The 144,179-nt window shown below is 37.5% G+C and overlaps 1 protein-coding gene across 1 annotated transcript; it reads left to right on the top strand.

The window, feature by feature from the left end:
• The first annotated feature begins 39,873 nt into the window (after positions 1–39,873).
• Positions 39,874–99,552, top strand: LOC139715375 (uncharacterized). The gene is made up of 19 exons (XM_071626948.1): positions 39,874–40,193; positions 46,212–46,358; positions 48,430–48,494; positions 50,745–50,857; positions 60,864–60,932; positions 67,486–67,626; positions 69,163–69,289; positions 71,585–71,702; positions 72,286–72,449; positions 74,543–74,639; positions 75,873–76,020; positions 79,736–79,828; positions 80,912–81,076; positions 82,210–82,375; positions 83,008–83,264; positions 84,038–84,235; positions 84,929–85,007; positions 93,008–93,113; positions 95,252–99,552. The coding sequence occupies exons 2-19, from the start codon at positions 46,267–46,269 to the stop codon at positions 95,370–95,372; spliced, it is 2,319 nt and encodes a 772-aa protein (XP_071483049.1). The 5' UTR covers positions 39,874–40,193; positions 46,212–46,266; the 3' UTR covers positions 95,373–99,552.
• The last annotated feature ends 44,627 nt before the right edge of the window (positions 99,553–144,179 follow it).

Genomic DNA, 144,179 nt, shown 5'->3' with positions numbered 1-144,179 from the left:
TGTGTAAAACGTGCTGCTTGAACCGTTGCGTTGTTGGGCGGCAATGATTAGCAGCGTAAACATCGGTGAACATTGCAAAAAAAAAAAAAAAAAAAAATCCCCCCAAAATCGGCTTTGTGACAAATATGGTTTCAAGCAATTGTATGTACTAAGATATGCTGTTACAATATTAGGAGGTCTTTACTAATTTGGTTCGAGACGATTACGGTGATGTAGATTCTAATCAGATTTACCGCACTTCACCACCTTTCTTCAATTAGCAGAAGGTTCACTTTTCGAATGAATTCACAAACAACCGCGCACTCGCAAGTCACAGGCGAACGAGCCGATCTCCGTCATTTTAGGGGGCTTACTAGTAATTCATTTTGGCTCAACCCTGTCAGTCCCCACCCGTCCTCTTTCATTCGGTCCAAGATCTATTTGGCACCTAGTTCTAACTGCACTTGGTACAATGGTAGCCTATAGACCGGTGATCTATCTATCGAGTCTCTGTACTGTAGTGTGGACCTAGACCTATCTACCAGTACCAGTAGTACCAGACAAAAGGTCTAGCCTTCGTGTAGAAGAACTCTAGTAGATCTATAGTATAAGGATGTAGGTAAAGTACTAGGTCTAGAGGCATTATTGTGAAATAGGTTCTCATTCACTTCTTCGCACGCGCGCACTTGCGTGTAAAGTACCGTACTAGAATCTAGCAGTTAGTCTTAGTTGCTTGATCTTTTCCTGATACGATAAGGTTTGTAGAAATATAGTCAAATACAATATAGATCTAGATACTTGGTAATTGAATATCTAGTCTAGATCTTCTAACTACAACGTATTCATTTTTGATAGTCTAAGCCCTTTCAGTCCTCTTCTCATTTGGTCTAGATCTAACTGACACTTGCGCTTGGTACAATGGTAGCCTAGACCTTGGATCTATAGGTCTACTGTAGAAACTACCACCAGTTCCAGACAAAAGGTCTAGCCTTCATGTAGAACCCCTAAATAGTGAGAAGCTCTAGAGGCGTAATCGTGAAATAGGTCCACACTCATTCACTATGCAAGCACGCACTTGCGTGTAAAATAGTTTTAGACTTAGTCTAGAATAGCCCGACCAGACGCCGTGCGGAACCGGTTGAGCGACAGGGCTGTGTATCCTACTGTGTACTATAATTAAGTCTAGAATTAAAAGTCTAATGACACTGACATATCTAAAGGGAAATTCGACAAACTGATGTGGCTCGGCTAAGTACTGTCATGGAACTGGGTGTATAATCCCCAGAAAATGATTGTGTGCCAGTCGTGTTATATTATGGTCTCACACTGGCAATATGTACTGTACCCATTAGGAGAATAATGCAGAGACTCCAACTCTCCTGTTTTCGACGGGAGATCTCCCGCCGAAAACCCATTTTTGCAAAATCTCCCGTTCTCCCGTTTGAGATTTAATTTCTCCCGCCCTGGCTCAATGTCTCCCGTTGGAAAGGATTTCTTACTTATTGCTATCGTATGTTGCAAAAATAAGCCTTAGATAGCACCAGAGAGCATCTATAACCCTAGGAACTTCGCGCTTCGCACACATAAACTTGGGTCTCCCGTTTGCTACGGGTTTCAGATGGGAGAAACTCCAGATCAGAAGGTGCTTGGGGTTGGAGTCTCTGATAATGTGATATGGCGGAGGCATACCAGTGGCATAGCGACATTTCTAGTTTTTAAGTTAAACAAAAAAGTATCCTTTAGGACACCTAAATATTGTGCACCTATGAGGATCAAAGTGGTCAAAACTTAAAATATTTCAATTCTATCCCTAAAGATATACATTTTCAAAAATGGATTTCCAGAGGATTTCCAAAATGTAATTGAGAATGAGGTAGGATAAGGTGGTAACATCTTATAAATGGATAAATTTGACTTTTGATCCCAAAATGTCTTATTTTGAACATCCTATGTGTTTTCCCTTTGCTCTTACCATGAAATTTTCAATATCTTTTAATAATTAATAATGAAATCCCATTTTTGATGATGCATAAGTTATGATTGGGGTTTGTTAATTTTATAATGAAAGTGCCTACATGTTAACTTCTGCTTTTATATATCACAGGTTGATCAAGACTTTCGGATACTTTTCGAAAGTGAACTCTGCAGATGCCCTCTTCGAAAAATGGCCGAAAATGTCAGCAAGAGTTCTGGAATATGCAGAAAAACAAGTGCAGTGGAAGAAGATTCTCAATGTCGAAGATCCACATTCAGGTATCACATTACATGAAAATAGCACAATTCTCACGGGAACTTAACCATTTGACTCGTGTATGCATTATATAGGAGGGACAATGATCTAAGCAGATATTGGGGTCACAATTTTAAAGGTCAAGGTCATTGCGTTTACATATGTGAAAAGGACACTCTTGTGCTATTTATTTGGTGGATCAAACATGAATCATACTTGCATATGAGAGGGACAACGATCATATTAGAGTTGGGATCACAACATTGGCCTATAGATGGGGAATCTGCATGGTTTACGTGCAAACGTAATGTCAATGACCTTCGACCTCGCCCACCGTTGACATTATTCGATCTGGCCGGCAGCCACTATTTGCATAACACACTTGTTATTCACATCACACCCTTCCCGAGCTGCTGCCCCGCCAAAATAGCCCGGGCTTAATCAGGTTAAGAGTTGAGAACCATTAGATCAATATGAAATGGGCCTGACGCAACGTCATTTAAGTAGATTTTATTTTCCACTTTGTGTAATACATTTCAAATTGACACTGTCATATTCCTGATCTGGCCAAGGTGGAGACATAAATTTTGACCATGTGCAGTCGAGGATTCATCTGTAGTAGTTTTTTTTATGCCTCCGCCACGAAGTGGTGCCGGAGGCATTATGTTTTCGGGTTGTCCGTCCGTCCGTCCTTCCGTCCGTCCGTCCGTCCTTCCGTCCGTCCGTAATGAATTTTGTGGACAGGGTAACTATCAAAACCTTTTGAGGTATCCTAATGAAACTTGGCATGTATGTGTATCAGGGGGTGAAGTTGTGCCTATCAACTTTTGAGTGCACATGCTCAAGGTCAAAGGTCAAAAGGTCAAGGTCAAATGCTTAAAATTTCACTATTTCCCCCATATCTATGCAATACCTGAAGATATTTTCTTGAAACTTGGTGTATACATGTATTACCCAATTAAGATTCTCTGGTGAAAGTTTTGGGTCATGAGGTCAAAAGGTCAAAGGTCAAAGGTCAAGTAAAATGTTAAAATTTGACTTTTTTCTCTGTATCTTGGAAATTGTTCAAGGTATCTTTATGGAACAAAGTATATATGCATGTACTGACTGGCAGTGGTTATCTAGAGAATTTGGGGTTCATGTCAAAGGTCAGGGGTCAAAGGTCAAGGGCAATACTTCAAAATTTTACTATTTTCCTTGTATTTATGCTATGCCAGCAGGATTATTTTTTTTAAACTTGATGTATGCATGTGTAACCCACTAGAGATTGTCTGGGATTTTTTTTTTTGCCAAGAAGGTCAAAGGTCAAAAGGTCAAAGATCAAGTTAAAGTGCTGAACTTACTTCTTTCTCCATATCTCGGAAGTGGCTCAAGTTATCTTTAAACTTAGTACATATTTATGTATGTTCTGCCTGACATTGATTCTCTTATGAATCAAAGACCAGATGAAAATGATAACAATTTACTGTTCAATACAGAAATTGCACTTTTTCTCCATACCTTGACAATTACTCAAGTGCGTAAACTTATGAAAGGGTCAAAGTCGAAGTTAAAGTTCTTAAATCCCCAAATACATGCTCTCCTATTCATCCAATTAAACATTGGTCAAGGAAGGTTAACATTCGATACATTTGTGACAAACATGTCATTTTAATATTTTGCCAATTTTTTGAAAATGTAATCACACATTGTCCACATGTACTACAGACCTACAAATTAGGAGAATCATGCATTATGGCGGAGGCATACCAGTCGCCATAGCGACATTTCTAGTTTTTTTTTTTTTTTTTTTTTTTGACGGGGGGGGGGGTGGATCCATTAGAAGAGAAAAATGAATGTCTTCACTCATGCATTAAGTTTCTCTTTGTTTCAAATACCAGGTTAAAAGACCATTGAATGTTCTTTAATTTGATACATAATCTATTGATCTTTTGAAATCCTTGAAAAATATGAATCTTTTCCTGAGTCTTGATAAAGATTTAAAATTAAAAACTCTGATATGAATAAATGAAATAAAACTAATTTTGGTAATAGATTGAGAAAAAATGCAACCCTCTAGAGAATGCAACCTTTATAAGGGATGATTGGAATTGAAATGTGTATCTTCTTTGTCATTTGAATTTTTACAGAGACAAAGTATTAAAAAGATAATAAAACTCCACTTGCCACATTTCATGAACTTGTTTGCTAATGTTTGTGTTCTCCTTAGATGATGAGAAGAGCAACCTGGCTCTACAGGTTCTTCCTCTGTTGTTTCCAGCTGGGGTGAAGAAACAGGGGCAGAGAAGTGTACAGCGTGCAACTATGGAAGAGAGCATGCCTGCATTCATCAATGTCGAGAAGGTGATGATAGAAATAGGGATCTAACACTGAAAATAGTGCAATACCCTGTGTTGTGTGAATGGGTCAGTTGACATGCTATGAAATATTTGTCACTTGAGATCTATATTCAGTCAAGTGAACACATTCCTTTTATCCTTTAATTGACATTTAGTTATCCTTTAATTCACCATATAGTCAAATTGCTCTGAAAATGCTTGCTGATTCCTGTTCATGTAAGTAATCGATGGAATTTCTATTAATGATAATGATAAGAATACTAATAACAGTATTACCACTAGTGCTACTACTAATGATAATGATAACAATAACAGTCACCATAATAATGTGCTTCGTATGTCCATAGTTTACTGCAGCTGGAATTATCTCACTGTCAGCTTGATATATTGTAAGGCAAGATCAAGTAAATTAAAACCATAAACTGGTGAAGGGCTGAAGATAGAGGTGTGCAGAAGGAAATGTTAAAAAAAAATGATATAAAAGTGGCATGGCAAAATCATGTAGATGAAGGGGGCTTCCATTGGCAATATTGTTTTTCCACATTCAGAAAATGAATGAATCTCTCAATGTTTATGATGGTATCAACAGAATTCATGTTTGATACACTGATTGATGTTTGTGTTGTTATATTGGTTAGATTATTCAAAAGCACTTCTCTTTTATGCCTTGGTTGTGGATCAAAATTTTGAATATTTGTCTTTTATCTGTTTGTTAATCTCTTATTAGAGCTATTAGAGAAATTTCATTATTTGCTTTTTTACATATAGATGGGACGAACCTGCCTATGTATTTGGAAGGGAAACGAGAACCTCATGTCCTGGTCTTCGGGGAGAGAAAGAATCCGGAGCAGGCATTCGTGGCTGTTGAAGGAGATGCGATCCCTTGCACATCTCTGCTGAAAGCAGTAGATGTATGTTTCAAACTTACTTATGTGTTGGACATCAACTACTGCTGGCAGTGCAGTCATACATATACATATTTGCAAAAGTATGTGTATGGGCTGGGAATGGGTGATGGTCCACCAACATCCTCTGTTGTATTGCTTAATAACTTCGTTGAGCAAGAGTAAATCCGTAAGGGCTCCACTGTACACCAGCTAGGGCGCTGAATTGAAATGTTCATTGAACAGTAACATCGTATATTGATCTGTTTTTGTAACACATATCTATTTCTGAAGATATAGTTGATTTTGTGGATTGTGGCATGTGGAAATTTTCTTTGGGATTATCCAGGTTTATATGAGCTGGCCATAATAAGGAGGGATGGTCGATTTTGGTGGCCTTATTGTAGAAGCCCTTTTTGTGTTGCCTAGATTAAATAGTGTACATGATGCAAAAGAAAATGACACCAAGATCATAATATTTGGTTGATTCGTTTTTATTCTATGCTTTGTTGGAGTAACAACGTAATTTCAAAGGTCAAAAGTCAAAGGTCGAGTGACAGTGCTAAAATTTCACATTTTTCTTCATATCTTTGAAATGGTTCATGGTATCTTCATGAAACGTAATGCATATACAATGTACATGTGTTGCCTGACATTGCTTCTCTGTGGATGTTTTGGGACATGAAATCAAAGATCAAGGGTCAAAGGTCACCTTAAAATGCTAAAATTGCATTATTGAATGCTGAAATTATACTACTTTCTCCATATTCATACGGAGAAAATGTGTATATTCATACATGAATATACACAAATAAGTTAATGCACAATGATTGTGTAGGAAAAGTTTTGGGTCAAGTGAAAATGCTAAAATTTTGCTCATCCATATATTGAAAGTGGCTCTTAAGTACTGTCATGGAACTTTGTGTATAATCACCAGAAATTTATTATGTACCAGTCATGTAACATACGGTCTTACACTGGCAATATGTCCTGCACCTAATGGAGAATAATGTGATATGGCGGAGGCATGCCAGTCGCCATAGCGACATTTTTAGTTAAACATAATTCGAATCTCAACACCGTCATCTTCCTCAGAAAAATGCTTCATCAAAAAAAGGCTTCATCAGCATTGGCAATTTGAGATATGAGCCAAAAAAAGATATTTCATTGTTTTATTGTTCAACTTCAGAATCTACAAACCGAATGGAAGTCTGCACAATGATTCAGCATTGTGTATGAGATCAAAGATGGCCGGGTTTGAGCGTACCCAATGAGAACAATCATACTTTTTGACTCTTTTCAAATATTTGATCCCCGTTATCTATACATGTATATACTCGCCGATTGACTGGGCGTGCGAACGCAATGCAGGAGAGCTGTGTGTATGTGGGGCTCCCTGATCAAATCAATCACTCAATATTATCAAATATCAATTATCAAATTGTCTATGTGAACTTTTTATCCGAAATTTTTTTTTTTTGTAAGGCCATGTTCGATCAATTAGATCTCTATCATCATTAACTTGCCATTGTTAAATGTGCTATCAACTGAAAGCCTGATTATTGTAGTTTACATGATGCCTCGTTTGTTATGATCTAGGAAACTTGAGATATGTGACAAGGTAGAATGTCATGGAAGACCGAGTGAAAATGAATGTTGATTTTGAGAAAAAAAAAAAACGTTCGTGTACAAGCCTTGTATTCTACACACATTGTTGATAATGCTGAATTTTCAATTTGCAAAGAGAGAGTTATGAAAGAAAATGAATGAAAAATCATAAATGTTCATTAATCAATGCAATATTCATTGCAAGCTTTATACTCAGTGTTACGAGTAGCATGTTCCGATGATTATTGGTTCAGAATAAAATATGCATTTGTGTCAGTTAAATGTTACACAATTTGTCATAGCATTCATGATTGATTTGTGACTGATGTGTGATTGGTGAGATTGAAAAGATGTTCTGGTCATTTTGAATAGAAACTAGTTGAATTTGACTAGATTCATGGATCACAACACTGACTACATATCTAGTCAAATAACTGATCAGTATATTCTAATCATCTTTTACTAGAAACCGGTCAAACCAACTAGATTTTCTAGTCATAAACATTGACTAGATTTCTACTCAAAATCTGTGACTAGTTTTTTCTAGTAAAAATGACTAGAACAGAGTAAGTGCCCCTGGGATCCTATAATCTAGTCAAATACGACGAGATTCTAGTCATATCTGACTGGGTATTTTTTAGAGTGTACATGTAGCTACAAACGACAGTTTTTGGACTGTAAAATGTCAAAATTTTCAAGCTCGCTCGCTACGCTCGCTCGCAGTTAACCGTTATATGCCATTTTCCTGATGTTACTGCCAGTAATTGCCAGCAGTTGCGCCCGATGCGCCCCCCTCCCCTGAATTTCCAAAGCGAAAAAATATAGCTATACACAAACGGCAGTTTTTGGACTGTAAAATGTCAAAAATTTTCAAGCTCCTCGCTTCGCTCGCTCGCATTTAATCGTTATGTAATTCTCCTGATGTTGCTGTCAGTAATTGCCAGCAGTTGCGCCCGGTGCGCCCCCTCCCCTTAATTTCTAAAGCGAAAAAAATATAGCTACAAACGGCAGTTTTTGGGACTGTAAAATGTCAAAATGTTCAAGCTCGCTCGCTTCGCTCGCTCGCATTTAATCGCTATGCAATTCTCCTGATGTTGCTGTCAGTAATTGCCAGCAGTTGCGCCCCGGGTGCGCCCCCTCCCCTTAATTTCCAAAGCGAAAAAATATAGCTATACCAACGGCAGTTTGGGGACTATGAAATGTCAAAATTTTCAAGCTCGCTCGCTTCGCTCGCTCGCATTTAAACGTTATATGCCATTCTCCTGCGAGGATGTTACTGCCAGTAACTGCCAGCAGTTGCGCCCGATGCGCCCCCCCCCTGAATTTCCAAAGTGAAAAAATATAGCTACAAACGGCAGTTTGGGGACTGTAAAATGTCAAAATTTTCAAGCTCGCTCGCATTTAATCGTTATGCCATTCTCCTGATGTTACTGCCAGCAACTGCCAGCAGTTGCGCCCGGTGCAACCCCCTTAATTTCCAAAGCATATTTATATATAATTACATATAGCTACAAACGGCAGTTTGGGGACTGTAAAATGTCAAAATTTTCAAGCTCGCTCGCTCCGCTCACTCGCATTTAATTGTACCGTTATGCAATTCTGATGTTGCTGCCATGAGGTGCCCCCCCCCCCCCCCCAATGTCTTGACCCACGGTACGCCACAGTGCCGTATATTAAAGGTGCATGGTCCCCGTGTTTTAGTCAAATGCGTACGCGGGCGCACGGCGCAAGTTTCCTATAGAGACCTATGCTATCGACTTCTCTTGGGCGCTTACGCTTTGGCCCACTTTCCCGAGTCCGAAGAAGTCCGATCCACTGTGTCAGTGGTCCGATCACAGTTCGGCTCATGATTCGGCTCATGGGGATGACAGCTTTAGCACATTTCTTTTGTGATGTCATAATAAGAAGCACATATGCACGCACCCTGGCATTACTACAGACTGCGTGATGCGCAGAGAAGACAACGAAGGCAACGTTACTTAGCAACACCTACGCGCTTTACTCTTGATGACAGCTCAATTTCGGCAATCTTCGTATCAATGCAAACGGGAATCGGCAGTAGCATCAACAGCGCCATCTACACTACCGGGACTATGCCCCTTTAAGAGAGTCTGGCCAACTCATAAATTGGACGCCATGTCGTTACCCAGCGTACAGTGCGCTTAAGGTTTTAGCGTGTGCGCTTGGGGGTTAGCGTTATGCGCAGGCGTCTCAAAGGCGCAAGGCACTGTGTTGCTTGACTTTTTGTTTTTCATAGAGAGAGAGGGAGAGACACAGAGAGAGAAAGGGTGTAGGTTGGGGGAGGGACATTCTTTCATTCCATCCATGTTGAACAAAGCCAACAATCGTCAATCATTTTTACACATTTAAATAGACCATTGTGGACAAAAGCACCCAGGTATAGGGAAGCTGTCTGAAGGACATAATTCTTGAATATAAGAATGATAATTTTTTTTTGCTGTAAAAATAAAAGAAGAATTCACAGTATGCCGTGTCATACACTTTCACTAGACTGCATGCTATATTGTATTTAGCAAGCTGTCCAGGGAACAAGAATATTGTACAACAAAATGATAAATAAATTTACAATTCTAGCAGTGCACAGGCAATAGACGAATTCCACAGTTATTACTGTTTTGCACGTAAATAACCATCAATTACCATCCTATTTCAGTACCATATAGTTATGTATGAAACAGACATGAAGGCTTACTATAGTATGTAATCCAAAAGGAATACGCCTATGTACAATGTACAACATGAAACGTCATCGGCAAGTGCGTATTAAGGTATGTAAAATGATCTCAAATTGCTTAGAAATAGTTTTTAAAAAGACCTGTAATTGAACGAAAGCACAAATACCTGGATATGATGATTAGGGATATCCTCAGTGACATCCGTACCAAATATAAACTATACGATCAGGACCATTTAATATATAGATATGAAATAAGTTAAAAAACAAATAAAATTGTCCAAATGGCTACCGGCATATATCTCAGCCATATTTCATTGTTCTCTTAGCAGGTGTACAGTATGTCCCCCCCCCCCCAAAAAAAAAAAAAAAAAAAATACAATCAGATTTTCGCATTGATAACACCCAATAGGATCAAACTGTTTAAATGCTATTATACTTCAGAGTCTTAAAATACAATATCTTAGCTCTCAATTTGGTAAAGCGGTCACAGAGAAAAGTGGATTGTTGTAAAGCATGACATGAGTCTGATTCTTCCAAGTTAAGCACTTCGACGATGCTCTTGTGTGAGAATACAATAGGCACAGAACTTGGAGGGAAGAGATTTCTGACATCCTCTACAAAACCCCTAATTTCTCTTTGACCCCTGAAGCAAATCGAATGGGGTTTTCTGTAAATAATGTGGGCAATGAGTTATAGTTTCATACCCGGAATTTGTATTTAGATTGATTGACTATTTTTAAAGATATCAATGCGGAGAGTCTCGTTGTAATTTTTTTTTTTTTTTTGGGGGGGGGGGGGTACATACGGTAGAGTACGTCTTGACAATGTTACACGTCAGTTTCATATAATTGACAGAAAAAAAATGCCATGTTTGTCGTAAGATATAATACGTCGAGTGTTTACTTTCCTTGAGCTAGGTGTGAATGGATGACTTTTATTGTTTAAGAGAGCAAGTATTAAGGAATTTGACCATTTTTTACTCGTCAGTTGACCTATCTATACTTCATGGCAATACCTTGAGTGGTTATTTTAAAAATATGTGGAAAATCTTGTCATTTTACTATTTTCACTTGACCTTTGACCATCATGGCCAAAATCTTTCCCTATATATACGCGTAACTGAGTAGTAATGGTGGCATGCAAATACCGTGTTTGGTTTTAAGTTTTTGCATTAGGTAATCTTCAAGGTACGGAGGAACTGGGTAATAATATTTTAACAATAGATACTAGAATTTTAACATTTTACCTGACATTGATCCTTGACCTTTGGCCCCCTCCCATGACCCCCCTACCCCCCCCCCCCCCCAATAAATGAATAGATAAAAAAATAAATCACAAGAGAATCATAGTCGCCGCAGTAAGTTTTGTCTGGAAATACATATACTCACCTTCAAAAATTGCATGTAGATATATGGGAAATAGTAATATTGTTTTAAGAATTTAACCATTATGTACATGATTTTGACCTTTCACTTTGAGCGTGTTTACACAAAAGTTTATGAGCTATCAAAGACAAAACTTCGTCCACTCACACATGCACCTTATCCAAACAGTTTCATTACAAACGGTGTCCAAAATGATTACGGAATGAAGGACAGACAGAAGGACGGACGGACGACCAAAACAAATGCCTCAGGCTACACTTCGTACGTTATGGCGGTGGCATACAAATGTAAATAAAAACTTGGATAGTCTGAAAGACACCGTGAGGAATCCAAAGAAAAAAAAAAACATATCATACAGTTTTCCCGTCGCACACTGATTTCTCACTTTTTGTTCCCTTCGTTTTGGCTCTGTCGGAAAGCAGTGCATCATTACACATGAGTCAGGTGGTTCAAGCAACACCATGCTGGGCAGGAATTTAGGCATGACAAATCTTCAGTTTTTCGCAGAAACATATCAAAATAACTTTAAAATAATATATTATATACCTTCTACTTCAATAAAGTCGACAACGGCAATGACAATTCATCATCCCCGCTGCACCGTGACTGATATTGGGGATTTCCCAAAGGCAAACAAAATTAGCGCGTAGCTGCGCGTAATGAACAATGGGCACTGCGTATGAGCTTTGCTCGCGCCCGCGTGATTGACTTTGGTAACGACATGGCGCCTGTAGATCACGGGACCAGCTTTTGACCAATCACAGGCTTCAAAGCACATAAGCCAAAAACCGAGTTGGCCAGACTCTCTTAATATACGGCACTGGTACGCCACTGGTCGCAGCGCCCCCTCGCTGCCCGCGGTGAGTTCTCTTATATTAATGTGTATTTTGTACCCTAAAATCTAAATTTGAGAGGAGGTGTTCCATAGGGCATGTCCTTAATGTTCTTGTCTAATACAATGTATACTCCTACCCCCCCCCCCCCAAAAAAAAATGGCTGTGTACACAATGGTTATATACATTCGCATTACACTTTCACACATGCAGTAAAAACCCCATTGTATAAGTAATATACAGCTTCCACTTTTATGAGAAGATTGAGTAGACCTACTTACTGTTGTGTGTATCTGTGTATCTCTCTGTAGGCCTACCTGGCGTGATCGTGCCGACATGACTGTGACGGATGGTTATTAGTGACAATAATAGGGCCACTTTAAAACAGTAAAGATAAATAAGACAGAACAGTAAGCTCTGGTAGGTCCATATACTCGTCACACAATCACGATAGTTTTTCCTTTTTTTTGGGGGGGGGGGGGGGGAGGGGAGTCTTAACTTTGTTCATCAAACCTCTAGTATATCTTGAGTGTCGTTCTTTACCTTTTCGGGTTGGTTTATAGTTTTGGTTGAGATTAACTTTTTGCGAGATAATTAGAAATTCTTGCATGAAAGAGCGTATACAGATCTATCAGGAATTTGAATTTCATTTGATGAAAAATCGGTTTTGAAATGACCGCGATAATCCAGAAACAAAGAGATTCTAAAAAAGGTGGACCCCACCTTTTATTAGGACCACATTGTTTTACTTTGTTTTTGGATACCTTGGCCATTTCAAAACCGATTTTCATCAAAATAACTTTTAACTCCTCTTTTAATTGTATGGTCTTTAGCACTTCATTCAAGTGGTTTCTAATTATCTTACAAAAAGTTAAGACCTGAATTCTCATCTCAACCAAAACTACACCATCCCTTGAATGATTATTTGTACAAATCCATACTCCATTAAAAATTGCGGGGGGGGGGGTGGAGAGCAGGTTGAGTTGATCAGAATTATACCATGTATACTGCAGTCACGGTTCTATACCCCCTCCCCCTCATAAGGAAAATCGCTTGCTCCCAAACCTCCGTGTTATGTGCAATTTCAGTTGCATTATTAATCTTCCCTGTATGTTTGAAATCTTGACTATTAATCCCTGATTATTTTTGTTCACTTGTGGAAGTTTTTCACTGCACAGATACAACTTATCCACACAATGATAGAACAAAGAGAAAAACACTGTATTTATACATAATTTACTTTAATACACATTTCAGTCGCGTATCATGCTTACAGAATGCTGGTATGTTGATATTCAAAAAGTCCCTACAAATCGCGATACCATGAAAAGAGTTCAGAATCTGAATTATAATTGATTGGGGTGATAGCTGCCATGCATTTAATGGTAAAAAAATAAAATGAATGCGCTTTTATCCCTTGCCAAGGTTCTCGTCTCATCTGAGACTCTCGGTGTGTAAAATAAAAGTACACTAGTAAATGAATAATGGAGCCTCAGGCTATTTGACTCTCCATCCATGCATGTCTTGCTTCGCCTGGTGCAATATTTTTCCTTGTATTTAGCCATAATCGTATTAGTACACCAAATTCTATCCTTCCAATCTCCCATGCACTGCTCTCCAGTCTCTAAATAGTTACATTCCACATGCTTGGTGTATTTCATAAGATCATCCCAACAAATCCCAATTTTAACTCAGTATAGAAAAGCTTTTAATCATTATTATCATGGTTGTTGGTCTTATCATTTTCATTATCACAAATATTAGGCATATAATAATCATCAGCCAAGACGCGGCATTTAGCGGTGACCCAGTGAGACGGGGCCACAGAAACTTGACATCGGACTACCAAATTCCCCTAAAGGTTTTCTTTTGGTGGCCCGATTAGGCAACTAAAATTCAAAATGGATCGTTACGTTTGCTTTTATTTCGAGCCGCCAAAATTTCAGATTTGGTGGCTTGAACCGCCCGCCGGAGAAAGAAGGTCGAGCATTTATCGTTACTGCAGTTTTATTAACTAACAGGGAGGTTGGGAGATAGACTCTGATTTGAGATAAAATGAAATACAATCTATTTACCAGACGATGATATCGCTGAATAACATGACATAGTCGAAATTTGTAGAACATTACAGTTGGTTTCAAAAAATAAGAAAGAACCAGCAATAGGAAGCAGGCTAATTATATAGGTCTATAGTCAAGGCCAGGTCAATTAAATTAAATTGAATTGAAATGAACTGAATTGAACTGAATTGAATTGAATTGAATTGAATTGAATTGAATTATTTTCATTCTCTTTTTCCAACACAACAACACATAGCACAGAATAAATCAGAAATTACATCATAAGCATATCATATACATTCGACTTTGCAAAGGATACCAGTAAATGACACAGAAAAAAGATATCCGCAAAAATACAAAGTGTACTTCAGTTGAGGAAAAGAAGAGAATTGAGAGGTCCACTAAAATGAATGCTTGCATATTGTGAACAACTAAAAAAAGTCTTATGAAATAGGCTTACTTATTTGCAAACAGCACACAAGTGATTTAAGACCGTGCACTGGGACTGAACAAAACAGGGAAAACTCAAGAGCATGACATGACTTGACAGAATAAATGGAAAGAATGGAAGGAAGGAAGGAAAGAAAGAAAGAAAGAAAAAAGAAGGAAAGAAAGGGAATGTCTACATGCTGAACAAGGGAAACGGAAGAGGTATTTGAGGAGGTGCTCAGACAGCTAGTGGCTGCACGCAGATGAGCAAGGATTAAGATGACATATAACATTACAAAGTATAATGAATTCAGTGATTGATTGATTGATGATGAACCCTATAATTTTGATATGACCTATATGTAGCTAATAAAAAAGAAAATATCAGAAAGAATTTTACAGAGAGAATTTTAACTTGCGCTTACAAGAATTATACAAAGAAGGAGAATTTATTTCTCCGCTCAATGAATTCCTAAATCTATAAGGGCTAATATATATTGATATATTCCTGAACCAATAAAGTTCTCAGGAGGGGTAAATGAAACTCATTAGATCGCCTATAGTGGGATAATTATGAAAAAATGGTTCCGTGGGAACAGTTTAATTGAAAATATACTGGGAAGCGCATTTGCGCTGTAATTAAACATGAATTGACCAAGTTGAAAAAAAAATACAAATCTTTAATTTTTTAAATCTTATATTTAGTAAATCATGGGTCTGAATCCGAACGTGGCGGGACGCCACAAATAATGCAAAGTGCCTTTTTGTTGTTGTTGTAATAACAGTAATTTATCTTATCATATAAAGTTTGATGGGCGCAGGGCGGTGAGTTGGCTCAGTCAGTATAGACGCGTCTGCCTCACGATCACGCGGCCCGGGTTCGAACCCGAGTCTGGACTGAGCAATGTTGTGTGTAAGTATACCGTCCCCTCTAGCAAGAGGGAAAACACTCTGTACCTCGGATACATAATGGAGGTCCCGTGTATTAGAGAGTAACAGCTCATGCACGTAGATCCCGCTTCATTCATCGCAAAGAGAAGTGGTCCCACCTCACGTCCAACTGGACCCCATGGAAGACCAGCTTAACGTAGCTGAATTTGGGCTATCCAGCCATCTTCCCAGATGGAAAATGAACAAACAATATACACCCCATGCTAAAATTTCGTAATGATAAGGTAAGATTAGAGTAAAATACAACGTCACCAAAGAGCACAACGGAATATGTAACTTGAGTCTATTAATGATACCAATATTACGTGAAATTATTGTACTAATGTTAATGAGGCCTCCACGGAAGTTTATCGTCCACTGTCATACCATGGGCCTACTAGGTCCATGGTGATACCGAGGAATTTTATGTGAGATACAAGTTCTGGTTGAGTGTCATAAAAATGATATCCGTGCGCAATAGCTTCGGAATCCCAGTCTTTTTTTTTTAAATGATTATTTCCAAAACTATATATAGAGCTATAAAATCATAAAAAAGCATACCATAAGCATGCATCAAATCGCACGAAAACCAACATAGATATATTATAGTTATATTAGGGGCCTACATGATTGTGTTGTAAGAGATAGAAAATGAATGAGGAAATGAATGAATAATTTTGATGCAGTATGGGGTCGGAATACTTAAGTGAATTATCCTCTATGGGTGACTGATTAAAAATTTTCAACTTGCAAATCACAATTCAATGTTGTTCACAGCGACCAAGGATAAACATCCAAGACATAAGTTGCTGATTTAGAGTTCTTCAGAAAAGTTTAATTCGGGAGTATTCGTTGAAGATTATCAATATTATGTTACAGAGACTCCAACCCCAAGCACCTCCTGAACTGGAGATTCTCCCGCCCGAAACCCCTAGCAAACGGGAGACTCCAAGTTGATGTGTGCGAAACGCGAAGTTCCTAGGGTTCTAGATGTTCTCTGGTGCTATCTAAGGCTTATTTTTTTTCAACACACGATAGCAATAAGTAAGAAATCCTTTCCACCGGGAGACACAGAGCCAGGGCGGGAGAAATCAAATCTCAAACGGGAGAACGGGAGATTTTGCAAAAATGGGCTTTCGGCGGGAGATCTCCCGTCGAAAACGGGAGAGTTGGAGTCTCTGTATGTTATATATATATCTTTTTATAACCAAACATAAATTACGGCTATACTCTTTATAGTGGGGTGGCTTAGTGACAAATATACTGATAATCGTGACACGCCGGACAAAAGTGTCATTTTTTCCTCAGACATTTGTATATATATGAGGATCAAAATTAGGGGGTGCTCCAAGAAATCCGCTAACAGAAAAAATGAGAAAATGCCCTTAATTTGTACATAACAATAATGTCTGAATTCAAAGACTATACACGGGGCATTCGCCAGGTTTCTGTACAATGCAATGCAATGTACATGGTTGCTAGTCTTAAAATTCAGACCCATAATACGACATATTATGTGCATGTTTACAGTAATACACCATTTTTACTGGTTTTCCTGTGGTAACAGGTGGTTAGTCTGTGTTGCAGACCTGAGGGAGGTGTGTTGGAATAGTCCAGTTTTCTTAAGCACCTTTTCATTAAATAATTTGATATAATTTCTGGTAAAGGATTTTTTTAGTACTCTCTACCTCCTGTAGAGAAATGGCAAAGAGTGACATGTGACTCTGGCTCAGATACTTTAAATCTTGGGCAATGACTGAGCCAGGTGTAGGACTATGTCACAGCTCATTTTTTTTCTCCCAGAACTACTAGTTTACCAGTAGAAGAGCTGCATATTCCATTGAGAACTTAAGGTTTTGGGTATTGCCCTACATATTTCCTTACAAATTTAACCCGTTTCCTCCAAGATTGTGTGAATTCCATAGGTTTAGCGCAGGGATTACCTGGTTCCCGTAAGCAATTTTTATAGTCCGCACTTCCCCTCTCTATATGTTTCTTATTTCTTATGGGGGTTATTCAAATGTTTAAAAGGGTTAAAAGTCTGTTTTCATAGATGAAGTTGAATTTAGACAATTTGATTTTTTTTTAATATATTGATATTTGTAATTTCACTCATAAAGACTTAAAACGGTTTGAATATTTTTGGTCTAATAGCTATGTATAGACATGTTATTAAAAAGTAAAAGCAATGTTTGATTGGTTCACATTATCAAAAGAGGGTGGGATGTAGTTGGCTGGTGAACAAAGTCTATGGGGAAGTTTAAAAAGTTGATAGAAGTAAAACAAAATCGGCATAGAGCAGAATCTAAATCACAATATAATATGACAAAATTCCCGACCCCAAAGGCGGTTGATTCTATGATGCTTTATGTCAAAATACATTCCACCCAAAATACATGTGATTGATAGGAGGAAAAAGTATAGTACATTAAAAACAATATAGTTCAACTAACCCCATTAGTCCAGCAGCATAATGAAAATATGATTGTTAAGTTTTATCGCCTTGTCAATTGAAGATGATGTTACATAATGACAATTATCAAAGTCAGCTAGATCTACTAGTATATCAAGAAACTAAAAAGAAGGGGTGGGGTGGGGAGAGAAGAATGAAGTAAGTTATTAGTATCTGTAGTTTTGGTTTTCAGTATATTCATTTTAATTTCCTTAATTTCCGTTAGGTCATCATGGATTGGAGCATTTGTGTACTAGTAATCTGCCAGGAACAAACACAAGAAAAACTTAAAGGTCCTATATATACACATCTGGGAGAGTGACTTGAAAAAAATGTTCAGGATATCACATTTTATGCATAATATGTGTAGGTCTGGGGGCATTTCATGAAGCATTTTGTCCGACAAGTTGTCGGACAAATTTGCTCTCTGCCAATCAGATGCAAGGATTTCTTTAGTTTGTAACAGTTTGTCAGAAAAATATCTGACCAAACTGCTTCATGAAATGCCCCCCTGTTGTATCACAAGACATCCTACCATATACAGTTTTTGCAATCAAAGCAAACATATAAAGAGATATCAGTATTTTTCTCATTAAAGCATAAATGCAGACGGTTTAGTCTGGAATCATGTTATCATAGAAATATTGTTCACATTTTGTGTTATTAACAATACTTAACATTGATTATACAGATTCATTTTTTTTACAGAGGTTCTTTCTATCCGTAACTCACACCTAAGAATAATTTTCAAGCACTAATTTTGGGTTTTTACCTTTAATTATCCACAAAAAGGAGGACTCAATGCATAAAAGGTGTATGCTTTATTTTTGGAAAATGTTGAGGAGATCAGGAAAATTATATATATTGATGTAGATTTTGGACCTGAAGGAGCTGTTGAAGCATTTTAAAGAAACAATGCCTTGTGGCATCGTTCTTATCATCAAAAATTAATAATGACAAATTCAAATGAAAATTGGAGGGGGGAAGAAAAGATGAACATAATGACATGAGACAGCTTGGTAAAGATCAAACGCTAAAATAGACAATGCAGCCTCTTTTCTCAGTTCATACTTATCCAGAGTGTGTGCTTTCTTTCCAGTACCGGTATTATTATTTAGATAGGTTAGGGGAATCCCTTTGAATTGTTTTATGCATCATTTTAAAGCTTACAGTCTGCTCTTTCGGAATCTGTCCTTAAAGGACAAGTCCACCTTCATGCACACGTGGATTCAGTGAATACAACAATATTAGTAGGACACATCACAGAAAGCTTGGAAAAAATCGTACAATCCGTTCAAAAGCTATGATTTTTTAAGGTATCTGCACAGTCGCGGCTTGATGAAAAGACTACCACAGTGTATGATGTCACATGCGCACATTCTAAGGAAAATAAAATGAGAATTTCACAAAACCATACTTTTTGAATAAAGTTCACATAGTTTCTTTGACTTGCTACTGACGTATGTCAAGGGTAATATAATTCCCCCTGCCTTCTGAAAGAGAAGTCGAGTATCCTTTTGTAAGCGAAAATAATTTATGTTGAATTTTCTTTATTCATTCTTTATATCGTTGTACACATGTGACACTACAAGGTATAGTAGTCTTCTCATCCAGCCTCGACTGCATGAGCAGAAACTTCAAAAATTCATAACTTTAGAACGGATTGTCCAATTTTCCTCAAACTCTCACTGATGTGTTCTACTATTGTTGGTGCATTCACTCAACCCACATGCTATAAAGGTGACAAATCTTTGTCTGGCGACTTTTTTGTTGATCAATTATACCAACCCTGATGGAAATCTCTTCAAATTCATAAGTTCTGAAGTCTCCTTTAAGTTTAGCCAAAATCTATATATGTAGTTGCCATAGCAACATACCACTTAACACTAATGAAAAGTATTTCAAACCTCTATACATCCCGTCGATCAGTTGTACCTATTCAAATAGAATCTCTTCCAAACTGGAAAATAGCCTCCTGTAACTAACTTCAATTAAAAGCCCTAGTTTTGGGTTGCCATGGCAACGTACAAATCAACAATTATATTTGACCCCTGGTTTATACTCTTGGTACCTTCTATACAACGTTCATATCAAATTTTGTGAAAATTGAATCTTCCTACCTGGAGAAATAAACAAAAACGTGATTTTTAGAAAAAGTTCATTGACCTTTGACCTTTGACCTTTGGAAAATTCACTCCAAATTCAATCAAAATGTTTTACTTGTTCTCAATATTCTTCCTGCCAAGTTTTATCCAGATTGGATATTCCTGACCTGAGAAATAGCCAAAAAACCTATTTCACAAATAAAGGTCATTGACCTTTGACCTCTGACCTCCTTCCCAGCATTAATTTTCTTGGAGCACCCTATTTTTTGAGAAGGTACATCATGAAGTACCTTTGGTGAAAAAATCATGCTTTTGTCCGCCGTGTCACGATAATTTCACTAAGCCACCCCACTATTATAGCTGCATAATGATACTCTTTCCGTCAAACATTTCGGTCATTGCCACGTTGAATTCGTTGCCCCACCCCCTACACATGTTTGCTGATAGCTCAATCTCTCTGATTGGCCAGTGAGGAGGAAACGCAGCACGATGCTGGGCGGGGTGTGTTGAGAGGTGTGTGAGTGGCTTGTCCGCTAGCTATCCATGCATGCAATCCTCGTGCGACCATATCATGGGCCGGGGGCGGCGAATTACCGTACATTGTGTATGCATCCGTGACGACGACACCGTACGTACGCACGTCGTGCATGCCTGGTACATAAACTACTAGTAGTTCTTATATCTCTTTGTTTTTGCGAATCGCAGAAAAAGCACTACTGTTGAGCGAACTACTGAGCCAGGGGTTGGGGTGAGTATAGACCCTATTACAGCACACATCGTCAAAATTTTCCGTTCTTGAAATTAGGTGCTTGTATAAATGGGCATGATTTAAGGCAATTGTGCACTCCGTGCAGGTCGTTATTGATAATGTGAAAAAAAAAAACACAAACAAAAACGTGAAAAGCACTCGCGCTGCCGCCTGGCCGGCATTTCGCACCACCTTGCGCATTCTCAGCTTATGCATCAGGCAGACAGGCCGGGGACGCGACCAGGCAGCTAGCCCATATACAACCCACGAGCTCAGACATTGTGTACTATTGCGTAACAGTCCTTTCACGAAACATGTACATCGCATCGATTGTATAACTATAGAAGTACCAGCCAGTGACACCCCGAGACAATAAGACTTGATCTAGAGGAAACTCAGCAAATTGCCGCGTGAATAAGTCTTGCTTGAAAGCTCAAATCACCCAAACTGAATAAAATCACAACAAAATCTGAAACGGTAGGTAATTCTTGAGTCCAGCCACTGCACTACTGCGCGCGGTGCCCTCCGAAGACGTTGCCTTACCAAATATATATACGGAGCTCTTTTGACCTGACACTAGTGACAGTATACACTGAACTGAGTAAAAGTTACAGCCGCGCCGTGCAGCCGCAGTGTTCGAAATTCGTCTCCTGATGTCCCTCGATCCTCTTCTCTACTCTTGTCTAGGTGTGAGTGTATTTCATGTTCGATCTAGTGTAGATTCTACAGATCTACATAGTGAGCAATAGCATGTGTCCGAACGATACACAAATAGCAAAATGGAAGTGAATTGAATTGAATTATTATAGTTTCGCGTGTGTGTGTGTGTGTGTCAGGGATGCCAAGTTCAAACAAATTTTATGAGTGAGATTTTCATGACTAGACTCGGCATCTCGGCGAGCAAGGGTGTGGGAGGGGTCCCCCCCCCCCCCCCCCCCCCCCGTGGCCTCCCACGGTAAGGAGCTTTTTCAATTTTTAGCTCTCAATGGTGTAATCAGGTGCATACCATTTTGAAAGACAGAAGGGAAATATCACTTTAATCTTTTGAGCTATGCTCAACCGTATCAGATTTGATGTGATGTTGATGTGATGTGATGCTCATTATAGGCCCAAGTTGCAAACTTCGTCCGATGCGTGAGAAAAATGGGTGTCATGCGTGAGATCGTGAGATGGCCCCTAAATGCTTGAGTCTCACGCAGAATGCGTGAGACTTGGTAGCTCTGGTGTGTGTGTGTGTGTGTGTGTGTGTGTGTGTGTGTGTGTGTGTGTGTGACCGAGTCAGTTGAGTACCAATGTATTGCCTGTCTTACAAAAAATTTCCATTTTTTAGCTGTAACCGTTAGGCCAAGGTTTGATTCTATGTGTGATCTTGAAGGCAGCTTTCCATTCAATCAATATTCTGCAGGTGTGGTCTTGGAGACAATTTCAATACATGTACATGTAGTAGGTCTTGTTCTATCAGATAGACTACAGTGTATATTAATTTATTAATATTAATATCAATATTAGTATTATAGAGGTGGAATAATTATGTTACTGTGTGTGTGTGCTAACATTCGTCACTGTTCCAGTAGGCCTACTGTAAATGTCAATGTTTTTGTGTGATTAATTTTTCACGCCTGAGTGATTCAAGAACATTTCTGGGTTCTTGAATTTGCACTGTGCAATTGTCAACCTATTCAAAACATGACGAGAAAATTGTGAAGATATTTTCATGAGTTTTAGAATTCGCTGACTAGTCAGAAGTAGTGCAAAATATGCAAGAAGTTAATGTACTGCAAAAACTTTTTGCGTTTACAGTAAATGACAAGAAACAAAATGATCAGCCACACCCCATTTATTATCAATTTTATCATTATTAAAGGACAAGTTCACCTTCATAAACATAAGGATTGAGAAAATGCAACAATATTAGTAGAACACATCAGTGAAAGTTTGAGGAAAATTGGACAATCGATGCAAAAGTTATGAATTTTTAAAATTTTTGAGTTGGAACCGCTGGATGAGGAGACTACTACAGCTTGTGAGTCATGCGTACAACAGTATAAAGAAAATGTAAAGAAAATTCAACATATTTTAACTTTTTTCACATAATAAAAGAGCACTTGTCTCTTTCTAAAAGCAGGGGGAATAATATTACCCCTAACATATGTCATTAACGAGTCAAGGGAATATGTACTTTTTTCAAAAGATGGAATTTTGTGAAATTCTCTTTATATTTTCCTTATATTGTTGTACGCATGTGACATCTAAGTTATTCATACACTGCAGTAGTCTTCTCATCCAGCGGGTACTACACAAAAACTTCAAACATTCATAACTTTTGAACGGGTTGTCCGATTTTCCTCAAACTTTCAATGACGTGTTCTAATATTGCTACATTCTCTCAATCCTTATGTTTATGAGGGTGAACTTGTCCTTTAAAATAGATGAAATTGATCTCTCATCTTGCAATTTTAGTTTCACACACATTAGAACCATATGTCTTTTATACACTACAGGTTTCATGGCATTTGCTCAATGTGACAATGACAATTGCTTCTATAAAATATCTGCACACTATTCAAGCCAAACATGTATACATGCTACCCACAAACACCTAACCCTAATCCTAATCCTCACATCAATTCAAACTGAACCTAAAACCCTATCAACCCTAGCATTGTGTGTATTTTGTATTGTGTTTCATCTTTAATAATATATGATATCTACTTCATGACTGAATTTCTCCTTTCTAATTTTTCTCCATTGGGCAAGTCCAAGATAAGGTCCCCTCAGAAGGCAAAATTTCATCTTTGCTCAATATTGACATGTTCGGTATCATTTTGAAGCTTATGAGTTGAAGTTTTGATTTCCATGGAGGAAAAAAATAATATTACGTAAATTTATGCAAATTTCAAGGACTTCATTTGCATAAATGTGAAATACAGTGTTACGTATGGGACATTTATAAAAATTCATATTTATTCAAAGGAAAACAAATGATTTTATTAATATGTGGACATGAAAAGTTCATCAAGTAGTTTGACTTGGTATGAAAATTTAGGGATTATGCATATGATTATGCAAATTAGCTCGTGTCCTATCATGAGATGTCCCATACATAACAAATTGAGGTCATTTTTTTAGGTTTTCTCTGAAATTTCTAAGTTTATTTGAATGCCCTTTTGGAAAGTTCTAATTTATTGTTCAGAGAAGTTTAATACCATAGAAAGAAGAAAAAATAGTAAAAGAAGTAGTTTTTATTGGCAAAATAAATAATGTTACGTATGGGACAATTGTGTTACGTATGGGACATCCTCACACATATTGCATGTGAATGCATGCAGCTAGCTGGGAGGGTACATCTCAGTATACAAATGGTCAATCATCCTGAAGAAAGCATCCCTACTTTGCAGCTACTTTTGAGTTATAGACACTTGAAACAATACATGTATGTCCTTGACTGAACAAGTTCAGAAAGGGGGAGGGGGAGATGGCAAAATACACAATGAAAATCAGCATTAAAGCCCAAACAAAGTTCTGGTACGCCTGCAAAAGTTGTCAAATTTTGCTCCAAAATGTGAACGTATGCCTAGGAAATGTGCGGAATAACGCTGTAATAACAAGATATTCGATGGGTAACAACGAAAATGGGAAATATTAACGAAAAACGTTCAGTCTCAGAACTTACCCAAACGGGGTCAGGCTAGACTCGGACTCGGGGATAACTCGGCTTCGCTTTGACGGCGGGATGAGTTGTAATGGTTGTCCCTCTGATTGTACAGTGTTGTCCTATGAGAGCGGCCTGTATAAACTAGCGCTTCGTGTTCTGGCAACTCGCAGTAATGGTCCGTGTTGTTACAACGCGCGCATCAAAAACCTCTTTTGCGCGCATGCAAAATTAGTGTGCGCCTATCAAGCACCTCTAAAACAATCAAAGGCACTTGATAAACAACAACAAAAACTCCAAAGACCGCGCGTCTCAGCAACTGAAGACCGCGCGCTGTCATTTTTGTTTTGTTTTGTACAGGATTACGTTAGCACGCACTTTCCTGTCCTCATTTGGTATTATGCAGTGGCCAGTAGAATGTGGCGATCACTTACTGCGTGTGAATTGTCTGAAGTAGGGGAAAATTTTTCCCGAGACCGAGTTAGTCTGGAGCCTTCTGGAATAAAAGTCGGTTTTCCTACTATTATTATTTTTCTCAAAATACTCCAAACCGACTCATCATTCCGGCAAACCGTGTCAGCCAGGTAAGTTTCTTAGTGGACTCTTTCGATATATTGCAAGCAAAAATGAAATGGTGCTAGACGGGTTCTCAAGCACTTACCGAAACTTAGTTTTCACTTTAAAGGGATGGTACAGTTTTTGTAGAAATGGGGATTCAGTTTCAACATTTTACGAAATGATTGGAAACCAATTATTAAAAGGAACATAAACCCAAAGAGCAATGTGGATTGAGTGAAAGCAACAACATTAGTAGAACATATCAGTGAAAGTTTGAGGAAAATCGGACAATCCATGCAAAAGTTATGAATTTTTAAAGTTTTGGTGTTGGAACCACTGGATGAGGAGACTACCAGAGGTTATGTATGAGTGGACAACAATATAAAGAAAATTCAACAAAAATTCGTTTTTCATGAAAATTACAAATTACATCAACTTGATACTGACATATGTTAAGGGTAGCAATTATCCCCATTGCTTTCTGAAAGCAGTTAATCAAGTACTCTTTCATAATGCTAGAAAAGAGAATTTTTGTTGAATTTTCTTTATATTTTCTTTGTATTGTTGTCCACTCATACGTCACAACTTCTAGTAGTCTCCTCATCCAGCTGTTCCAACACCAAAACTTTAAAAATTCATAACTTTTGCATCGATTGTCCGATTTTCCTCAAACTTTCACTGGTTTGTTCTACTGATGTTGCTGCTTTCACTCAATTCACATCGCTGTTTGGGTTTATGTTCCCTTTAATGAGTTATTAAAGAGCATACAATTTTCAGACTAGAGGAATTCAAAGTTTATTTTTGTAGAAATGGGGATTCAGTTTCAACATTTTACGAAATGATTGGAAACCAGTTATTAATGAGTTATTAAAGAGCATACAATTTTCAGACTAGAGGAATTCAAAGTTTATTTGATGGAGATCCAATTTAAAATGGAAGAAATACCAAAAAACAAACAAATGGAAAGTAAAATGAAGTGGTCCTAATAAAAAATGTGACCCACCTTTTGTTAGGACACCACATTTCTGGATATCTCAGCCATTTCAAAATTGATTTTTGTCATGTTAACTTTGTTGAATTATCTGAGAATTGTATGCTATATAAATATTTCATAAAAGAAGTGCTAATTATCTTGTAAAAGTTGAAATCAGAATTACCATCTGAACCAGAACTATACAGTCCCTTTAATTACAGAGACCTCTGATTTAAAGGGTACTGAAACCGAATACACAAGCAGATTGAAAAATTACAGTTCAACTACAAGACTATGTTGGGTAATGTTCACCACACAATGTACAGCTGTAGAGCTCTAGCTGCGTTGCAGCTGCATTGAAAAACACATGTATGTGATGATAATGAAGATGTACTTCAAATAAGTGTTTTTGTATCATTTTTTTTTAAATTGGAAGTGACAAACAAATTGTCCTTATTCAGTTTTCAGTAGTAACCACAACAAAAATCATGGGTATACATACTGAGATGTGACTCGAATCAATGACCTGATTGCTAGACAGACATCGTACCTACACTGTCACTGGGGTTCCATGCAGCAGGTATTGCATATTTATTAAAATTAATATTTCTTGTGTCAAGTTGTTTTTTATTGTAACTGAATGGCAAACTGTCATTCATCAATGGAAGTAAATACTTTGCTATTCAATTTTTAGTATTAACTATCCTGATAAAAATACAGGGCATACATACTCAGGTTGGTCATAAAAATATAGAATATGATTAAAGATTATGATGGTAAATACTTGGGGAATATTGTTCCCTTGACAATCTGGATCAGTATTTGAGTAATTACAACTGATTCTACCTCAATAATTTATGCAAAAATTTGTTCATTGGTATTTTGCAAAATTATTTTGCAAAATACCCATAAACATGGTTCTCCACACACTAAACGAATGGGGGACAAAGGGCATGCATACTCAGGTTGGTCATTAAAATATAAAACTATGATTAAATATGATTATGATGGTAAATATTTGGGGAATATTGTTTCCTTGACAATCTGGATCAGTATTTGAGCAGTTTCAACTGATTTTACTTCAATCATTATGAAAAATACCCATAAACATGGTTCTCCACACACTAAGCGAATGGAGGACAAAGTGTCCCATACGTAACTGTCCCATACGTGACACGTCATGTCTGTCTTTAATTAGAACTTGTAATTAGAGCGTTTTTCCTCATGACATGAAACTTACCTCTGATAATCTTGAGTGTTGTGACTTTCATCACAGTGAGTTACAAGTTGTAGAATGAAATACTTTCAGAGAGTTTTGAGGTTGAAAAAAATGTTCAAAAAACCAAAATTTTTCTGGTCCCATACGTAACGGCACATATTTTTTCTTCTAGAATATAACTGTCAAAGTCATTTTTCTCTATTTTTTACATCATTATACTTCTCCTAGACATCAATCACCATGGTAAAGTTCAATATGATCAAAGGCCATTTACACTATTTTTCAGGTCATAAAAGTCTCTGAATGTCCCATACATAACACGCGCGTTATCTTGGACTTGCCCCATTGTGAGATGCTTAGTGCCCAGAAACGTTGTAATGAGCACTTTATTAATGATATTTATTATTATTATTATTATTGAATTATTATCACAACCCTAACCCTAACCCTACAAGTCCTTGGAGAAAAATAAGACCGGAGCAATTGTCACAGTCGTAAGCAAATGTTGTGTCACTGGTATGACATCAATTATTTAGAGTCTAGCATTTTGGGATTGGTATCCATCCACTAGTAGCTTTTGCAGTAGGACTGTCAGACCTGAGGGTGTAGTTGGGACTCATCACATGGCCATGCCAAAGGGCTGAGTGGTATGATGAACGATGCCCAAACCTGGAGTGATTTTCGACCATACAAAATTTGCTCTTGGCCCTCTTTCTAGTGAAGCAATTTCATATGACAACTTTGAGCAGAGTAGAGTATACATTTATAATAATACTCCAATGGCTTATGTATCTCAAAAAAGAATAGTAAAAAAGATCTTGTTAAAATAAAGGGCAATATCTAGTGGATCTATCTGCACTTGAATTGTATTTATTATGCTCAAGTTAGTTTTGCTGGTGTCATCGTTTTTCTTTAATTTCCCCTATGATTGTCATTTAAAATTGGATATATGGTAAGAATGCTTCAGATGCTACCGTACCTCATTTCTATGTTGTAATTGGTTAAGAAACTAATGATTCAATCGATATAGAAATTGTGTCTAAACCTCAAGGAGAAATCAGAGAGAAATCAAGGTTAGTCTAAAAAGAAAGGAAACTCTCACAATTATTGTATTTTAAGCACAAATGAAAGTTTGGTCAAAATGAAATAAAAATAGTCAAAGGAAGTTGCAAAATTGTGAAGTTTCCCCAATTTTCACGAAACATTTGTTCAACAGTCAACATGAGTATTCAACCATATTCATATTATTATTATGTAGGTGGCCTACATTGTGAAATTCCCATTTGTTATCATGAAACACAATATGCCTCGATCTAAAATCCTCCTGTATCTGACTGATGATTATTTACCAGGAGTAACATACTTTTATGCATTTAGACCAGAAAAATCAAATTTTCACCATTTGGGGGGGGGGGGGGGTATATCATCAATTGAAAATTTTGAGGTGATGACATCATGAGCTCAATCATGGACGTATATTCATTATCATATCAACTATTTCAGAACTGACCGTACAAAAATTAGCAAGTCTTTGAGATTTCAACTTCCTTACTTTGATCTGTTTTTGATCAAATATTCTCTGATGTGCTTGTCATATTTTACTCTTTCTTTTCAGACTCTCTTTAAACTGTTCTGGAATTTGATATTTCAACTGTACAAGGGCAGCTCACAAGTAAAGTTCCATAGGGACATATTAAAATTCCTGAAATGCTTGACTTAAAGACTTCATTAATTGAACCAAGTTGGTTTCTTCTTCAAAGCACTGACAATGGAGTTTGACTATACTTTGTATGTAATTCATCACATTTTATCAATTCCAACCGACTGAAAATGTAAAGAATTGTATTAGCTTAGATATTATCTTATTTAATTTCACAGCCTTGTACTCCTCTTTTTGCATCTGTATGGTTTTGCAAGCCTGCCACATAGATTAGTCCAGTACTCATTTTGCCTGAATTTGGGATCTTGAAAATAGCATCAGTCCACAAATTCTAAATAAAGCTGCGCCATTTGGAATTTAGGGCACATACAATGTAATTAACAACAAGAAGGAAACCTTTCAAAAATTTGGTTGGTTACTGATCACTTGTGTAGTGCGTGTGTAATGTACAATGTCGAACGTGGAGGTTAAAATCTCTTCTCCCACCTTCCTGTCCAGAACATACACCTTACAGGGGTTGGGGCTGTGGCTGTGGCTGTGCGGAAATTTTCTGTGACATAATACATGGAGTTAGTTGTAGTATCCAGACCCCTTTCTTTGCCTGATCAGCCCATGTTCTCCCATTAGTCCCAATAATTTCCAGCCGATAGACGATATCATGTTATGACACAGGTCTACAGTAAACATACAAATGATGTATGACATTCATCATGGCAGTGGGAGTTACATGTACATTTCTAATCCCATGTGGTTGTATCATGACTGGGGAATCCATATGCCTTCCCCTCCCCCACCCATCCCTCCCCCCCCCCCAAAGTGTTACCATGGAATGATATAGATTTTTATCTCCTCAGCAAATATGAAATAGGCCCTAAGCTAGTATAGTGCAATTGAAAAATGATGTATTGCCATCATCAATTTACAGGTGGATGGAATAGCTTTTACTAAAATTACTCAAGAAAATATATCAAGAACATATCCATGATGATGAGTGAAATCAAAGGTTGTAACAACCTTTCAAGAGGACTCTAAGCTGCATCTTTTCCATTGTGTGTGTTTGTTTGTTTTTTGGCATTTTATTTTCTGGTGCTTTTCTCCTTTTTTAGGTGTGGGTCTTATGGAAGTCATGGGATTTGAGCAAATTAATTGCAAGACAGAAAAAAGAGAGTTAATAAAATGAATGAGAGCCTGTAATATTGGCTTTGAAGAGAACTTTTCTTCATCTTAGGTGCTGATCACCAATTATTTATCGCAATTTTATCAGCAAGTGATATTTGTATCAATCCAAGAGCTGTCCTGTGGTTGTGGGACTCTACCAAATATTACTATATCATCTAGTTTCAAGTGCAGTATGATTGCTTCATCATTGTTGGGAGTCATGGAATAATGCATTATTAGTGTATAAGACATCAAAGAGTCTGACTATCACAACTACATAACTGGAGGGATTATGAAAGAGTGTATTGCAACAGGAAACGAAAGGATTAACTTGTATGGCACACAATTTCTGGTGAAGAATCAAATCTGCTGAAATGCTATTCATGCAAGCTTGTATGCTGGTACTTTTGAACTCAATTCCAAGTATTAAAGGGTGTGTACAGTTATGGTCGAGGTGTAGATTTAGCTTTTAACATTTTGCGAGATATTCAGAAACCACTCTATGAGATGTAAGGGGGAATATACAGTTCTAAGGGGTATCAAAAGTTTATTAGATGAAAATCGGTTTTGAAATGGCTGAGATATCCAAAAGCAAAGTGAAACAAAGAGATCCTAATAAAGTTGTGGCATGTCGCCTTTCATCATAAGTACTTTTTTGGATATCTCAGCCATTTGAAAACCAATTTTCATCATATAAACGTTGAATCCTTAAAATTACATGCTCTTTCATATTTCATAAGAGGCTTTTCATTATCTCACTTTGAATAGGAATGTTTGAAATATGAATTCCTACCTCAACCAGTACTGTACAGTCCCTTTAAGCCCTTTTTACACATGTTTCTTAACCCCATACTTTCTCTGACCCAGGACTATTGTTAGTCCTGTACCAATTTTTCAACTTTTTACACTCGCCAATAAGTCCCGTACTAAGCTCTTGTCCTGGGCTAAGGAGGAAATTGACCTTTTTACACTTGTATTTCTTAGTCCCGTACTTTCCAAACCACATGAATATTCATGATTACGCTGTGCACTGTACATGTACACGCACGCACCAGCAGTACTTGATTACCTCAATTCTGTTTGGTCAGTGGGGGTCGAACTTCGTCTCCGTCGCTTAGCCCCGGATTATTTTTTTGTTCTGTTTACACTCGCTTGCTTGGCACCGCAATTGGAGGGTTAGCACCGCAATTGCGGTGCTAACCCTGCTATTTTGCAGGGCCAGATAGTACCGGACCATCGGTGGGGCTTGCCCACTTTGGCAAAAACAAGTGTAAACAGAAAGTGGGCTATAGGGTCTTGTTTCAGATCAATGGTGTAACTGATGGACAAAATGGCTAAAATTTAGAATTGCTTTTTAAGCTTTGAAATGTTGCTGGACATTTCACTTAGGGTTGGTATTTAATGGGAAAAAATGTTTCAGAGCTCCCATATCAATGAAAAGGAAATTACGGGGAGGCAAACTGAAGCATGGGGCTAATTTTATGAAAAATTCATTTTTCCATTTTTTGACATAGAAGCATGAAAATATTCAACTTCTCTTTCCATCATTATCAATATTTCATACTTCCAATATAGACTCCAAATTTTAGTCAACAGTTTTTGATAAGAAGATGTAATTTTTTCATATTTGAGGAGGAAAACTCAAAATATGTCATTTTTTACAAAATGACCGTTTCTTTTCTTAATTTCTTTATTAAAAATGAGAGAAAATGAATCACTAATGGTGTATACAAAACATGCTTAGGAAGTAACACAATGATATAGGTATCACCGGATTTCAGTCATTTTAACTTGTGGGGATATTTTTCTGACTCGAGTGTTTCGGACGTGACTGTTAACAAAAGGCTATTGTTTCGGACGTGACACAGTAGTTAACATACAATTTAACTCATTTTAAGTGGAATAACAAAATCAATTTCATTAGAATTCAAATCTTAATGGTGGCCAAGCCACAGTTTATGCATAATTACCCTGTCAAAATGCATTCAACATATTGATAGTATACATGCAGGACATTCGTTTCGGACGTGACACACAATGTTTACACAAATTTGTGTCTCTCATGTTTGATACAAAGCCTTTCACGAAGCCTTAACTATTGTCCTGGCAAAGCAATGCACTGTATCCCTTAAGCTTACCTGCCACATTAAAGTGGCGAGGAAAAGCAAATTTATTACCAAATGTCCTATTAACTTGTTGGAAAAAGCTGTAATAGCCAATTCATGCAAAGTACTTAGTTATCAAGAAGCCTGCCATTACACAAGTCGGATACAGGTAATATTGAGATACAGAAGGATTTAGTGATTCATGTCACCTACACACATTTGAAAAAGGTCAGTTTTACAAGTCAGGAATAACGATTGAAGACCACTAAGCTTTATAGATCAGTAAAACCCATAATGTTGTTTCGGATGTGACTCTTGAAAGTTTACGTGCCACAGAGTAAAATAAAGAGCTTGAAGTACATAATATAGCTATACATAGTGTGCATTGTATGCTGCCAAAAACTCAATCAACCCAGATTGTTTAGTACAAGTTTTCAAGAGTCATGAAGAATACAGGATGTACAGGTGGTTTTATGTCCTAGTGAGTGACCTGTGCTTTGTACATAACAACCAAGTCATGGCATCACTAGGATTTATAATCTCCTATTTATGATTTCTTACACAAATATTCAAGAATCAGTGCATAAATAATATGCATTTGATAAATTGCAACAACATTCTCCTGGTGAATTCAAACACATCCTTCGATTGAAGTAGAGCTCACTTGTCTGCTGAAATTGGCTACTAGTTAGATAGATTACTACAGTAGTTACCTTTAGAACATCTGTCCAGTTAACTCCTGCACATGCAAACATGCTCAATTATTCTGTGCATTTATGCATATTCAAAGTGAGGAATGCTGTTATTTGTATTTTTGATACCTGTGACAAAGATTGAATCATGGCCCAAAACTGTACTTGAATCAATTGGTCCTGCACTTACCATCAGTAACAAGTAAAAAAAAAAAATGTTATTTGTAATAAAATGCTAAATATCCTGACTACCACGGTATTTGTGACTGTAGGAACACAAGTTAATAGATAACGTTATGCATACACATACATGTATATGCCATCAAGTTTAAATATATTTATAGGGAACTTTAGCAGGCAAGATCATATTTACATCCCCTTATACCATTTTTAGTTGCCAGTTTTTTTTGTGTGTGTGTGTTTGTTGTTTGTATGTGTCTATGTAATCATTAAATTCAAGTTTCGTTTTACATTTTCATTTACTTAAATTTATCTATTTACAAGTGCATTGCTTGTTCAAATACACAGTGTATATTGCACTACCCTGTCTGTCTATGATGCAATGCCCTTTACTGTACATGTATGTGTTGGGACATCATACATGCATCTAGCTCACTCGGGGATGTACTAGAAGTACAGTTCTTACAACGTGTTTCATGTACATACATGTCCTTTAAACATTCATTTTTATCTGCTATTCTAACGCTAAATCAGCTTCTGGTTGGGAGTGGATGGTACAGATGTGATTTCAAGTTTACATCTCTTTAATTCAATTTGGAGTTTGATTGTTCTCCATATATTATATGTCCATATGCACAACCTGTAAGACTAGACTTGTCATATTTTGGTAGAGCAGATTGAGATGCACAAAAGAATGACCCTCATACTAGAATTGAGAAGGGAAGTTGTAAAAGTATCTTACTGCTCATACACGTAGCCCTCTTCCAGTTATTAGTGCTCACACTCTAGTTTCATACACCTTTAATAATATCCCAGTTCAACTGCGCTGTGCACTTAGGTGGAACTTCATGGGGGGGGGGGGAGGAGGGAGGGGATAGTTGACTAAGGGTAACTTGTCTGGATAGTTACATTTCCAGATCATGTGATTATTCCTTAATACAAAAATGTTTATTAATGGAGCGCAGTTTATCTGAAATCAGGATTGACCCTACTCATAAACTCTACAAGTAGGGAGAGAAATCTGACATTTTGATTTTCACAGTATTCTCAGTACTACAGTTTGTGTGTTTACAGAAGTTGATGTAACGAAATATCAATGAATTATTAATGAAACTGATTCATTATTCACAGCACTTTAGCATGACACTAATTTAATAACATACACGTAATGGTGCAGCACGCTTATGAGTCGCTGTGCAATGTATTGTACAGAAATATAACATGTGAATGTCCAATGAGAACATTATGCAATATCCATGTCCATACATGTATTGAATATTCTTGACAAATAAAGGTGAAAAAGAAAGAAAAATAAGTAATGGTAAGTTAATTTTTTTCCAAATAGTTTGCCTTGCATTGGTATTCCAATAAAACTGACTTAAAACACAAATGGATGTAACCAAAATTGTATAAAATTCAAGTAAAAAGTAATGTTAACAATAATGTGTCACGTCCGAAACAGTGTTTACTATATTGCAAACATCTGTTGCTTTTCAAACTACCAAGAATTTAAATAAACTGCAGAAATACTATGTAAGAGATATCGAATATGAGTTACATACTGAAGATATTACACATACTTTGAAACTCTACTCCCCATTTTCCCTCTGTGGATGAGGAAATGAAAGACACTCAGTTATCCCGATCCTAGGTTAAAATTAGGCATACTTGTGTCTCTGGGCAAGTAGGTGCCATTAAATAATATTAGTTGTAGTTCATTCTACATCTTGTACCCTGTAAATGATAATGATACAAGAAGAATGAGTGAACAAATGTATATTGCTGTGTCTGGTCCATTTGTCTAAATAGGTTGTTAACACGTCACGTCCGAAACACCCTTTGTTTACATTTATTACTCCAAAATGTACAAATGAACCTGAGCTGACATAATTCATGCATACATATAACCAGTGTGTTGTTGTGAAAGTCAGACAAGCAACTATTTACCTGGTAAGTCTGTTAGTGGAGAACCTGACTTGAAAGTTATCATGTGTATGTTTCGGATGTGACATGGTGTTTCGGACGTGACATGTGTTAACGGAAAACGTAAAATTCCCAGAAAATTTTTATTAAAAAATGAATACTTTCCTAATATTCACAGACTCTTATGAGAGTAGCAGTGGTGATTTAGAAATGGTGAAAACTGTTTATTTATATTTTTTGTATTGATTATCTCAATTTGAAATTTGTTTCGGACGTGACAAAAAGTTAACGGAAAATTGTTAACAAAAATGTATTTTTGAATGTTTTCTATTCAAGCATGGGTGATGCCTTCATACTGCTACATGTAAATCTACACATCATTGGCCATGCATTAAATAATGATTTGATGCTCTCTTTTTGAATTTACTTATTCCAAGCACTAATTCTACTAGACCCTAATTTGTTAACGGAAAATGTCACGTCCGAAACACTCCTTTCAAGGTAGTGTCACATACACATATGAGATGTTGTAGTGTTCCAATGGTGATAGGTATTTAGTATGACTCCTCTTCTTCTACAACAGCAATAATAAGATTTTAATGTTGGAAAGCTTCATAACATAATATTGATTATCCTAAAACCTTGTAAAATTTGTCCCTGAAGAATGGCACTTTTGGACCACATATGCCTCCCTGGCAAGGAGATGAATTGACCACATAAGTTTGTTATGCTACGGGAGGTAGCACTTTTGGTGCCCTTTCAAACCACCAAAGGAAAAGGGAATACGACTTTGTACTTATTTTTTAGAGTTCATAAAGTAGTCATTTTCAAAGTTACACCATTGATCTGAAACAAGACCATAGGGCAAGTCCAAGATAAGGTCCCCTCAGAAGGCAAAATTTCATCTTTACTCAATATTGACATATCTGGTGTCATTTTGAAGCTTATGAGTTGAAGTTTTGATTTCCATGGAGGAAAAAAATGATATGAAAATTTATGCAAATTTCAAGGGCCTCATTTGCATAAATGTAAAACACAGCGTTACGTATGGGACATTTATAAAAATTCATATCTATTCAAGGGAAAGCAAATGATATTTGATTGATATGTGGACATAAGAAGTTCATCAAATAGTTTAACTTGGTAAGAAAATTTAAGGATTATGCAAATGATTATGCAAATTAGCTCGTGTCCTATCATGAGATGTCCCATACGTAACAAAATGAGGTCATTTTTTTAGGTTTTTTCTGAAATTGCTAAGGTTATTTGAATGCCCTTTTGGAAAGTTCTAATTTATTGTTTAGAGAAATTAAATACCATAGAAAAAAAAAACAGTAAAAGAAATATTCTTCAAATTAGGCATTGAAATAATGTTACGTATGGGGCATATGCGTTACGTATGGGACATCCTCATATATATTGCATGTGAATGCATGTAGCTAGCTGGGAAGGTCTCTCAGTACACAAATGGTCAATCATCCTGGAGAAAGCATCCCAACTTTGTAGCTACTTTTTGAGTTTTAGACACTTGAAACAATACATGTACTTGACTAAACAATTTTCAGAAAGGGGGAGGGGAAGATGGCAAAATACACAATCAGCATTAAAGGGATGGTATAGTTTTTGTATAAATGGGGATTCAGTTTCCAACATTTTATGAGATGACTGGAAACCAATAATATGAATTACTAAAGAGCATACAATTCTAAGACTAGAGGAATTCAAAGTTAATTTGATGGAGATCCAATTTGAAATGGTTGTGATATAAAAAAAAAAGTAAAATGATTTTTTGTTATTGCAAGTGATACACAAATTGTCCTTTATTATTCAGTTTTCAATAGTAGCCACAACAAAATTCATGGGTATACATACTGAGGTGTGACTCAAATCAATGACCTGACTGCTAGACAGACATCATCATCTACTCGATTACTGGAATTCCATGCAGGAGGTATTGCTTATCTATAAAAATTAATATTTCTTGTGTCAAGTTGTTTTTTATCGAAACTAAATGGCAAACTGCCCTTCATCAATGGAAGTAAACACTTTAAACTATTCAATTTTTTAGTAGTAACTATCCTGATAAAAATAGGGCATACATACTCAGGTTGGTCATAAAAAATATAGAATATGATTGAATATGATTATGATGGTAAATATTTGGGGGGTGTTGTTCCCTTGACAATCTGGATCAGTATTTGGATCAATAATTATGCAAAATCCCCATAAACATGGTTCTCTACACACTAAATGAATGGGGGACAAAGTGTCCCATACGTAACTGTCCCATACGTAACATGTCATGTCTGTCTTTAATTAGAACCTGTGATTAGAGCTTTTTGCCTAATGACATGAAACTTACCTGTGATAATCTTGAGTTTTGTGACTTTCATCACAGTGAGTTACAAGTTGTAGAATGAAATACTTTCAGAGAGTTGTGAGGTTGAAAAAAATGTTAAAAAAAACAAAATTTTTCTGGTCCCATACGTAACGGCACATATTTTCTCTTCTAGAATATAATTGTCAAGGTCATTTTTCTCAATTTTTTACATGATTATACTTCTCCTAGATATCAATCACCATGATAAAGTTCAATATGATCAAAGGCCATTAACACTATTTTTCAGGTCATAAAAGTCTCTGAATGTCCCATACGTAACGCGCGTGTTATCTTGGACTTGCCCTATAAAGGAAAGGCCCCCCCCCCCCCCCCGCCCCCCTTAGCCCCACCGTTGGTAGGGGACTAAGCAAAAATTTGCAAGTGTAAAAAGCCCTTTAGAAAGTTTCAGGTTCTCTTCATCTTGAAGTGGTTTTGGTGTACAATAAAAAAAAAGAGATACTTTCCAATAAAACAGCTTATACTGTGTCAATGATGGTTATGTCACATGTGGTCCTTTCATCAAATAGTTAATAAAGTTTAGGAAGTTTAGAAAATTGATTTTAAATGATAAAGTTTTGGAAACTTTAAATACCCCTTTTAGTAACTCTGGCTCGGGCCAGCCTGAGCTAATTCGAAAAACTTGAGTTTATGAATGGGTTGCGCCAAAGTAGCCCGTGCCAGGCTCGGGCCTGGCGCCGATCAGAGAATTTATAAACCATAGCAGCACCAGGCTCGGGCCAAAATTCCTTGCAAGGTCAAAGGTCACAATTACCTGTCCTTGCCCCTCCAGGTGTGCATGATACGTTTACTTACCATGGTAATTATCCCTTACGTTGCTGAATTCTTGAATGGGTCGTCATAGAAGTAGCGTGGCTTTGCTATAGTTATTTGAATCAATTTTTAGTGCTTGGCGCTAGCCAATTAGCTCGGGCCCAGGAGATGGCCCAAAATTACTGAAGGGGGTCTTAGAAAACGGGCAAGGTGTGCTACAGGCCAAATATTTTGGAAGAACATAAATGAAAGGCTGAGGTAGAGCGAGGCGGGGGGAGGGGGAGAAAGGGAGAGAGAGAGAGAAAAGAGGGGGAGGGGGCAGTAGGAGACAAACTCCTTTTACTTCTCGAACAGATCAGATCTACAAGTACCAGCGATGTTGGGTTTTTTTTTGTTGTTGTTGATATCATTCCCTGAATGATTATTTAAAAAAAGTTATAATTACTTTTGTATACTATGCACATCGTGTGTAAATGCCTTACTTGGCACTGGGATCATTGTTGCTGATTGCTTTAATTTGGCCACCTTAATAGCAATTGATACTATGTATAGTATGTTATTGTATATATGCAGCTCACCTCCCTGGGTATATCTTATAAGCACAAGATGATGCTACACAACACCAAAACCCAGGGTATAATGGCACCCTTGAATTCAGTGTGCTGCACCACATGAATACATTGTCGATATTCATCCTTTTGAGATAATGACATTCAAGCACACCATCTTGTACAAAATAACAACTCACTTTTAATATAAATGATTCTTCCTGCATGCCACTTTTGTGATAAGTACCTGTGTTGGAGGTAAGAAGCTTATCATGATTTATGTGGCCCATATGGAAAGTCAGAAATTCAATACTGCAATACATTGTTGATGGAGCTTAAATCATTCATCTGTTACTGTTGTGGGTAGAGATCATATCCCCGTATGTGCATAAATTGAAAACATATGTGACTGTTTGTTTTGTAAAGATGGTGCATCTAACCAGATGACCTAACTTCACTGATCTGACAATTCAGATGCACACATTTTTATTTAAAAAAAAAAAAAAATCCTCTATAATAAGATTAAACAGTTATAAAATCTGCTGATCCACAACAACAACAACAAGAAATTCCAAAAGGCATCAGCTCAGGAACAAGATGTAGTAATAAAAGAAATTTGATGGAATTTTTTTTTTTAACACCTGTCATTTCTTCAAATGGCCAGAAAAGATTTCATCTTAACTGTGAAAGTGGATTTTCGCGCAAGTAATATTTCGCGCTTTGCAGAGTTCCAAGGCGAATTTTTTGGGTTTTTAATTCCATGGAATCAAAACATCAGCTCTTGAAAAATATGGCATGCAAATATGTATTTGTGTAATTTTATTTTTGCGCTAGCTTATGGTTGCACGAAATGTGTCTACAGTATAGATGCTGTCAAAGCTGAACATTATTTTCACATTTCAGATATTTTTACGAATGAGGAGGGTCACAGACATTTTTTGGAAGATGTTGTTTTTGGGATTTGACACCGAGGCTATCATGCGTAGTAACGCCTGGCCGTTCACACGGCCACTTAACTACCAGTACATGGCAACATTTATGCGTGTTTCTATTTCACGTCCCACGCAACAGTGATTTGCGAAATTTGTGCAAAGTAAACCTTCATGAAAATGACAGCTCTGTATAATACAGAAGTGAATAGAAGACTCTAAAGGACATACTTTATTTCATACATCGTTATGTGTCAGTATATGAAAACAAAATAAGAGGAAGAGAGAAGAGGAGAAAGAGAAAGGGAGGCAAAGAGAAAGAGAAACTGACAAAAAAACCCCAAACAAACCACACAATATGAAGAGAATGAAGGTGAACAAGGGGGAAGCTAGAGAGAGATGAGAGAGAGATAAGAGATGGAGAGATATATAATAGAAAAACATTACTAGTATTGCTAAGTCATACCCTTGTACATTGAATTTCAGAAGAAAACAGTGCCACCAGTGCCACCGAGTGACGGGTCTTCCTGCTACGTGCAAGACATGTGCAAACAAAAAAAAAACCCCAACAATGTGAAGCAATTATGAAGGTTGTATAAAAATACAAGATAGAGAATGAGAGAAGGAGATGGAGAAATATATAGTGAAATAATACCAGCATTGCTCAGTCATAATACAAGTTTGTAGAGTGAATTTCAGACAACCAGCTCTGTGGTCATCCTGCTACGTGCGAGCCATGTGCAAAATCTTGCAAGTCATGCCGAGGTAAATATTGTTCTTTTGTGTTTGGGAGTGCGAGCCATACCTTTGGTAGCCTTTTGTCAAGGCCCTCTCGCTGTATGGTGGAGAGCCCATCTGACTGAGTGGGGTTATGTCGCGCTCGGCTGGGCTCGCTAGCTCGCCCATTACAGTGAGAGGGCCTTGACAAAAGGCTTATACCTTTGGACAATGTTGACCCTGTCATACCTGCAGATGTTATGGGTGTATGTGTGTGTGTGTGTGTGTGTGTGTGTGTGTGTGTGTGTGTGTGTGTGTGTGTGTGTGTGTGCAGTGTGTGTCAGTGGTGGTATCTGTACACAGGTTTTTTTTTTTTTTTTTTTTTTTTTAACAGGGTAAAACAGCATTTCAAGGGTACAGAAACCAGTTGGTGGGGTACACTGTACAATCTGAGCGAACAAAAGCTGTAGCTTGCAGATAAGTGGGTGTAATGAGGTGAGGTTGATGGGTGTGTTTGTAGGTGTGTTTTAGGTGTTTGACAAATATTGGCCATATTGTGCTATCTCCCTTGCCCTATCCTTGATGCTTATCTGCCAGATGATGAGTACCATGCACACTAGCTGTGCCAACCACTCTACAAAATGCAAACATTGGAGTGCATGTTACAGGAATGTGGTGTATGTGTGCTTGATTTTATTTTATTTTGTATTTATCTAAGATTACATTGTATACAAGAACTGTTACAATGTATGCAAGAAATTTTTGCAAAATCTTCATTCTACAGGTGCAGAACATGTTTTGTAGTTTCTCTCTTTTTAGTGAATTTAGTGAATTTAGCGAATTTCATTGACTCTTTCGACCCCCTCTTGGGTTATGAGAGTACAAACAAAGAAAATGAATTAAAATAAGAATATGACAAGCCCATGAATACAATTCTTGTAGATTACACATAACACAAAAGATATACAAGATACTAGTAATATAGTGTGTATGAGAATTAATACAAACATGAGTAAAATGAAAAGGTACACACAGACAATCTACATGTAAAAAACAGAATATTACAAATGTTTATAACAAAGAAGGTTGCTTGACTAACCTACTGCTATGTGTCTGTGTAGGACCAACTCTTTTTGTACTATCTATGGTGCTTGTGTGATTATCTTTTTCAGTGTTTTTAGAAAATTGGGACATAATAAGATGAGTAAGTCTTGCTAAGTTTTTCAACTGAGAGGTACTTTTGATATCAAAAAGCTTTCTCTTGTGAAGCTGAGAGTGTGTTTTACCTGTTTGGTTCAATTTGTAGATCTATACCTGGGCTGCCTGAAGAATTTTCAAGCAGTCTGCTCTACTGGAAACCAGAAACATTTCTGGCATGAAACTTGTGTGAATCAGAGTCGACAGCCCTTTTTATGGAAACTTTTGTGAATTGCCACTGGCATTCAATGCATTTGGTTGGCACGAACTATTGCAAACATTCTACTTTCTCAGATCTTGACAAATTGCAAAATGCACAAAAATTCATTTAGGCCCACAGAGCTATAGGCCGTACTGTAAAAGTGAAAATTTTCGCGGTGTTGAAATTATCCGTAACTAGCGCGAAAATAAAAGCACACGAATGTTTTTGTTTGCCATATGTTCCAGCAGTTGATGACTTGATTCCGCGGAATCAAAAACACGCGAAACTCTCAGGGTGCTACATAACTTTATTTTACCACTTGCCCAGTTGGGCAAGCAGATTTTCAATTTTGCTGCAAAACTCTTGCCTGAACATTAATTTTACTTGCCTGAAAAGAAAGTCTAAAATAGAAGGACATAATACAGAAAAATCATGTGTTAGTCAAGTGTTTAATAAAAATAGTCAAGGGTTTAAGGCCAAGTAAAAAAAGAAACCAGTTTCTCGTCCTCGCGCGCATCGATTTTGGCCGCCGCGTCGAATTTTTTACTATTTACTATTTTCAAAATGGCGCTGAAAATACCAAGAAATTCATAATTCTCGTCCCAGTCCGCTCCCCGCCCGCATCGATTTTCAGTTGCCGCATCGACTTTTTTTATATTTACTATTTTTTCGGCCGCCGAAAAAAAAATCGACAATTCACCTACCAATCGTGATACTGTACTTGTCTCATTTCTAATTACTACCTACGCCTTACCTCCTCTACTTCGCTGTAGTACAGCTGTAGCTTCTGTAGTGCGTATATGATAACGCATGCATTTCACACTGCGAGCTCGGCAAGAAGGAATGACCCACAAAGCAGTCGAACTGTAGTTGGATAATGGGCGCGGGCGGGCCGGCCTGGGCTAGCTGTGATGTACAGCGCACTCGGTACGTCGTGAACGCGAGCGCGGCTACATTTTCTTCTTCTTCTTCTTTTTGCGATCAATCGCTGTCAATATTCCAGGCATATTTCGCGCATTGTTCGTATTTTTCCCCGTTTATATTTCAAGCGGATGAATTGTACTGTACAAATGCTTGTGAGGATTGTATCGAGTTTGTATACATTTTCATGTCATTGTGACTATGTGCATGTGTGTGCAGTGTCGGAAGGTACGGTGCCGGTGCAGTGGCCGTGCCGCACCGTATTGGCAAAGTGTGCGTGTCTGTAGCTAGCTGTATGTAGCTGTAGCTGTCCAGGGTCGGTCACCGGTACCATCCCCTGGTCTGTCAGCTGTCTGCACGCATGCATGAACACATTCGAATGTGTAGAAGCCCGTACACTCTGCTCTGTAACATTGCATCTGACGGCGATGTATTATTCTATTTTGAAGAGAAAATGAATGCACTTTTCCAGCAAATGTAGAATTATCAAATGGGTGTATCTACAAAATAAATAACTTTTCCACGGATTCTGGTTTGTCTCGTATTTCTGCAGGATACTTTTCTTTACGATGTAAATTCACGGACACGGCCGTGAGTCGTATCATCCCATTCTGTAGTGTGGTATACAATCATTCATCATCCAAATGATGAGTGATTATCAAATGTCTTTTTAGAACATGAAGAAACATCTTTTAATGTTTAATGCTATAATGCCATATCAGTATCATTTTGACATCCATCTGCAATTGTACAAGCTAGTTTCCACTTGAATGTGCTACAATTGTACTGTGAAGAAATGCAGATACATACCAGCTGTGTGGACACAAAAAGTCACAAACACCAATGATGAATAAAGCAGTGTTTTGAATATCATGGAATTTATTTCAGTCGTACATTCTTTGTTGAAAGACATGTTTTATACCTGTTTCATTTAATAGCACAATACATCAGAATTGCAAGTACACTGGTATCAGAAATGCCATTACAACACTAAATACCAGTATTAAGATGGTCATTTTCCCTTGACATCTGTAGTGGAAAGAAAAAGCAAATGTATTTCTGCATGCATGAAGTTTCATTTCAAGTATGGTACATAATCTATTTGTTTGAAAATGCACAGAGTGCAGGCAAGACATACACTTGGAACCTGGTCTCTCATAACACAGCTACCAGAGTGATATTTCATTTCATGAATTGGATATAGAAAATATAAAACCCTCTCTCGCAATACCTTTTTCAGAATTACCGGACGAGAAACACATATTACTTTCATTTTTACAATCCTCGAAAAAATAGTAAGATATCAAATAGTAAGGACCTCCCTCATCGCCTTGCTCAAAAAACCCGGACGAGAAACTACTATCTTTTTTTACTTGGCCTAAACTAGTTTCTTGGAAAAACATTCCAGAGTATGTGCAGTATGTGTCCAAAGTGTAGTGTAGTACTTGAGTCCATAATGGACCCTGAACCTTTTTCTTTACAAGTTTCTTCCTTAAATTTATACAATCTTTATCCACATTTTTTTTTTTTTAATCCAGTCTTTGATCATTCAAAGAATCTAGACATGATCAACTGTACCTTCACAGATATTACACTACCTTCACAAACCATTTGTTACAGACAGTCACAATAGCTGGCTGCAATAAGAGTCTTTGTTGATTGTGCCTGTTTAATGCACGTATGAGAAACAGGTATTGTCCTTCATGGATTTTGGTGTACAGATGTATAGATTTTTATTTTTTATTTTATTGTATTTTTTTCAAAAGACTCTTTCTAAGAATGTGGTAGATTACTCCAGTTTTAGCATCCTGTGTACTGTCTATCTGGTTCTCCAGGGAAGATTGGGGGAAGTCCCAATCGACCCTTGTGATGTCATATGCTTTTTACAGCATACATTATAGCATGGAGTTCATCTCATGTTGCTCAGAAATGCAGTGTTACCACAAAAGAAACCATTTCATACCCGGAGGTTGTGCCATGTTTGTTCTCCTCTCTTGTCTGTGTAAGATACAAAATTCAATATTCTGTAAATATTGTCTGATAATTGATACAGAAAATCACCTTCCATTGGCAAAAGAAAGGAATAGTAGCATGTGTACAATTCACAAATACATTTTACAAATGAAGGATACAGCGCAGTCAATCGATACAAGTCAATAATTCTGACATTGCGCATTGCTTAGCACTGCATGTCGCGTTTGTCAAATGTAACATTTTTAACAAACATCACAAAGCAGTTCAAGACATCGTGCGCTGCTGCATGCTTCTTATGGTCAATGTAGGATCCCTTCACAACATCTAATCCACCATACGATTTCTCGCTTTGTATTTCCCCAATTTCCCCTTCTTTTGTTTGAATTTTTGATCCAAATATAGAACAAACATACTTTGCCTAATTTTGAGTTTCTTGTTCAAACTATAGGCCTCGATGCCTCCAAAAGGTCCATTCACTTCGGGGCCACACCCCCTCAGTGAATAGTTCTTTTGGAGTCACCTCTGCCCATAGTTTTAACAAGAAACTCTCAAGGCAAAGTATATTTGTATACTATAACGTGTGCATTATTGTTTTGTATATGGGTTGATGAACTATTTTTACATTTTATCTGTGGATGAATACCAGTAAGCTAGCCCAAAGGTATAATGTTGAACTTATCTAAACAACCAAGATGTTTAAAGAAGTGTTCCAAACACATTGAACACAAACTTAGAAATTGTTTAAAAAAGAAGTATTAGCAAATAAAATGTAAAGTGATCGAGCATGTGCTTGTAATTGATTGAGTGTGTACTGCTGTTATCTACATTGTGACGTCAAGTAGAGTATGCAGCTCTACTTTTTTTGCTGTGCTTTTGCATGCTCATGCATGTAAAATGATAATAATAAAGAAAATGAAGAGTGTACACGCGACTCATTTCAGTGCTTCTGATTGGCTACGTTCTTGAACCCAATTTATGAAAGATGTTGATATAATATGTGTACAGTACGTCATACTTTACTCAGGAGGAATTGGTATGAGAAATGCCATCTCGTGTTGGTGCATTCCAGAGTCCTCTGTTTTCAAGGAATGAGGGATGAGTACAAATGTAATTAAAGTAGCATGGATACATGTATGGGGCTTCAGAAAGCAAACAGTGCTCGGAGATGACTTGCATTTATACACTGTTACTCATGTACATGATGACAATGATATACATGATGATGTCATCTTCATGGCTTTGTGCTCATATTGCCGGACTATAAATGCCCGTTTCCTATCTATACTGTCACTCAAAGGGATCACCAGGTGATCTAACAGGGAATACCTGGGAAGAATTTCTTTCATACTTGTGAATGAGCTCCCATCTGAATTGCTCTCAGGATCTGCTCTTCTGACCAGTGCAGTATACTAGTGTACAGAACTCATTGGTGCATGGGCAAAATGCTAATTTCTTGCACATCAGTTGTGACCTTTGACATTTATATGCAAGGCTCAACATTAGCAGTGGCCCAGTGGCTAGGGGCCATCAGAAATATATGTTGGGCCACCAGTTTCTAAGAAAAAAATATGTTTGAATATTGTTATGGTGGCCCAGTCGGGCACCCAAATTATGTTGTTGGGCTTCCCAAAGAAAAAAAATTGTGTCAAGCCTTCACAAATGTATTGTAGTGCCTACTGCATTTTCTGTACCGCAGGAGGAATACAATGTTGGGTAATGCTGTGTATTTTAATTGCCCCTTCCCTAATTTTTGCCCTTTGCTCGATCTCCAGATTATTCTGTGGTCATACTTCCTTGCTGTTGACATCGCCGACTCTGTGAAAGATAATGGGAAAGGAACTGGAATTGAAAGATATCCTGACGGGACCGTACACTCTCCGCTCGCTGCAGCCTTGTGACCTGTCCTGCTGCAATAAGGAGTAAGTTTTAGAGGCATTCTAGCTCTCATTCACGAGACATTGCAGGAGGTCTGAAACAGAAATCAGTTCAATGGGTTGTCACTTTATAATGGATTTGAATATGCATTACCTGTTGTATCACACATTTCTCAATTCACGGGGACAATGTACAATATGCAAGTTACAGCAAAATATATGCCCATGAAGATGGGCATTATGGGTGTTTTTTGTTGGTGACGTATATGGATTATTTGAGCAGTAACTCGATACTGATTTTCACATGAAAAATTACTAATTAAATAGAGACTATGAAATCATGCAAAATGCAGTGTAAGGCCACTCCCTGATTTAATGACATTGTACTTAAGATTAATAATTAACTACCCACACCACTGAACAGTGTAGATCTACACTGTATGTACGTGGCATACGTAGCCAGTCCAAAATCAATATTCCTTTTTATAGCTGACATCAGGCAAATGAGCGCATGTTTTCGAGATACATTGTACATATCCTTGGATATTTGAATAGCAATATATGTGTATGAAAAACCTGAAACCACTCTTTCCATCATTAGAACCACTTTCTGACCTAACTATCTGATTACAAATTTTGTATGAGTCTGTATAGTTTTGGTTGAGACCTAATTTCAGGTTTCTAACATTTTTTTTGTGAGATAATGAGAAACCTCTTATAGAAATATGAAAGAGCATGTAATTCCATGAGGAATTCAATGTTTATTTGATGAAAATTGGTTTTGATATGGCTGAGATATTCAAAACAGAGCAATTCTAATAAGTGTGGGACCCACACTTCTTTATGATCGCTTTGTTTTACTTTGTGTTTTGATGTGTCAATCATTCCAAACCCGATTTTCATCAAATAAACTTTGAATTCCTCTTAAAATGGTATGCTCTACTATTTCATAAGTGTTGTCTTGGTAACTGGCAAAAAGTTCAAAGCCCAATTCTCATCTCCACCAAGTTCGTACGTACAGTATGTACAAGAAGCCAGCAGTACAAACTTCAGCAGATAAAGATGATAACCATCTGAATCATTCATTGCTAACATCTTTTTCTTTCTTTCTCTGAGACTCGTAACGTGTTCAGCAAGACTTTGCATTTAAAAAGAGTCATATTTGTTATACCTGTCTCAAATATGGCAAAGTATGTGTGCGTGTGTGTAAATCCAGCACTAGAAAGCATTCTGTATGTAAATACTTTTGTGTGGTGGTGCAGGATGCAGCCAAATTGAGTATTAGTATATGAGTTGAAAAAAATTGCTTGATTTCAATTTCTTTTCTTCCTTCAGAAAATAGTTGGAAAGTATACACTAAACTTTGATTTTGCAGCATGTGGGTTATTTTCTCTTTGTTTTATCAGTGTTTTAATAATCAGGTATTGCCTAATGTTGTACATGTGTATTACATTTGTTGTTGTTGTTTTTTTGTTGGGGGTTGAGGGATGGATGGAGGAGGGAAACCTAAAATTGTTTGTGCTTGGCTGGCAGTGCAGAGTAAAGAAGCTATTGGAATGAAATTTGAAGCAGATGCTTTTATTACCCGTAAATGAAAGTCCACTCCCTACCAAAAGCAACACAAAATGAAACATCAGCAAACAACAAACACACAAAAACAGTTACTGTAAAAAGCATTATTTTTATGCTGTGTAGAGTAAAATGAATGTTGTGTGTTTTTAAGATGGCAGATGGTCACTGCATTTGAGCAAGCACTTCAAAAGCTCACCACTGCCACAGTGGTTAAAGGCTTTAGCAGCATTAAAGGTAACCACGACATATTCACTCGCGCTTCAGGAGTAGCGATAGTGGAGAAATTTATTCATGTGTTTACGTAAGTCCAAGAACAAGCAAAGAATTTGCATGCTTTTGTTTTCATGCTAGTTTATAAAATGTCCACTTTTGCAGTTCCCTTCTGACTTGGCAGTATTGAAACCGCAACTTCACACTAGTACCAATTTAAGTGAGATAAGTGACAGAAAGTGTGCATGCATCTAGAAAGTGAGTTGTTCTAAATAAATCAGAAAGATTGATAGAGTGATTGTTATCTGTTATGGTCTTCCATTTCTCTGTGCAGGCAAATCTTGGAGTACTTTGAAAACAGCTACAGTCTGAATGAGAGCATTTTTGCTGCTCTCAGGAGTGAGTATATTGTACTGTAAGATGCACAAATTTTCACACAATTCATGCTGCTTTTACTTTAGCTAGCATGAATTGTAAAATCTGTGAAAATATCTTCACAATTTTCTCTGCACATTTTTGAGTTGAAAATCTTGCATCACCAATTCAAGAACCTGCAAATATGTTTTTGATCTGCTCAGTGCGCACGAAAAATTAATCGCATGAAAATATGGACATTTACAGTGTATTCGTCAGTACATGGATGAATAGTGTTAATGATAATGATTATGATGATGTTGATCATTGTTAAATTATTATTATTGTCATTTTTTTCATTATCTGCATCATTGTCATCCGATTTTGTTATTATCAGTAGTGCTGTCATCATAAAATGTTACAGAGTATACAATTCTTAGAGGAATTTAAACTTTGTACGACGAAAATCGGTTTTGAAGTGGATGAGATATCCAAAAACAAAGTAAAACAAAGCGATCCTTATAAAAGGTTGGTCTCACCTTTTATTAGGACCACTTTATTTTGGATATCTCAGCCATTTCACAACCAATCTTCACCAAATAAACTTCTCCTCTTAGAATTACATTCTCTTTCATATTTCATAAAAAGTTTCTCATTATCCCCCCCCCCCCAAAAAAAAGAAGAAGATGGAAACCTGAAGCCCCATCTCAAACCCAAACTATACCATCCCTGTCTAAAAATAACAGCAACTGATTTCATCCTGCGTTTGGTTGGTGCGTGTTCAGCTTCCATTTGAACAATGAAATTTGCTTGGCAATGATGAAGACCTTAGGGGGAATTTTCCTGGTGAAGGATTAGCTGTCAATGTCAAGTTGCACATAAACTTAAAAGGTCATCCACAGAGGATTTATGTACTAGTATACACATCCTCATTCCATTTGTCTGCATTCCTTGTATTATATAAACAAACTGCATGGCAGCCAGTGCAGGCTGTGAGTGATGTGTGTATTTTATGGATGCAAGCTAGCTGAGCAAAGTATAGCAACTGATCCCATTGTCAAACATGAAAGTCAGTCCATTGCCATTTCCAACTCTTTCTATGTTGATTTACATATTGTAAGCCCTTTGGCATTGTCTAAACAAAAGGATTTGAATTGTTGTAATGGTCCCTGGTTACCTACATATAATGGACTTTGTGTGGCAACTTTAGTCATGCTGCTTAAATCTGTATATTATAGTGGGCAAAGAACTACTCAAAAATACTATCAATGCTATTAAAGGAATGCATACCACAACGTACTGTAAAAGTGGATATTTTCACGCGACTAATTTTTTGTGCTTGGCCGGGTAAGAAGAGTTTGCCGTGTTTTTAATTCCATGGAATCAAGGCATCAACTACTGGAACATATGGCATGCAAATATGTTCGCGTGTTTTTTATTTTCTTGCCAGTTTCTGGTTGCATGAAATGCGTGAAAATTTCAACACCACGAAAATTTCCACTTTTTCAGTATGGGTAAATGGTTGTGTTTTTACCAGTGGAAACATCTGTCTATGCTTAGCAGCTGATGGTGACGACTCTGAATTTTCCTAGAAGTTAAATTTTCTTTCAAATAACTTACTTACAAATTGTTTTCTTCAAAAGTTGTCACAAATCAGTTTGATAAGACTGTCAGTTTGGTCAGAAATCTAATTTTCTTATCCTTTCTGTAATCAACTTTTAAAACAATTGTTTTCTTCAGAAGTTGTCACAAATCGATTTATAAGACTGTCAGTTTGGTCTGAAATCCAATTTTCCTATCCTTTCTCTAATCAACTTTACCGTTGATGTGTAATCCTCGCGCAAGGGTACATTTTAGATCAACTGTTATTAAGCATGATGTAAAATTTTATTTATCAAATTTCAATGTCAGTGAGGTTTTGAGACATTGAAAATTCAGTGGACAGCAGTTTCGATAATCCTTTATCAAGTGCCCAAATGCACTCTTCAACATGTATAAATTACAGTATGTCACATACAATGTACACAATTGTTTTTATTTCGTGACTAAAGACTTGCAAGTTTGAACTTGGGAGAAGGGTAGAGCCCCTTACGTATGGAAGTTTGAAAGAAGTGAAAGTATGCAGATGCTGTGTTGCTGAGATTTGAGCTGTAGCATCCACCTGTTTTCCCTCCATGATATTTTGCCATTGCATTCCAATATTTGAATGCCTCCACAGTTTGCAGGCATAGCATGAATAATGAGCATTTAAAGTCCCAACAAGTTTCCTTTTCTTTGAATTCTGCCCATTTCCAGCTGAAGATGTATTCTACAAAGCACCGGACAGGCTACGTCTCCCCCTCATATTCTACTACGCCCATACAGCAGTCGTGTACATCAACAAGCTCATGCTTGCTGGTCTTATCGAGGTAAACTTCCTGACAATTTTCCCAGACTCTATGACTTGTTGGAATGTATGTCTCTACATTGCCGTTGTTAAAACTGCCTTTAGCATGAATATTTTAAATTGTTCAAGTGTTTTTTTTTTTAGTGGAAATTTATGAGTGGATATTTTTTACATCTGTGGGCACATACTTGTAACCCCTTGTGTGGCAGATGCATACTCAGTAGCTTAACTTGCCATTTTTGGGGTTTTTTTTTTGGCAGTAGCATTCAGCAATCTTTCCGAACTTACACTAATTATACACAGCTGTATGTTTAAATAGTAAGGCCATTTAGGTGTAGCTAGGTACACTTTGTACATCCTCTTTAAACCCCATTGAGGACGAGTCCTGATTATACTCGGGCAGGTGTCTATGGGAAATGTGTTTGTAGCAAAATTAGTCTGTCCTCAACGGGTTAGTGACCATAATGACACAATAGCCAGTAATAGGGATTAGGGAGATTATGTAATCTATATTAGTTAAAAGGGATAAGGGGGATTAGTTTCTTCTTATTAACTGACAATTTTGACAATTCCTTTCAAGACATAACAAACAAAGTACAGTAAGGGATATAAAAAAACAAAAACAACAGATCCTGACATGCCATTCCAATGAAGATTGCTTGTGACAACCAGAAGGTAGCCCAGAGGTATGTGCAACATGGTGATGATTGTTGATACAAACAAAAAAAAAGATTTCAAATGCTGAAGTATAGGAATAGATTAGTAATGAATTACATAATTCTGAAGGAGATCCTGAAGGGTGCTTGTCAATACAAACAGTGTGTCCATTAGCAAAGATGTGCCCAGTTTCATGACAAAGCAGTTCTTATGCCTATTGTGAGCATTTACAGAATGCGCAATAGTTCCCTGGCATTTTTATTTATGTTTTAGAATAACAATTATTATGATACTGTAGCTTAGCTTTGTGTATTCTCTTCATTCTGACATATTACCATAATTAGACAAAACATACTCTACTCTTGCTTCATGTTCGACTATATACACTTAGTTATTATTGTATCACCTTCAGTGAAGTGATATGTGAAAGTTTACATGGAATTTTGTGTAGTAATAATGCCTTAAGGCTTTGTGCTTGTGCACACTCCATTTGATTAAAAAAAGAACAAATACACACCTAAATTTATGGTTAGCATGGTGGGAAAGATAAACAGACTGGGAGAGTTTCCATGTCACATGATTGAAATAAAGTTAACTCTACAGTATCCCGTGAAATATAGAAACCATATTTCAAATAAACGCCCCATCAATGCCGGGTTGACAATGTTGTGGAAAAAGGTCTTTAATAACGATCCTAGACTCACTCAACCATCATAACTTATCAACAAAATACAAATAACTTTACATCTTAAACAGCAGTTCACAGCAAGGGCAGGAACAATTTGCGAGGTTTCACGATACAGTTTGATGTTCACCGAGGCAGAAATTTGTTGTTGCTGTTGTTGCTTTGACATCAGGCATTCCGAGATGTATTCCCCATATCAATAACTTTAGCAGGTCATTTTTCATTTCTAGCATCAGTGCAGTTTATGTGGGAAAAGGATAAAGGATACTGCAGCCCATGAACAAACTAGTCAAAGGATGACTGCACACAGGAATGCAACGTATAGTTTGCAAAATGAAGCATCTGAGTATTGCTGCAGGGAGAATGAAGTTTGGATGGAAATTGAGAGTGGCATTGTGAAAAAAAAATAGGATAGTCAAAAAGCACTTTTCTGGCAAACAAGTAGGCCTACACTGTAACTTCTCTGAATTCCACCTTTCCTTGAACAAAATCAAGTGATACTCTGAGAAGAAATATGTGTTGCACAGTGACTTGATGAGAAATTTGCATGCGTAATGATCTCTCATGATTTGTTTGCCCATTCTGATACAAGAATGATCTTTTTTTGTGTGTGTTTGTGTGTCATTATGTAAATCAATCTTATTTGTCACAGTTGACACATTGGAAAACTGGAGAAGCACTCTGCGTAAAACATTGTTGTGAGGTGATGACATTATTACCTTTCTAATTTGCATGCTCTAGCAGACTTCTGGCCAATACACAGGGAAAAAAGATAAAACTATTGGTACTTGTGATACTTACGATTACATCTGATAAGTCTAATATTTTCATTAAATACAAGTGTATTTGGAGTCAAGGTGATTGGAACTATTTACTTGAATTGTGAATGAGTGCACTATGCAGTGCCAAGAAGCTTGGTCGGAAGTAGAAAGTGACTTGCATTCTTAACCCAATCCTTACGGGAATCTGGTATACCAGGTTCCCGTGGGAGCAATTGACATACGGGAATCTGGTATGCCAGGTTCCCAAGATGAAGACAAGAGTGCATGCTTTCGTGGCCCAAATTCATGCTTCTTTGTGTTATAAAGTCCTCCAAAATGGGTTTGATGAAAAGATTAGAGTTTATTCTATCAGCGCTTGTTTAATTTCTGTTGGAAGAATTCGTATTTTACAGTATTTTTTACCTTTGTTCTGATTTAGTTTGCCCTTGCTTTGCTACAAAACTCGTATGAACATGTACATTAGCGATCAAAGCTTATCACAGCAGATATCTGTGTTTGCTGACCCCAGTCATCGCATTCTGGTGCCTGATTTGTGTAGAACAAAAGAGTCTGTGAACCCATCAGCGCACGCTCTATTCATACATCTCACCCGATTGATGTTTCTAATGTTCAAGGGCACATGTAGTTGACCGTGGGGGAGGGGATGCATGCACCGCTTGACTGCTTTTGCACAGGTGGATTACTTAAACCTGTCAGTTCTCTGTCGACGGGCAAAAAGAATCTCATTTGGGGACATTGAAGGTATTTTAATAGAGAATTTGCGGAAGGAACGGGTTAAGTTGGTATCTTTTCGGCTTGAAACTAGATGACAACCTGGTGGTTACTTGAGTCCCCGAAGTCACAGAGATATCTCTGCGAAGTCTCTGAGACGTCCCCTGGAATCTAGCTGAGCCTTAGGGGGGGGGGGGTCGCAAGAGAATTATAGAACATGTTAATTTTTTTTTTTGTAATGGAAGACCCTTTCCAGTATCCAGCTAATTGCAGAGACCTCTGTACAACATCTTTGTGACGTCTCTTTGAGAACTAGTAGCGGCCAAGTCATCGTATTTTCAAGGTCTCTGAGATGTCTCAGTGGCTTGGCAACCTTTTGGCTACCTACCAAAGATCTCGCAGAGAAGTCTCAGAGAGGTCACAGCGATGTCTCTTTGACTTCTTAACGAATGAATTTTCATCTTATTTGGAGACGTCTCTAAAGTTGTCTAGGAGTCTCCTTCTTGGTACAAGTTCTAGCTATTTTTCAGTCCTCTGAGTTGACTGATCAATCATGGTAGTTGTGGCAAAACATACTCCATTGAGATATATCCTTATCCCCTAAAACTTTTATCAAGCATCAATTGTATTGTATACCACCTTTGCTCCAGAATTCTACCTTTAGCACTGCTGCTCCCAAAATTTACTATTTATAAAGATTTTGCTCTCAAGGCATTATCATGCAGTTTTTCATTGGCACATGCAATGTTAATTTAAAGTGAACCTTACTCCTTTTCGTCAACTTCTCCACGTCAGCAAAATGGGCATTTAATACATTCAGTAAATATGGTGGACATAAGATAGTCGTCCATCTACAATGTGAATAAACTGCACAGTATGATTTTATATCTAGTATTCAAAGAGGATAACAGTAATACTTTGTCTAAGTTTATGCATCTGATTGTAGATAGCAGGGACCTCACAGGAAAATAACAGGAAGACCCGAGGTAGTTATACTTTGGTTTGTCAGAAAAAAAAAGAGAAAAATCTTATCAACAATCACATTCCAAATATCCTTGGAGGCGTGTTTGCACACCTCCATTCTCTCTATCTCAATTGGCTCTAGTTTGGAAGGTGTGTCCAGCAGTACCTTCTTCTGATTTATTTAGTTTGATCTTCAGGTGTAAAGTTACCAAAGATTATCAGCATGTTGATATCATGCCCTTTGATCAGTCCCGTTTTATTGTTGACATACATTATAGGCCTGTATGACCTTATTGAGATTGTACCTTATATTAGACACACATGGATATTTTATGGGCCTGGTGCTGTCGCCTCATGAAGATAACATACTAAATAAATAATGTAAATGCCAAAAAGTTCTTGTGCAGATGCACACCATTCCATAGGATCTATTAAGCTCAACTAACAATATGTACAGGTACATCAAGTGGGACAGAATAAAGCCTTTCAGTGTAAGTTGTAAAAGAAGAACGCAATACGGACCAGTTTAAGTTTCCAAGAGATTGTGTGCCCTGTGTAAGCAACAGACCTGTGCACTAGTTTGTTCAACTTTATGCACATATTTTGTCTCTGGATGTAGGTAACAGGCTGTTCCAACCTTCTGAACAAATTCAATGCAATTCAAAATTTTTAATAAAGTACTTCAAGTGCATTTGTTGCTATTTTGTACAATTCTCAGGCAGGTCTTTGGGCAAGTCTCGCATGCTAACTGTTTGGTTGTCGGGAAAAGTCTTTGTTGAAATATCTTTTATAAAACTTGAATAGGTTAGTAAACTGTCCTATCAGGAGTGCATGGTTGACTAGTGGTATTGCTTCAGGATATTCATTTTTTCAAATTCTTATGGTATGTAATAAAATATACATTCCCTTTAATTCTAAGGGGAATGATAAAACATTTGCTGGCACCACAAATGATCTCTAAATCAGACATCGTTGTGGAGATTTTGTTAAAAAGTACCTGCCCTAAAGGAAGAGGCCAGAAGGAGGATGGAGGGTACTGAGGACAGAATGCCAACCAACAATTTTTTTTTTTTTTTTTGAGAACTCTGGCCCTTTTCAGGGCCACATACAATGTACATACATGCTCCCAAGAAACAGAGCTACCAAGTCTCACGCATTCTGCTCAAGCATTAAGGGGCCATCTCACGATCTCACGCATGACACCCATTTTTCTCACGCATCGGGCGAAGTCTGCAACTTGGGCCTATAATAATGAGCATAGCTCAAAAGATTAAAGTAATAGTTGCAATTGAAGGTATATTTCCCTTTTGTCTTTCAAAATAAGTAAAAAATAGTCACTTAAGTATGCACCTGATCGCACCATTAAGAGCTAAAAATTGAAAAAGCTCCCTACCGTGGGAGGCCATGGGGGGGGGGGGGGAAACCCCTCCCACACCCTCGCTCGTACGCACATTCGCATGCCGAGATGCCGAGTCATGAAAATCTCACTCATAAAATTTTTTTGAACTTGGCATCCCTGAAGAAAGAATATGTGGTGCACCTTTAAGTCTTCTACGACTAAACTGTGGCTAACAAGTACCCTGTTATACTTTGCACTAAAACATCAAAACGAATGTTTGACATCTTTCAAAGATTTAATAGAAAATTATACTCTGTTTAACCATCTGCTTTTATACAGTAAACATGCTGGTATGGCGTGCTGTACATACTATGTATGTAGGTCCTCTTGAATAAACCTAGTCAGTCGTGGCACTTTGATCTTATAGCAGAGACGATTTATGTAAAATTTATGATTAATTTTGTACAAGGTGGCTAGCATTTTTGTCAAAATTAAAAACCAATACGTCCTTCAAATATCTTGTTTAAAGAATTGAAACAGGAAGGGAGACATGGTTAGGAAGTGTTATAATGAGTGGAAAATGGCTGCAGTATATAGCCCTAATGTATTCCAAGTTATAATTCTTGGTTAGGCTGACAGACATCACGATCTCACTGAAACATAATGTAGACCATGTAGGGTAAACAGTCAAAGTCAACAAGAAAAGATAAAGAGTTGCAGCTGATGTGTTTTATTACCTGCTTCTTCTTCTTCTTGTTTATTTTTTGGGACCTTTTAATCCTGTATTTTAGAGCCTGGCACAGCCCCAATATTTAGTATGTTCCAAGTCCTCAAAGGAGCATGTTTGCTAATACTTGAACATGAATTTATTTCATGTCAATGCTTTGAGAGCTTTTGATTTGCTCTTGGCTGGGATAAGAATGAGATGCCATCTGTGCCCCTTTCACACTTGACATTTATAGTAGCCTTTCATACTGCAGTACAGGGTATGAAACTAAAACCCATTGTCCACATGTTTAATACAGAAAACCCCATTCGATTTGCTTCAGGAGTCAAAGAGAAATGAGGAATTTTGTAGAGCATGTCAGGAATCTCTTCCCTCCAAGTTCTGTCAATTGTCTTAGTATGCAGTTTCAAGAGCATCCAAGTGCTAAACTTGGAAGAAACAGACTCATGACATGCTTTACAACAATCCACATTTCTCTGTGACTGCTGAACCAAATTGAATGGGGTTTTCTGCAAAATAGAGCTAAGATCTTATATTTCAAGACCCTGAAGTAGCAGTTAGACGGTTTAATCATATGGTTTGTAGTGACCTCGTCTACAGCCACTATGTCTATTTTCCAATTGGTCTACTGGCATATCGTCTATTACCGATTCGTCTAATACCTATTTGGTCTACAACTCGTTTTGTCCAGTACCCATATTGTCTAATAGTCACTTTGCCCACTACCCGTACTGTCTAATACCCAACTTGTCTAAGGAGCATTTCGTCTACAAAACAATTGATCTAATAACCAAATCGTCTACACTCACAATGTCTATTTGCCATGTCGTCTAATATCTATTTTGTCTACTACTAGTTAGTCTACTCCCACCTCGTCTACAAGTCATTTAGTCTACGTTCACTTTGTCTAGTTATCATATCGTCCAACCCTTAGTTTGTCCATACCCAATATGGTCTATACCCATCTGGTCTACTCCCAATTGGTCTACTCCCAATTGGTCTACTCCCAACTGGTCTACTCCCAATTGGTGTACTCCCAATTGGTCTACTCCCAATTGGTCTACTCCCAATTGGTCTACTCCCAATTGGTCTACTCCCAATTGGTCTACTCCCAATTGGTGTACTCCCAACTTGTCTACTCCCAATTGGTCTATACTCGTCTATACCCAATTGGTGTACTCCCAACTGATATAGTATAAATTACTCTCAACAATTTACCCAAACTGATCATTTCCATCTGGTCATGCTAATACTGAATATACCACTTTGTCTAGTGTCCAGTCCGTCTCACTGTCATGAACTATTCATATTAAACCCTGCCCTTGATTAGCACAAAAATCAATATTAGACTATTCTAGTTGTTAATTATTCCGCACATGCTGAATATAAAGACATACTAATCAATGGTGAGACATGACTATCCAGTCTACATTCTGGCCGTAAAATAACTAAATAATGATAAACTAGCTCAGTTACAATCCTCCATCACAAACGAATTGTCAGTCATACGAAACAGAATTACATTTCGACCGACCACCCCAGTCCACCCGTACCTCCGTGCGCATGCATGCAGCGATCTTGGCGGGATCCCGAATAAGGAATTATCGAGTACGAGTGTAATTTGATTTTCATTGCGTTTGGTACACTAGTTAGATTACACATCCACCACAAAAATAACACCGCAAGTTTTTCACACTGTGACATTATCTTTTTTTCCTAAAAAATTGTCATAATCAGAACATAAAAATTTAAACCAAATGGGGCACCAAGAGTGTTCAACCTATTTCACTGGGAAAAAAGAAACTGGATGAAGTAGACTTAAATAACAAAAAAAAAAAAAAAACTATAACTAGTAGTAGACCAGTTGGGAGTAGACTAGTTGGCAGTAGACGAGTTGGCAGTAGATGAGTTGGCAGTAGACGAGTTGGGTGTAGACCAGTTGGGTGTAGACTAGTCGGGAGTAGACGAGTTGGGAGTAGACCAATTGGGAGTAGACGAGTTGGGAGTAGACCAATTGGGTGTAGACCAGTTGGGATTAGACCAATTGGGAGTAGACCAGTTGGCAGTAGACCAGTTGGGAGTAGACTGACTGGTTATTAGACTAATTGACTATTAGACAATGAGTTGTAGACCAATTGGCTATTAGACAAAATGAGCTGTAGACTATTTTATTCATAGACCTTATGATTAATAGACGAAATGGTCAATAGACATAATGGGTGTTAGACGAAATGTGACTTCGACAAATTGGACATTAGATAAAATGGCTAGTAGACGAAATGACAATTAGACTAATTGGCATATAGACAAAATGGTTGGTAGACGAGTTGGTAGTAGACGAAGTTAGTTTAGACGAGATGGCATTAGACTAGGTGGACAGTGGACAGGGTGGTTGTAGACGAGGTGCCAATTTACCAATCATATTGGGTGTTATCAATGCCATAATACGATTGTAAATTTTTTTTTTTTTGGCTCCTGTATTACCATGGTACTTTGCTGCCAAATGCAGGCTTTGATGAGAATAATCACGGATATGCCTCTGGAAGATCATTATGATATATCGTTGGTGGGGTGACAAAACCTCGTATCTCAAAAATGTCAAATGTTCAGGAGAGCTAAAAAACATGGTTGCCATAACATGTAAGTCAATGGAAACAGCCAACTTTTATTTATCATTTGTGACCTTATTTTTGCAGATGGGCATATAAGGATTGGGAATAACATAGTAATGGTTCCTAGCTTCAATATAATGAAGAAAACTCATTTTCACCAAATATTGAGATACGAGGTTTTGTCACCCCACCAACGATATGCTTTTCCTCCATGACCCCGTTTACAGTGCGGGTTGGGCCGAGCCGCGGCTGAGCCCATCCTCAATTGCAGGGCTGAGCCCCGCAATTTTGTCCGTTTACACTGCCGGGCTCGGCCGCGCTTTTAATTCAAACCTTTCAATATTTTGTCGTAGTGGCGCTCTGCTTTTAAACAAACGCAATTTGGTATAGTCTGGTTTTCAGACCCTTTGCCAACTGGATTCCGTGGAGACGAAGTCGCCGTTTGGGCAAAGGCCTTTGCCGAAGGAAAAATCCTTTGCAGGACAAAACCACCTTAAACTACATGTATACTAGCTTTCGATGTTGAGGGGATTAATATCCTAAATAGCAAAATAGTACTGGCAGAGAGTTTGGAAGCCAGACTGAAATTGGCCGCGCATTTGGCCCACTTTCCGTTTACACTGAAAAAAGGCCAAGACCACCTCCAGAGCAAGGCAAAATGCGAGGCCAATTTTGGCCCCACATTTGGCCTTTTGCGCGTTAACACTGAAGCGGGGCTGGGCCGAGCTGTGGCCGAGCCTCGCGCTGTAAACGGGGTCCATGTAACTCCTTCCTCCGGCAATTCTCTTCGAGCCTTCAATGTCCCCAAAAGAGATTTCCATCGCTAAACTCTAGATATGCTGTAGCATGTGTCATTTTATTGTATAAAAAGCAATGAGATAGCACGATAGATTCACATATTGTTGGAGTTGCAGAGCTGAGATTCATAGTACTGGTGTTTCCTCAACAAAAGGAAAACAGCAGAGCTTACCACTGTAACTAGGGATCCTGCATGATAATATAAAAGGTAAACACTGGGTGGTGACGATTGTTAGTGCCGCAGAGTGGCCATAGGCCAAAGACAAGTGGGAAGAAAACACAATGTAATACACAAACACTAGATAGGCATATTGAGTGGAGAGACTCCAGGAGCCAAAGCTCTATGTTTGAACACCTAGTCAGCTGACAATGGCAAAAGAATGTGAGTGCTAATCACATACTCACAGCCATTAACCCATTTAGGACGGTTTGATTTTGCTGCAACACACATTTCCCACCGAAGCCTGCCCGAGTAAACTCGGGACTCGTCCTCAATGGGTTAAAGTAGCAGGCCTGTCTCCCCTGTACACCCCTAGTTTGATTTAGAAAGCAGATGAATACAGTCATCCATTGTCAATTTTTGTACCATGATCTTGTGTGATCCCTGCTACTGTATTCAGTGGTGATATATCAAAGATAAAGAATTTTGAAGAATTGAAAATTTCAATGTAAATTTCAGTTACATGACTGTGTTTTTTTTATTTTATTTCAAATCTAACAATTCCATGGTGTTCTTTTTTCTCTCATATCACAGGAAAGGGTCAACTACGAATATGAAACCCTGTTTGAGACAGGGGTTGATGAGATGAGCTGGGATGATACGGTAAGTTTACCGAGATGATGGTCATCCTAATCAGGAAATCATTTTATCATACGGCTAGGTGATGATGCCCAGTGTGATGCTTCTACCACTCCGGTGTTAGGTCACTTTGCTCTTGATGATTACTTCAGAAGTGCTATTAGACCAATTTATTTATACAAAGGCAAGGATAGTAATGACAGTTATGGATCTAAGTGTAAGATACTATATGTACTGTAAAACGTTGTATATGCACTTTCATTTCACAAATTTCTCGAGAGCCAAGATTCACGAAATTAAAATGTACAGGAAAGTTCTTGTCTACACTATGTATTGAATGTTAGAGGCAACTTGCGAAAATATTGTGTTTTACAGTACTTTACTTGGAGAAATGGTAAAATCAGTGAGCTAAACTAGTCTTCACTTTTATACCTCTTTGTAGTTTAGTTGCAGGTGAGGCTTGAGTATGGAATGTGATTTGATAGGAGCTGATTCCATAGGCAAGGTTTAAGAGCCTATAATACTGGGAAGTATTATTATTTGTGACTGTTAGTGCCCTGGGATTTTGGAGAAGGTTGATGCTTGAAAATCAGGTTAGTGCAGATTGATAAAGATGGTATAAGGATAAAATGTTATGGGGCTTGCTTAAAGGTAAACAGTAGGAAATAATCAGGATTTTGAATAGCATTGTTTCAAGTGAACCTATTGAGGTCTTTTAGCAGGAATGTCACATAGTCTTGTTTCCAAGCATTCAAAATTAAGCCTCGGATGATTAAAAAAATGACAAATTGCCAATGTCAGCTGTCTACAATGAGTATCCACATATTTTCACATGACAGCTGCAGGGGTATGTCGCTCCCTGGTCTTGTTTTAGTACTTTACATGTACAGGTATCTACCTCATCCAGGCCTCCCCATCACTACTTTCTATGATCAGTATGCAAATGGGTAGCCAACAGTTTTTAATACTTGTCTTACAGTGTATGTGTTGTTTTACAGTTTGCATTGTAGTGCAAATGAAGAGAGGTTTGCAGTAGTAAAACACGATGTGTATGTGTTCCTCGAGGGACCCGTTGTTTGGAGAAAGAAACCTGAGAAAGAGAATCTAGAGGGAAGGGTAGCAACAAAGGGGGTGTTTGGGAAGTCAAATAGTGACAATTCAAGAGCAACAGTGAGTTGGAAGTTGTGGTTGCACTGAGGGACATACAGGGGGGTAGGAGACAGTGATGGCTATATAAAAGAAGAATAGAGTAAGAGGGTGCATTTATCAACTTACTTCTGGTGCAAAACTAAGGTTTAACTTTGGCTGCGTTTATCTAACTTGGGAGAGAGAATTACGTTTCAAAACGTGTTACGAATGGTGTTTGCGAACGTGGTTTGATATGTGTTTCTCGGGGTGCAGCGTTTATCTATCCATCATACAATCGCGATTCGGGTGTTGTCACTGCGCAGCTGCTTTGCGCTGTTCGACCCAGGAAGTAAAGGTCAACTACATATATATATATACCATCATACATGCCTCATCATTCACACACAAATAATGGGTAGAAAACACAACTGAAAAACAGCGAGGAGTTGACCATGAAATACAAATGCGATTCAAAACGGCATTGCGTTATAACTACTCGCCGAAAGGCCATCATGGTCTCAAATGTGTTTCAAAATGTCCTTTAAAGGGGAAGGCTAGTAACTGATTAGTGGGAATCAGTGGAAATGCTGGGAGATGATTGTTCCAATCCTTATGGGATTCATTCAAGAGTTCATTTGATATCTATTGTTGTGTGAAAATGATTTGCTTCAGAATGGTCTCATATTCAAGTAATGTGCAGTTTAATGCTTCCAGGTTAGCGTCCCTGGTCAGTGATGGGGCATTAATCTACACATTACTTGAATATGAGACCGTTCTGAAGCAAATCATTTTCACACAACAATAGATATACAATGAACTCTTGAATGAATCACATAAGGATTGGAACAATCATCTCCCAGCATTTCCACTGATTCCCACTGATCAGTTACTAGCCTTCCCCTTTAAATGGCGTTTCAAAATAGGGTTTCTAAATGCGTTTGAAAACAAGTTTGCGTTTATCCAATCCCAGAAAATGCCTCAAACGTGTTTAGGATGGTGATTTTGCCCCAGAAGATTTCAGATAAACACATCCTTGGTCCACAAGTTTTGGGTTATTTGCCCTCTTGAGCAAGACAGTATGGGTTTATGCAATACATCATGGCATAATCTGGGCCCTGTTATATGAAGAGTTATGATTGATTATATAGTTGATTTCTATCATAAGTCTATGGCAGCCTGTGTGGTAAGGAAATTTATTATCGATTATATCTTTTGATAAGACAGAGCCCTGAAAAGGCAATTCTCAAACTTGTGTTTTGCTCAATTATTATGCAGCGATGTGCAGATATGCCAGTCAGTTACAGTGTACTTTGTTGCACTATTGTATACTGTTACTTGCCAAAACTATTGAAAATTTCACAGAAAACATTGCTTTGCCCAAATTGGATTACTACACATGTCTATTGCAGGAAAGGTAAAAAGCAAACAAGTTGTTTTCCCACCCAAAATATGCCTTTTGTGATATGAGGCATAAATCTATACAGAAATTCCGATAGGTATAATTCAAAAGAGATAGAAACTAAAATCTAAAGGTCAGTAGACTGCTTCTGTTGGGCTCTTCATAGACACAGTCGATGCCTAGGACTTCAAAGGCTTTCAAATTCAGTAGTGCGAGTGAAATTGTTGCATGCCTGGTGGAATGAAGTTTTTTTCATGAACCCAAATGCAGAGCTGCCCTGAAAACTTCCTGAAAACTTTGGTATCTCTTTAATGTTCTGATAAGAGAGTGTAAAAGCATCCCTGGTTGCTCTTTGCAACCTCCCCTATTATGTGTGATTTAAAAGATTTGAAAATTGCTTGGCATCATTATTTCAAGTAATCATTGGAAAGGTCAGTTAAGGCCACCGCACACTACACGATCCGACTGGTCTTAAAGTCTTAAGCCAAGCTGGGTCTTAAGACCAGTCGTACGACCGGACACCGCACACTATACGGACCCGACTGTAAAGCGCGCGCAGTACGCACTGCGTGCGCTTGCGTTTTACTGCATTGTGAATGGCTGGAAGCTCCCGACTGGTCGTAGAAATTCAACATGTCAAATCTCTACGACTGGCGCTAAGACCCAGTCGTACGACTGGAAACTGGCAAGACTGTGACGTCACACTTCTAGTCTTAAGGTCTTAAGACCGCTGAATCGGGGCAAAATCGTGTAGTGTGCGGCGGGCTTTAGGGCTAGGTCAGAGTAGCTGAATGTGTATGGTGATCTCTTTATTTTGTCTGAATGTGTATGATGCTGTCTTTATTTGTCTGGATGTGTATGATGCTGTCTTTATTTGTCTGAATGTGTATGGTGCTGTCTTTATTTGTCTGAATGTGTATGGTGCTGTCTTTATTTGTCTGAATGTGTATGGTGCTCTCTGTACTCATGCCATAACACAAGGTGCAGTTCAGGCATTATCCAGACGCACCAATCCATGAAAATTTGACTAAAAATTTGACTGAGTCACGATATTTTATTGGTTGTTTTGTTTTTCAAAGTATTGTATTTGAAATGTTATGATGTTATTTGAAATATTTTGATGTATTACCTGTTCAGATGAATAAATGTCTTATGTAGAATAATAAATATCCCAGTGGGGAAAAAAAATGAAAATTTTAAGCTTGAGGTGAAGAAAAAAATAAACATGTTTTGAATCATATACTGTGTATTCATCTCGCTGCTTTTCTTTAATACTAGATCGGATGCATGCAAATAAACATTAACCTTTAAAAAGTTGAAACTGGCACGCCAACTAAACCTTGTTCTCTGATGGCATGTAGCAGATATATCATGCGTTTGCACAGTGTGCCGAGGGCATTCACACGTAACAATGCCTTGCATGGTTGGTAGCATGCAGAATGTTCATAGAATTCTGAATACCAGCGACACAAAAACCTGATTGCAATCCTTTATGTGTGATCCGCATGGGAGACGATACTTGGAATAAAATGCTCATAAAATTTTTCTCTTGTATAATTTATGCTGTTTTGTATGCCTTCTTTGCAGATTGTGAACTTCTATAGTGATATTTTAACACCAAAGATCCTGATGATTAGTAAATTTAGACTAGATAGAAGTCATAGAGGAACTGTAACTTGAAGTACATTGTACATTGTATGTATTACAAAATGCAATGACCAATATATGTAATGTAAATGTAGTGATGTACAATGGGAAGTATACAGGATAGCCCAGAAAGAACGAAACATCTATTAATTAAAATGACCTTTAATTTCCGCAAAATTGTTGCAAATATATGTCATTATTTTGCAAACTATTGAAAAGGCCATTCTTTTTCCAATAGAATGACACCAAGTTCTTTAATTTTGGTTTAATAATGCGTTATGATTTTAGGACAATTTTTGTCAACCCTTGCAATTTTTGAAATGTGATCATTTTGCACTCTCAGAGATACCGAAACAAGAGAGAATTTGGCTTGCCATACAACCAGTAGCATCCACAATGTGTAGAATGTAGGGCGGACGATGTGATTGTCATTGGCCGTTATCATTGTGAATGAGACGAGCTGTTAAGCTCATTGAGATGCTAACTTAGCTGGAATATACGTGTAGCGAGGTTTATTCAAAGGCATGATTGGCAGTGATGTGTTTTCATGATTGGTTTTAGGAATAAAAGCCCGTACTTTTAATTAAGTATACATTGATAAATAGTGTAGTTAGAACTGAGAATATTGCTGTGTCGGTTTATGAACAAATTAACAGGTATCTCGCTGGGCTTGAACAGTTTGAGACTGCAGATTTTGCTAGTTGTAAAAATGTCTGTGCTAGCCTTCAACTCTGAGACATCTGTACTGTGAAATTACAGTGTCTCTGAGCAGTCACAAGAAAATTTAAAGACGCGAATTAACAATGCAGCTGACCGATTTTAAAGATTCTCAATCTGAGCTGTCTGACCTGTGTAATTTTGTTCAATTAGATGAAAACTACAAAGAAAAGCAAGCATAATGAAGACCATAATTGATTTAATCCTAAACCGACACAGCAGTATTCACAGTTCTCACTGTATTTATCAATGTACACTTAATCAAAAGTACAGGCTTTATTCCTAAACCACTAATGAACTCACGTCACTGCCAGTCATGCCTTTGAATTGATAACTTTACTATTTTCCAGCTAAATTTAGCATTTCAATGGGTTGTGCTTTCACAATGACAATCACACCGTCCCCACATTCCACACATTGGCCCGAATTCACGAAGATGGTACCAATGAAACCATGGTTTAAACCGTGGACAAAAACCATGGAGCGCCAAGTGTCATTTCGTCTACAAAATGACTGTTTCGTTAACAAAATTATCATTTTGTGGATGAAATGTTCAGTAAGTAACAAAATGCTGTCATTTCGTTACAAAATAATCATTTCATCGACAAAAAGTGATTTTGTAACGAAATATTCCATGCGACATTTGCCGCTCCATGGATTTTGTCCATGGTTTAAACCATGGTTTCATTCGTACCACCTTTGTAAATTTGGGCCTATGTGGATGCTACTGGTTCTATGGCAAGCCAAATTCTGTCTGGTTTTGGTATCTCTGAGAGTGCAAAATGATCATATTTTGAAAATTGCAAGGGTTGACAAAAATGGTCCTAATCATAACGCATTAACCAAGATTAGAGAACTTGATGTCATTCTATTGGAAAAAGAATGGCCTTTCCAATAGTATGCCAAATATTGACATATTTGCAACAATATTGATGAAACTAAAGATCTTAGATGTTCTGTTCTTTCTGGGCCACCCTGTATAGGAAAGAAAGGTCAAAGGGATGGTGGTAAAGCTGTTGGCATTGAGGAGTTCTTTTTTTCTTCTGCTGTTAAAGACCTCATATTACCAATGCTTTAGCAACATACACAATACTGTATAAGCTGTTATTTTCGTGTACAGATATTTTGTCGAATTAGAAGCTGACAGACATTTTCGCGAGATGTTGATTTTGCGAATTGACACCAACGCTATCTGGCATGTATTGTTATTCTAGTGTATGGCGACATTTTCATGTGTTTTTAAATTTGTGATCCAACTGTGATTTGCAAAATTTGCGAAAATTAAACCCTTGTGAAAATAACCACTTATAATACAGCATGTATATCCCAATAGAGCAGAATAAAATTGTTTCTTCCCAAGTAAGTTAACTTGAAGTAAAGTACTTGTGCACTAGTTGTAAGGCCTCAAAAATAAGCTGTTCCTCAATCACATAGTTGTAACAAATAAAAGGCCCCAAATGAAGCAATCTTGTTTGATTAAAGGTGTATAAGTTATATTTGGTTTCAATAGCTGTTTTCACGTTTCTCATTTAATGCAGTAGATTTCAAGATTCTAATGTTTTCACACTGTTCTTATCATGCAAGTAGAATATGAAAGTGGAAAGTACCATATTCTTATTGACAATCTCCGAGCAACATTATTGAAATAAACATTTGCTCTCTCTCTCTCTCTCTCCATCCCTTCAGGAAAACTTTCGCATGGGAGGCTCATTCCAGTGGCCTTCGCTGAAGGATGTCGTGGAATTCAGACTGCAGGCTCGCAATGTGATTCGAAAGGTCATTGAGGCCACACCCCTGGACCTCCCAGTGACTCAAGATAGCCCATGGGTGTGTAGCAAATGTGGCTTCTTTATAAATCTAGCTGTCTCTCCTGTGGGTGGCAAGTTTACTGTAGAAAATTGAATAAATAAATGTATTGTGAGTGCATCATATTTGATGCAACATTTAATGAACTGAGCTTTCTTTGAAATCATCTAAAATTGGATCGATGCATATTTTACATACTTTTAGTCCACCAACAATAGGTTATTGTGATTTGGCAATGGAATGTTGTGTTTATATTTAATAGTGCCCTGGTTGATGCTGAGTAGCTAACATTGAGTGCTAAATACAAATTGTACTATTGAATCTGTTTTTGAGTGTGTGTGTGTGTGTGTGTGTGTGTATGTGTATGTAGGATGGGCTGAAGGACTGCTTCAATATTTGTTCAAAGTGAATCATTACCTCATCAGTGCCTTTGATTTGTATGAACTCTATTTTTACTGCAATTATTCGTCATCCAGTGTCCAGCATGCGTTGAGCGTAAACTGTTGAAACTTACTCTTGAAACACCATGATGGATTATCACTAAACTTGGCAAATATCAGCATCTCTGCTGTAATAGGATCTCATTATTTTTTTCCTCTTGTAAAATGGCCACCGTACACCTTCGGGGGGGCTACTATTCAAAGTAAATGTTACAGATTTAAATCTATTGGTACAGTTTCAAAAGATTGTTCATGGCAGATCTGGGGATACCCACCAATCTTAATAGGGCCCTGACGGAGGGTTGGGGGGGGGGGGGGGGGACACCAAAATAAATGCCCATTTCAGATTTCTTTTAGTGAAAATTTGTCGTCAAATTAGTTAGCAAGGATGCCTGGAAAGACTTAAAGTACTCCAATGAGCACTTCCTGGGTCTCGTTTAATGTCAACTTTTAACCTGTTACAGACTGGTCCCGCTGAGTATTCTTGGGCAGGTGTCAATGGGATTTGTGTGTTATAACAAAATCTGCTCATCCTCGACTGGTTAATGTCCTTAAAAATGTCATCATTTATTAGTACACTGGGCTTTGTGTGATTTTAAGAACACCCTGAAAGCAATACTACAACCAACAACAACAACAACAACAACAACAACAACAACAACAACAACAACAACAACAACAACAACAACAACAACAACAACAACAACAACAACAACAACAACAACAACAACAACAACAACAACAACAACAACAACAACAACAACAACAACAACAACAACAACAACAACAACAACAACAACAACAACAACAACAACAACAACAACAACAACCATGCCCCACTCCCCAAAAGCAACTCTGGCTCCAAAACTTGTTTGAGAAACTACAAGCAAATAATGTTCACTGAAATTGGCCCAGTGCTGAAAATTTATTAGAGCCTAAGTGTTCACTTTTATAGTTTGCTCACTCGCCATGTGAGATTTTTTTCTTCCATAAATTAGTTCCTGTGATATGCTGGAGCTAAAGATGATTTTTTTAATGTAAAAGAAAAAGAAAAGAGAGAGAGGAGAGATGCACGTACAGACTGTATAAAGACATATACCACCTTATTGTCTTCCAGTGGGCAGTATTCATGGGCTTTGAGCACGAGCGAATACACATTGAGACATCCTCTGTTCTCATACGGCAACTTCCAATCTCCATGGTAAGGACACCAGAAGGATGGACGTTTGGACCTCAGACCTGTGGTGAGTGTGTGCTGGTTGCATGTTCTTCCTCTTTCTCTGTGTGTTTTGGTGTGCTGGGCTCATGATTGTTTAAAAAGTGGTGCATACCGGCATGATTTTAGTACAGACCTGTTTGATTCAATTCAGTTCCATTCAATTATGTAACCTCAATAGCACCTTTAAACTATTGATGACAGGCTGATTTTGCTAAAACATGCATTTCCCGTAGACCCCTGCCTGAGTATACTCAGGACTCATCCTCAACGGGTCAAAATCTTTTCGTGGACGAAATGATTGATTTCGTAATGAAATAGGCTTTGCGACACTTTGTGCCCCATAAAAAACTACGGTCTTCGTCCATGGTTTAAACCATGGACAAAGATTGTACCATCTTTGTGGATTCCGGCCGTGGGTTCTGATTTGAAAATACAAATCTAAAACAGACTAAAAATCCTAGGTGACCAGTTTGACAACCAGAAAATCTTATGGCACCTGCACATTCTGGTTGAAACCTATAAAGTTTGTCCGAAACAAGAAAAAAACAAAACAAAGCAAAAACAAATGCAGACATGAGATAAAGGGGTTTGAGGAGGTTATCTAATGTGTTTGTCCTGTTGTTATCTAAAACTGCTCCTATGAAATAGTTATCTGGGGGGACAGAATGTTTATGTGGTCCGAGGCACTGTGGACTATACTGTAGGCCTAGTTAGTCACGTGGTCATTTGACCTGCTGGACACGTGAGTTTCCAGCAATGCTCCGGCACGCATCCTGAGTGGGAAAAGCCTATCAAACACTGCTGTTCCTGACCTCCCTTCCTGTAAAGAAGGAATCCACCCCAAAAAAGAAATAAACTTCAGAAGAAAGAGAAAAATATTCCTTGTATAATGATACAAAAATGACAAAAATAAGATAAGAAATACAGAAAATATCACATTTTGAAATTTCATTTTTTCTTCAGAAAACATTTCTTGACCAGTCCATATGAAAATTCAAATGAGTGAGTTGATGATGTCATACCTCACAATGTTTTATGTAAATTTGGACAATTTGTTACTTTTAGCTATAAAGACAAGTACATGTAAAAGCATGTTCCCATACCAAGATATATCAGAGTTAACATTTGTTCTTTTGTATTTTGGGTGGTTTTAAGACAAGTTTTCTATTTATACAGCTGAAATGTGACAGTTTGGTCATTTCTGCATATGGAATGAATAAGAAATTGTGAGAGAATGACATCTTCAACTTTGCTGATTTCAATAATTCATAAAGACTTGTCGAGAAATGTTTTTTCAAACAAATGTTGAATGTCAAAATGTCATATCTTCCTCTCTTTTAGATATTTGTCAGTTTTTGAAATTCTGTAGGGAATATTTTTGTCTTCCTTTTGAAGTTCATTTATTTTTTGGGTGGATTTCATCTATGATATCTGTATTTTTTTTATTGATGTGAATGCATGATGTACATATTGTTCAGTGCCATAATCCATACTGAGTAGGCACAATAGGCTTTGGAAGGGCAAACCCATGTCAAAACTAACCTTGATGACAGTATTCATATGAATGCTGCTCCCAAAGGTGGAAAATCTCCCTCTTAAAGGGAAGCTGCCACAGTTTAGAGGAGTAAGTGACCACATTAAAGACTCATTTCATGAAAATGCTACTTAGGCATGTAATTCAAATTACAATATTATGACTAATTTTAAAATGCACAGTCAAGTATATTATTGTGGTAAGATTTAGTATGTTGAAGACGAGTTCCAAGTATACTCAGGCAAGTGTCTGTGGGAAATAGGCGTTAGAGCAAAATCAGCCCATCCTCAATGGGTTAATGTGTCAAAGTTCTTTGATGGTATCAAACAAAGTCAAAGAGAAAACACAGCATCATTTTTCATATATAATGTTCAAGCCCATTTACACAGTGAGGGCATTCCAGTGATAACTTTCATGTATCTATTTCCATTTCCTTTTAGTACCAGTACTTGAAATTGACTTTGTAAGATTTTTTTTTTTTCCCCCAGCAAATTTGGTATTTAAGTGAACAAGAAGCTCTGCTACTCCCCATACACAAAAAGAGACAGAAAGCAAAAATTAATGAAATTCACTGTCGGTGATTAAAAAATCATCATTGCAATGATGAACTTGTTTGGGGAATGGTATTGCAATTGAGAAATTACGTAAGCTCTTTTGTATGAAACTGAATATTAATTTTTTGACTACAAGAATTGTTCTTCGATAATGTGACGTGTCACTGAAACTTTTTGATGCCTATCATAAACTCTTCTGTTTTTTATTAAAATTTTTCGTACACTCCCTCAGGTGATGGTCTAAAAGGAAACCCTCTAATTCAAGTGGACCAGACAGATGTGGTGATGGGCAAACCCGTGGACTTTCCTTCCTATGGCTGGGACAATGAATACCCAGAACTGCATGCTAAGTAAATATATTGTTTTTTTTTTCTTGATCTGCTAGAGATCTGTATTGCTTAGTGTGGACTTCCTGTATTTTCTTATTGCACTGTCTTTAATATCTGTGTGTATTTCTACTTTAGACATTATCAACAACATTTCCTCATCTTGAGATTGTATAATGCTACAGAGTTATAATGGTAATCATCATAACATTGAAAATGGTGATAAAAAATAGTGAAATATTGATGATGATGGTTGAAAAAAAAATGATGATACTGATAATAATAACAATAGTAGTAATAGGAGTAGGAGAAGTATTAGTAGCAGTAGTAGTAGCAGTAGGAGTAATGATGATAGCAATAATAATAATGATGATGATGATGATGAGAATGATAATAATAATGATAATAATAATAATAATAATAATAATAATAATAATAATAATAATAATAATAATAATAATAATAATAATAATAATAATTATTATTATTATTATAATTATAATAACAGGAATAATGACAGCAATAATATTAATCATCATTCTCATTTCACTATATTTCAGTCATTGTTTGAAATAATTTTTTTCTCTCCCTCTCCAATTGTGTGCAGTGTGCCACGGTTTGAAGCCAGCAAATACCCGATAACAAACGGGGAGTTCCTGGCCTTTGTCAAGGCTGGAGGCTACCAGAAGGAGGAGTTCTGGAGCAAGGAGGGGTGGCAGTGGCGCACCTACAGGCAAGCCATACATCCCACCTTTTGGGTCTGTGACAAAGGTAAGAAATCCACAGCAGAGGTGATTTGCAATGGTTGAGTTGGATGGGATAAAGCATGTCCCCTGTATTTAAGACTTCAGGTTAGATTTGACACTAGGCACAGTCAGACTGGCAAAAGATCGAAAAGTTTAAGATCCTGATCTGTAAGATCTCAAAGTTTTGCCAGTGTGACTGCCAACTTCCCGCGAAACTTCCCACTCTAACTAGGGATATTTCCCTCACCCCCGTCCAACTTCTCGATCTGTTTGTGGACGATGTCTCCAAAGCGCGAGGCCATCGTCATGTACAGATGTGCATTGTTACGTCACAATCACTAGCCGTTGAACGGTGCGCTCTTTCTCTTTTCTTGCACGCGCGTACCAATGACCCAAATGTCACAATCTGAAACTTCTTAATCTTTTGCCCGTCTGACCGCGCCTACTACACTTGTATGTTCAATTTGACTTTGTGAAGATTGAGTAAATACAGATGAACATGAATGTTGAGAATTTCTGGAAATGAGAATGTTACTGAATAGTTCAAAGTTTTACAATATGCTTGTCCCAGATCATGCAAATTAGATGAGGCAATGATTTTTATGATTCTATTGATCTACACATAAAGCTTGATGCAATTTCATAGATAAGAAGTGGGAAAGTGTCCCTCACATTTTTCTAACAACTTGTTGCAGTAGGAAGGATGACTTCTAAGGTGCGTTTATCAACTCTTTTTCTCAGCAGAAACAGAGTTTCCAGACGGCTTTAAAGGGAAGGTAAACCCAAAGAGCAATGTGGATTGAGTGAAAGCAGCAACATTAGTAGAACACATCAGTGAAAGTTTGAGGAAAATCGGACAATCGATGCAAAAGCTATGAATTTTTAAAGTTTTGGTGTTGGACCCGCTGGGTGAGGAGACTACTAGAGGATATGACGTATGAGTGGACAACAATACAAAGAAAATATAAAGGAAATTCAACAAAAATTCACTTTTCTAGAATTATGAAAGAGCAGTGGACCAACCGCTTTCAGAAAGCAGGGGGAATAATTGCTACCCTTAACATAAATTTTATGTCAATATCAAGTTGATGGAATTTGTAATTTTCATGAAAAATGGATTTTTGTAGTATTTTCTTTATATTTTCTTGGTATTGTTGTCCACTCATACGTCATAACCTCTAGTAGTCTCCTCATCCAACGGTTCCAACACCAAAACTTTAAAAATTCATAACTTTTGCATCGATTGTCCGATTTTCTTCAAACTTTCACTGATGTGTTCTACTAATGTTGCTGCTTTCACTCAATCCACATTGTTCTTGGGGTTTATCTTCCCTTTAAGGGAATTTTTACGAGATGATAAATGCAAAGCTGTTTTGATTATGGGGTTAGGAAAGCCTTTTTAAAAACCGCAAATTTGTGCTTTCCGAAACAGGTTTTCGAAACAGGTTTCCAGAAACCTGTTTCTAGAAGCCCTTTGAAGGGAGATAAACGCAAAGCTGTTTTGAAACGGCTTTGTACTGCGGTTTAATTTGTAATACGAACCAAAATGAGCGATGCAGTTGCGCAGTGACAGTGCCAGTTTTTGTGTTCGCGATGAGTTGATAAATGCAACTATTTTGGAAGCTGTTTCTAAAGGGCTTTGGAAATGGCTTTTGAAAGCCGTATCAAACAGGGGAAAGATGATAAACACAGCCATAGCCAGACAGGGTTGTAGTTGCCAAGTCATCACCCAAAGTATTATGTAAGCTGTCTTTTAATGCACAAACCTATGAGAGAGCTTTTATTTGATGACATTATCATTTTTGTTATTAAACATGTCTGTGGATGCAGCCACTATTGCCATTTTCTGAAGCATGTCAAGCTTCCATTAACATTTCAAAACTTGTACCACTGTTTGTAGCTCTTTTTATGACCAACTGTGATGAAGCTTGTACGATTATTTTCATCTCATTAGATTCTATGAATTAATATTCAGCTTTAATGTCATGTGGACTTGCTCTTTTGTAGCAGTGTTGTGCATGATGGATTTGAAGTGCACAAGAGCATGGGAACACCAGAATGTGAGTGTAAACTACATGGTACGATCATACATTTTGTAAAATCATTTTCAACTTGCAGGATGCATTTCAGGCTGTGGTGGGGTCCTAGCTGGATACAGCCATTGTAGGCCGGATCCTAATTCCAACAAGCTCACTCAAGATAGCCATGGTTACAGGTAACTACAGGTGTAGAAGTTCACTGCACTTTCATGTCGTTTGTTTGTCCTCTTGTTTTATTGTAACAGTTTAGAATGCTGTGTAATAGATACAGTTTTTATGCTAAAAGGAAATGTAGTCATTTGCAAGGTACAGGTAGGTAATGTAAGTTCACTCTGAATGTTTGTACTCTGTAAAAAGTAATGACAACCCAGAAATAACTTTTCATATCCAAGTCAGCTGTTTTGATATATGAACTATGAAGGTACATTGTATGCTAATTAATGACCAATAACAACATACGCTTTGTTGACTCTTCATCTGAGATGCTTAGTGTACTGTAGAGTGCAACAAAATATGGGATCCCAATGGATATGCATTGCCTGTCATAAAAAGAACAAACAAACAAACAAACAAACAAACAAACAAACAAACAAAGCCTTTATAAGTTCTGATCATTAATTTTCTAATTTTTGTATTATCATGACATTGATGTGGCTTACAACTGTACTTTATTTTGGTCGGAAAGTTGCCTATCAGATAAAGCTCTGCTTTGAGAAATGTGGATTTGATGAGATCATTCAGTAGAATGAAACCCAAATGTGTATGAGGATAAAATGAATACAGCAGTATTATTAGAACACATTAGTGAAGTTGAAGGAAAATTGAAAAATCCATTTAAAAGTTATGAATGTGAAGTTTATATACCATCATTCTAGAATTCAACATACTGTAATTTCATTTAATTCAATTTCAATTTCATTTTATTTTCACAAACCATTCACATGTAACACAAACTCCTTGTGGGGACACTACATGTACATTTGTATAATTACAAAAATTGAACCAGGTTGATGTTTACGTGGAATGTTATCATTTTAGAGACAGTTTTCTTAAATGGGAGAGCACTTGGCTTCCTTTTTTCAAAAAGTAGAGGGAATAAGTTTACTCTTGACATAATATACCTGTAATAAGTGGAAGGAATGTGTACTTTTCCTAAATAATGAAATTTTTTGGAATTCTCTTCATATTTTCTTTAATCACTGTCCTACTGTGATATCACAAATCGTTGTAGTCTTCTTATCCAGTGATGGTGGTGCAGAAACTTTAGAAATTCATATCTTTTGAACAATAATCCAAATTTCCTCAAACTGGAATTCACTGATGTGTCCTCCCGATATTTCCGCATTCTCTTAATCCAAATTTGTATTTGAATATCATTCCCTTTACGTCATCTGTGTATCATTCTCCAGGTACCGAACGTTCTGTGAGGAGATGACGATGCCGTGGGACTGGCCAGTGGTAGTCAACTACCACGAGGCCAAGGCCTATGCGGTCTGGCGGGGCCCAGACTACCGCCTCCTGACAGAGGCAGAGAGCCAGGCCATCAGAACTCTTCCGGTGAGATTCTGTAAAAGTTGAAATTTTAGTGCGAGTAATTTCTTTTGCTCGGCCTTGTAACATAAATTCCACACGTTCTAAATTCCACACAATCAGAACAAGAAATAGTGCTCCATATAGCATACACAAATATTCATGTGCCCCTATTTTTGCACTAGGTTCTGGGTATGCAAAATGCACGAAAATTTCCACATGGCAAAACTTTCTGCTTTTACGGTACCCTCTCCCCCTTCATCCCTTTCATCAATCTACTATAGAAATGGTGAGGAAGCATAGGCTGCCAGATTTACAGAGTTTTGAGGAAACACACATGTAGTTGAGATGAAGTCAAGAGTAGCAGCTTGAGATAAGGCAATGCTAGACATGAGGCCACTCGACATCATAGTACATGCTTCATAAATTGCTGTAAAAATTTCGAAATATAAAGTGTAGATCAGTGTTAGTCCAAGTTCAAATTTATGTGCTTGGCTATTATATCAAAGACAACCGTCGTGCATTTTTTTTTCTCTCTTATATGTTGCGTTTGTGTTAAGGGCAACATGGTAAGAGGCCGCGAATGTTGTGGTTTATGATGGAATATCCAGTGTTTTTTCCTGTTGTGTTTGTTTGTGTTTATTTTTTTTTCTTGGGGGGGGGGGGATTGGGGACCAGAGGAGTGGCCATGTTGGACACAGAAAGGGAGTTGACAATTCTGAAGGAAGTTTTTACTGTGAGAATGTGTTCATTTTGTGGAGTCCTTCTGGAAAAAAAAATAACTCGAGTGTATGGGAGAGTCAAAACATGCTGTCTCTTTTTATAATATCAAAGTCTTACTGCTATGTTTTTGGATTTATTTTCGTGAGTGTCATCAAATCTTTAGCATGCTTAATTTGCTGCAAACATAATCCACATTGATATGAATGTGTATCTTTAATGAATATGTGTTACACCTATAAATTAAGCTTTCTTGAATTACAGTAGGATGCATATACAGCTGTATGTTTTCATTCTTAAAAGAAATTGATGCAATTTATAAATAATGTCAATATCTTTTATTCATTTGATGGACTCATTTAGGAATAACTTGTGCTTTGCTTGATGGTAATGGACACATTCAGCTAGGGTTCTGTCATTGATAGGCACCACGGGTGTCTGAAAATAAACAGATAATCAATTAAGATTATGTAAGCTTGCTCATTCGTCATTGATTATATCACAGTGGTCTTTGTATGGTTGTCTGATGCATTATTGTGCCCTATTGGTTCAATGTGGCTAACATTCACCTTTAGTAGAGGAGAGCAGTCGATTAGAGTTCAATGAAGACCAGTGTCTCAGTGGGGACATTGTCTGAACCTGGTCTGGTCAATGCAGTCATGATGTGGTTTCTGTGGTACTTCTGACTCTCTATTAACTCGTTGAGGACGGTTTGATTTTGATACAACACGCATTTCCCATAGACGCTTGCCGGAGTATACTTGGGACTCGTCCTCAACGGGTTAAACAGGGCCTCATGTCCCTGTATTGCATTGCACTATTTAGCTGCTGTTCACTAGAGGAAGCTGTGCTCATTTCTCATGATTTCGCTTTGGTTCAGATAATTAAAGTGATCATGTGCCTCTTATGTACTTAACTTGCAGAACGGTTGCTGCAGTAATGATATGAACTACACAGTTGTAAGAATCTCGCACTGCTTCTTGTTCTTGTCCCAGACACATGGACACACACCCCCATGTGCTGGGGAGACCTTGGGTGATTTAGATACTTGTATAGTTTATAAAGACTTCAAATTTCCAGGAGGATTTTTTTTTTCTTCCTTGTCATAGGACCACAACATTGAGCTGCAAATATATTATACAAATGTAGCTCCATGGCCCAAAGAAAACATACATTGCCTTACATAGTAAATAGGTAGAGTAAAATATGCATTGTGATTGGTTAGATTGCATCATGTGATTGTAGAAAAACTTCGGTATAGTAGACGGTCGTGCCACTATACCGAACGCTTACAGCGCGCCTATGCCTTATCAATGCAGAGATTTGCACAGTGAGGGACGTAGTAGGACAAGGCCAAGCATTTCAACGTATGCGCGCTAGAGCACTGAATGCAGAATGAAGCAGTTTTACGTAATTAAATATGCAAGTCTGCTCTGCCAATCGCGCATACGCGGCTGCAGCTGTACATAAACAAGGTTACAGTTAAGCGTGCAAGATATCAGTACGGTGAGTCTAATGTTAGATCTAGGGCTTAGACCTACGGAAAATACATGTAGATCAAGGGACCTATTTACTATAACAATTAGGGCATGTTCTATTGATCCATCAGTACTGGACTATAGACTTCCAGATACTATTCTTATTATCCCTCGTGCAGTTCTGTTCACCTCAGCCTGCGGCCGCGTTGAAACAAAACAGCACTCGAGATAATTTCGTATTTGGCATTCTATAATCCAGCATAGTGCATCGTAGAGCATGCCCTATTTGTATGAAATACTATAGACACACAGCATAAAAGAGGTAGAGTGGTAAGGAAAAGACAATGTCTTCCCAGAGTATACTGTACGTAAATCAATTTCACAGAAGAGACTTCATGCATAATTGATTGCTGCTTTATGTGGTGCTATTCTGCCAAGGCTGTATATAGTCCACCTCACATCAAAAAATTGTGACTATTTGTTGTCCACTCATGATGGTGTATTCTGAGCTTCTGCTTGGGATCCCTTTGAGTTGGAAAGCAAACTGTGGAAATGCGGTCACATTTAACCCTTTGTGTGCCAGGGGGTGTTTCACAAAGCCGTTCTTAAAGTTAAGAAGGACTTAAGACCGACTGGTGATCAGTTCTTGTGCTGAATTACTGCAATTCTGATAAGTATAGCACACAAGAACTGATCACCAGTCGGTATTAAGTCCTTCTTAACTTGAAGATGTTACACTTTGCTGAGCCAGGCTATTAATGAGGCTCCACTAATTTTTTTTGGGTATTTACAAAGTCAAAGGAGAAGTTTGAGTGACTCAAATGACTTAACTATACATGTTGTTTAGCTTACATGTATGTAAGACTGCTTAAATCTTGATGTGTACAAATGCAATGTAGATGTCTTACACAGTGTTATAATTGTGCTGATTGTCATTGGCAATGTTTACCAAAAAGATGCAGAATGGCTCTCACAGCTTGACTGAGTTAACATCAGTTGCAAGTGTTGAATTTCTGCACAAAGCAAATTTAGTAGGAGGACCATAACCTTCCAGGAACAGAATAAACTTTGTGCACTTTGGCATGAGATGGTGTAGTTCTCATTGTCTTCTTTGACTCCTTGGAGGCGAGCTTCTCTGCCTTCTATTCCCTGTCATACTGTAGGCCTTGACAGATGATCTGATATTAAAGAAAATTTGCTAATGTGGGAAAACATCCTTGATGTAGTCTGGAGCTAGAATGTAGAGAGAGAAAGGGTCTTAATTGATGATGCGGTTGCTATGGAGATATACCTTTATGAGGGTCCTCCTCTTAGACATCATGTGTGTCGGTGACATATTGTAATGCTTTCCTTGACTTTTTTCTTATTTTTCTCTGATCTAATTCTGCAATATCTCCACTTTCATACCAAACAAATTTATTGTGAAGATGTTCCTGTTCCTTAGCCTTGAGGCGGTCTAATATTGTTTTGGAAATAGACAGCTGGTATCCCTGCCTATAAACTACAACTTGTATCTTTATCATATTCTTGCTGCTGTACTATAGAGGGCCAGCCCGCTGGATGCTGGAACAGATACCCTCTACCAGGATGACTTGCATGAAAATTACAACATCAACATGTCATATGGTTCATCCACAGTAAGTTCCTCCAGATGATATCTCAATTTCTACTCATGTCATGTTCATTGTTCCTTGAGATGAGAATTCATGAAACTATTTTATATATTTTTTTCACATTGCATTCCCAGCCTTTGTCTTCCATCTTTAGTAAAGAGAGGGAATTCAAAAAGGAAGTATCTTTTTTTGATTTCCAGTGTGTTTTCATAACAGAGTGCTTTAAAAGCATGTTATAAAATGTTGTGATTGTTAAGTGATGAAAATGCCATTGGTAAGATATTAAAAGAAAGTGTTATAAATTTTGTTTTAGAAGCTCTTCCTTAACGACATCCCAGTAACATGTCAATGGAATTTGTACTATGTGAAGAATGTAGATGTATGAAAGTGACGACGCCCTAGCCTAGCTTGGCCGTCTGGACTTACCATTATAACTACGCATATGTCGTACGATACAAAGAAGAAGATTTTTATTTTTCTGTATATTCTACTGTTATGACATCATACATTGTAGGAGAGATTGAAACGAGAGAGGGCAGCACATGGAAATAACCAAAATTGTGAAAATTTGTAACTTTTGAAGGGACTGTCTGACTTTCTAGTTTTCTGCACTCTTAGGTCTGCTTACTTGCTTGAAAAATCTTTCCAGTTAAAGAGATAGTATAGTATTGGTTGAGTTAAAGATTTAGCTTCCAATATATTCTGAGATACTTAGACACCTCTTTATGATATGTTAAAGTGTAGACAATTCTTGTAGGTATTCAAATTTTTTTGATAAAAATCGTTTGGGAAAAGCAAATTAATACAAAGTGATACTAACAAAAGATGGGTCCCACTTTTTATTACGATCTCTTTGTTTTGGATAACTTAGCCATTTCAAAATCAATTTCCATGAAATAAACTTAGAAATTCTCTTAGAATTATACAGAATTATACACAATTATAAAGAATTGCTGTTTCTGATTTCATAAAAGGTTTCTCACTGTCTCACAAAAATCATCAAAAAATGTTGGAAAATTAACCTAAAGCTCCACCTTGCAACCCCTTTAAGACTTAATATGCATATAATACCACCATGTTGCCCTTTGCAATTGATTTGATTCACAGCCAGTGAACATGTACCCAGCAAACAAGAAGGGCTTCCACGATGTGTTTGGCAATGTCTGGCAGTGGGTGGAGGACAACTTCAATGGGTTTCCAGGCTACAAGACCCACTACCTGTATGACGACTACTCCTCACCAACCCTCGATGGCAAACACAACATTCTGGTGGTATGTAAATCCTTGCAGACCCTAAATCCCTCGCCCAGTTGTCTCTCTCTCTATGTGGCTTGGCTGCTGTGGAAGCAAAACCAAAGCAGCCGTCTGGTGAATCTTTACAGAAACCTAAATCCCAGTCCTCCCTTTGTTGGCCGAGTGCCTGGTGGCAGAGAGATCCGCTCTGGTGCTTTATGAATCGTACCAGAGCTAAATGTGAGCCTGACTGCTTTTCTATTTGTAGAATATAATATGACTAGATTGCCAAAAAGAAATACAGGGCGTACAGTAATTCTAGAAGCACATGTAAATCTCTTTTTTTTTTCTTCATAACTGTCAGTGGACATTTGTAGTCACTGATCTGCACTGTTTATATATCTTTTAAAGGCACATGGTTCAGTGGTTTAGTCGAATGCATACTAGTTTCCTATGCTATGGACTCCTCTTTAGTGCTTACGCTTTGACCCATTTCCCCGAGTCCGAAGAAGTCCAATCCACTGTAGTCAGTGGTCCAATCACAGTTCAGCTCATGATTCAGCTAAGGGGGATGACAGCTTTAGCAAACGTCTTTAGCGATGTCATACTAAGAAGCACATAAGCACACCTCCTGGCATCACTACAGACTGTGTGATGTGCAGAGAAGACAACAAAGGCAATGTTACCTAGCAACACCTACGCGCTTTACTCTTGATGACAGCTCAACTTCGGCAATCTTCGTATCATGCTAACAGTGATCAGCAGTATCTATGGGCAGTATCATCCAAGCACCCTCACACCCACTGGGACTATGCGCCTTTAACCCGTTGAGGACGGTTTGATTTTGCTACAACACGCAATTCCCATAGACACCTGCCCGAGTATACTCGGGACTCTTCCTCAACGGGTTAAGCTTATCAGAAGGCTTTTGTAATGTGTGGCTGCTACTTTTAGGTGGAGAGGAACTCAAATTATCAGTGGGTGTGTGCTAGTGTGCATGTTGATTGTACAGCAAAAGAGAAGCAATCAAGATTGTGCTTTTAATTAAGCATGTCTGTATGTATTTCCTCGTTACCCGTTCATCTGTGCTGGCCTTCATACAGTGTTCATAATATTTCATACTTAACAATAATATATTATTTGGATGTATCTGTTTGTTGGCTTCTTTGTAGGGAGGCTCCTGGATATCGACAGGTGTGGAGGCCTCAAGGTTTGCCCGCTACGGATTCCGCCGGCACTTCTTCCAGCACGCTGGCTTTCGGCTGGCAAGATCCCTGGCACCAGGGGGAGACTTGTGCGTCCGAATGATCCACAGCATCTGGAAGGGGGAGGAGAATGGTACGTTTAAACGGACAATTTCCCCCAAAAATATGCATATGGATTGAGTAAACGCAGCAATATTTATCTTTCACTAATCCTGCAGTCACTGCATCCACATAAAGATTTTGAGAAACCTTTCAATATTTATTACAAAATTTCTAACTATATTTCCGCACCTCTTCCTTATGTACACAGTGCAATGTAATGTAACTCTGCCCTGTAGAATATGTTGAAATTCTCATTTGGGTAAAATTACATGTGAAAGAAACATGATAGTGCATATTGAATACTCCAATCTTTTGATTCATTTCACTTCACTATTTAGAAATACATTGCCCTGAGGATGGCTCACTCACAGTGTTTGTTGGAAGTGCTAGCACAAGTGCATTTGCATAATAGGAGGTAGACTACTGTAAAATCTGTTATTTTTGCAAATTTTGTGAATAACTGTTGAACCTGAATTGAACAACAAATGAAAATATTGTAAGTGGTCACGCTTTAGTGCACTTGGGATAGCCTTGATGTCAAAATTGTGAAAACAACATCTCCCAAAGATGTCTGTGACTTCGTCATTTGCAAAAAGATTTGTCTGTGAAAATAGCAGCTTCTGCAGTATCTGATCTCATCATCTGGCTGTTTTCTCTGTGTAGAGAATGTCCTGCCCATCAAAGACGTCTTTCAAAAGCAGCACCTGACAACCAATGTGCAGTTCCTCCAGGACACTCGGTCAAACGTTGAAAACCACCTCTTTGATGAGTACTGCATTGACCAGTACAGTCTCTCCAAGGCTCTCAGCGAGACTGCCGTCACCATGGCAACCAAATACGGGGCCAAGCTCGACAACGTCCTGGACATAGGATGTGGGTGTGGAAGGTCAACGTTTGAACTTTCCAAACACTGCAATTCAGTGAGTGCTGGTTTTGGGTTGGATTGACCCTTTTAGTTGTACAATGTATGCTCTCACAAGTATAGAATATGAGACCTTTGTAAATTACATGTATTACTGTAAATGTGGAAGTTTTTGTGGTACATTAATTTCTTGCATATTTCACACTACTTTTGGCTGGCACAAATTCTAAAACCCGCGAAAATATCTTCACAATTTTCTGTGCATATTTTGAATTGGTTGACGATTGTGCAGTGCAAATTCGTGGACCCGCTAATACGTTTTTTAGCCGCTCAGCGAGAAGAATTAATCACGCATGAATATTGTATTTTACAGTAGACTGTAGTACATTTTCTTCCATTTTTGCAGTGAACTATATTATAGGTTAGTCAGACAATTCGTTTGGCATGCAAATTTAAAATAGACAATTTGGTGAGGGAAGGGGACTTATTTCCTCTTTCGAAATCAAGATTACAAATTATCATGTCATGCCATTGCTCATTTTGTAGTTTTGGTAGCAAAATCACTTTGTTTTCAATTATGCAACAAATGAGCACTGCACTGCACTGCACTGCACTGCTCAAAGGAAAGGAGTAAGTTTGGACTCTCCTTGAAAAATGTGACTTCAGCAGCTTTGAGTCTGTGCTGTTCTGTTAACCTTGTAAGATCGGTTTAACAAGTCCTAGTCCATCAATACAAGAGCCATAGTTCTGATCCAACACGGAGGGAGCGTTCGTGAGCTAGTGCGCTCCTAGAAATCTATGGATGTTCTCTGAATGATTTACTTCCGCAAGGTGATCGGCTCCGACTTCTGCGGGATGTTCATGAAGGTGGCCGAAGAGATCCTGGCCAAAAAGCAGTACCTCTTTTCCTGCCCCAAGGATGGCTGCAAGGGGCAGCCCAAGCAGGCGAAGACGAATGGACATCAAGGCTGTGCCACCTTGGCCAACCTCCCAAAGGGCACTGAAGGGTCAAAGATCACCCTAAAGCAAGTGGGTCAAGTGCTGTTGTTGTCTTTTTTTTAATTCTAATCTTTTCTAATCTTTTGTCAGGGTAGCCCATTCACCAATAAGTAGTGGTCTTCCATGGAGCCCTGAATAATATTGATGAACATATGTTAAGGTACATGAAGTAGCAAAATGTGTAGACAGAAGATAACATAGATACATACTGGTTTTTTTTTCCTAATCTTGTGAAATTTGGATGTGATTTAGATTGTTGTTGTGAGCATATGACAAAAGTATATATGTAGTAATGTGATGGTAGCATGTAATATTGTCAGGAAGTTAATGCAGAAGATGCAGGAAAGGCAGGTGGCCATATGAAGGTTTGTGCCTTTGGTTTGAAGGGAGAGCTGGAAATGATTATGTGGCTCCATACATTAGATATGCTTTTAATATTTTAAGGAATCCTTTAATCAAGTCGTCCATGGTTTGAGCACAAACCGTCCAATTGCATCTAGATACCAATAGTTCTCTTGCACAGGATTTCAAGTTAACTTTTTAAGATGTAAATTTATTGTGACGTTGCAATCCAAGAAGTTTTCTTGCCACATGGGATAACAGCTGAGTATGTGACGTACATTCCTTTTAATCTTGCATGTTGTCAATAGGGTGTATACGTTATACGCGTGTGTCTCCTACAACATGTAAGCATCTTTTTCCTTTGCTCATTAATCTCTCAAGTTCACCTGGGTTCCAAACGAGCTGAGTGGATTTGACCTGGTGCTTCATCATTGTTTGGACAGAGTGAGCAACAAGAAAGGTAGGAGGGTGAAGGGAATTAGACTCCTTCCCGTTTCCACGCACAGTTTAATAGAAGACTGTGTGTGCCTCTTTTTCTGCAAAGAGACATAAAGAGAGAAATGTGGCATATCCTTCTCATGTGAGCAGAAATGTAGGAATTTAGAGACAATTCTGAGGATGGTAGGGAAAAAAAATCTGGGGCTATGGTGCCCTTGTGACTTGGGATAGAAATGTCTAAAAACTGACTGTAAACTGCCAGGATTGGTTGTGACATTTGTAGTATAAGGTCCTTCATTGTGCCCCACTTGTGGCCCCTGATGGTTGCACATCTGAAATTATAAATATTGACAAACTGGACCAGGAGTATAATTATAGCTTATGTCTCTAATGGACCTTAAGAATGTTCTCAAACACTCACATAACAACCTTGATTACCCCATCGACAATGTATTCCATGAACTTGATATGCCACATCCTGTCTTCATGTCTTCTCCTCTATGTTGAAAGACGCGTGGGATTTTCACATTATTGACTTCATTCTTCTTGGTTGTTCATCAAAACTACCATGGTCTATAATGTGATGTGTATATCTTTCATTTGTGATCAATTCATTGTAGTCTGTCCCACACTCAAACCCACTCACAATGAGCACTAACTTCTTCTCATCATTTCCAAGGATTCTCCCACCTGTGATGTATTAAAGGTTTAACCCTATTCTAACTGGGCTATTTGAGACCAAGTTTTTACTGGGGGGGTCAATTTGACCCCCTTCAGATCTCGGCCGCCGATCGCGCGATCGCCGCAAAATTTTGCCTGAACATAGAGCCGGATGTCAACTACAAGATTACATGGTCATACAATAGAAAAATGTTAATTTTATATTGATAAATTAATTATGCAAATTTACGCAAGAAAACATATTTTCACCTATAACTCCATCAAAAAGAATGAAGGATTGCTAAATTTTTGTGTCAGAGTTCCTCAAGACACATTAAACAATTTTCTTGTAAAAAGATAGTGCAATCAAAATCAGTTTCGTTTGTTTTTTATTGTTTTGTTAATTTCTTATGTATTTTATTGTTTTTCGATCTTTTGTTTTCTATTGGTTTTTTTTTGCCAAAATTTGTTGTAGGCACTTTTTCAAGCTTATCTACATTAGAATTTATTAATTTCAATGGTTAAAAGTTGAAATAATCTAATTTATATCAGTTAAACAAAAAAACACAATTTGCATTGGATTTGCACACGAAATCATGAATTTCAGCTGTTTTCGGGTTGACATGCATATGCAAAACATTGCGTACCTTCGGAACGGTGTACCCGGACGTCGCAAATTTGGTCTCAAAATATGCGGGAGACTTCAATGAAAAAAGTCATGAAACGACGCGGCAAAATCTTTGCGCGTTGCGGAAATGTAGCGCGAAATGTCGAGGGGGGGGGGTCAATTTGACACCACCCCCCCCCCCCCCCCCCCCCCCCCCCCCAGTTAGAATAGGGTTAAGACAATTTCCCCCTGGACAATTGCCCCGGACCCTTCACTTGACCATAACCCTAATCCTAATCCAGTGTTGAAACTCACGGAAGAAAACAGTGGCTCAATCTTTTGAAATTTGATGTGTGGTGGATTGAATTTTAACAAGATTCAGAGAAGTATTGTCTATTTCACAAACTTTCTGCCTCAATATTGTCGTTCCCCCATTCACTGCCATCAATAGCATTCATGGAAACTATTTTGTGTATAAAATCTTCAGTAGCATTCGAATTTGTGCCTGCAGAGGTACACTGTAAACCGGTGGTGCAAAATGTCGCAGTCCACTAAATGACTGAATAGCTCTGAAAAGATTCTGAAGCTGTTTGCACAGACGGAACTAAAATATGCTCAAGGAAGCAGACGTGGCTGATGGGATGCAATTTGTTTTGTTGATTTTGAACCACTGAAAACCTAAATCCTCATGAGAAGCAGTTACTTGCTATTAAGTTCAGTTCACTTTTTCACATGTGTGCCACTTTAAATAAACATGTGGTTAACATCTTTAGTACACACTGAATTTGTTACGCTGGATTTTGAACAAACTCTGTTAATGTAGTTTGAAGAAATACTTATCAAAATTTGCTGAGCAATGTTTTGGGGATCTTCACTACAACGTACATGTATATTACAAATATGTATTTTATTTCATATTCTGCTGGTAGTTCAGTCAGCAATACAAAGCTGCGAATGCCCCCTTTTAGCTCACCTGAGCCGAAGGCTCTAGTGAGCTTTTGCGATCGCTCTTCATCCGGCGTGCGTCGTGCGTCGTGCGTCGTGCGTACATTTTTTTGCATTTTCATCTTCCTCTTGAGAACCCCATGACCAATTTTCACCAAACTTTGCTGGTAGCATCCCTAGGGGGATAGGATCTCAATTTAATCATATGGGCACCATGCCCCACCTGGGGGGCCCCCAAGGGGGCCCAACCTCCCCTGAAATTAAGGAATCTTACAAAATCTTTTTTTCTAGAACCAGAAGTGATAGAGTTAAGTTAATACTATGAGTTAGTATATTGGTGACTATAGTTTCAAGTTTGTTCATGGCAGGAGCAGGGGTGCCCCCCTTGGTACCCAGGGGAGGGGTCCTAATGGGGCCTATATTGTACATTTTCATCTTCTTCTTGAAAACCACATGATGTATTTTCACCAAACTTGGCAGGTAGCATCCCTAGGGGGATAGAATCTCAATTCAATCAAAAGGGCACCATGTCCCACGTGGGGGCCCCCAGGGAGGCCCAACCCACCCCCAGTCAGGAATCTTTAAAGATTTTCTTTTAGAACCAGAAGTGATTGGGCTAAGTTAATACAATGAATCAGTATATTGATGACTGTTGTTTCAAGTTTGTTCATGGCAGAATCAGGGTCCCCCGCCGCCTTTGGGACCCAGGGGAGTGGGATGTGATGGGTCCAAATGGGGACTTGAATTGTACATGTTCATGCGAATATTTTTGCTTGCCATACATTGTATGTTGCAGTAGTTGATGTCTTGATTCCGCGGAATTAAAAGCATGTGAAACTCTTTTAACGGGACGAGCACGAAAAATTAGTCGCGTGAAAATATCCACTTTTACAGTACTTGGCAGGTATTTTTACCAGTGTGATAGAATAATATGCAAATGGACCCCATGCCCCCAGCTCTCAAAGCTGCCCCTGCCCCAAGTTTCCAATGTTCTTGAATAAGAGTTTGCGAGAATGCATGGAAGGTGAACTTGCGATACTCAGGTGGGCGCGTCACCCCCGGGTCTCTTGTTGTGAGGTTGCCATGTCTGTAGAACTTTAGAACACATGTGAGCCCGGGTAGTCGCACATGTCTCTTGTTTGAAATCACAGCTAGCTGATGTATATTTTCTCCCTCAGGGCACTTGTAACTTTTGCTCAATGTAATGGCTAAAAAAAAAATAATAGTCGGTCCACGGGGAGTCACATCAAGTATCAACAAGTCACTGTATAAGATTATGTAATTCATGTTAATTTCTGAAAAGGGAGCGCCTCATCATTGAAAACTTATTTTCGTTATACTGCTGAATCAAATCATTTGTTCATCATCATATGGGTATACTTATCACACTCCTGTAGGCCTACTACATTCCTCTAGTACCTTTAAGGAAAGGGACTGAAGTTCAGGGCCTGTTCAATTGTACCCAGTCATATTGTATTGCTAGTGGAACAGAAAGGGCACTCAAAACAACTCCATGGAAACCAGTGTGAAGGAAGTGATGGATGGCATTCAAACATTGTCAGAATCATGATTATGCCATTTTACACTTTCTCAAATTTCATCTGTGGAAAATGGAGAAAACCAGCTACAGAGCCCCCCACTGTTTGAACACAATGTATACTGCCTTTCACATTTCCAAACTTTGAATATATATGGAAGTAGAGAATACCAATCTTGTAGATAAGTCTGAAACCCCCAGTCGGATGATCCCAAGGGCATATCTTAGGCCTACTTGGAAATTGCCATTTGTGACCTTTTCGGTGGATTTGCGATACATAGTTTACATGTTACCGCTAATACCCAGTTCATGCCATGCGGCTGTCATTGAGTATGCCAGCTGGGTGAGACATAAAACATGTCAGAGTGCTTGCACTTGTCCTCTTGTGATTAAAAAAAAAAAAAGACCAAAAAACAAACAAACAAACAAACAAACTGATGTGATCTGTATCATTGTGTTGAAGCAGTCTGCTTTGATTTGGACACCCTTTGGAATTATTTGCCTCAGTATGTGTAAACAGCATGTGAAAATTAACAATTATCTTCTTTTATTTTTTTTTTAATTCATTAAAAATCATATGATGCCACTGGCCACACTTAACCAGGTATCGTTGGTTAGCTGGTATATCGTTGGTGTATTGGTTAGGCATGCGCAGTACTGATATTTAAATTGCTCAGCATGTAGCTGTATTAATTTTTGGCTGTATAAAAATGGAAGAGCATAAACTTGATTTTTGCATCACCATACAAAAACCAGTAATGCTTGTTTCTGAACTGGCGTTAATTAGGCTCTGGTATCATGTGGCATTACTTGCTTTGGGAATATTCCTCCATTCAATCGTCACATCAATTATGTGATGAGGTCCCTAAATCACTGCATCCATCAACCATTGCTGCTATTTAGTAAAAATCATTGATTCAGCCATATTTTAACCATTTACATGTAACAACACCTGGTGTCCAGGAAACATGACTTGTTTAATTTTTCCTTTTTATATGTAATGCATATGTATTTACATGATGAATGTGATTATTTCATGTATTCTATCGCAATACATGTTGTGGATGATCATTTACTTATGACTGAAATATTTTTTTTTTTGGTGTGTTTTCTTTCTATCTTATCTGTCAGTCTGTCTCACTATGTTTTAACAAAGGTTGTATTTTCCCCCTTTTGGTTTTTCCTCTGCTTTACAGGTCTAAATGTATGTATAGCCCACAAATTGCAGTCATTGATCAACCCTGCAAGTCTAAAACAAACTTTAAAAAAAGAGTTGTATGCCATCGTATGGAAGGACCCTGGTAGAGTGTCCCTAAACTTCATTTCATCCCCGCGCAAAGCGATTGAGATGGTGGGGGGCAGCTTGGATACTTTCACAGAGGGTTTATAGTCGACGATTATATTTTCTCACTCCAAAATGTGTTCATTAAACTTTCAGGGATAAAGTTACCTAGACAGTTGATGATACTGACTTAAATTTCATCTGTTCTGACCAGGGAAATGCATTTTCCTTTGATTATGTCACTGTCATACACCTGGCGAACCAAGTGTGAATGTGAAAGGAAAGCATAGTAGTGCAAAGTTTTTTTGATTTTGTGTTCTCATTCATTTTTCCGCTAGAGAAGCAATGCACGCTTGAGAGCTTGCATCCATTTGAAAACGCCGCAGACAAAAAAATAGAAGTAGAACTTGTCAAGCTCTGCAAGCATGAGTTAGAGGTTTGCTTTTCAAGCTGTAAGATGGAATGTAGTGTCAAATCTCATCATTCTTCCTTTTTACTGGTACCATTGAGGTGTTGTGTTTGTCATATATATTGTAATGAGGTTTTCATTTCACCTGATTTTTACAGTTTAATGCTTGTTTTTTTTTTGTGCGTGTGTGTTTTGTTCAGTCTTTGGCTGGAGTGAGAAAGACATGGAAAATTTTTTAGCAATTTCAAGGGGTTGTCATGAACAGCATTTTCAGAGGAACTTGAAGCGAAATTTTATTGTATTATTGAAGGACTTGTATGTATGTGTACATTGTATATGAAAGCAAACATTAGAAGAAAATGTAAAAAAAAAAAAAAAATGGCAATGTGTTGGTATGCTCATTTTAGGGAGATATATTTTGAGTAATGGTTAGACAGCCAGTCTTTGTGAAAGTATCAACATCACTGCCGGTCTCCCATCATCTCTTGACCTTTGACACGGGGACCGCTCAAGCTCGCTTCGTCGCTGACCACATGCGCTGTGACTGCTCAGTGGATTCCAAACATCCCTGCAAGTCTAAACATCCCCACTAAAATAGATCTAAAAATAAAAGTAGATTATAATGATGATAAAACCAATTTGCAGCCTGGATAGTGTTTCATGGCGGGGTGGGGTGGGGGGGGGGGAAGTATTAGATCAAAGATTAAATTGTACACTGGATGGAATTTGATTTCTGCTCCATGCGTGGCCTTTCACCAAATAATGTCAAATTGGAGTGCTTTAATTTCTGGTAATACAAGGGACTGACCTTACCATGGCACAAAGAAATGTTTGGTTGTTAGTAATTATGTCTAACCAACAAAGTGTAGTGTGACTGAGGATAAAAGAAATATTATGCAGTTTGTACCACTTAAAAAGAAAAAAAAAACACCTTACCTTCAAAGTTTTTGGTAGCCACCTGCACACTGTATTGTACATGGTTCCAAGTTTAGAGTCAGCTTTAATATTGAAAGCAGTGTGCGGTATAGAGAATGTCTACAAAGTGCATGTCTTGCCCTATCTAATTATGATGGTCTTTAGATTTTGAGTGAATAGGAAAATTTGACCCTTGTGAATGAGTCTTGCAATAAGCCTTGTGGTGGAATTAAGAATATTTGAAATTTTTGCAGGAATCTCCCTGTGCAGTTAGAAGTAAACAATTATTTATTTATTAATTCACTTATTTATTTGTTTGTGTATTCCTTTATTTATTTTTTATTTTTTTTCATGACCGGAATATCACTTACCAGGCTGCAAATATTTTCCATTCTGTGCAAATGCAACTTGAACCATGCCAGAGAATTTGAGCACTGCATGCTGTTAGTAATTTGGCAAGTAATGCAAGAAATATAGTACAGTAGTTTGTAATTTCTCTGTTTTACCAAAGTTAATCGTAATGACCAGCTTTTTGGTGATTTTGTTTTATTACTTACCAGTGTTTGTGAAATGCAGTCCTTTGATGGAACGGAAAAAAGCTATGTCATTATGCTAAATGCACAGAATATAAACTATAAACTAAACATTGATCTAATATGTAAGCAATTTCGACTAAAATATGATCTCACATCAAACTGGACCTATGTCATGGTAAGAACATTTCTTGCTTTCAATTTTGAATTAGATTATTGCAATGTTTCAATGTTATGTTTAGAAATCAAATGATTGATCAATGGAGACTTTATTCTGGCAAAGAATTGGACTTCATTGACAATCAATTATGTAAGTCAAGTCAGCAGAATATGTTTTCCTATCTTATTTTTATTAAAATCTGTTTATTCCTAATTCTTTGCTTTCATATCATTCAGTATGATTTGTTGTGCATTTTCTTTTCAGCAGGACTATGCCAAATTCTTTTTGTAGAGTGATGGTCTTGAGTTTGTTCATTTTTCAGAATATGCAGGGAAGAAAAAAGAATGTTCTGGCCGTCCGGGCATGGAGTAGTCACAGACACCGTTAAGCTGTCCCTTTAGTTTCTTGTAGATGTAGCTGACACCAGCCAGCAAAGCAAGAAATGACACTTCATAAAGTTCAAGAATGGAACATCCATTTTTGAATATTTTGGTTTGGACTGAACTACTCAGCCCTTCTGTCTCATTTACAGAAGCGTTGGATATTGTAATTGTATGATTTGGAATGATTTCTAGGATTTGTCTGTAATTAGCTTGTTTGTTTTTTATTTATTCCCAAGGAATAGTGTGCTGATCAGCCTACTATGAGGTCAAGAGTATCACATTCTTCCTGCTTTTTTCACTGGAACAGAAATCCTTCAAAGTCAAAATAATTATTCCCTTATGCTGTCAACTGTACATCCCATGCCATGAGAGGTGAACTGTTTCATCATCTCCTTTTCATAGGTAGTATAAGACATCAAGAAGTCTTCCCCTCATAAAGACTGCAAAATGCCTTGCAGTACAGGTCATTTCTTGCTTTGCTGACATGTTATTTTTGTCTCTTTCTGGAAGTGGCTAGAATTAGATATTTGGCCTCTTATTCTGATTACAAATGTATTGATTGAAGTGTGCCCTCGTTGTTGGTTGGTACAGCCTGGCTAGTCAGACTCTGGGACATCATCAAGCCCAATGGGATTGTGGTGATTTCCGGACGCAATGGCTGGACGAAAGAGAAGCTGCAGCCAATGATTGGGAATAAGTAAGTTGGTTTCCCCCTTTGTTTTAGACTTTGTTTTTATGTTTTGTTTATTTTTTTTTTTTCAAAACCTCTTTAGAGTGCCCCAGCTTTATACCGGCAATGTACTGAACTACACGTACATGTACGTTTCTGGCCATGACACAATGTTGTATCTCCTTTCACACAACCAATCCACGCACCAATTCTTGTAATTTGATGACGTGGATGATCAATCTAAATTGGTGATAGTGATTTCAGGACAAATGTGTAGATCAAACTGTCACTGGGGACTTTAATTGTCCAATGTATAAGAGAGGTGAACAGTGCGACTGCAGCATGATGTGTGTGTGAAAAATCCCCCTAGAACTGCCCCTCCTGCTTCCTTCCTGGTGTTAGGTAGTCTCTTCTACAGTATGTCCCAAAAAAATTTACAACCAGATTTTTGCATCGATAACTTCTAATATGATTAAACTGTCTGCATGCTGTTTCAGGGTCTTAAGATATAACATTTTAGCTATATTTTGCAGAAAACCCCATTCAGTTTCGTTAGAGGTCACAGAGAAATGTGGGTAATTGTAAAGCAGGTCATGGGTCTGATTCTTCCCAGTTTAGCACTTGTATGCTCTTGGAACTGCAGTAAATTGCAAACACAATGGACAGAACTTGGAGAGATGGGATTCCTGACATGCTTTACAAAAATCCTTATTTCTCTTTGACTGCTGAAGCAAATCAAATGGGGTTTTCTGTAAAATGTGGGTAATAAGTTATAGTTTCACACCCTGAAAGTATATTTGGATTTACTATTTTTAAAGTTATTGGTATGGAGGGTCCCGTTGTAATTTTTTCTGGGACATACAGTAGAACAGTGCGTAATGGTGCAGTGCTTACAGCATGCCAGGGACGCAGGTTTTAGGATATTGATTATCAATTTCCTCTCTTTATTTCCCCCTCTCTATGTCCCTTATTGTTTATTAATCCATTGAGGACGGACTGATTTTGCCATAACACACACTTCCCATAGACACTTTCCCAAGTATTCTCGGGACCTGTCTTCTACGAGTTAACCTAAAATACAATAAGTTTCAAAGAGGCAGTAGTATTGTTCTGATGAGTGAGTTGAAAAGATGTAAATTTTCTTTTCAAACCATATTTGTATTACATTTTTTATCGGAGATGAAAGTTAATAGGTTTGCCTGTGAAGAGCATGTGTCAGCTCTGTGAAAGCAAATCATTATTTTCATCATCATTATCATTATTGGTGTCATTACTCATTCTTTACCATCACTAGTACTGACACTATGACTGTTATTGCTTTTATGTGCTGTATGAAGGCTTGCATGGTGAAGTAAATGAGAAAGGGGAGTTTGTGGTAGCACCATGTGTACACTCCTTGCAAGGACTGTTGCTTTTCAGAAGAGCCTAGAAAGAGGAGAATTTAGGAAGGAAGTGCAATACACGTACAAATGGAGGGAGAGTGTAAAGAAGGCAATTGAGGGGCAGCGGTGAGCCAAAGTTGAAGTTGCACCAGTGGAGATGGGCGAATAGGGGACAGAGAGAGTTGTAAGGAAGAATAGAGCAAAAATCAGGTTGAAGGTTCGGAAATTTTTGGGAGGAGAAATAAGAAATAGTAAGAAGGGGGAGAGGGAGAATCATATTTTTTGAAATCATGGGGATAAGAGAGAGAAATGAATGTGAAATTCCGATAGATGTTTGACAAAACTTAGTGAGAGAAACAAAGTTAGTGAGTAAAGTGGACTATATAACGTGGAATATGAATGACAAAAGGAGGAATTAAAAACAAGGAAAGTAGTAAGTCGAGGAGAGATGTGACTATAGTGGAAATGGAAATAAAAAGAAAAAGGATAAATGAAAGCTAGCAAAGTGAATAATTGGGGGGGGGGGGTGAGTGGATCTTAGGAAAGATTGCTGTGGGAAAGATCTTTTGGAGAGAGAGAGAGAGAGAGTAATACTGGGTAATTTAAAGTTAAGTCCTGAAAAGGGGCTCCTGTGGACTAGGGTGATGGGAAAGAAGGGGCACTTGAGGAATAGGGTAATGGGAAAGTGAATGTAAAGTTCAAATGTATTCCTGAAGGGGAGAAAGAACTGAGAACTTTCTGAGAAGTGTCAGTACATGCCCTTCCTATCTGTGCTGTATTTAGGCTTCAGTGCGTGGAGACGGTTCCAGTGGCATATTCCATGGACTACACCTCTACTGAGCCTGACAGTGAAACCATCGCTACCGTGTGGCAGCTGAAGAAAGAAAGTAGCTCCGCCGAGTAGAACTTCCAGAAAAGTGCTCCGTCAAGCAGTGAGGAAAATCAGCCTCATACCTATAGTGTAGATGAGGTTCGTTTGTAGTGGTTGTCTTTCCGAATGCAAATCCATTCAGTGCACTCTCTGTCGCACAGCTTGTGCACACTTGCTTATGTACTAGGTATCTTGATATAGGACTGAACTCTAATGTTTAAGAATTTGACATACGATTTTGCAGTGTATTGCTTCGTGAGTGGTCAATAGAAGTGTTGATATTTCTTTGACAGTTGCAAAATTGTCCGCCATCCCACTGACTGAATGATAAAACAGTCACAGTGATGAAAGACTGGAGTTTCCAAGTCCAAATGAAGTTCTTTGTTCACATAATCATTCTAGTAAACTGAGATGTAGTGGCTAAGAACAATTACATGTACCTTCAATTTTATTGCTTATTTCTAGGGTACATTTTTTAGCATCATGCAGTGAACTGTGACTGTTAGTGGGTGTATGTGATGAATCAAGATAACTGAAAGACTATTAATTTTCTGCAATGCAACTATTGAGATCAGATCCTAACCATGAATGAGAAAAAGGACAATCATTTGTCTGAACAGCAGCTGCTTCATATCCAGATGTACTTTATTTGATGTAAATTGTTAATCATGTGGTACAGTATTCTTGTAAATTTGAGTGTAGAAGCATTACCTGAATGACTCCCATACTGTGAATAAGGGAATGGCAGTAGCAGATTGAATAGTCTTATTAGTGATAAATTCAATATTGAATACTTGAAGTATGCTGTGTTATATTTGATTCTGTAGGTCATATTGATCATACATCATCAAAGTGGGGAATGCAAAAGAGCAAAAAAAAAAAAGGAACCATTTTTGTATCAGTTTTAAAGAATTGCAAGGATTTGGAAGAAGAGATAGAAAGATACAGGCATCATTTCATGAATGTTGTCAGCTCTAACAAGTTCAGTAAAATCCTTGGTTTTGATTGGCCGAGAAGCTCTGGTCACTGACTGTTACTATGGCAATTGTCAGAGAATGACAACATCTCAGGGCTGACAACTTGCATGAAACGGTGCCCAGGTAGGTGAAGGGGAGCGTAGAATTACCTTTGCTGTTGGGAGTACAAGGGATACTCTTATGGCAAGTCTGATAATTCTATGCGAACAAAAGCTTTGTACATATTGGGATGTCTTGTATCAATGAAAGCTTATTGCATGACTTATTCAGGTGAATGTGACTCTATTTTTTTATATAGGTGGTGGCAAATAACCTATATTGGTAGGACTTTAACAAGAATAGCAGTGATATGTAGTAACCCATGAATTATTGTTTCAATCCATGTCAGTAAATCATGCTTTTCAAAACATTTCGGAGAGGAACTAGGAAGATAGTGAAAAGTAAATCAAACGTTCCAGATGCATTGGACATGATACAAATTTTGCAATTTCCAAAGTCACTTCAAATCATGGAGTCTAATTTGTCTGTTGTGGTAGTTCTCAGAATTCCTATATAACTGTCACTGTTGATCAGGGACTCCGATACAAGGGAAAGCTGCTTAAATGTGACCAAATCATGGAAGCATTCCTAAAGCATGTTACTCTGACTGCTTGAGCGGGACGAAAAAAGCAATGAGATACATTGTATTTCATGAAGTGAAACCAATTACAGGTACAACAGCTAAAACTTTGTACAGTAAGCTGATGAAGAAAGAGAATTTCACACTGGCACCACAAAATGGTGTCAAAGGTATTTCATAATTATGTCTTTTGTACATGTATCAAGGAATAGTCAACAGTAGCGAATATGGCCAGCCAATGCGTTGTTGCAGTTTTTATACAGTGCAGCAACTGTGCAATTATGGAAATTAGTTTTCTTTTCTATTTTGCTATTGAAAAAATACACTACACGCTCATGTTTGTACCTGTAGGTACAGATCTGTTTGCCAGCTTGACAATGTGCTATCCTGAAATAGCAGATATATGTGTTAGCAGTGTAAGCAACCTTGCAATATATCTTTGTTGAGTCATTCTAATGACAGTGAATATAGATTTTAGATTCAGATTGGTGTTGTCATGCTGTTGTCCATTTTCTCTCTTTGTCTGTATCTGCTACAAAACCAGAGTTATAGCAACGTTTGTGGCAAGGAATCGCTCGAGTCAAGAGCTAGTTCGCTTCATGTGTAACGTCTCCCCACAGTTATAGGGATGGTACATGGATGCTTATATGCTGTACGTAATTGCAGTGTCTTTGGTGTGTACAATTGTGGCATGATAAAGATATGCTGACACTCTTTTGAAAGAATCCATTAGAGTTAAAAAAGTTGCAGTCTTTACATCCCTCCACCCTGGATATTTCCTCATTTCGCAGTTTTTTTTTTAGTATAAAGACATAAGTTGTACTTTGTAGATTTCATTGCAAAGTGCCCACTTGTGGGTCCTATTCTTCATGATTCACAAATCAAATGTATAATCTGTAAGGCGGAATCTTTATATTGAAGTAGGGTTACGAAAAAAAGAGAAAGACTTGTTCTTGTTGTTTTTGTTTTTTGTTTTTGTATAATACTGATGGAATGAATTCTCAGTCCACACCCATTACATTATGTGAGACAGTATTAGTATTTCTCACCTGTCAAAGGAAATTTAAGTATGCTTGTACATTGTACTAACAAAGTACTTTATGTACGTACTTGTATCTCTGTCATTCCCCAGTAGCTCTAAGGTTAGTTGGCTCTTTTCCTTTTTTTTTTGGGGGGGGGGGGGTGGCAGCAAGGGAACAAACAAGAGTGCTTAATGCACTACTAGTATACAACAGTATATGGGTAGATCCTTGTGATTATGTACTGTATGTCAAGTGAGGTGTTAAATTTTCCTCATGTGCCTGACGTGTTTTAAATCAGCTTCCAAGTGGTTCTCCTCAAGTGCTTAAAGATATTTGGAGGCAAGATGTGAATGAGAGCAGAAGACAAAAGACAAAGCTGATGGGGTGGAACTTTTGGAGGATTACCAATACCAGAAATCCATCTTACATACAGTGTACAGTGCAATTTACCCTGATTAATAGGCAAAGTTCCTTTGCCGTTGAGTACCAACCTGGTACAACATCCAGTATAGGTAAACACAAGCAGAGGTGTTTGGTTGCGGTTCTTCTTCTTGTTTTTTAAAGTAGGAAATGTACCCATTCAAATGCACACATTAATCTGCAAGTACATGTTTGTTATCTCTATAAGTATAATTTGAATATATTGATGATATTATTATTTTTATTATTGTTATTATCATTATTATTGTTATTGTTATTATTATTATTATTATTATTATTATTATTATCATCATCATCACTATTTATTTATTTACTTATTTATTTGGTATTTGCAGAAGGCAATTAATAATGTAGTCACAAAATCACCAGTGTATACTTCAAGACAACAAGAATTCAGGTTTCCCTTTATCCATGTGTTCTGTAAGTTGCTGGGCGGGAAATAGCAATCAGGAATTACTATGGCTCTTGGTTACCAGCTAACCTAAGGAAGTACATGAGGGAATATCTGAAGCAAAGAAAAGTATATTCAGTGTATATAATTATATACCTAATTGTATACCTAATTATATACACACGTAGGCCTATATTCCTTCAGGTTTTTTTCTTTTCCATGAACGATGTGGGTTAATCAATTGATAAAGAAATATTTACTGACCTTGAAGTATTTTCATACGTTTTGTAATGCATCATGATAAAAAAGTTGTATCCAAAGTGTTATATTCATTATGCAGAGATGCGGTTTTGTAGCTCAAACAAATAAAATGTGTGTGTCATACTGCAACAATCCGTACGATACCTGTGTGCTTTGTTGAAGCGTCAGATTGCACAATGAACATAATGTTATTACGTGTATAATCTAGAACCTCAGTATAATATGTATAGCGATATCCTTGGGACCAAGACAATTTGTCTTGTATTTTTTATATCAGCAGTCAAGCAATACGAAACAAAGGGAATATCTCATTGGGACCAGAGAAATTAGTACATGTACATGCATGTCTATATCAGGTACTGTATAGGGCCTTTGTATACAAGAATGAAAGTACTACGAACAGCTGCATTTGTTTTGTGTGGGATTTTGATAAAATTGAAATGACATGCAAAACCTGCGTGTGTACACCTAGTCTGAAAATTTCCAATCACGGATGGATGAGTTGGGCTAAATGATTGAGTGATTTATAATTCAGTAATGTGAAATATTTCAATATGGATATGATATTTTTTTCTTTCTTCTGATTGCTTCTATCAAATGATTACATTGTTAAAATAGCTCGCACAAATATAGTGTACGTACACGCTGTATATGAAAATTATGTCCCTTAAGATTAAGTTGACCTACTGCAAAGTGCTATACTATAGTATTTTCAGTTAAAACTCAAGTAGTTCTCCTCTATATACGTGTAGTTATTTTACAGTATTTTGTGGCAAGATTTAAATTAGGGCAGATAATTGCAGATAAAAATGTCCGGGAGTTAATATTAAGCACAAATCAGTCTTACAGTGCAATTTTACAAGATTATTGGGCCAAAAGAAGCGCTAGCCTGGTACATTGCACGTTGTACATCAGATAGTTGTGGTGAACACTAGCAGAATCAAAGGGGAACGTGTTCACAGCCACATAATATGCGTAATCTCTATAAACGGAATATCATATGCATTGTACATGTATGTACAGTGGCGTATCTGGGGGGGGGGGGGGCAAGGGGGGCATGTGCCCCGGGCGCACTCCTTGGGGGCGCAAAAAAAAAACGAAAAAGAAGAAGAAGAAGAAGAAGAAGAAGAAACGAAGAAGAAGAAACGAAGAGAAGAAAAAAGAAAGAAAAGAAGAAAGAGAAGAAGAAGAAGAAGAAGAAAACTCGTCCGGAAAAGGGGGGGGGGGGCAGAAACCCAAATCAAACAAGATAAAAACAAAACATGATGACGCGGACAAAATGACAATGTTTATTGTGTTCACACTAGAAGTCCATGTTCTGTCAGCTGAAATACAAACATTTTCGGCTCGCTCGCTGCATTCGCTCGCCAAATATAAATAAAGAAGGTGAAAGAACAAAACGTGATGACGCGGACAAAATGACAATGTCTATTGTGTTCACACATGTCTTTTATATTTAGCAAGCAAAATGTTTCACGGAGCAGCGGCTGCAATTTCTTTCGTCTGAAGCGATCGCCAATTGGATCAAAGAATGCGCCGACTGTTTCGAACATACGGGGGGGGGGGGGGGCGCAAAAAAAATCAAGCAAGATAAGAACAAAACGTAATGATGACGAGGAATATGCAAATTTCGGCTCACTAGCTCGTACAATTTAGAGTATTTTTTTCAAGTCCACAGTTGTTGGTAGAAATCGTTATCTATACGGCCGTCACTATTATCTTGATTAGGATTTTAAGATTAAATATGCAAAAATGACAAGAATTCAATGTTTTGTAAGTTGAAATACCAAAAATTTCGCCTCGCTCGCTGCGCTCGCTCGCCAAAATTGCCAAAATGAGCCAGTGGACGTAGCAGGTTCGTTAACATTAAATGCCTATTTAAATGTCGAGGTCTTTCGACCTTTTTGACGGGTCTGATTCTTTACAGGAAATCAACACAACGAAAAGCAACCATATTGCTTTCAAACTTGAAAAATAATGAAGCAAAACACTAACATGACATAGATAAACGACACCCCACCAAAACAACAATAGGACATGTAAATGAACATGCATGGCGGCATCAGCAATAATCAGCAATATGGCATAGTCATCAGCAGTGGTAACCATAATCTAATCAAAATACATGTTGCATACATTGTAATTCAAAGTAGGCCCTATAAGAAAACAAAGTTAAATTACTCAAACGAGAACTGAATCGCATCGCCATTCGTCCTTCCAAGAACTGCAAGGAACTGGAATTCCCTGTCGTCAGAAATTGTTTCAACGCCATCTGTGTGGGATCATTTCGAAACCGTCTAACGGTTGATCACAGTGGCTAGTTATTTTCATCAAATTTTCTGTGTGCTTGTAAATATCTGTAAATAAATTGTATTATAATGTAAATAGCACCAGTCTGCAAGAATCTTCAGTCTATTGAAGGAGGCAGACTTAATCAGAAGAAGAAGAAGAAACGGAATATAACCGAGCAACCTTGCTTGAGGCGTCGGGAAGTCATAATAGTAGAGATGATTTATGTATAGTTCTGGTGTACGTTGTTGTATTATAATCATAGTAGGCCTACATAATGTATTTGAGTTTCCTCGCATTGTATCCATGGCGAAGCGCATAATAACGGCCCTCCGTTTCAATAAACTTGTATACTCAAATAGAATTTAACCGAACAAACTGATTATACCTTCCTTTAGGTGTTAATTGGAAGCTGTGGAGATGATTTGTGTATTTTGTGTGTGTGTGTATATTAGGCCTACATTGTTTATACATGTATGTATACGCGCGCGCGAGAGAGAAAAAAAAAACACGACCACCGAAAGCGAAAGCTGTTACATTGTATTGTGCGCTTCGCAACTTCGTCCAAAGTGAAGCTGAAGGGGAAGGGAATCTCTGACTACATGAATCTCTGACTACATGCAACGACTCCTGCTGCAAGCAAAACGTCGTAGGACCGAATGTACAAAGGAGTACAGTTTAAACGACAGACAACGGGATAATAGCGATGCACACTGTATAAAGGACTTCTAAAACTGGGGAACGTGAGTCTTGGACTTGATTATTTGCCCCTCTCTCCCTTCTTCTTCTTCTTCTTCTTCCTCTCTTTCTCTCTCGCTCTCTCTCTCTCTCTCTACATTTGAAATTGTACATACGTTCTCGTTTATTTTGTTTCAATTTGATAAATGCATCCCAAATATTTGTGAACTCTTAGTAACAACTCCGTGCAAAACAATCAAAATGCATTTCTCCGTGTCGTCTCATGTGTAAGTTAAGTGATGGTGTCTTATAAAAATGTACTCCGTCAAGCATCGCCATTTTTAATGAAACATTGTGACTGGATATAATGACTATAATATAGTGACACATCCAACATATTATTGTGTTTGATCTGTGAGCAATCATTTTCTGCTTTTGAGCAAAATCCTAGTTTTACCAAATCGAATCCGTTATACCCTTGCACCGTTGTATGGGTTGTTCTAAACAAAGATGTTAGTGCATTTAAAGAGAATCACCATATATTATGGCACATATGCCGTGTTTATGTTAGAATCTAGGAGTAGACAAAATATAAGACTTTTGCTCATTCCAGAACGGGGAATGCAAAAAGAGCAAAGAGAAACTACAGACCTATTGCCATCAAGCTCTCTGAAAAATTACTCCACATCAGACTATAAATTATGGTCACCTTGCTCGCAATGACTTTACGCGATACAAGAGTTGGGGTTTACAAAAATAAATAAATAAATAAATAAATAAATAAATAAATAAATAAATAAATAAATAAATAAATAAATGAATAAATAAACAAATGAATAAATAAATAAATAAATAGATATATAAATACATACTCAATCGAATTCGGTGTACCAGGGAAGTGGAGGAGCTAGAGACCTCCCTGGGTGTACTGAACTTGGGAACTCCGTATCTATGACGAGATAAATGCTGACAGCTCTTGTGTTGGGGTCTTTACATGGACATAACCATGGATCTCTCAAAAGCTTTCGACATCTCGACCACAACATACCATGCATACTGTTACGTAAACTGGAGTGCAGTTATGGTGTGGTGGTATTGCTTTTGGTCAGCTGTTGATTGGTTTACCAACTTCTTGACGAATAGAAAAGAGAAGGCATACACTGAGGTGGACGGCGTTATATCCAGTTTTGGTAACCTTTGCTGTGATGTCCCACAGGGCTCACTTCTGATGGGACCCCTTCTTTTTCTTGTTTATATTAATTACATCAAATCTTCTAATATTGTCAAGTCTTTATCATTTTCAGAGTGTTTGCTGACGACACAATAATTCTCATATCCCACAAAAATGATCTCACAACAATAGTTAACGTGGAGTTTAGCAATTTGCATGGGCTGATGGGTGGTTTATTTGTAACAAATTATTCCTAAATCTCGATAAGACCAGATGTGTTTTGTCTAGAACTAGAAACAGAAGAATACCCGAATACCCAGTAACCTCCCAGTGTAAATAGTGGATAACATAAACAAATTTCTTGGTTTCATATCAAACTAATATCTTTCATGGAGGCCTGTATCAATGTCATTTCACTCAAGATTACAGAAAGCCTTGGTGTTCTTAGAAGATTAAAGCACATCCTAATAGTGCTATATTTCCACATTTGAATTATTGTAATGTTATTTGGATCATGCATACAAAACTTCAACTTCAAAAACAAAATTTGAAATACTTCAATAAATGATAATTACAGTTAAAACAAATTCTGGTATTTGTGCCCATATACAAGTAACCCCCTTTTCTCAGTGTTTTCTTCGTGCGCTACCTGTCTTAACCCTTCAAGACACTCAACAGATTTTCATTTACATAATCCACAATCCCATAGAAAGCTCACAGGTCAGTGAGGCATCACGGACCAGATACATGGAGTGCTTTACCCAACTCCCTGAAAGCACGAACAGCCTTGTTAGGTGATCCGAGTATCCTCTCGGATCACCTATTGTATCTGTACGGATTCTTTCTTCTTCTTCTTCTTCTTCTTTATTTCTTTCTCCTCAAATCTTGTGCAGCGGTTAACTCAAAAAGTCCCCTACCTATCACTTTCAAACTTATACCATATATGTATCATGTCCTAAGGACGACAGATCTAGTGTATCAATGTGATCAGTTAACCGTGACGTCATTATGACGTCATTATCTGAAATCACGTTTACATCAATATCTCATTAATGGAACGGAATTTTTGAATGAAATTAAGATATCATATAGTTCAAGTCAAGGTCTATTTATATAATTCATAAAATTTAGTCACGTTCATAGTAAACGAGCGCGTACGCGCGCGTTGAAATTTTAACATGCTCTAATCAACCTCAAAATTGTTTTGCACACGTTTCAGGTCATTTGCAGCATTTCAAAAAAAATCGACGGACGCGTACGCGCGCGCGCATATACGCACGCACAGCTCATATGCAATAGAAATTTCCCATTTTATCGCACGGATCGAATGTCTGAAATGTCAAGGAATATTTCTACCAAGTTTTAAGTCGATCCGACTCAATATGACGTCATACGGGCCCGTCAAAGTTGAAATTCCGCGCGCGCGTCAATGGCGATATACAGTGCAACTATGCCAAAAAACTGCCAATTTTAAATCCGATTTTACTCGTCAGGATGGACGGTGACCCCTCATTTTCTTTACATATTTTGAAAGCTGATGAGTTGTACATGTCATTTCATTGGATGGCAATGCTGACAAAATGATTAAAAGATATCAAATTTCTTAAGAAAGTAAAAAAAGTGAATTTTCAAAATGACGTCATCAAATTTGAAGTTCACTCGACCATATCTCACTAGTCCTTTGTCAATTTTCACCCAGATTTCGGTATGTTGTAGCTTATTTAATGTTCTTACAAACATATATTTACAAAATTTTGATTGGATGACGGTATCACCTCGTAAAAATGGATTAAAAGTAATCTTGTCAAATTTGACCAGTTTACGTGTTATCTCTATGGGAGTGCAGTTTTTCTGGAAATGAAAATTGACATGACTATCTTTATCGAGCACTAGCTCACTTATCCTTCGGTAAATTTCTCCCAGATTTAAATATGATGTAGCTGAGACTTTACGCTACCGTAAGTGTGCCCTTCGTTTTTTCATACGCTGTCGGGATCACGTCAAAATTTTTGGTGAAATTCAAGCTTATCTTCGATGTATTGAGATATTTCTATCTTTCTGCAACTTATTTTGCAATAACTCAAGAAAAACGGCCTCTATCACTTCCATATTTTGCACATTTTTAGTTCATGTCACGTACATTATTTAATAAAATAACAACTACTTGATCGGGCACCATCTTGGGTATGTAAATTAGGGTCAAATGTCATAAGTGTTTCATCCTGTATCTTAGTGAATACATGTTCTATCTTTCCCATATTTTGCACACGCAAAGACCATGTTACAAGGATCATTTCACAAAATAACTACTTTTAACTCAGATGCCATCTTGTCTGTGCAAATTGAGGTCAAAGGTCATATGTACTTCTTTTTGTATCTTCGTTATGACGTGTTGTCTCTACGGGAGGGCATTTTTTTAAATGTGAAAATTGACATGATTGTCTTCATCGAGCACTAGCTCACTTACCCTTCGGTGAATTTCTCCCAAATTATAATATGTTGTAGCTGAGATTTTGCGCTATCGGAATTTTGCCCTTCGTTTTTTCATCCGATGTCGGCATCACGATAAAAAACTTGGTTGAAATTAAAGCTTATCTTCTATGTATTGAGATATTTCTTTCTTTCTGCAACTTTCTTTGCAATAACTCAAGAAAAACACGCCCTATCACCCCATATTTTGCACATGTTTAGTTCATGTCAAGAACATTATTTAATAAAATAACAACTACTAGATCGGACAACATCTTGGGTATGTAAATTAGGGTCAAAGGTCATACATGTTTCATCCTGTATCTTAGTGAATACATGTCCTATCTTTCTCATATTTTGCACACGTAAAGACCATGTTACAAGGATCATTTCACAAAATAACCACTAATTGCTCAGATGCTATCTTGGGTGTGCAAAGTGGGGTCAAAGGACATAATTATGTACTTCTTTCTCAATCTTCGCTATTACGTGTTATGTCTATGGGAGGGAGTTTTTCTAGATGTGAAAATTGACATGACTATCTTTATCAAGCACTAGCTCACTTATGCTTCAGTGAATTTCTCCTAGATTTTAATATGTTGTAGCTGAGACTTTGTGCTACCATGTAAGCGCCCTTTGTTTTTTCACACGATGTTGGTATCACGTCAAAATACTTGGTTGAAATTAAAGCTCATCAACGATGTATTGAAATATGTCTTTCTTTTTGCAACTTTATGTGCAATAACTCAAGAAAAACATACCCTATCACCACCATATTTTGCACATGTTTAGTTCATGTCAAGAACATTATTTCATAAAATTACAACTACTTGATCAGACACCATCTTGGGTATGTAAATTAGGGTCAAAGGCCATAGATGTTTCATCCTGTATCTTGGTGAATACATGTCCTATCTTTCCCATATTCTGCACACGTAAAGACCATGTTACAGGGATCATTTCATAAAATAACCACATTTTGTTCAGATGCAATCTTGGGTGTGCAAAGTGGGGTCAAAGGTCATATGTACTTCTTTTTCTATCTTCGCTATGACGTGTTATCTCTATGGGAGGGAATTTTTTAGATGTGAAAATTGACATGACTCTCTTTATCGAGCACTATCTTCGGTGAATTTCTCTCAGATTTTAATATGTTGTAGCTGAGACTTTGCACTATCAGGACTTGAATCATTGATTAAAAAAAAATCGGATCACCTTAATTTGTCAGTGATGACAAATTACAATCTCTAGTTTCCCTTTAAAGCTACAGTAGTTTAAAGATATTATACATTAAAATTCAATATATGGTAAAATAAAATATGATAATTAACATAATTTCATTTATTTTGGGTCTGATTTTGTAAGTTGGATTGTATTGATATAAATAATCATATATGGCCCCAACACAAACATTTAATGCACCTATTACTGCACACTCACAGCACTCACTCACATCTTTTCCCTCTACAGCGTAATATTGTAATAGAAAACAAATAAAACTACTTTTTGTGAGAGGCAAACCTGAGTTTATATTATATTCCCAATGAGGCTATCAGCCCAGTCAAGCCACGCTTATGCTGACGGTCTCCTGCTTCCTTATCGATTTATAAATTGTACTGCCTTTTCTGTATTATATGCAACTATAAATCTTTTACAAATATTATTTTTATGCATTAGTATAAACTGCCATTTTGTATTGTTCCTTTGTCATTTAACTATGTTTCGTTTGAAATTGTAATTCATGTAATTCATTTTGATTTTTTTGATTTGATTTGATTTGAGAAGCAAAATAAATACGAACGAACGAACGAGCGATCGAAGTGATTCGATATCATATAATTCTTTGGTTTTCATGTATAAGCTTCAGGCTGGATTATTGCCAAGTGTGTTTAATGATTTATTTGTTTTTCATAGCTCTATTCATTCGTTTGAAACCCGCCAGAGAAATCTAATTAAAGACAATCAAAGGTACACATATTAGCCCTGAACTCATTCCAAGTAAAATTACCAAAAAAAAAATATGGAATGCTCTATCCAGATAACATAAAATATAGTTCCACTTTAACACGATGAAAGAGATTGTCCTTTTACCAGCTCTTCCCGAGGGAAAGTTGAAAAAAAAATCTATTATAATCGTCACTTTGTACATACATAAACATGGCGAATGACTATCATGATTGCTTACGAACACTACATAGATAGGGTGTCTAAAGTCCAACTCTCGTACATACTCTCCTTTTTTCTTCTTCAAATTGTGTCCTATTCTCCTCTCATATCTCCCACATTTCCCTATTGTATATCAATGTATCTATATACATCCCCCTTTTTTTTTTCTTTTCCACCAAACCTTCGTGCAGACAAACTAAAATGCATACTGACTTTTTCTCTCTCCTTTAGGTATATATCTAACATTAATGTCTAAATGTTATTGGGACCCCTATTTACATCTAAAAGCATTGCTTGTTTTACTTTGCATATAACTATGCATCTCTGTGTGTCTTTATATTGCCCTAAAATGTTGGTGAATTAAACTGAATTGAAAAAAAAAATAGGCTGGTATATATTCATGCATTGAGTTCTTTTTTCCATCGTAAATTACAATTGGAAAAGTGGTTAGAAATAACAATGGACTTGTGTACACAGGTTGAGCAAGTCTATGTTATGAAAATGACCTCGAAGAATTTCCATATTCTTTTTGACTAATAATTCTAATAAATGTGTATCCCAATAGATATATTCAATATGTAAGATGTTGTTTTGTAGCTCTGCCTCAAACAAATAAAATTTTGTGTTATGCTGCACGAGGCACATATTCATTTGATACCCCGGCGTGTACTTTGGTCATAGAATGTCACTCAAGCGTCATCATGGATTTCATGATGAATTGTTTTTTGCTTTGTTTTATTTTGTGGTTTTTTTTAAGTGAAAGTATAATAGAGTTCTAAATATGTGACAGGGATTTTTTTTTTTGTTATAAAGAAATTTTGTTTTAACGATTGAAATTAAACATGCATTTTATTGATGATAATTTTAGGAACTGAATTTGTACTTCCTTGAAACGATTTACACACTTGATATATCTGTCTGCTTTTAATCTCTGACTGCTTTTAACAAGTGTCCCGATGTTAATGTGAGAATGGATTTTAGCAGCTCTCACGATGTGCAAGATCGTGCCCTTTAATGTGTTGAACGTTGGTAGGCATAGCTTCGTCCACTCAGTCATATATACTCGGGAAAAACTTTTTCAAGTTCATATTTCTCCTAGAAAACTTAGCCAAATATTAATATTTTATACACCATGTTAAAAGGCATAGTTTACCATTTGCAGATGAAACAAAAATCTAGCATTAGTGCTTCAAAATAGTTCTAAAATGTGAGTTGGGGATAGAAACAACCAATGTAGAATTTTTAACAAGTATAATTGATGTTAAGTATTGTTAAATATACAAAATGTGAACTTATAGTTATAATAAAAATGTTTGTAGACTAGACTATCTACAGTTGTGATTTACTGAGAAAAATATTGATATCTCCTTACATTTCAGGCTTTATTGCAAAAATATTATATGGTAGGATGTTTTGAGATACAACCGACCTACACATAATGTGATATTTTGAAAATTTTGTAAATCTCTACTCCCAAAGGTAAACAGGACCTTTGATTGGCAATCAACATGGTAGGTCAATAAAAAGGCAGACTTTACGCATGAATTAACGCATTCATTTTTCTCTTCCAAAGCACAAAAGGAAAAAAAAATGCAAAAATGGACAAGTTGTCATTCATGCGTATGTGCTTTTCCATGTAACAATGACAACAAAAATCAATCCAAAACAACAAAAGATGCAAATCAAGTTTCAAAAATCATCCTATGTGACTGTGTATCATAAAACAAACTTTATTTTGCATGAGGACTCAAAAAAGAGGTACATTTGGTCCACCTAGTCAATTTTCAGTTTTCTATATTTTCTGAAACGGCTATTCCTCTTCTACATTACACTTAAGTTTGGGATTGTAAAAAAGGCTGGAGAATGGGTTTTCAGCAATTTTTTTACAACTCTTTTTTTTTTGTAGAGTAGTGTGATCAGGTATGTCTTAGACATAAAGGCCCCTTTTCATTTCTTGAAAATTATTTGCACACTCTTCACTTTCGACTCTAATAACTTTTGAAAAGATAATGCTATACTGCTTTGAGAGTCGACATTAATCATGGACAGAATGTGTTGATAGAGCGTTTTTAATTTCTGCTTAATCTGATAATCCCTTCATTGTTGTTGCTACAGTGGTTTACATCCTGTTTTTTGTCCCATTCGTCGTACAGCATTAGCACGGCTTGAAGATTAAGCGCTTGAATAGACCACGTACTAGTACATGCAACTTTAGAAACTCTTGCCTCAGTTCACACTGTCTTGTCTCGTCCAAAGTGTGTGCTTTCTTTCCAATATTTAGATAGGGTATATGAGAGTCAACTTGAATTGAGTTACACGTCATTTTTAAAGCTTAGTGTCTGCATGCTCTTTCAGAATCTGCCTTTAACTGAAATTCCATGTCAGGCGACTTTTTGTTGGTTTTGCGGTGCAGGGTCACCTGTAATGACTTTGTAGCGCCAAAGAAAAAAAAAAACTTGCCAACGTTGACTCTAAATTAGTGAGTAATTATAGGTCAATATCATTATTACAAAGTATAATATACTTTGTAATAATGATATTGACCTATAATTACTCACTATTAAGGTTCTTGAAAAAAAATTGTGTATAAAAGACTACATCGGTTTTTACAAACCAATAATTTATTAGTACCCAATCAATTTGGATTTATAAGCGGACATTCAACTGATCATTCAATCGTTCATATGTGTGAAAGAATAATTGAGGCTTTTGCTGAAAAGGAGCATGTTATAGGTATATAATAATATATATTTGTAGAAATTATTCGACACCATCGACGATAAAATATTGATTCGCAAACTTAGTACGTATGGAGTACGAGGTCAAGCTCTGCTCTGGTTTACAACCGTCAACAATGTGCTAGTTTTCAGTCTCATGGTGCCATTTTAGAGCCTCTGTTGTTTGATATTTACATAAATGATAATCTTCTCCATCTCCGAATTTTGTACTGTTCGCGGATGATGCATCCATTATTTCATCATATCATGATATAGGGATCCTTATCAATCGTCTGAATAGTGAATTGTAGCTTCACTACACTGGGTGGGGTTTGTTCTTGTAAACGCACTGTTGCATCACCGGCACACGACCAGTCGTCAAGAAAATAATGAAACACTGTCCAACTCGTTGTTTGCTTGAATCAATAATCCAGGCCTGTCCTGATTTAATGATCTATTCATCAAACACTCGAAGAATCGCAATTGAACATAAATACACGAATGTGTATCCAAAGCGATGTGAAGTGAAGTGTAGTGTTCTAAAAGTGTCTCATGGGTGAAGTGGTTTACTGTAACTAAGGAATAATATTATATACACTTTAATTATACTGTAAATGCTACTACATAATTATGGTACATAGGCCTAAGCGTCGTTGTAGCTCACCTTGTGTATACTTGGCTAGTTACTAATAAACAGTAATTGATTATAATACAGTAATCAATGAACATAAACATAATACTTGAACTGAATGATATTTACAATGTAATCGGTCAAAGTCTTATAACTTCATCATTCTGAAGGGTTCACCTCATAGTCTTTTACTACTCATTATATAAACTACCTGTCTAGGAAACATGAACGGAGTGTTTATAATCATTGCATAATAAAGTCATAACAATGCATGGAATTATGTGTATGTGTGTGAATCTCCTTCAAACTGAGATTTTGACGTACAAATTGCTGTAAAGCTTTACTACTACAACTGTTCAACTGTACACACCTTTAATTATATAACAAATCATGATGACAACAAACATTTCTTCTTATATCACAAATGAATTAGCACAACTATTGATATGTGGCTGAAATAACAAGTATTAACACTGCTAAAAGTCCGGTGTTAAATAGTGAACACCGAGCTGGTATTAAATTTTCGGTGCACATTTATGGTGTTAAATTAACACCTCCGGGTGTCATTTCCAAATTTTAAACTGTTTTTTGAAGAGTTTCTTAGTAACTGCACTTCTTGTTGATTTTTAATTTAAACAAGACGATCAAGAATTTTACATTAAAATACTAGATTTTTGAAAAAATGTGAAAATGAATTTACACCAAAGTAACACCAGCTGGTGTGGTCTCTTATTGAAGCTGGACGGGTGTTAAACCATTGATATTACCACCAACAAATATCAAATCAACGCCATGTGGTGTCATTTTTGAATCAACACCGGCGCTGTATTTCTAGATCTTAAAAAAGCATTCGATATAACACCGCATGAAGGTCTGCTAGAAAAACTACCGTATTATGGTGTTCAGGGCAACCAACTTACGTGGTTTGCCTCGTATATAAAAAATAGACAACAATGTGTGTCATTCAGAGGTGTAATGAGTGGGCTCCTTCCAATGTTATCCGGTGTACCTCAAGGCTCTATCCTTGGGCCGCTTCTTTTTTGTGTATATGTCAACGACATATTTATGTAGATTGCAATTTTATGATAAGACGAGAATTTCTCTGTATGCCGATGACACAGCCATTTTCAACTCTTCTAAGGATGTTCGTACAATTCAGGCCTCGCTGCAAAAAGATTTAAACACTCTTTCTTCCTGGTTTCAGAACAACGGAATGAGGGTTAATGGTGAAAAAACAAAAGTTATGATATTTGCTTCGAAAAAGAAAAGAAATCGTTTAGATATGAGTTTAAAATTTGATGGTCAGTATCTGGATATTGTCAATGATATCAAATATCTTGGAGTAATGATCACAGACAGTCTAGATTGGTCACTTCACATTGAACGCATCATAAAAAAGACGGCCTGCACATTAGCTTGTATTCGGCGCATTCGGTCTTTCATTACCATGAAAATGGCTGCGCAACTATACTTCTCACTGGTATTGCCAAACATCGGCTACTGTTGTACTGTTTGGGGCACATGCACCAAGACTAACTTGGTCAAATTACAAAGGATACAAAACAAAGCTGCCCGACTCGTAATGCAGGCAGACTATTATTCTCCCGTTCACAACTTGTTGAACAGATTGAGGTGGCAAAGTGTACAAGAACGCATTGAGTATCAGTACTGCGTAGCTGTATATAAAGTCTTGAACGGATTAGCCCCATCATACTTATGTCCTATGGCCAGGCGCGCCGGAAGCAGTTTTGGATTGGGGGGGCAAACATTGGAGGGGGCTCAAGATTAGACCATGCATATGTTACACAATATACACATACAAACACACACACACGCACACACACACACACACACACGCACACACATCTATCATATATATATATATATATATATATATATATATATATATATATATTATGTAAAGTGGCGTACGGTGGGTCGAAACATGGGGGGAACCATAAAGTAATTTTGACGGTCTGCATGCTTGTGCGTGTGTGCGTAAGCAATAATGGGACTACAATACATTACGGAATGTGATACATTCAACAACGCAGTCATTGAGGAACATTGTAAGTTTTCCTTACATGGATTATGGAATGACGGTGTGAAACGATCGAGAAATTATATACTGTCAGCAACATAAGGTGAATGGCATAACAATAAAATGCGAGCGAGCGAAGCGAGCGAGCTTGAAAATTTTGATATTCTACAGTTCCAAAACTGGAGTTTTAATTGTAGCTATTATTTCGCTTTGGAAATAAATGGGGGCGCATCGGGCGCAACTGCTGGCAATTATTGGCAGCAACATTAGGAGAATGGCATAACGATTCAATGCGATCGAGCGAAGCGAGCAAGCTTGAAAATTTTGACATTCTACAGTCCCCAAATTGGGGTTTGTAGCTATATCTTTCACTTTGGAAATTAATGGGACGGCGCATCGGGCGCAACTGCTGGCAATTACTGGCAGCAACATTAGGAGAATGGCATAACGATGCAATGCGAGCGAGCAAAGCGAGCGAGCTTGAGAATTTTGACATATTACAGTCCAAAAACTCCCGTTTGTAGCTATATCTTTCGCTTTGGAAATTAAGGGGGGGGGCATCGGGCGCAACTGCTGGCAATTATTGGCAGCAACGTTGGAGAGTGGCATAACGATTCAATGCGAGCGAGCGAAGCGAGCGAGCGTGAAAATTTTGACATGTTACAATCCAAAAACTCCCGTTTGTAGCTATATCTTTCGCTTTGGAAATTAAGGGGGGCATCGGGCGCAACTGCTGGCTATTACTGGCAGCAACATTAGGAAAGTGGCATAACGATTCAATGCGAGCGAGCGAAGCGAGCGAGCTTGAAAATTTTGACATTTTACAGTCCCCAAACTCCCGTTTGTAGCTATACTTATCTTTCGCTTTGGAAGTTAAGGGGTGGGGGCATCGGGCGCAACTACTGGCAATTACTTTCAGCAACATTAGGAGAATGGCATAACGATTCAATGCGAGCGAGCGAAGCGAGCGAGCTTGAAAATTTTGACATTCTAGAGTCCAACAACTTGTTTTACTGCCGTCGTAGCAATATTTTTCGCTTTAGAAATTAAGGGGTAGGCGCACCGGGCTCAACTGCTGGATGCGAGCGAGCGAAGCGAGCGAGCTTGAAAATTTTGACATTTTACAGTCCAAAAGCTGCCGTTTGTAGCCATATTTTTCCCTTTTATTCATATATATATACATATTTATTTTATTTTCTCTGTTTATTCATTTATTTTAATCATTATTATTATCATTTATTTATTTATTTTTTTTTTTTTGGGGGGGCTTTTTGGGGGGGCAAAAATGCGTTTTGCCCCCCCACTTTTTGGATTGGGGGGGCGGCCGCCCCCCCTGCCCCCCCCCCCCCCCCCCCCCACTTCCGGCGCCTATGCCTATGGCTACAAGGTGTCAAGTAACGTACGAAACTCAATATGCCTTATCTTGCCCATTGTTCATCCCCATGCCTAAAACAGAATACAAAAAACGTACATTTTCCTTCTTCGCTTGCTCTCTTTTCAACAATCTTCCCAGTTTTATTCAATCGTCAAACTGCCTCGAAAGGTTTAAAAGACAAATTCGATCAGCAAATATAAACTCAGCTTTTTGATATGTTAAAATGATGAGCAATTAAGAGTTTATACATATTAGTATGCATTTGTTACTGTATCATTATGTTTCTCAATGCTCATTGTTTTTAGTACATTATATTATGATTTTTGATCTTGCCTTTGGTACTATCTTTATATGCGCTACATTTTTTTTAATATCCTTGAATCTATATATATGTGTATGATAACGCATCTCTATTTTCTCACATTTTTCTTTTACCTTTCATATGTTTGTTTCGACTACTTTTTTCTTCTCTTTTCTTTTTGTTTGCGTTACACTGTGTAAATCTACCTGCAATATTTCAACATTCTGAACAAAGTGTGAAAGTGTACTTTTTACTCGTTGCCATATCACTTTTTGGCCATTATTTTTGAACATTCTGGTAACATAATTTATTTTGTTTTTGCATGTGGTAATCTTCTGCTGTTTTTACTTTTAATTTGTTAATTTTGTATCTTTTTTACTTATGTAGATATCACATCTTGCTTGTTTCTCTGTGTTCGTTTGCTTTCTTTTTTGTTGCTGTTGTATTATGTGATTTTTACTCGCAATATGTACTATTTGTAACAGGGCTCACTTGAAAAGCAGGCCCTTGGGCCCTGAACGTGACTACCCTGTTCTTTTTTTTAAATAAAACTGAATAAATAAATAAATAAAACACCAGTACAGTGTCAAAATAACACCAGGTACAGTGTCAAATTAACACCACGAAGTGTCAGGTGAACACTTTTCAACACCATCACAGTGCATTTTTAACACCTGTGGGTGTGGTCCTTTATTGAAGTTTGATCGGTGTTAGATTTAACACCTGCGGTGTTAAAGGTAGGGAATCCCATTTGCATGCCTTAAATGAAGAGTTGTGTAAATACAGTGGTATGTTGAAGAGAGTATCATTTTAGAAACTCCCATAAAGTATTGAAAGTGGAAGGTAACATTTAGTACATTTTTATTGACCGTTAGATTTTGAATTGAATTTTTTTCGGGGCTCACCGTAAATTCCAGTACATTACTAGGCTAGCTTTGCAGACCCATGCACTGCATGTGTGTCCATCATGTATATATTTTGTGAAGAAAGTTCATCAAAACTTACAAACATTTATATATACATTCTTGCCACACACTCTATATGTTATTACATCAGCTCTTATACTTTTAGATTTGTGTTTATAGATAAAAAATACAGAAGACTGCAACAAAAAGGCTTAAGTGTGGCTGACACACAGAACTACTGAGTAGTTGAGTTTTGTGCATTATTCAAATTGTAGATAACTGTTGACTTCCAAATTTCTCAGCAGTGGCTTAAACAAGTCCCCTGAGGTTCATATTTAATGTTTTGCTGCATTTTGGGAGATCTGTAAAAGGTATCCCCTACCTTTAAATCTAACACCGATGTTTTTACAGTGAAGCTTCTATCTTCAACTTACCAATTGTTTGAGAACCCCAGTCAATTGTTGTCATACAGTCCCATACTGTATTGTGCAACCTCCACTGCTTCGTTAATTCTGACTGCCTTCTATCACCGATAGTGGCACAGTGAAGAAGTGTCAGAAGTTTCGCCTGTTTAAAACCAATTCTCCCTTTTCTCTTTACAAATTATATCAAAAAGGATTTCTAGAAGTGAAACTACTTGAAACAGTGCCAACAGTGGTGCTAAGTGCACTGGGTCGGGCAGAGTCCCCTTAGTGATCCGTCATCTTGACACGGTTAGTCCTCTTTTGACCTCTGTCATAACCCTTATGACCCGCGTTTCTCTATGAATATATTTGAACTATATACATATCAGATCTCCTCTACTGACATCTCATTATTCTGAATGAGTGTAGGCATTATAAGTCAAATACAGTGGAAAATCACACTTCTGCCGCTACAGTGAATTATTAAGGATATCTTAATTGGTTGAAGTCAAGCAAGTTATACAGAAAACCCTATACTCACAGGATTTTAGCCTCAATATATCAATTGATGGGTTTTCTCTTTGCGAGAAGTAGGCTATTAGAGTTTTAGGTGTTACAAATGATTCTCATTTGACATGGAACAAACATAATCATATCTTGCCTACAAAGGACCCTATCATGGAATATTGGCGTACTCTGAAAGTTGAACGATCTGTTATCGGAGCGACCCCTGATTACTTTATATATATATATATATATACAATATTTTGATTCTGCCTCACATTTATTGTATTCAAATATTGTTTGGGGAAATTGTAGTATTTACTAAACTGAATTCATTGTATTTACTCCAAAAATTTGCCATTTGCATTATTACTAATTCTATATATTTATCTCATTAAGATTCTTTATTTCATCGCTTGAATACTTTGAAGCATCATATCATTCACAATCTACAGTTAAACAGGCATATTCATGTAAAAGTGCGCAACAAATCAACTCCCCTCTTTATTCCATTCCATATTCCACTTAAACTCGAATACACATACATCCAACTCGCCGCTCGACAGACTATCACCTTCACTCTTACCTTGTGAACCCTAAAACTGTTTTAGCTCAGAAATCAATATTAGATATTACGGTCCCGACGTCTGAAACAACTTACCGGAACAATTAAAGCAGTGTCTTTCACTCTTTTCCCTTTAAAACTCATCTAAAGTATCTGTTTTCAATATAATATGTTTCCAGTTAGTTGTCTTTGATCTTTGTATTTATTTCAAGTCTTGGTCAGCCCTGAATCATACAAAATGTTATCAGATTTTTTTTTTTTCATTTCCTGTCGTTCTCATATACATATACGAACACATACAGGTGGTCATGCAAAATTAAAAGGGGAAAATGCACGCATGAACAAAAGACGCATTATCATCAGCTGATCATGGTCATTGTATCAAGAGCAAAGAACACAATGATCACTGTTGGCATTACAGCTCAACGAAGAACGGGGATAAAATTGAAGGAGCAGATAAATAAGGAAGAAAAGTTTATCAAACATGAACAATTTATTTGTCTAATGTTGCATGTATATATAGAAAACAAGTATTTTTAAGATTGCATATACATGTTATAAACCTAGACCTATAGAGTCTTTAAAGGCATAATTTACCATTTGCAGATGAAATAAAAACCCAGCCTTAGTGCTTCAAAATACTTCTAAAATGTAAGTTAGGGATAGAAACAACCAATGTTAGAATGTTAACCCTATTCCCACGGGGGGGGGGGGGGGCATTTTGCCCCCCCCCCCCCCTTCGACGTTTCGCGTGATTATTCCGCAACGCGTGATGCTCTCGCCGCGACATTTTATGACTTTTTTCTTTCAAGTATCGGGCAACTTTTGAGACGAAATTTGTCGCTCCCGGGCATACCGATTTTGAAGCCACCACCCTTTGAAAAAAATTCGTCGACCCAAAAAATGCTCAAAAACATGATTTTGTGTACAAATCCAATGTAAATTGTGTTTTTGCAATTAATTCATATGAAAATAAATATTTCTACTTTCAATGGCTGATAATGTTTGATTTTAGCCTGATTATGCTTTAAAAAGTCTCTGCGACAAATTTTGACAAAAACATAAAGTAAACAAACAGAGTAATACATAAGAAATTCGATAAACAATGAATTCATGCATAAGAAATACTTATGAAGCCGAATTTTTGCTTTAATATTATTGTTGAGGATATTGAAAAGAATATGTTCACCAAAATCACAAGTCTTGGAGCTTTATTTTTTGATTCATAGGCAAAAAAATATATATTTTTGCATAAATTAGCACAAATCAATTGATATAAAATACATAAATTAAGATTTGAAAATATAACTATACAATCTTGTAGATTACATTGGCCTCTACCTTAGTGCAAATTTTCGACCGAGATCTGAAGGGGGGGGGGGGAGCAAAAAGCCCCCCCCCCCCCTCGGTGGTTGCAAGTCCCTCAAAAAACCCGGTATCAGTATAACCAATTGTTAGATAAACAAAATGTGAAAAATAGTGATAAAATTGTTTCTAGAATAAACCGTCTACAGTTACGGTTTATTGAGTAAGATGCCGATATCTCCTTACATTTTGGGCTTCATTGCGAAATTTATGTATGGTAGGATGAGTGTGATACAACTGACCTACACGTATGCATCAAATGTGATAGCTTGAACATCTTCTTAAATCGATGCTCCCAACGGTAGACAGTACATTAAAGCTGTTATCTATAGCCTTTTCCAACGGTGCACGTCACGAGAGCGTCACCCACGAGTCATAAAGCCAATGAGTTATACAGCTCACGAGTCATACAGCCCATGAGCTCGACATATGACACTAAAGCAAACAAGGCTCGAACTCGTGGGCTGTTATTACCTATATAATTATGTCGGTCTCATGGGCTTTGTTTAACTAGTTTCGAACTCATGGGCTATTAAGACTCGTGGGTTGTATGACTCATGGGTGTTGGTCTTGTGGGATGACCTCTTTCAATCATCTGGGTGTTGCATACACAATTTAATGTATTTGGGGTGTGTAAAGTACTCGTTAGGAAGACCTTAATCCAAAGAAGCCTCAAGAATGCAGGCACGGAATTCATCACGTTTATCAAACAAACAAACAAACAAAAGCAAACAAAAACAAACAAACAAACAAACAAGGATTTAAAGTACACCAAGATATCAAGCAAAAACAAAATAATAGAAAAAACAAGTGTTTATGCACACAGGACTGCTGTGAAATATCCGGAAGCACTTCCAACGTATTTGTGATTTAAAGGACAAGTCCACCTTCATATACATTAGGATTGAGAGAATGCAGCAATATTAGTAGAACACATCAGTGAAAGTTTGAGGAAAATCGGACAATCCGTTCAAAAGTTATGAATATTTGAAGTATCTGCACGGTCACTGCTGGATGAGAAGACTACTACAGTGTCTGATGTCACATGCGTACAACTATATAAGGAAAATAAAAAGAGAATTTCACAAAACTTTACTTTTTGAATAAAGTGCACATTTCTTCGACTTGCTACTGACGTATGTTAAGGGTAATATTATTCCCCTTGCCTTCTGAAAGAGAGAAGTCGAGTGTTCTTTTGTTATGCGAGAAAAATGGAAATATGTTGAATTTTCTTTATTCTTTCTTTTTATCGTTGTACTCATGTGACATCACAAGCTTACTTAGTCTTTTCATCCCGCCGTGACTGAGCAGAAACTTAAAAAATTCATAACTTTTGAACGGATTGTCCGATTTTCCTCAAACTCTCACTGATGTGTTCTAATATTGCTGCATTCACTCAATCCACATGTCTATGAAGGTGAACTAATTGTCTTGTCCTTTAAACGGTAATGGACAATTTGTGTATTGTACGTGTGTTCATCATGCACTGCATGCCAATACTGTAGTCTCTGAAATCATCGTGTAATTTTGAATAAAATCTGTCAGTTGCCCCCTCCCCCCTCCCCCCGCAAAAAAAAAAAAAAATCGAACCACAATTTTCTTCTTTATAGTCAGATCTTAAATAAGTAAGCCACGCAGCAATGAAATAATTCAGTTTATATACACTTCGCTTCTTTATTGTGTTTGCTGATACATTATAATTCATGATATCCTAGCATGACATGGCTTCATTATAATAATCTGTCAACCCTCCATTCATTGCCTTGCCCTTTGTTTTACAATAATGGTGATTGCTATGCATATCCTTAGACGCAATTCACAGTGCAGTGAAGAGGGATACGTGGAACAAGATGCGATTTAGTCATACACATTTTCCCTGAATGCTTATTTCTCTAACCGTTTTTTATTGTAAATTTTCAGAGACTTTTTCTTATCAGCCATTTTCCCGTATTCAAACAAAAATATGTGCCAGATCGTTGGATTTCGATTGTAGGAATGGAAAAGATTCCTCGTGTGGATGCAAGGGGGAGACCCCTCTCATTATCTTTGCCATGGCAGAATGCTGCCGTTCCTCACATGAGTGTTTCCCATTATGTATGGCCTTTTGTGTACCGTGGACACGCTATCAGCCCTCGCTGTATGGATTCTCTCCATGTCTCTCTGTTTGCGCTTGCCGTAACTATGATCTATCACAATAACCACTTTGCATTATCTCTCTCTCGCACTCACTCTTTCCATAATGATATTACACACACGCAGTAAAAACATATTAATGAATCAAGAGTGTGCACGATCGCTCTGGCATTTCCGTTTCTGTTGTCGTTATTGTCTGTGGATTCGTGCATAATATTTGCAGATGTGAGCCTGTTGATATACAGTCGTCTTCCGGCATGGATGTGTGCCCTTTGAGTCTAAAAGCAACTGTCATGCGTGGCGAAGGTTGTACAGTAATTGAGAGTGCAGTACATCGCTTAACAATCCAGTCCTCAATAAGCATCTGTCTGCCAACCTGATGACTTGTGAAGCTGTGCTACTCTACCATACCATCAACATGCATCTCAATGGGAATCTCACAGGCTTTAGACAGTAGATATACTGTACAAGAATGTCAGACAACGCAGGTGCACGTCGCCCCTCAGAAGGTACGTGGAAGTGTACCATACGACAATTATAAAGCGTTCGGTCCGTGAATGAATTCAGCATTACGTGTCTCTTACGTGGTGCGGTATTGTACATGACATCTAATTCATCCCCCCCCCCAAAAAAAAAAAAAAAAAAAATCTTAGTACATACAGATGTAGTTTAAATTGTTGACAACTAATGGCACGTAAAATTTGTTTTTTTTTTTTTTTAATTCGATCAAGCGCAAACCCGTAGTACTACAACTGCCACTTATATGACTTGGAACTGTGCGCATGCGCTAGCCTTTTAAAGCTTACATGCATCCAATATTAGTATGAAAGTGGAGTGTAGCTTTTTGACATGACCCTTGTGGAGTTGGGATTTGAATTAACGCCGGGAAATAAACACATCTCGAAAATTTCATCGACGGGAAATGTACAAACGTCCAATTAATTGACGGGAAATGTACAAACGCTGCAGGGAAATGTACAAATCTGTAAAGGACAAATTCACCTACATAAAGACATGTGGGTTGAGTGAATGCAGCAATATTAGTAGTAGAACACGTCACATCAATGAGAATTTGAGGAAAATCGGATAATCAAAAGTTATGAATTTTTTGAAGTTTCTGCTCTACGGCTGAAGGCTGGATGAGAAGACAACTATAGCTTGTGATGTCACATGTGTACAACAAGAAAAAAAAAGAATAAAGAAAATTCAACATACTTTTACTTTTCTCGCATAACAAAAGAACATATTATGACTTCTCTCTTGCAGGAGGCAGGGGGAATAATATTGCCCTTAACATATATGTGAGTAACAAGTAGAAGATATGTTCACTTTATTTAAAAAGTGAAGTTTTGTGAAATTCTCTTTTCATTTTCTTTATATCGTTGTAATGTACGCATATGACATACACTGTTATGAATTTTTAAAGTACTACTACAGTAGTAGTACTTTAAAAATTCATAACTTTTGAACGGATTGTCCGATTTCCCCCAAACTTTCACTGATGTGTTCTACTAATATTGTTGCAGTCACTCAGTCCACATGTACTGAAGGTGGACTTGTCCTTTAAGGGTATTATGTACCGATGGTAGATGAACTTGATGTCTATCAAAACCGCACATGAACCTATATCGTTTTCATTTCCTGGAAAACCTTACAACAGATTTTCACCGTTCTTGGCAGATAGAATCTTTATGGTCATATGATCTTAATTTGTTTAAATTACCCCCCCCCCTTTCCCCGGGGGGGGGGGGGTTGAAGCCTCAGAATCTCTACACTCTGGATTTGTTCTAATATCTTCTTCTTTACAACCGAAAAAGATAGCGCTAAGTTAGTGCTACGAAGATAGTTATGACTGAAATCTCATGTTTGATTTTGGTGGATCCAAGGGTGCCCTGGTAGGAAGGGGAGGGGGGGGGGGGCAATTTTCAAATTTTCAGCATCTTCCTGAAAAATCTGTGACATACTATTTTTTTTGTGTGTTTTTTTGTTGGTGGTCATCAATCTCTTAAATTTGGGCATTTGCCCCGATCAGTTCTATCTTTTTCTCGGTTCTCTGGAAGAAAAAATCCAGAGTTGAGGGACTTTGAGGCTTCAACCCCCCCCCCCCCCAAGTTTGGTGAAAGTCCGTTGAGGTATTTCAAGAAAATGAAAACGGTTAAGGTTTATGCATCTAGTCAGACATCGAGTTCATCTCCCATTGGTGTAACATAATACCGTACAAAGTATATGATTATTGAGCTGGGAATTTTCTTCAATTTGTCTCCTTCTAGCAAAGGAAATCTGTAAGATCGCAACTGCTGATCTGTAATTTAACAAACATATCAGAAAAAGGAACGGCGGGACTCGAACCTGCTATCTATATAGACTTAAAGAAAATGGACATCTCAACCTGCACTCCTCTATATAATATTGTCTTGCTTATGGATTATGATTATTCTACATTTCCCGGCAGCGTTTGTTAATTTCCCGTCAAAATTAAACGTTTGCACATTTCCCGCTGATGATTGTTACATATCATTGATATTACTATTATTATTATTATTGATCATTGAGATTTCTACGTACCGGCGAGACGTTTGTAAATTTACCAGTGTGTTTTCCCAGCGAGACGCTTTATACAAATTCCGGGTCCACCAGGCCTATTGCTTTCTGTACGAGCGAAGAATTACAAACGACCCAACCACGCGCGACACGGTGCGAGGTGTCCCTATGCTCTCGGCTTGAATCTTTTCATGCGACTCAATTCGCTCGCCATCATTTTTCTCCCTCACTCAGGTATTCACTCAGCGCGCTCTCGCAGCACAACTGAACAAAGGAGTGGGCTGGGGTTAGAGGTCTCTATGATAGTTCTTGGTCATGAGTTTTAGAGGCAATGTTATTATTGCACCCTTGCACAATTCGAAAATGTCACGTTTCTATAAAAGGTCACGAATTTATAAAGTTGTATACAAAAAGGATATATTATTTCTTCTAAAAGTACAACAGTATAATAGGCCCCCCATTTCATCAAATTTGCATTCAAATTAATGCAAAGGGGTTCAACTTCAAGCAATTTTCAATTCAAAGCTCTCTTCTCACGATTGTGTTTGATCTATTTGGCCCTACTTGCTACCAATACTTGTATTATGCTCATTCCACATCCATGAAATGATCTATGAAGTGTACGAGAAGACGCGTTGCGGTGGTATAAACATTATGTATTAATGGATATAGGGTTATGTTGATTTTGTTATTTATATGTATATATATATATATATATATATATATATATATATATACAAGTTTTCCCGCCCAATTTCATCAGATTTGCATTCGATTTAACGATGCGGTCATTCAAGTTCGAGTGAATTTGAATGATCGCCGAGATCTACATTCAAAAAGGTAACTATATAGTTCATTCAATTTGATTTCATCAGCATGCGATTTCACGAGTATCTCACGCAAGGGTGTAAAAAGGGCATTCAAATTAAAAATGCGAGTACATGTACAACGCATTCACATTCGCATCAGTACCGTCGTGGAGAGCATTAAGGAATTCAAATTCATGATAAGGCAAACAATTACAAAGTATGGGCAATCTTTTTCGTTGTCGCTTTTATTCTTTGTAGTTACTCAGCTGTTTGAATCTGCAAACTTGATATACCTTGAAATGTGATTTTTGACTCATACTTTATAGCTAATAACTCGTATAACCCCACTTTCAAACATACATTTACACTTTATTCATACATGATTTTAGCCACTGGTATACAATCACATTACAGAGTATGCGTGAACATCTCGAATACGGACAGATTTAGTGGATGAAGAATGACCTTGACAACCAGCAAAACTAGCGATATAACCGTTTGGTAAAATACGTCTATCTACAGCTGAGCCGATTTGCGGCAATTTCATGATACGGACACGGGGAACTAAGGAATGATACATTATACATGAATTATGCTGGTATATGCTTTCTCGCACTTACAGCTATTGTCGGTTGTCGGGTTTTTTTTTCGGGGGGGGGGGTGGTGACGGTGGGGGTTCTTTAGATTGCTTTCTGGGTTAATATTCTGTCTTCTATAAGTCAAACAACAATGAGACATTACTTTTCTATTGTTTACCTTTGTAACGCAGCAGGATCATCCGTGATGTAGACACTTCGGTCCCACTGTAAGGCAACGGTGCCCTATGGAATGGTTCGGGAGGGATTTTCCCGTATCTCCATATCCCGCGTTACATACCAATGATTTCGTTCTTTCACACGGAACTTAACTATCATACAGTATCAAACTAGCGTTGTGGTCACATGCTACAAATACAGTAAGACACTGTGCAGAGACTTGCGTAGGATCAGGATCACTTATTGCCCTATTATACGTGGTGTGTTTGGACAATGGCGGGGGTGTGGAATGCTCTTTTAATCAAAGATGAAGAAGGAACCGTGGAAACAGGGGACGTCAAACAGAATAATAGGTAAATAGCGGTTTTCTCATCAGAGAGGGCTAGGATCCAGAGTGGATTCTCACATTGCTGGCAGAGTTGTATTGGAAATATAAGCGCCCATGCAGTTCCGTTGTATTTTTCTATGCTAAAGACACAAACATGACCGCATGTCATACTGATTTTGGTAAATGTACATAATGTATATAGAAGAGGGAGACTGGAGTACGCCATTTGTGATTCCAACAAGGTTTTTTGGAACTACAAATAGCGTACTCGAGACGCCCTTTTCTTCTTAAATATCATCCGAAGTCCAACACGTAATTATACAAATAATTAAAAAATATATATATTTATATTCATATATATTATATCATATAAAGTACTATGATAAGTGAATCAAATAAATCGTAGATTACGTTAATGAATGTGCTGTATCATCGTATAATTCAAGATCTCTCTTTTATTCTCAATTCTCTTTCAGGAAGTCGTTAAAACATATTAAAGATGGAGGACTGTCGTTCAATAACTAAATGGGGTCTCTTCATTTGTTTTGTTGTAATAACGTCTGCCACAATCGTCGTCATTACGACTACGACAGACACCACTTATTTCATTGATGACCTGTATCCAAGCTATCAAAGAGTGCCTTCGTTGACTCCGAAGGGAGCCATCCCCCTTAGTAATACGTCTTTCGGTAAAAGGTGGGTAATTTCCGATCAAGTTTGTATATATCTCTGTCATTGTACGTTTATGTTCCTATTATGTATATCCTAAATTGTCTTAATATTATTGTAAATGGTACGTGATCTTGAATGCACTATAGTTCATACTATACAAAATCATATGCACGACCAAAGCATAATCAGGCTAAGTGCAATTATTCTTTGTCACCAAGGCAGCCGTGCAAGGTAATATTACACGGGGATAATGCATTTGGAGGGTATATCGGTGGGAATAGTACATGGAAGAACGTTTTGTTATGATAAATTAATCATGAAATGGTAAATTAATCATGAATTATTCATAACATCAGTTTCAACGTGCTATTCTTTAGCATACATCATGGATTCCCCGTGCAAGACTGAAGAAATGTAATTTACTACCACGAACTAAAAACGAAATCTCTGAATATCACATGAGTTTTGTCATAAGTTCACTGTTTTCTATGTAAACACACACACACACACTCATACACACACAAACATGTTGATATAGATTCACTTAACACTATTATATGGTATTAAGTGAATTACATTGTATATACATTCGCTTAAAATCGCCATTTCAAAAACTTCGAATATCAGAGTAAAGCCTTCTGGGCGTACCAAAATGCTGTACACACACACACACACACACACACACACATATATATATATATATATATATATAAAACAGCAATTAGTTTCTGCTCGGAGTCCTAAGAAAGTATAGATTCACAACAATATTGACCTACTGTTGTGAATCTACCACATAATATATATATATATATATATATATATATATATATATGTATATATATACATATATAATATATAAACATGAAAATCTGTTAATCGAACACAATTTTTTTTCAAGGAAATTCTATGGATGAAAAAGATTAAGAGATCACTTGGAAAAGCAAGTGAAAAGTAAATTGATACCTACACATACATTTGTGCAACCAGATCTTTTTTTCCCCGGTAGGTGAACTACATCAATGTTCGATTGACATTAGCATTTCATCTGATTGCATGGCTTATGGAGAAAACGTGAAATGTCAAAGACTGGTTCATTATGTGCAGAATGAGGCAAGAGGTGAACACACTAATGAAAAAGCTCTCAACTCCCGCTCCCTGTCCCTTTTCATGGATTTCTTTATAACATTTTAAATGATGACGCCACGAATTGCTGTAGAGTGTCATCAATCTCGGTGGAAACCAAAAGATTTACATAATTTTCGAATTTTCTTTTCCGACTTTCTTCGAACTTTTACTGAGCATTAGATCAATATGTCTATGTCAATATGTCATTTTTTAAATTCGCATATTTTGGAAACCTCCAATCTATACAATATAGATATTTAATATTAACTGGCAGTATAAATATTGGTCTTCAAAAAGGCAAGTGGAGCCCGAATATGAGTTGCTGTGCTTATCCTCGATCAATGAGGCCTTCGTGTTCAACAAATTACCCATTCAGACAATATTTTATATTCCTCAGAAACAATAGGGGCTGGGCAAAGCGCATTTTGATTTGGCTTATTCATTAAGATCATCACACATTGATTGCTAGAAATACAGCATACAAAGGTATCATTACTAACAAAATGATACCCTTGATAGGAGGGTACTTGCTTTACAAAGAACATGATGGTAATAATAACTTTCATACTTGATTGCAGTGCACTTTCAATGGCTTGATGTTAGTAGCTTTCATCTTTATTTAGATGTTTGTGTGTGTTCCTATTTCCGATGAAAAATATCAAAATTCAAACTGTAACACTTAAACTGATGCTGCAAGAAATGAAAAACTGATACATCTTATCAACAGAATTTGCTTGACGGGCCAAACAGATGATGACGTTAACGACTATTTACCTCAAGTCGTTATGAGGGCCAACAGAACGGCACAAAATTTGACACGAACTCATCATCTGACGTGAGTTTTCTTCCTCTATTTTCATGCAGTGAGTGTTAATGTGTTTATATACATGTATCATCATCGTTTAAGATTCGTATCCCCGCTCTATAAGGTAGAATATTTCATTTTCTCTATGGCCATAATAGCTCTCCTCCATGGTATCCTGTCTGTTGGATTGATGTGGGTGATCTTCGATGCCATTCTGTCTTCTTTCATGGTTTCTTCCCAGGTTTGCGGCGGGGTCTCTCATGTGGGTTCAAAAATTCAACTTGTAAATTTACTATTTTCTGAAACCAGTGGGATTTCTGTCGTGGCCACATGTCGACATCATCTCTAGCCTTTTGCAAAGGCGGCTTGCAATGGGGTCGCATAAGGCGGGCGTTGGGTGGACTCGCTCGCAGTCGGCGATCGGACACATCGGATGGGAGCTAGCTACTCTCGCAGCTCGCCGGTCGCGTGCTGTGTGTGCAAGTCCATTGCTCTCAGTGTGCGTGTACTGAAATAAGCCAGTTCGGAGATAGCTCATGTGCACATGGGTACAAATGACCTTAAGCAACATAATGCAGCAGCTTGCCCAACATAGCAATTTAAAGAACTCGTATTCTAACAAAGAATGAACCTGTGTAGATGAAGTGACCAGAATGGTTTGTCAATCAACACTTTGGGAAGCTTCGATTTCACTGTGCTGTTTTGAATACATCAACAAACTTTTTCTGTTATTGAGTGTTAACATTGCCAAATACCAGGCTTGCTGTCAGGTGGATGTACTGGCAGGCACTATTTACAAGGATTCCATGAATAATCATAGCATTACAGTAAGAGGGTTGCTTATCTCAGTGAAATTAAAAACCAACCTGTCTCTCGGTAGAAATGACCTTTTTCTGCTCATGCTGAAACTGGAACCCCGAACTTGGCTTATTATAGCGAGCTGCCTTTTGCAAATGGCTACACCATCTCAGTCTGCTCCTCCTCATTATACTTGCCCTATCCTTAATTACCAGGCCCACTAACTGGAAGAGGTTTTCATTTTCTTTCTATCACGCATAGTGTTGCCGTGCAAATTCATCTGACAGGCCTCACCTCAGCCCTTGGACCATGTCATTGCCCTTGTCACTGCATTGGATCTTGCATTTCCACAGAGGCATATTTGTACACATTCCCTTTCATCATTCTTAGTGGGGTTGTATTCTTGAAGTTGAGAATACGGGCGCGAGCTCGCAGAACTTTATCCAGTCACTCTGAATCCTTGTGGTCATACACAATCAATGTCTCACCACCCTCTGGCAGCTAACGTATACTGAGATCTCCAAGGTAACCGAACTTGTTCACAGGAATTATGTATAGGTGTACAAAAAAAAAATCCCACTTTCGATCCCAGTTCGAAATCTATGCCAGATAACACGGTCAAATATGCATGTATTAGTAATAGCTGACTATTGTACAATTCAGTTGTAGGTGATTTCAACATGAAAGCATAAATCAGTTCCATTAAATTCATGATTGATTTTAAAGTTACGTTCCAGATTTTGTTCAAATTTCAACCCTCTACAAAAGAAAAAAAATCCTGTTTATTCTTTCATTCATCGCAGGGAGGTGAGACGCGCAAGGTGAAGTGGTCCTACTATAAACATCCAAGTGGACTGTATGGGCGATCGGCTTGGTGTAGCTAAATTGGGGTTATCCAGCCATCTTCTCAGATGGAAAAATGAACAAGCAAACAATGATTATGTTTCCTCAGAGGGTATTAAATCAGTCAGTACAAGCTTTTCAATGTAAGCCTATCTTCTGGTAGGGTAACACGGCCATTGCGGTGGTCTCCGAAGATGTTTCAGCCGCTATACACCTGCACACTATGCGCATTGCGACGTCCATATTTCTGCACATTAAACTGGCTGTGCCAAATGCAATTTGAGACCTCTATTCCGGTCTGCTGTTTTCTTAATGACTTGACGTTCTTCTATTACGCTGTTCTCCCTCAGGACAAATGGCTCACTTACCAAGCGATTGTGGTCTTTCAACAGTAGCGTAGAAGAAGTGATCTACATGTATAGCCATGCTCTTCCTAAGGTCTGGCAAAGAAATGCTACAAACGTCCAGAAATTAAGGTATAAATCACGATTGTGAGACCTGCATTCGCATTTTATTGCATCTACCATGTGTCTACTGTATGCATATTACACATAATAACTATATGTACATAACTATCATTATATGTATAGAGATAAGATAAAAAACAAAACTGGAACAAAGGTCAGGCTGTATTCACCAACGGTATATTTCTGCACACAAATTTTCGAGAGACTCGCTCTTTCACAATTGTTGATTGTTCTCTCAGTATCAAACACTTGAGAAAGAGCGAGTCGCTCGAAAATTTGTGTGCAGAAATAAACCGTTGGTGAATACAGCATGAACTTTGTTCCAGTTTTGTTTCATATCTTAATATCTTGCCAACACGTGGGCAACCTACTCAATATACAGTATATATTATTGACGCATATGCACTCCTATTACTTAGTTTTGTTAATTTCTGCTGTTTTTGCCTCTATCATTATCGTTATTATTCTCACTATTGTCTTGATCATTATTATTTTTGTATACAATATCTATATTATGTTCTGTATCCATCATAATCATTTTGTTTGATTTCTTTGATCCTCCAGTCTTGATAAAGGGCAGGGCCCGAAAGCTTGAGAATAAATATTAAACCGTGAGGATTCAAGCTACGTCAATCGTCTCATCCTTTCTCTCTCCTATATATATATGTATATAATATATGTATATATATATATATATTGTATGTATATATATATATATATATATATATATATTTATATATAATGAGAATTTTAGTCCAAGTGTTCAAATACACAAAATATGCAAGAAGAAATAATGCATTACAGCTAAAGAATTGTTTTGTAGCGGTTTTGCAATTATTCAGATTAGCAATTATTCATGATTAGTAAATCAAGATATATGCCTATGAACGACGTCGTACTCTGTAATATTTCCTTGGTATCATTAGTGTGTAACTGTCATATATTACATCATTTTTGCAAATATCATAGCAGTATCACTATCAACGTGAATGAAACTACCTTTTTCAATATTGTTTAGTATATTTTATCATGTTTTCATACTTTGAATTCCATTTCTTGTCCTGGAAGAAGATTCAAGATGTGGGATCAAACCAGAGCAAATCAAATAAACAATTGTGCGAGCATGTGGCTCTCTAAACAGCAGAATGCTTTGACGATATTATTGATTTCTATCACTATCGCCCTTTACAAGGAAAAAAAAAATGGTCAAAGGTCACGGGGTCAATGACGCACGTACACATTTCAACATTTTCTTCTTCATTATGTATTTCGCCTTAACATTTTTTTTTCACGCTTTTGTGAAAGCCCTTGGCGGAAAAGGGTTAGTTTTTACATATCCTGAGGTAATTCTGGTCAATGTTAGCACCTTGGTGCTGCTAAATTCTACCATTCTTGCTGCTACTTGCAGGATTGTTGATGCAACCAAACCAATAAGGTTTGTCAAAAGTAAAAATCAAGAATGTTTGTGATTTTGATTTTTCAATTTCTGGGGAACAGTCCCGTGTGCGTATTATCACATTAATGAAATTATCAATCACGAATATCAAAATTTGTAACGACGACGAAGATCTGACATTCTTGAAATATTTCCATTGCATCGTTAAAGATATTGCTTTTCTTCGAGCAGACAAAATACTAGTTTATCAATTTAATTGTTGATGAGGGACGAATAAGATGATCACCTTCACGTTAATATCCTTTCATTGTTGACTCGAGTTAACATGCATATGGTGTCCATTTTCCTAAACGTATTATGCCAACTATTTACTGTAGGTTAGAGATATCGAGTTACCACGCGTCACTTCAAGGGACTTCTGGAGTGATTCTGCACCAGGCGAATTCGAAGACTACTATGTCAGAAGCCACTGGAAAGGGAATTATCAGAATAAGTCGTGAAGCAAATCGCCTACTTCCCAAGGTTAGTGCTAAGATTTGTAAATGATGAATAACATAAGTTATCATAATTATGCAATGACTATGTCCTCTCGCTTATACGTGGCGATACATCTCCAGTATTTTTTTACATGTTTGAATAATTACAATTGCAGTTGCAAGTAGAGGAAGACTTGTCGGGGAGGGGGAGAGGTTGAGTATTGTAGGCCTACAAAATTGTTTTTAAATGAGTAGCTGTCAATACCATCACATGTCCACGAAAACTTTTAATCACATACGACCCAAATATTTTCAACCACCACCACTGAAAATAACTTCTTTTTTTTTTAAGGAAGGAATCCAATCCATCGAAGCCGTCTTATTCTTTGTACGCGCATATACACACAGAGAGATGTTTTCGGAAATCATTACAAAAGTATCGCTTATCGTACAAAGAACGATCCCATTTGTTAGAAGTTGTAAATATATACATATATCAGTGCTTCTTTAGATATTGCAAATACGATAATTCATATTGTCAGAAGACTTGCCTCGACTAGCCTGCTCGCTTATGCCGTTTTTTATTTTCAAAACAGTGTTCTCTGAAAGGATGATACAGTTTTGATTAGGGGGCTGCAGGTTTCCAACTTTTTTTTTGTGTGTGTGTTTGTGAGTTAATGAGAAACTTTGTATGAAATATGACAGATGTCATTTTTGAAGAAATTCAAAGTTTATTTGATGAAAACCGGTCGTGAAATTACCGAGATATCAAAAAAGCGGTCCTAATAAAATGCGGACGACAATCCACGACTTTCATTAGGATCGCTTTGTTTTACCTCGGTTTTTTTTTTTTTTTTTTTGGTGGAAATCTCTGTCATTTCAAAACCGATTTTCATCAAATGAATATTCAATTCCCCTTAGAATTGTATGCTCTTTGACATTTCATAAAGTGGTTTCTAAGTATCTCATGAAAAATTTAAATTCTGAATCTTCACCTCAACCAATACTATACCACCCCTTTAACTATTAACTATTTTGACTATATTGACAATGTTAATTGTGTTATTATTTGCTAAATAAATTCCTATTCATTTCATTTCAAATATACACGCAATCCCAAATTAAGCGTTGTGTATTCTAAGTCATATCACAGTATGATATCGTGTGTAAGGCTTTCAAGTAGATAAACACTGAATGCCAGTCTAAGCTATGTTAAACATCGTACTTTTTGTTTTCTTCAAAAAACTACATTATTCATTGTGCATATTTTCTGCATTTCACAATGGCGTTATCCCACTTGCATAATGAACAAACTGGGGGGGGGGGGGGGGTCGCGTCGATCCCCTCACCCTAGATACGAGACTGTTATAACATCCGAACTATTATTGTCACGCCAAACTTCTCTAGAGCACACTACCACAACAACATTATAAACTTTTGCGTCTTCCGTTTAGACTTCCGTTTTTACTGTCTGGGCCTTTATATTCCCTATGCATCTGAATGGAGGATAATGGGGATACAACATCCACGTCCAGAGAACTCTAACATATAGGTGCCTACGTATTTTTGTGTACAATAAGCCAATTCGGAGTTAGCTCGTGGGCATTTTAGTACGAATGACCTTTCTTTTTTCTCAGTCGATTAGTGGCACTTCACTCGTTTTCAGACATGTCACAGCGACATGATGCATAGGCTTTACGCAAGAATTTATAGGATTCACCAGTCCTGCTATGTTCAAACAAAAAATGAACTTGCGTAGATCAGGGGGCGTTTCATCAACGTTTGTCCGCGCTGACAATTTTAGCAAAATCCTTGGCTTTGATTGGCTGAGATGCGCTGGTCACTGACTGTTACTATGGTGATTGTCAGCGCTGACAAACGTTGATGAAACACCCCCCCCCCCAGATGACCAGAATGATCTGTCAGTTAACACTAGGGAAAACGTCCATTTCATATGCTTTTTATTGGGGATTGACTGTATTACCAATCTCTTTAATCAATATTGCCAAATACCAGTTTTGTTGTCAGATGGATGTGCTGGCAAGTAGCATTTGTAAGGATTGCATGAATAATCATTACATCATAGATGCTAATCCCACAGAAGTTAAAGGGCATTCCAGACGATTTTCATAATTTCACATCTTGTAGTAGGACATAAATCAACAGTTCCATGTATCGATTTGTAGAATTTATTGTGGTCCTTGAGCAGACCGACCAATATCCTGAAAAACCCAAAGCAAATTACACTGAACAAAGATGATGACATAGAACTAGGAGCCTCACATATTTTAGAAATGTAGCAGCATAATCGCATTACAATATCAAATGCTAAACAAGTTCAAATGTGTAGAACTTATGCATGCCTTCTTCTTTGTTCTGCTTCCTTGAGCCCCTACTCCTGCATTGTTGTTGTGAGGCTGCCATGTCATCATCCTTGTTCATTGTGAGTTGTTATAAATGTTGAAAACATTCCTGTTCCTCATCCCAATCACTATAAATTCTGAAACTCTGCACCCAGTGTAACCAATTTATAGTTGTTTATATGTAAAATCATCCTGAGGTCTCCTTTAAAACCATCACGCTTGTTAATACGAATGACCTTTTTTTTCTGCTCATGCGCAAAGTGGCACTACTAACTGGCTCATTGTACGTGTACTTCATTCTTTCGGTGCTCGTCGATAGATGGCGCGATTCTAAGACTCCACTTGCTGTGACCCACAGAACTCTAAGTTCTGTGCAGTGGCTGGACCCACTGATCTCTAGGCGATACATCCTGTAGTACAGTGGTGTACATGACCACGGTTTGGTAGTTGATGTGGTGTTTTACCTGTGGGGTTAAAAATGCTGACTGTCATGCACGCTTGGCTGTCTCAAAAATTCAAGATACGACTGAATTTAATACCGAAAACGCAAAAACATTCCATAGAATTTACAACAGAATGAAAACATGTACTTCAACTATCTACTTACGTTGCGTTTTGTTGAACACCACAAATCCTTTTACCTATTTCTGTGCTTGGCTTTTTGGAAACGAAATGTGAAATAACATGTGTATCATTTGACAGCCTGGAGCCTAGAGAATAAACATACACCACCAAAACAACGCAAATTTCACAGAGAATCGATGTTTGTCAAAGTTATCGGGCTTCTGCGGTGATATGGTCATACACTATGATGAAATTTAACAAATAAATGAGATTGAAATGACGTGTTCAGATATATCTAAGAACAACGCCGACTCATCTTACATACGTTTATGCCTTTCTTAGAAAAATCCCCTTCCAGAAGGCAAAGCCGTAAAATCATGTGCTGTGGTAGGAAACAGTGGTATACTCCTGAAAAGTGGATGTGGAAAGGAAATTGACTCACACGATTTTGTAATCAGGTGAGTGTGTTTAGTACAGTGTACATTGTTTTGCCTAAAGATCACTTACCCAAGGTAACTGAATTAGATCAGTATGCAGCTGATAAACTATCACCTATTTTCTCTTCCCTATTGTCCTAATACACTTACACTGCTATGTAGGATTCGACTCTTTGTATCTACTTCTTTATATTTCCTTGTCCTTTTCACGCGTTTCATAATTTTCCCCCATATACAAGTCTACTACAGTCACGGATTCCTGGATCTGTTGTACTGTTTTGTCCGTTGTGTTGCCTTACTGTCATGTTAATCTTGTCTTATTCCCTCTTGTCCCTTAGTCTTCCTTTATTAGTTGCATTGTTGTTCCAGTCTAACTTCATGTTGATTCGCGTGAGTGTATGTGTGTCTGTTTGTTTCTTCGTCCTCTCAGTTGGCTTCCAGACATTTTTCAGACCTTTTGTTCCCCTTGCGCATTACCTTATTTTTCTATTGACGTTCTTTACCCGAGGGGCCCACATTCTACAAGCTTTGTCTTTTTAGTGGGTCCAGTGGCGTATCTAGGGAAAACGGCGCCCGGGGCAAGCGCGAAAATTGCGCCCCTAATTTCTGAAAAAGTGTTCAACCCCAACCCCATCCCGGTAGGCCAAGTCCACATGATATGCTTTTTCAAGCACTTTAAAGGGGTCTTTTGAGGGTGAATTAAATGTAATGAATTTTGATAAATTTTGGCGAGCGAGCGCAGCGAGCGAGCCGAAAATTTTGGTATTTCAGCTTACAAAACATGGAATTCTTGTCATTTTTTGCTAATCAAATCTTACAATTCCAATCAAGATATAGTGACGGCCTTATAGATAACGATTTACACCAACAAACTGCATGAGGAATTTCAAAAGTACTCTAAATTAGTACGCGCGAGTTAGCCGAAATTTGTATATTTCCACGTCATCATCACGTTTTGTTCTTATCTCTTTGTTCTTTTTTTTTAATAAATTTTGGCGAGCGAGCGCAGCGAGCGAGCCGAAAATTTTTGTATTTCAGCTTACAAAACATGGAATTCTTGTCATTTTTTGCTTACTAAATCTTACAATTCTAATCAAGATATAGTGACGACCTTATAGATAACGATTTATACCAACAAACTGAGGACTTATAATGCTAGTACTCTAAATTAGTACGAGCGAGTGAGCTGAAATGTGCATATTTCCGCGTCATCATTACATTTTGTTCTTATCTTTTTTGATTTGTTTTTTTTGCGCCCCCCCCCCCTATGTTCGAAACCGTTGGCGTCCTCTCTTGATCCAATCGGCGATCGCTTCAGAACGAATGAAATTGCAGCCGCTGCTCCGTGTAACATTTTTCCTGCTTAATATAAAATGACATGTGTGAACACAATAGACATTGTCATTTTGTGCGCGTCATCGTCACGTTTTGTTCTTATCTTCTTCTTTTCTTTTTTCTTTTTTTGATAAATTTTGGCGAGCGAGCGCAGCGAGCGAGCCGAAAATTTTTGTATTTCAGCTTACAAAACATTGAATTCTTGTCATTTTTTGCTTATTTAATCTTACAATCCTCATCAAGATATTATAGTGACGGCCTTATAGATACTGTAACGATTTATACCAACAAACTGTGGACTTGAAAAAAATACTCTAAATCGTACGAGCGAGTGAGCCGAAATTTGCATATTTCCTCGTCATCATTACGTTTTGTTCTTATCTTGCTTGATTTGTTTACGCCCCCTTCCCCCCCCCCCCCCCGTACGCTCGAAACCGTTGGCGCATTCTTTTGATCCAATTTGCGATTGCTTCAGAACGAAAGAAATTGCAGCCGCTGCTCCGTGAAACATTTTGCTTGCTAAATATAAAATGACATGTGTGAACACAATAGACATTGTCATTTTGTCCGCGTCATCATCACGTTTTGTTCTTACCCTCCTTGTTTATATAAATTTGTTGTATTTCAGCTGACAGAACATGGAATTCTTGTGTGAACACAATAAACATTGTCATTTTGTCCGCGTCATCATCATGTTTTGTTTTTATCTTGTTTGATTTGGTTTTCTGCCCCCCCCCCCCCCACATTATCCCTCCCCCCTCCCCCCACCCCTTCCGGGCGAGTTTTTTTTTTTTTTTCTTCTTCTTTTTTTTTTTCTTTTTTCTTTTATTTTTCTTCTTCGTTTTTTTTCTTTTTCTTCTTTTTTTTTTGCCACAAGGAGTGGCGCCCGGGGCACGTGCCCCCCTTGCCCCCCCCCCCTAGATACGCCACAGAGTGGGTCCCTCCATTTTCGCCGTTTGTTTTGTTTTGTTTCTATCGTTATTTCATTTTCATCACTTCAGTTTTCATGACAATGTATACTTACAATGAGGTTCCACAATTATTGTATAGTTTAGTCAGTTTGCTTTGTTTTGCTTATGAAAACTTATTTTCTCTTATCAAAGGAAATGAAATGTCTATGTTCTCGTCGAAAAGTGAAACAAAAATTTGAATTACATTGAATTGAATTTACAACAGCCTACCCTCCTTTGTCGTTAGTATCTAGCCTATAATATACACAAGTTTTCATGTCCTATGCAATTCATCGAATTGATCACCTCCGAATAACATTTAAAAATTCGTAAGCTATCAACAACCAATTGATCCCCTTAAAAGTCCACTCATTTAGCGCGCGATTGTCAGCTAAAATAATTCGTATTAGCATCTTAACCAATGACATGTCAGTGAAGAATGGATAAATGGCAATATACAATATGCCAAAACGTCAAATATCTCACAACTTTCACTCTCTGTTTCATGTCGATACATGTTACCATATTTACTATGTTTATCATTTCTTTGACATCAAACATCTGGACTCGATACTCTTGCAAATTAAGAACTCGATTAAAGTATAAGAACTTTAAATTTGTGGTACGTTATTATCTTTTAATATTGAAGGTGCAATCTAGCAAAGACTGACTCTTTTCAACAAGACGCTGGTACTCGAAGTAATCTGACGACAATGAATCCTAGCATTTTACTTCGGAAAGAGTAAGTGATTGTGAAAGACATTTCATTTTCTCGTATAGGTATACAATGAAGGGTACATGAGAATAAGTCTATCAAAAATGTAAAAGGCGATCTGCCTGTTGAGGCATCACACATTTTACATTAATATTACAAGAGGATACTAATGAAGGATATAACGAAACGTCAAATTCGTTTGACTTTCCAATGACGAATAAAATATGATGTCATGAATATGGTCACCGTGAGAGCACTTGGGCAGGACTACCGGGGGCCTGAACACGTTTCAATCATCCCAAGGACAGCAATCCAGGCACATTGCTAATTGATATTTGTTTAGGTAAACACGTTATACTTCTTAATTGCTTCTAGGAGGATCCTACCATTTAATTTGTGACAAACAAGGGGCATGTAACGAAGGTTACATCAAGGCCATAATCCAAAAATCTCTAGTGAGAGCCAAACTCTTATCCTTAATTCTAGTGTAAGAAGGTGCTTTTTCGTTACTTAATGATTTCGTGCTATAGGTTCAATAAGGTTATATGTTTGTGGAAAGGCAAAGGAGACTGAATTTATCAACAAAAAAAAAAGAAAATTAACAGCGCGTATATCAAAAGATAGATGCAACGTATAGCTGTTCAATGATGGACCAACTAATTGTTTACCGACAACAACTTACATGGTTCAATGTTACTTTTGTGTACAATTGGCAAAAAAAAAAAAAAAAAGATACATTGCAGGGAAACATGTTATGCTCCATCTTGTGGACGTGATTTCCAGTGTCTTTTGTTAATCATAATTTTACCAGTACAAACAATGATTGACATATCATGAAGTCACTAGCAGAATCTTGGTTTTTGGAGGGTTTTTGTGTGGACATACAGCTGTACGTCAATGTACGCATTAGCATGAAGAAAATAACAATATCGGTGCAAAATATGGCATATCATATTTAGAGTTGGATATTTTGGCAGCGTATGTGGTATTACATGTAGGCATATGAATCACTATAAATCGACCCGTATCGGTATCACATATTCCCTTAATTGTGTCACATTCCTACATTCTAACCCCGTAGTGATCTGCTTCCTCTTGCCAAACGGATTTTGCTAAACAGTCTGGTCGCCGGCGCGGTTTTGTCGTATATATGGTCATTTGATGATAGTCTGTATCATTCAGCAAAAGAAGAAAGAGAAAAAAAGGTTTCCTTTTTGGGAGCATGGATTTGTTATTAAAAAAAACAAAGCGGGTGAATTGATTGATCAATCAATAAATTAATAAAGTGTTGATTTCATGAATGTAATTTTTACATCATTGAATCTTGGAAAGAATTTCGTGATGAAAGCGCAGATATGACTTCTTACCGCGCCACTTATTGCATTACAGTCCGGGGGGGGGGGGGGAGGCATTTCGTGAAGCGTTTTGGTGGGATATTTTTCTGACAAACTGTTACAAGCTACTGAAATTCTTGCATCTGATTTGCTAAGAGCAAATTTGTTGGACAAAACGCTTCATGAAATCCCCCCCCCCCGATGCGCAATTGTAGAAGCAATTTTTCTCCCGCGACCCGACTGTTTAGCAAAAGCCTGCGAAACTGCAAAAATGTTAATTTTGACAATTTTACATGGAATTATTTGGAATGAATGCGTGCAAAGTTATCAAAAATAAAATCATACATGCATTTATAATTATGTTAAGATGATAAACGGAGGTCGATTTATTCAATGATTTTGGTTATTCCTGCGAGTATAGTTATCAAATTCTGTGGCTTGTTTGATATTCTGAATATATCTGTGTGTTTTTTTCCCCAAGATATTCCGATGTTCTCAGAAACAAAAATGCAAAGAAGAGATTAAGAGACGACCTGTCAAAGTTCCAAGGATTCATTTTTGTACCAGGCGACAGTCAGAACAGCTTAAATGAATTCATAAAGATACATAAAGTCATGGACGGTATCAGCTCGCCAGAGGTTGTGCCTGGAAACCCGCATCACTTGCGCCATGCTATCAAATTCTGGGTTGACCGATCATTAAAACGACGGTTGTCAACAGGTAGGTCGAATTTCAAACTATTTTTGTTCATCACATTTCCTCAAAATCATGAATTGTGCAGCGAATGCGCACCGGGCGGATGGTCCCCTTTCAATAATTGTTTTTTGTTTAATAAAAGAAAAAAAAAGAGTGTGCACGATATCGCAAGATGATCTTTATCAGATGATTATAGTGAAACTCGGAGAGGAGAACGATTTTTGTTTGTTTGTTTGTTTGTTGTTGTATAGTTGTTTTTTTTTTTTTTTTTGCTGTCAGATGACTAACCCCTGCAATGGTACGAGAAATACTTGTTAAGGCCTCTTTTTTCATTTTTGCTTATCAGCTGATTATAACCCGAAAGTGGTACATGAAAATATAAACTGCTTTTCGACCCTCCCCCCCTTTAACGAAAATCCTGGATCCGTCTCTGTGACGAGAAGTCCTATTTTCACAAAAATACCAATGTAGCTATTCCTTTCATGAGGCGAATGGAAAAGAAATGAAGTGAAATGAAAGAGCCAGAAAATTATTCTGTGATTGTATCAACAAAATAGAGGATAATTAATGAGGACTAAAAAAAAAAAAGCACCAGACAAAATTCCTACAGGCAAACTTACACTAAGAAACGTGTGAAGGAACATGCAAGATTGTGCATGATGAGTGGGAAAGAGACCTCGAGTAGCTTATATCGCTAAAATTACTGTCTTTTATATCTTAATATCTTTCACAGGTTTGTATATGACGACGCTTGCTGTCCAGATGTGTGAAGAGATATCCCTTTTCGGGTTTTGGCCATTTCCATATCGTTTTTATCATGGTCAAAAGGTTCCGGTACCATACCATTATTTTAACAATATGAACAGCTCAGATGCCTTGAAGATTCATGCGATGGACGGCGAATTTAGTATCCTTTTGCAGCTGCACAACATGGGCGTTCTCCGGCTCCGCCTCGGTAGTTGTGATTGAAGAGAAGTATTGATGAGAGAAAACTATTCCCTATCTAGACCTTAAAGGGAACATAAACCCTATAGAGAAATGTGGATTGAGTGAAAGCAGCAACATTAGTAGAACATATCAGTGAAAGTTTGAGGAAAATCGGACAATCGATGCAAAAGTTATGCATTTTTAAAGTTTTGATGTTGGAACCACTGGATGAGGAGACTACTAGAGGTTATGACGTATGAGTGGACAATAATATAAAGTAAATATAAAGGGAATTCCACAAACATTCACTTTTCTAGCAAAATGAAAGAGTACTTGACTAACCACTTTCAGAAAGTAGGGGAATAATTGCTACCCCTAACATAATGTCAGTATCAAGTTGATGGAATGTGTATTGCCTTTGTATTTTCTTTATATTGTTGTCCTCTCATACGTCATAACTACTAGTAGTCTCCTTACCCAGCAGTTCCAACACCAAGACTTTAAAAATTCATAACTTTTGCATCGATTGTCCGATTTTCCTCAAACTTTCACTCATGTATTCGACTGATGTTATTGCTTTCACTCGATCCACATTGCTTTTGGGGTTTGTGTTCCCTTTAAGGTGATGATACATCCCTCACAACAATTAAGTGGAGCGTGATTGGCAAGTACCTCTCAAAGTCCGGTGCACAAGTCGTCAGCAAGGCCATTGACATCAGACTTGTCTGCAAGGACAGAGGATGACATCTCTGATACATCGTCAGAAAATTCTTCCATGGCGATATTCTTCAACTTTCCTGTAATGATGTGTTTAGTAACTTGCCTTGTGTGATCAAACATGTAGACAGGCAACTGCTGCATGATCAGACTGGAGGCTATCGTGGATTGAGATGTAGAATATATAGTGAGCATTATTCCTACCTATTATGAGATCCGGATTATGGCTATAGATGACTGTGTCGGCTCAATCTGATGAATCCGAAAATCCATTTGAATGCATAATTTCTGTGAAGGACTCAGCAGAACTATTCCCAGAGAGGCCTATGTCAATGCAAATTAGAATATCCTGAGATCAAGAGTGCTTGTTGGGAGAAACAGAGAGTTTCTAATTGTGTCTAACATTCCTCACAAGGAACTGAAGGTAGTGACTTATTTTTCTGGTTTTGAAGGTGGTCTGTAGATAACACTCGGCCTCAAAACATGGTTGGAGACGCCAGACAGCCAACAGTACGTGTATTCAAATGATGTGAACAGAAAACGACATGTGCTACAGGACACTTATTTCACCTCCCTGTTCGGATACTAGCAAGCGTGTAATCATCTTTACTATAAAATCTGTTAACCATGTTTCTGTCACTGCTGCAACATTGTCGAAGATTTTCTCAGAAAGTATAAGACTCGCAAAAGGCTGTTACCTATGCCTGTAGCTTTCAGAAACCTGGCATTCCATAAAGAAAACTTGATCGACAGAGTTTGAAAATCTACTGCTGCACGGGAACCTGGCTGAAAGTGATGGTACTTCGATCACTTCACAGGAAGCTGAAAATACGTTGCTGATGATGATTGACGACACGTTATCCTGACTTTAATCTAATAGCTATCTCAGCGAACTTTTCAAGTCCCCCAAAATACTGTTATCACCTTGCTGAAACAGACATTTTACCGAGTTACAATAGGGTGATAAAGGCTAAAATGGGTAATACTGAATGGTTCTAATTGGCTACAGCATTTGCGAATTTGAGTAATAACAGAAATACTTTAAAAAATATTCTTTGGTGAGGGTCTTCCTACCCAAACCCCTTTATCATAAATAAGAAGTTACAACTCTAAAATACACTTTGTAGGTGAACTTACATATTCTGCATTCATTCAACCATCAAAGGACAATCGTGATAAGATATGTTTCCCCCTTGTCGTATAAGCTATGTAGTCCTACTAATAATTGTCTTTTTGTGTTGATGACATTCATGGGAAATGGCAATTGATCTGTCATTTCTGCAACCCTCCTAGAAAGCCAGCGTTATCTGTTGGTCATATCAGTTAATTTCATGCTCGAATCAGGATACCTGATCAACCTTAGATAAACATAATATTAGGTTGTGTTTGTGTGTTTGTGTGTGTGTGTGTGTGCGTTTTGTCCCCTTATTTTCAACTCCGATATGATTTAACGGTATACCCCTATGCAACATTTAATTAATGAATGTCGGGATGTATTGTGCTTCTTCACTTTTTTCTTTTTTTTTTTCAAGTAGGAGAGTCCACATCATAATGATCGACAAAAATTGATGCTCTACCACCTGATTTGTAAATTTTCTATTCAATTCTTAAGTTTACTCTCTAAAATTACAAATGTAATTTGACTTGTTACACAGAGGCGTATACTAATGTAATCATCTTAATTAATGTATACCTTCCAGGAGTAGACATAATGCACAAACTTAAAAATATTTCACACAAAATGTATTTGTGTCACATAATGCGTGTAGCAGCTGGTTTATCCTTAAATATTTTAACGAAAGTTAACATGGGAAAATTCCAGTGAAGAAGAAAAAAGCTTTTCATCTCCGAAATTAAATGGTTGCAGATTTGTGCTTCATTGTATTATGTTATATTTACAGAACCGGTTGTTTTTTTAACGAAATTAAAGCGCTGAAAGTAGACGATATTATTATAAATTAAGTATTTCAATCTACTGTCTTTATGTTTAAGTGCGCAAACAATCTGTACTCTTACTTTTGTCAATTCTTTTTTAATACAGAATTTAACATCAGTTTCCATTTTCATTCAACTTGTTATTCTGATGATATTCATTTTAAAAACATAAGAACACTCTCGGATTAAAAAAAAAAATAAAATCCGTAAAAAATATTTGTCCTGACGTCGAAAGTTCATTTTAATTAATATCTAACAGTATCTCCTTCTCTGTTTTATGCCTCCGCCACGAAATGTCGCCAGTGTCGCCGGATGCATTATATTTTCGGGTTGTCCGTCCTTCGTCCTTCCGTTCGTCCTTCCGTTCGTACTTCCGTCCGTAATCAATTTTGGTGGACGGCGTTACTAAAGAAAAAAAAAAAACACC

This window comes from Diadema antillarum, unplaced genomic scaffold, assembly GCF_040938485.1.
Source record: "Diadema antillarum isolate AM-2024a unplaced genomic scaffold, OU_Dant_1.0 scf00000047, whole genome shotgun sequence".
In the NCBI taxonomy this organism is placed as follows: domain Eukaryota; kingdom Metazoa; phylum Echinodermata; class Echinoidea; order Diadematoida; family Diadematidae; genus Diadema; species Diadema antillarum.
Note: the sequence above shows the minus strand (reverse complement) of the source record. Positions and strands in the feature narration are given on the sequence as shown.

Coding starts and splice junctions, on each gene's coding strand:
- LOC139715375 (XM_071626948.1), top strand. CDS start 46,267: ATGGGAAAGGAACTGGAATTGAAAGATATCCTGACGGGACCGTACACT. Junction 48,495..50,744: donor CATTTTTGCTGCTCTCAGGA/GTGAGTATATTG, acceptor GCCCATTTCCAG/CTGAAGATGTATTCTACAAA. Junction 84,236..84,928: donor CAAAGATCACCCTAAAGCAA/GTGGGTCAAGTG, acceptor TAATCTCTCAAG/TTCACCTGGGTTCCAAACGA.